The sequence below is a fragment of the Canis aureus genome, chromosome 11 (assembly GCF_053574225.1).
Source record: "Canis aureus isolate CA01 chromosome 11, VMU_Caureus_v.1.0, whole genome shotgun sequence".
Classification (NCBI taxonomy): Eukaryota; Metazoa; Chordata; class Mammalia; order Carnivora; family Canidae; genus Canis; species Canis aureus.
The window spans coordinates 36068589-36212767 of NC_135621.1; the positions used below are offsets into that span (position 1 = coordinate 36068589).

The following is a 144179-nucleotide window of genomic DNA, read 5'->3' on the forward strand; positions in this document are numbered from 1 at the left end:
AAAACTTGAAATTGTAGTGTTAAAACTTTCTTAAAATGAATATCATCAGTATGAAACCTTAAACTTTAACTGGAAAAAAACACAAAATTATTAAGTTTGTTAAAATCTTTTTACATTTAGCCATCCAAGAGTAACATGATGATATATGTGATGGCATTATCCCACTTTCCCCTAATTACAAATTTACTACCTCAGAAGACAAAAGGAGCAGCCATCAGACTTTACCAAGAACAATTTCTCCAGTGTAGGACAGCTGATCCTTGAACACCATGGAGGTGAGGGGCACCAACCCCTTCATGCAATCAAATATCTGCATGTAACTTCTGACTCCCCAGAAACTTAACTAAGAGCCTACCATTGACTGGAAGCCTTATAATGAACACATGCTGTATATATCATTGAACTATATTCTATATTCTTACAATAAACTAGAGCTATTAAAATCATAAGAGAATACACATTTATCATACGATATTTTTGAAAACTGCATGTAAGTTGACCAACACTGTCTCCTGTCTCCAGTGTAATATTTAAAAGGCTCTCAGTTATTATTACTGTTTCAGTTCAACTGTTTGCAAATGGCACTAGTTATCTCCAACATTAAACACTGTAAACCAAGGATCCCTTCCCAGGATTAGGATTTAAAATTAAACATTCATGTGGGTTCTTTTTATTTGAAAGTAACAAGGAATAAAAAGACCAAAAATGTACAAAGGAAAGTAAAAGTTCTTCACTTGGGATACATGGAGCGGTGCCAATACCAATTTTATACTTGAAATTTTTACATATACACGTGCAAGTATTGATTCCCTGTATTTATTAAAGGGGACTCCAAAAAGGTTAATGTTAAGAAGTACTGGTTTAAGACATTCAATTTTGAACATAAACATTAGGGGAAGGAAGTAAATTTTTGAAATTATATTTATTAAGGTTTTATTATGCATATTATATTTTCTTAGAATCGGGAGAGGGAAGTCCCACTCAAGTGAGGTAACAAACTTGCCATCCTTTATAAAACTTAATTAGAACAGACAAAGATAATGGTTAGTCCTTACTTCCTGAGAACTTGAACATTACTGAGTTTTTGTGAATTTACAACAAATGCTCACACTAATTTTAAATTACAGTGTCTGAAAACAATATTTAACAATATGTTAGAGCAAAGAAAATCATCTAAATGTGTATTAAGTGTGAAACACTTAAGCCCTATTGCTCTGCACTTTAATAGCATTTAAGTATGCTTAATCATTTTCAGAGATTTTATTTCAAATATCTGTAACTTACCCAGACTGCAGTGACATTATTTTGAACTAATGGCAGAATAACAATCTATTCCTTTCTTCTCAGTTGTACATATCCATGGAGTCAGCATATGAACTCTATATAGTATTCATAAAATCGGTAACAACTGATACGTGTGGATAACGAACAGACATTGGTTTCTCTTCCAATTACAGTTTGTATCCATAGTGAACGGGATTATTTTAGGGAAGTCAGAGAAAAAAAACAAAACAATATTGTTGCTATGAAATGGTGATGAGTTTGATACAATCAAAGCAAGATCATTAATAAAAACATAATAATGAAAATATAAATTACTAATTATGCAGCATGCTTTAGGGCCATTTCTACAGTTAGTATGAATTACAAATATTAAATGCCTTTAATCCATCCATTGTACATAATTCTGTAAGTCATGTTTAAGTAAAAAACAAAAACCATTTCCTACCTATTCTGTTTCTTCTGACTTGGAACAGTGAAAGTGTTTATCTTGGGCTGGGACAGTTACCCTGCCAGTAACCAATGAATACAGATAGGGCAAATGCATACCTACTCCAAAAGCTGAAAAATCAAACACCATTAGGACGCCCTGCATGATATACCCAAAGAAATGCTTAATAGGCAAGTGCAATGGAGAAATCAAGTATTTCCCAAATGATGTTATTAGTATTATGTGTACAGTTTTAAAATTTGTTTTCATTGTAAAAGTATAACTGTATTATATTAAAAGCTTATAGGCCATGATTAACCATTTAATTATTAACTGATGTAATCTTTACAAAAATAAAGCTAGTAGCCTGCCAGGAACTAAATTTACTCAAAATCTTACTGTATTTTTAAATCAGTAAATGATTTAATTTATTATAACTTTATTGTCACAGTGGTAATTTTTAAAAAGCCTGCACAGTGCTTATTAATCTGATGTCTTAGATTATACTTGGTTTAAAGAAAAAGTCTGCCCAAACCATCACCAAGATTTCAATTCAACCTAATGTAGAAGAAACCTGAGTTTGGATGTAGAAATAAAAATCCATATAATTTTCTCTGATATCATACATAGTGTCTTCAACCAAAAGTGAAGCTTCAAGCAGGACTCTATGGCTTTCTCTGAATTTTCTTTCATCTTGAGTATTAAGTAAATCTTAAATTTAAAGCAGTTGTTGGAGGTTACATGTTCTCAAAGCAATGTAAACTAGTTATATAAAATGTCTTCTCAAAGACACTGACAGCTCTTGTGAGTCACATGAAATTAACAATGAATCAGTTCTACACTGTACATGAACGGTACGTAACATACTTATGTCTCACCTCTATTATCAAAACCATCTTTAAATATTCCTGTCATAAGAATATTGATATGTATGCTTCATAAATTTCAGGCTTAATGCATTTTGTTTAAACATGTATTTGCTGGCTGTACATAGTATATGCACTGAATTTCCAATTAGACAAATATGGATCAAAGACCTATGCAAATACAAATTATAAACCCTCATGTAGATTACAAGAGATCTGAGGCGGCAGTTTAGGAATTTGGATTGGCCCTTCTATAACTTCACATCAAATAACTCTCCACAGGCACATCTCCTAGCCTGAAGTCCAGGCAAAAATCCAATTTAAAACCTCATTCTCAAACTCTGAAAAGTAGATACAGCCTTTAGAAGAAAAACAGACTTAACTTTAGAGCACTGCTTTAAAGAGTTGCAACATCGACCTATTACCAGAAATGCGGCCCAGGGAATACTCATCATTACCTCATTAACATCATTTCACTGGCAACAGTACTGACACAATTCTGATGATCTCATAGGAGCAATGCATACCATCAATATCATTTGACAACAGGATCTGCAGACACAGTGCTGTCGGACAGGTCTCCATTGCTTGCTTTTGTCTCTTCTGGAACCATGGATAAAAATAACAATGGACAGATTTATGTTCATTTTTAAAAAGTGCACTAAATGAAAACTAGGAATGCATTGTTAAATTTCAAATTAAGAAAATGTGCATCTACCAAATAGTTCTCTAAAGTTTATCGAGTATATTTACCTTAATTTTTTAGAAACCTAAGTTAAATACAAAAAACGTAATGTTCTGACTGGTACTTACTGTACTTATGAGAGGTGTAGGATTGTGAGAGATCAGAAGTGCTTCTGGGTGGAGTTTCACTGGCACATTTGAAGCAGTGTTGCCCCTCGGCTGGTTCCCCAGCCAGGCCAACGAATCACTATTACAGTGCATTAGTATTACTGACAGAAACATTACTGCAAATTCACATATAAAATTGTCCAGAATAAATAACTTTCCATTTGTGTTTATAATTCATTTTTAAAGCAACTTTTTATTATAATTGTGATAAAACAAATTCCTGTTTTATCGTGCAAAATGTCACATGCACATATTTCAGGAGCAAAGGAAAGCTACCTCCTGATTCCTGCAACTCTGACTACGTGTCTGAGCGACCTCAGCTAAGACAGAGTCCTAAACCAGAATAACCCAGCCATGTGGGTGATATGCGTCAACCAGAATCACAGACAGTTCTTTAAGAACAGTCCAAAGCAAGGAGTCCCAGTGACACAGAAAGATCTGTTTTGTCTTAATGCTTTATGTCTTAAAGTAAATATCCAGTCCACCTGCAGAGTCTTCCTAGCAGGCTCAGTGGGAGAGAAGCTTCTGGCAGGAAATGGTGGAGCAGAACCCAATCAACTGACTTTCCTCATAATTTAAATCAACCTCACTCAAATTATTCCCGTTTATCTTAGTCTTGGAAAAGAACCCAAACAGAATTTATACACATTTTCATGTAATAAATATGGAGTATCTTCCAGGTAACAACAGCCTGAAATCACTTTCAAGCATGTAATTATTTGTCTGGATTCCAAAAATGTGTGTATAAGCTAATTATTAACATAATATTTAATTTATGCAACATTATCAGGGAATAGGTAATTGATGTAAGTGGTCTACCCAAAAGAATCCACTCTATTCAGTGTAAAAAATATATATATTTTAAAATTTAACAAAATAAGATAAATAAAATTATTTTATGAAATGTTTTATGCCTTGATTTGTAAAACACAAATAAGGAAACAGGATAAAGGGCAAAACATGAAAACCCAACTCTGTTGCTCTACCCAGTTTTGAGCTTCCGAGCAAAGAGGAAAACTTAAGTTACATAATTTCTACAACAGAAAAGAGGAAACATCCATTCTTCAGGGAAGACAACTGTTCCTAAATTTAAGTCTGAGAGAAATGTAGCATGTGAGTCCTTACGTATGAAATAAGCAATTTACACCATCCTACAAATAATACAACAGAATCCTTTCCATAATGAGTCAAGCTCATGGATCTGGTGACCAGTTATCAGGGGTACAGCGTGCTCTGATTCTGGCTGCGGCGGAAGACAGGCAGCCGCTGACCACGACACTCCAGGGAGCAAGCCCCGATGTTTTACACCTCCTCAGGCACCTGCCCCATCTCATTCGGTCTGTGTCTAGTCATGAGCAGCTCTGCCTTCAGGAAACACTTAGCATTCCTCCTAATCTGTTCCTTCTTGTTGGACACAAATTAAAGGGTGAAAGAAAAACTAAACTTGTTAAATTTTATTTACATTAAGAAAAGATGAAACTGAATAAAAAGTTACCCCAGAATGAAATGTAAAAACTACGTAAATTTTTTAGTTTCACAAATGATCCACCCAATAGGCTGGACTTTTTTTTAAAAGAAGTCATTTCTAGGTCTAAATTATTTTCCAAAATGAAAAGGAAGCTGGAATTCTGACTGGATAAAATGGGGCAATAGTGGCTACTATTAAAGATGTATTGGTCTTTCCAAATTTAAGCCACTCACTGACCTTTCTCTTTCTTTTCTTGGTTTTCTTCAGCTGCAGTCTTGTCTGCTCTGAAGAAAATTCTTGCACTGCTCAGTGAGAAATAGAGCAACTCAAATTCCTAAGTAAATAAAAAAAATTTAAAATAAAAGCTGAAAATATTTATAGCAAAATACTAAAATTATTACATATCTATTATTTCTAAAAGCTTTAATGGAAATCATAAATATAAAAACTGAACTAAGTAACCCATCTATTTTTAATATCTGAATCAAATGGCTTCCAAATGCCATTCCTTTAAAAATATACTTACTACCACTATTCATCTCACTTATTTAAAAGGGGGCTTCTGTAGGATTAGTTTTTTCAGAAATCAAGCAGATTTGACTATTACTCTTCTCTACCTGTAGACAGACATCCAGGCGCTTCTGAGTGAGATTCATGGTCTGTAGTAGTTTTTCATCTTGACTAGCTGACTGCACATTCTGTTGCTTAGCAACTGCTCTTATCTCCTTCAGGTACTTCTCTCTAACAGACTGGAACCAGTGAAGTGAGTCAAATTCCTGGTACTGATCCAAAAGCTTCAAAATGTAAGCCACACCTGCAGTCATTAGCAAAATCAAACCTAATTACAAAGAGTACAGAAGCTGTATTCTACTCTTTAAAAAAAAAAAAAGAAGAAGAAGAAGATGTGAAAGTATACAGAGAACTAAAAATGAGCCAATCAAGAAAGAAAGAAATGACAGGGCTACGAAAATCAGAGAGAACATGGATGGAAGGTTAGGAAAAAACTTCCACTGCTTAAGTAGCCAGCAACTGAGGAAGCTACATGGAAACTCAACACAAGATGCTAAAACTCTAAAACCACAACAAAATCTAAATATTAGCTCTGAGACCAAGTGATTAGCAATACCAAGGGGGCATGAATGACAGTTATAAAATGATGGTAAACAGTACTAGTAATCAAATGGCCCAAGTACAAAATAAAGAATAACTACTGCTCAGGAAATACAAATCTACAAAGAGCACACAAACCTGTTAAGCAAATGTTTCTAAAAATCCATGATAATAAATGAACTTAAAATTATTGGAAAAACAATTGCATTAAGCTTACCCATGGCAAACCCATCATCAGTGAAAGCAGCTCCAATTTTATTTTTTTTATTCAATTTCTCCTTGCAGCTAATGGAATGTTCTACAAAGTTGAGGGTCTAAAAAGATAAAAGATCTTAGAAAAACAACTCTCAGCAATGACAGAAACTCTGTACAGCTGCACTATCCAATACAGTAAGCCACTAGCCACATATAGCCACTGAGCACTTGAATCATGGCCAGCAAAACAGAAGAACTAGATTTTTTTTATTTTATAGCATTTTAATTATATTTAAGTAGCCACTTGTGGCTATATATGGATAGCACAGCTCTAAAGGGGGTAAAGAGAGACCTATTTAAAAATAACTGTGATACACTGTGAAAACTACTATAATAACCTATACTGGAAACAAAATACCAAATTTCACTTTTTTGCCTGTAAAACTCACTTGGCAATTAATCACAGATTTGTGAAATCTCTACCAACTGTTACTTACCTTTTTTTAGATAGCTCATTTATGTTTGTCTTTTTTCTGGAATTGGATGATAAACTCAAGCACAAGGATGGTGCCCTATACTTCTCTGTAGTGATTTTCATCCTCCCATCACTAACTGAATTCTGACAGCTGCCCTGCAAAAAACCCACTTTTCCTTAAACTCACAATTTCCTGTTTACTATGGCTTCAGTATACTGTGCTTCAAATTAAAGAAACATGATGAGTCACCCTCAGCTAACTATACTGTTATCAAAGTATAACTAAGATTTGCTTCCAGTTTGACACTGTTTTAGGATGAAAAGATAATGTTTAGTAGGTGAATATGGGCATTTTTGCTATACCACAGAACATATAATTATGATAAAGCATTAACAATATAATTAGGATATATCATTAAAAATAAACATACTACAAAACAGGAGAAAAGAACATTTCAAAGAAAAAAGCTGTCCACAGACTACCCGCTACTTTCAAGGGATAATAATGGTAGTAATATGTAAGAAGATATGTGTTAACAAGTCAGGCATATTTATGAAAATTTATTACTCTTATCAAAATTAGATGTAATCAAAAGCTACAACTGTAGTATTTACTGGATGACAGGCACTGAGGAGGGCACTTGACAGATGAGCACCGGGTGTTAATATGTTGGCAAATGAACTCCAATAAAAAAAAAATACACAAAAAAAATTGTAATAAGTTACCCATTTACAAATTTTAAAAAAGAAGTTTTATTATAGAAGTCTGTAGGGAACCATAACTCTTACTGCTAGTATGTGCCTCTCTAATCTGAGCAGTACACACAACATATATTATGAGAAAACACTTAAAATTTAGTCTAGATGTTAGTATTTACTACTGAATAGAGAGAAGTTGTCCTTATAAACAGTAATACTTTTAAGAGATGTGTTAGAAAATACTTCATATTGTAACAGTTAAAAGTTAGTCTACATTAATCACTTAAAATGATTATATAGTATAATCAGCCCAAAGATTATATGTGGTATATATATATATATAATGGAGTACACTCAATTTAAATAACACAAGGATTTTTCTAGTAGTTACTAACAAATAAAAATCCGTATCAACTATAAGTAAGTTTTACTCTGCATAGTTAGTTAAGTAAAATTCCTAGCCACATTCACTGAGATCACACTTAGATTTTACCTACAACCAGAAAGAACAGAGTCTATGTGCATTTCCTTCTATAAAGGAACTAGATCAATTTACTAACTTTTTTTAAAAAATTCACTTTGGAAACTAAAAATACTCACCAGAGGGGGAACAATGATATAGAAATTTCGAAGATGTATATTCTTTGGCCTTCGAAATTCTGGAGCAAAAACATCTACAAGCATTTTGAAATACTCTGTGCCTTCGGCAGAATTTCGTGTATGATCACTGAGGACTGAATCCAAATGCCTAAAATACAAAACGTTATTTACCTGATTCCTTTCTCAGAAGAAGGAATAGCTTTTAAAATTAATTAATTTTAAAGAGACACAGAGACAGTGTGTGTGAGGAGGGGGTGGGAGATAGGAGGAAGGACAGAAGGAGAGAGAGAATCTTAAGCAGGCCCCATGCCAAGCATGGAACCTGACATGAGGCTGGATCTCACGATGCCAAGTTCATGACCTGAGCCGAAATCAAGTGTCAGACTGACTGAGCCAACCAGGAGCCCAAGAAGGTATGGCTTTTTAAATCCATCTCTCATCACTTTATTTATTTTTTAAAGATTTTATTTATTCATGAGAGACACACAGAGAGAGGCAGAGACATAGGCAGAGGGAGGCAGGCTCCATGCAGGGAACCTGATGTGAGACTCGATCCTGGGCTGGGATCACACCCTAGGCTGAAGGCAGGCGCTAAACCACTGAGCCACCTGGGCTGCCCAAGTTATCTACTTTTAAATGAATGACATCAGTTAATAAAAGACAACAGTTCTGATTTTGTTCTTTGACATACAAGCCACAAACTAATCATTTAGTCCTTGTGGCCCAGGACTTTAAATGTATTATTAACCATACATGGCTTCTATAATTCTTAGCCTAAAAAAACTAGGCTAAGAAATTATTTCAAATCAAATCTTGTTTTGGGGCCTTATTCCCATAAATACACATACACATTTTTCACTTTTTTTTAAAAAGATTTATTTATTTATTCATGAGAGAGAGAGAGAGAGAGAGAGGCAGAGACACACAGGCAGAGGGAGAAGCAGACTCCATGCCGGGAGCCCGACACGGGACTTGATTGCAGGACTCCAGGATGGCGCCCTGGGCCAAAGACAGGCGCCAAAACCGCTGAGCCACCTAGGGATCCCCTTTTCACTTTTTTTATTTAAAAAAACTTTAAGCCTACTGAAAAGGCTAGTATACAGCCTTTTAAAATAGCCTAATAAAATGTTAAAATATAGTGTACTAGACACCTATTTACCCTTCACCTAGATTCACCATTTAACATCCTCCATGTTTTTCTTTTTCCCAAAACATTTCAAGTTGGCAGATCTCATATCACTTAGCCCACAAATGCTTTAATATGAATGTTAAGAATCAAGACATTTTCTTACAAAGCCACAATATATTACATCCCAAAATAAACTACAGTATTATCTAATGCACACATGCTCCAATTTTCCCAATTATCCTCCAAATGTCCTCCCCACTCCCATCTAAGATATGATTAAGGATTACCCACTGCATTTGGTTGTCAGGTCTCTTTAGTTTCCTAATGTAGAAGAGGCTCCTTGCCTTTTTTGTCCTTTATGACAAGTGACATTTTTTAAGCGTCTAGGCCAGGTATTTCATACAATGCCCCACACTCTGAATGTCTCTGATGGTTTCCTCATAATAAATTCAGAGTAAACCTTTCTGGCAAGAATACAACCCAGGGGCAGCCCGGGTGGCTCAGCAGTTTAGCGCTGCCTTCAGCCCAGGGCGTGATCCTGGAGACCCGGGATCGAGTCCCACTTCGGGCTCCCTGGATGGAGCCTGCTTCTCCCTCTACCTGTGTGTTTCTGCATCCCCCCCCCATGAATAAATAAATAAATAAAATCTTAAACAAAAACAAAAACACCCACAACCCAGGTACTGCCATTACAGCGCAGCAGGAGGCCCCATCATGTCAGTGCGTCCTGTTAACTGGGGATCCTATGTCTGATCACCTGGTTAAGGTAGAATGTCAATCTCTAAAGACAGTTTTCCCCTTTGTGCTTATTAAGAAATTTGTGGGATAATCTTCTGACAGTGAATGAATATTCTGTTCTCCAAAACTGTTTTACTGATGATTTTTGTCTGATTTTAAGCAATAGAATGGTGGTTGCAAAACAGGGATTTCTCCCTTTATCTGCCAGTCCCTTCTATATCTATTAGCTGACATTCTTCTGTAAAAAAGGAACTTGCCCTCTGCTCAACTTTTCTTATCACTAGGGCTCATGGTTTCTTTTTTTATTCAATGCATTATAATCAATTTCTACCTTTATTTTATTAATTAATCTTTTGAGAGAAAAAGAGCACTTAAGCGCACAAGTAGGGGGAAGGGTAGAGGTTGAGAAGGAGATACAGAATCCCAAGCAGACTCCCTCCTGAGCTCAGAGCCCAACAGGGACTGGATCCCACAACCCTGAGATCATGACCTGAGCCAAAATCAAGAGTTGGATGCTCAACCGACTAAGCCACCCAGGCGCCCTTACCATTATTCTTTTTGAGATTCAAACTGTCTCCAATTTGTCCAGGGGTGCCCCTTCATGCCTGAGTCAAAACACTGCTATAATCTTAATAATAAAACTTGGGAGTTTTCTAAATAACAATTCTACATGCCTCCCTCAAGTTGTAAGTTGTGTTCAAAATTCACCACTTACTCAAGTCTGTACATCTGCAATGTCCAATAAGATAGCCATGAGCTATCTAAATTTAAATGAAATAAAATCTTAACTTCAGTTCATCCCATTAGCCCTATTCAAGGGTTCAACAGCTGTATGTAGTAATGGTTACTGTACTAGACAATGCTACTCTAGATTATATGAAATGAAGGACTGGTGTTCTAGAACTCTATTAGGAAACAAATATTTTTAAAAAGTTAAATAGGTGAAATGAATTTTATTGAGATACTTGGCATTTTTTAAGATTAAATCTTCAAAATTAATTATAACTTTATACTTCAATACATTTCAATTTGGACTATTCACATTTCAGGTGCTCAACAGCCATAGTGGCTACGGGCTACTACATTATATCATGTTCTAGAAGATCCCTTTTTAGAAGTTGGAAAAAATCTCAGAATATTATAGTCTTAAAAAATTGTATCTCACAAAATGAGACCATAACTTGTATAATAAAAACACAAAAATGTTTATATATTACCCTCTCATCTTCCCTTTAAAATGTTTAAATTTAGATTATTCCAAAATTAGATTACCTTGCTGCTTTTAATGTTTCTTCTGCAAGACCTTCTTCTTTTACTAGTTCTTCAAAATTCACAATATCTTCAAGATCAGGCACAAATCTAAGAATTTGGGAAATAATTTTATTAAGTTAAATATGCACAACTATCTATAGAGATACGAAAGTGGTATTGTGAGATTCTATATTTTCAACTCAATATTTGGAAAGAACTCTGTATTTCAGTTATATTATCAATATAATGTATGTATAGGTAATGTTATCTTTAGAACTATTCACAATCTGTAGTGTTAACTATAACTTTAAGAGAAAAATTCTCAAAGATCTACTGTAGTCTTAAAATTAAAGTAAAAAATTTAACCAGTAGAATTAATGGTTTTCTTCCATATTTTACTCAAAGTATATTAATAAGAAAAAAAATCTCTACAATATCATCTATAATAAAGATAAATTTAAATGACATAAAATTTTTAAATGACATAAGCCAGGTAAAAATGATGTTTACACCCATACCTAATGGCATTGCTGCTACAGTGAAGGCCACCAGATCTTATCATTCGTATATAGCCCATAGCATTACCTGAAAAATGATACACATAAATCAGATATTTATACAAATAACTCTAAACTCTTAACAATCAGGAATATAGTCATATATAGCAGTCAATTACAAGGTTCACCACTCCGAAGTACCAAAGCATTCTTTTCTGTTTTACTTTAGCTCTTGCTCCATGAAAGTAAAACTTACGTATTTGTGTGCCTACAATAGAAATATATATACTTAAACACAGCTATATTAAATATTCAAAAAGTAAATGTGACTGACATTTGATAAACAAATTCATTAAATGCTGACTATATTTTTAGAAAACATTTTAAAATTACTTTGTCAATAATTTCCTCATTCTCACATTGAATGCCCACCTCTCTCTTTTCCTCTCTCTCACCCCCACACATGCAACTGGAAGTGATGTCGAGAAATCTTTATTTGATGCCTCCAAATTACATCTCCAGCCTGGACTACTCTAGGTTTGTTTAATCCAATGCCGATACCTACATAACTAAGAAGAATTTTTAATTTAATATGTTCAAGTCAAACTCAAGATCTTCACCCTATTATAATTTCCTATCTCAGAAACTGACATTTCCATCCTTCCGACTGTTCAGGCAAAATGTCTTGAAGTCATCCCTGACTCCTTTCTTTTATACTTCATATCTAATCAATGGGCAAATCATAATGGCTCTACCTTCAAAATGTAGCCAGAATCCCACCACTTTTCACATTCATAGCTATGACCCTATTCCAAATCACCACATCTCCTGCCTATACTTCTGCAATATGCAAACACCTCCTGATTTCCCTCCTTCCACCTTCAGCATTATGCTTCCCAATCTTTTACCTACATAGCAGCAGTGCTGGTGGTTCTTTCCAAACCAAGTTGGAACATATCCTTCCTTTTCTGAAAACTCTACAATGGCTTTCTATCTCAATAAAATCCAAATCTCTTACATAGTCAACAAAGCCCTGTGTGATCTTGCCCCTTGCTGCTTTCTATATCCTGCCCTACCACTCAGGACTTTACTAACTCCTCCATTCTGGCCCCGACTACTTCCCTAAAATGCTAAAGACTTAGGACTCTGGCACTTATTTTTGACCTCTCTCTGGTATGCTCTTGCCCTGAATATGCACATGGTTTATTCCCTGATGTTATCTAGGCCCCTGCTCAAATGTCACCTTAGAACTTTCTCTAAACATCACCGAATAGCACTGTCCAGAAGTATTACATCTCCTTAGCCAGCACTTAACACTGACATATTCTGTATCTTTGTGTTTCTCCCAACTGACATGCAAGATCCAAGACAAGGCTTCTGTTCTCACTGCTCCATCCCTAGAGCCAATATGTCCTGGCACATAGTAGGAATTCAATAATACAGTTGACCCTTGAACAACACAGGAGTTGGGGCACCGAACCACTCCCCGACCCCGCTTAGGTGAAAATCTGCATCCCCCAAAACTTAACTACTAATAGCCTATTATTAACCAGAAGCCTTAACCAATAACATAGTCAATTAACACTTTTTTAAATGTTATGTGTATTATGTACTATATTCTTACGATAAAGTAAGCTAGAGAAAAGAAACTTACTCAGAAAATCATAAGAGAAAACACATTTACAGTACTGTACTATATTCATCCAAAAAATTGCATATAAGTGGACTTTAACAATTCAAATACATGTTGTTCAAGAGAAAACTGTAATTAAACTTATTTGTAAGTAATATAACTTACTTATATTATTAACTTTTCACATAAATTATTTTATACCTTTGCACTTAGGCTGTAACTTCAGGGAACCAGTTTTTAAAGTCCAAAACTACCATGAACAGGGTAAGTACCTAATAAATAGTTCCCAGCTGACTATCATGAGGATATCTGAGATGAGTTAAATGTATTTTTAATTTAATTGAAGAGGTTTTATTTGATACATATTGTCCATCAATTATTTCTGCACCAGCAATCTAATCATACTTTAAAAACTTTTGGTAAGAACATTACTCTAGTGGAATAAAATTGATCTCAGGTACTTACATATTAAGTTGTTGATTTGCATGAGCTATTTAAAGAGAAGGATTCTCGGAATTTGTATTTTATTCCCCAACTCTTTTATAATAACTTACCAATCTGGCTGATGAGTTGCCTGAACTGATCAAGGTAGCTTTGTCCCTCTGGGGTAATTCCAAGTTTTCTGATGCCTCGATTAAATTTTTCTGCTCTTTCAAAAGGATACTAAGGAGATAATTTAAAGACTATCTTTAATAATAAAGACCCCTAAAGCATAAAATGCCTACAAATCAACCATGCTAATACCACTTGCCTTTCTAATTTTGTATTTCCATTGTTTAAAAAAAAAAAAAATCACTCAAACCTAATAGCAAAAAATTTGTAGTACAAAAACTACCAATGTTCACAGTCAATATAAATTAAATTTCTTTTTGCCACTACCTAAGGGAAATAATTTTTTTAAAGATTTTATTTATGTATTCATGAGAGAGAGAGAGAGAGGCAGGCGCAGAGATACAGGCAGAGGGAGAAACAGGCTCCATGTAGGAAGCCCGATGTGGGACTTGATCCCAGAATTCCGGGATCACGCCCCAAGCCAAAGGCAGACGCTCAACCGCTGAGCCATCCAGGCGTCCCCTAAGGAAAATAACTATTAAAGCCACCAAATTTAAGTTTTCCACCACCATTATTCATTTCCCAACATCGAACTACTCTATTAGATAGATAAAAGAAACCAATTCTTCTTAGAAACATTTCTTCAGATGCCCAACCATGTTCCTGTGGGCTGAATAGGTATTATATTATATAAATATATAAACACACTCCTTCCCAAATAATACACATTAGCTGAGTAAAAATTTCTTTTTGCCATCACCAATAAAAAATTATTTTTCAACTCTTAGCCAATTAAAAGTTAGGAAATTACTCATTTTATATTAATAACAATGGAAACAATTCTTACAAATAATAGAAGGATTATCTCTCTATATACTAGTAATTTGTTCCAGTAAAAGTGAGACAGTTAATAAAATTCTCTACTGGTAACTGTAATCTGTAATTTTATTAGTTATTTTACTAGAAAGTAGTATTTTACTGCTGTATTAAAACTACCAACTAGTTTACTAGGGGGTTGCAATTAGGTAATGTTTAAGGGTAAACATTTGCCACAAATGTGGCAAATCAAATATAAAAGCCATCTAAGCATGTTGTTGGTTCTCCATCTGCATGGCTAATGACTCTATACTAGTACCACTTACATTTCTCTTTATTATTAGAAAACTCAGCCCAGAGGGTGAAGGGAAAATAGCATTTTTATAAATTATGGGTGGGAGTAGCAATTGGTGCAGTATTTTTAGAGTGCATAGCAACATGTATCAGAATTTTAAATATTCATATTCTGTACCCTAGAAATTTCTCTTCAAGCAATTCCCCTTTCAGAATTTTAATAGTTTGCAAATACACAGAGATAAATGTGTAAGGATATTACCTGCAGCACTGTTCATAACACTAAAAAATCAGAAAACCTAAATGTCTGTCAGTTGGAGAAGGTTAAATAAGCTATGGTATACATCCTTACTATCAACTATTAAAAAGAATGAGGCAGATCTATGTGTCGAGACCTGTGATAAGCATACTGTAAAATAATCTGTGTAGTAGTATTACATCATTTTTCTTAGGAATAAAGCAGTACATGTAGGTACAAATAGATGTTTATCACACAAACATCTAGAAGCATCACATGACATTAACAGTAACTGCCTACAGAGAATGGAATTGGGAGGAAGAGAAATAAGGGAGATCATTTAGTTTATGCAGTCTTTATTGCTTAAATTTTTCAAAGTAAGCATGTTTTGCTTCTGTGTTATTTAAAATAAATAAAGAAAAGTAACATCTTGCTACACTAATCCTTACCCTTTAGACTACAGAAAATGCAAAGAAACTGTAAGGGGAAATAAAGAAACTTGGAGGTCAGATCCAGGAGATATTATTGTGAAACATAATAAAACTAAAACTTTACTACCAAGCCTCATAATGAACTTAAGCATAAACATCTGCTATGTACTCAACAGTGGAATCAACATATCTTAAAAAGAATATGTAAAAATACCTTATGATCATTTTGGTCCTTGACTTCCCTGAAAAAACGAATATCTTTAATCAATCTAGATTTGATATGTTCATCATACATAAATTGGCTGAATATATAGAACTTCTTTTTCAAAAACTGGTAGGTGAAATTAACCTATAAAATTAAAATACAAAAAATTGGACAAAGTTAATATAAAAATCTCAAATCAATGTGGCTGAAGAACAGTTATCAATAAACTCTAATTTATATGAGTTTTCATAAAGTCTAATAATTTACAAAGTCTAATTCACACTGGAAATAAAATAGATGAAGTTTTTTTATTGCCCAAGTTTACAGAACTTTCTATAAGCTTCCCTTAAATATTTTAACTACATAAAAGAGGAGATTATTCTAATAGAACAAAGAGTTATTCTTAGAATCCAAAAACCAGATTCAACACTCTAGATTTTGAGTCATAAACCACAATCAAAAGTTTCTGTTCCTCCCTCTATAAGACTTCTTATTACAAATCTACATGTCTAGAATGATAATAAAGTAACAAACACAGTGCTCTTTGAACTTTCCTGAAGGAAGACCTTTAATTATTTACCCAGGAATATTTTGAGCACCTTTTATGTGCAAGGCACAATCTATCTGCTCTCACACTAGACATGATGCTTGTCATCATGAAGTCTATATTCTAGCAGGAGCAACAGACATTTTAAACACAAATATTTTAAATAAATTATTAAATCTCAACCATAATAATTCATACAATGAGAAGTGCCAGTGCTTTAAGAATGAAGAAAAGGCCCTGACCTAGATTCAGAAAACCCTGAAAAAGTTGGATTTGAGCTGAGAGTAAAGCCATAATAACATAAGATTACTTCTGACCTAGATGGAAGCCTGTACTAATTTTTATCTCTTCCAGCCTCAAGAACTACTGTGTTTGGCAAACAGATGCCATTTTTAACAGTCTTCATTTACCCAGTTTTAGAAATGGGTGCTTTCTCTTAACTCTTCTTGTGGCTTAAGTGCTGCTTTTTCTTGATCTCCTTACTAGTAGTCATCTTAGTAGAAATAGTCTCTTCTTTATCCTTCCCGCTCTTAATAATGGGTAACTGCCAGTCTCTGATCTGGTCTCTTCTATACTCACTTTGTCATCACCAGACACTGGGAATGTACATTCATTACTGTGATCAACTGATTAAGGACTACATATCCCTTGCTAGAGTAAAAAACACCATGAGAGCTGGAACCATTTTTCTCACCACAGTAGCAAGCACAGTGGCTCAGACATGTAAAATATACACATAATTTTATTTATTACATGAATGAGTATCTGACAGATGAGTTTAAAGAAGAGTTTATTTTTATCCTGAAAAGTTCAGATATGACCTCTACATGAATGACTCCTTATTTTAAGTTATAAACTCTGTCTCATTTCTATATTGGTAATCACTAAAATAGAACTCCAATCACATCTCTTATTAGCTCAAATACTATAATGGCTCCCCCACTGAATATTAAAATGGTCCCCATGTAATTTCCAGTTACATACTCCTCCCTATTCCCTTACTTTCAAACATGTTTAATCATATTTTACTATTTAAGCATTCATATTCTTCTTTCCTCAAGGAGAAATTAAGTGTACCCTGAAAACCAGGTAAATTCAAAGACTTCTCTTGTCTGCAGAAGAAAAAATACCATACAAATTCAAGTGATTCCCTCAAGTTATTGCCCACTTCTAAGATTCAAAATATTTTTAGTAAATTTCTACTTTTATGGATATCAAATAATCAGTAAGCTCCCCCCAAGACTGATGTTAAATAAACTGCTATTGATGATTTGTTTGCAAAAGCAACTCTCCAAGAATATCAGACAATCCACCCCAGATACATGTATTTAGCCAATGTGCTCAAATTTCCAATAGTGTTCAAAATGATGATCCTGAGATGGTAAGATATTCAAATATGCCTTTTGTATCACAGAGCTTCCATCATTTCTGAACACAATTTTAGTGCCATTTTTTTCTTAAGATTTTATTTTTAAAAAAGCTCTACAGCCAATGTGGGGCTCAAACTTACAACCCCAAGATCCAGAGTTGCATGCTCTACCAACTAAGCCAGCCAGGCGCCCTCCAAACATTTTAATTACACCAACCAGAAGAATGGAAATTCAAGTATAATATAAACAAGCGTAGTATGTGTTTACCAAAATATTCTATGAGAATATTTGCCAAACTACCAACTTAAACAGGAGTCTATTACCAACTCAACCCCCCAAAAAGGGTTCTTACTGTTGTATTCATGATTCCTGTGCCATGTGTTCGAATTGAATTAGCAATATGTCGAATATTAATAGTGTTCAAATGTTTGTTATTGCTTGTTCGTTCAATAAAAATCTGTAATGAAACAAACTTAGGCTAAATAACACAATCCATAGCAAGCCACTGGTCAGTTATACAAAAAATTTTTACAATCTATCTCATTAAAGATAATTTAATTGGAAAGTCATTCAAGAAGATAATATAATCAAAGCAAAAAAACATGATCTCTAAACAATTATTTTCTGCTTATTTCAGTAGTTTTCACCAATGAGAATCAATTCTTTGCCCCTCAGCCTTCCTAATATACATCCACCCACATTTAGAAAAAATTCTAAAACCCACTCACCTGATTGTTGAGATTATAGAGGTATCGAGACACAAATATATGAATATTTCTCATAATTTCCAAAACATCCAGTCCCTACAAAAGAGCCCGCACAGTTCTATTATTATTGAACAGACTTATACCGATATAGTGACTTGCGAACAAGATTTTTAAATTAAAGAAACAGCTATACAAAAGGTAAGACCAAGGGCTAAGGAGCCCTCTAACTGCTACAATCAGGACTATGTCCTTAGGGAAACCTGGCTGCTTATTATCTCATCCCTTTTGTAAAAACATGAACAGTTATGTTTAAAATTTCAGAGATTCGTTACCCAATCATTTCCCCACCATTCTTGATTGTATCTGTGTTTCCAAAGATCGTCTATATATGTTTTATTAAATAAACTAATGGCCAGATTCTAAAAGGCAGTCAGGAGATGTGGTGATATTTATAAAATGCATCAGGCACTGGGCAAGGTTCTTTATATGTAATTCTCAAAAAAATGAGGTATTAGTCTTCTGTAATTCCACAGCTGAGGAAAATGAAGCTAAGGGAGTTCTCCAAGGTCAAACAGCTAGGAAGAGGCAGAAGCCAGGGATTTCTACAAAGTCTGATTTTGAATCCTTATGCTTCTTTTAATTACACTAAACCACTTTTAATGTACAGGTTACCTATTAAGAATCCTTCATTCTTCAGTTATTATTCTAATGCCTCACAGCATCATATAAATTGTCCCATAGCTCTTCTAACTGGGGCTCAAAGAAGTATCACAGTACCCACTGAAGTTTTTATTATCGTTTTTCTCATGTTTAGACCTAAAAATCTGTTTACTCACTTTTTCTCCCACTAGGTTATAAGGACATGAGCTAAAATTGTTTATTTTTATATCCCAAAATATAGTTCAGTGCCTAGCATCTTTTCAGTAAATACTAAATGTACAAATGAATGAAAGGATATACAAACTGATCTTGGAAATGCAGTAGGATGGAAGAAAAATTGTGATCCTTAAATTTCAGGACTGAATAAATGTTTCTTGATAATATTTCTGGGTTTTCTTAGAAAAAAAATACATGTAAATTAACTGAAAACATAAACTTTTGCACTCGAGATACTGCCAATTGTAAATTAGCTCACTGAATTAGCAAAATTAAATGCTTCCAGGCAGTTATCATTTTAAGAATATATTTATAATATATACATTTAACTATTTCTTCCTAAAACATTAAAGGTTATATATCTAGGTTTAAAATCTTTAGCTATGATCTTGATTAAACTTTTTACAATTCTGCACAAGTCACCTCACTAGACCAATGTTTCTGAAACACTACATCTAAATCTATGCAGATTTCAGATGTTCAACAAAAGGCAAACTATAAACAGAAAGCTTATGGTAAATTACTCATGAAGAAAATTAGCACCATCTAATTTTCTATTCTTGTCAAGCATATCATTTTTATAGCAAATATTTTCTTGAGATGTAAACATATGCTAAATAAAGTAAAAAAAAAAAATAGACTACTCAGAGAAACACTATTATGCTACAAATACACTACACGAGAAACACTTTATACTGTACCTGTTCCAAAGTCTGACTAGGAAGATGAGCTTCTGTCATAACCAATCCATAACGCTGGGTAGCTAAATTTCTCATTTCACTGTAAGTGGCCCAATCATGAAGAGCTACTGTTGTTAAATTGTAGAAGGTCTTGTCTAGGTAGTGAGTTACATAAGCTACCAAAAAAAACAAAAAATAAAAAATGTTTTGATTCATGAAAAAGTAGAAAAGGAAGAGAAATGAAACTTATGGAAACAACTTGTCTTTGAACATTAAATTTCTTCCTTTAAAATAAGGTACTAAGGGATCCCTGGGTGGCGCAGTGGTTTAGCGCCTGCCTTTGGCTCAGGGCGCGATCCTGGAGATCCGGGATCGAATCCCACGTCGGGCTCCCAGTGCATGGAGCCTGCTTCTCCCTCTGCCTATGTCTCTGCCTCTCTCTCTCTGTGTGTGACTATCATAAATAAATAAAAATTAAAAAAAAATAAAAAATAAAAAATAAAATAAAATAAGGTACTAAAAATAAATAAATAAATGAATAAATGAATGAATGAATGAATAAATAAAGCACTAGAAGAAAATAAAAACAAAAAGGAATTAAAGAATAAATGAGTAACAAAAATATCCTCAGAGTTTTGTTTTTTAATAGTTAAGGGCAAACAGACATAGAGTATGATTTTAAGAAGGAAAGCAGAACACTCACCTCGAATGTCAATAAAACGATTGAAAAATCGAATTGGATTCAAAGAGAAAAAAAGGGCCAGGTCTTTCATGCCAACTTTGAAAGGGTTTCGGTCATCCAGCTTTAAATGAGTGTGCACAGAAAGTCGCAGATCCTTCTCTATTTCCTTGCATAATTTGTCCAGTAAATGCTATTTACAAAAGAATACTTTAATTTTTCAAAATGATACTCAAAAAACAAAACAAAACAAAACAAAAAAAACAAAAAATAAAATGATACTCTAATTGCATTATTCCACTAAGGCATCTATGCTTTGACCATTAGCTTTATAATCAGTGCAATGATGAAAAAAATCTGTCAATCTGGTTAAAGAGTCTAAATAAGCTATGGTAAAATACTACTTTTATTGACAAAGTGAAAATTACTTTGTCCTTCATTTTATTTTATTTTTTTGAAGATTTTTAAGTGGGGCACCTGGGTGGCTCAGTCGGTTAAGTGTCTGCCTTTGGGTCAGGTCATGATCCCAGGATCCTGGTATCCAGCCCTGCATTGGGCTCCCTGCTCAGCAGGGAGTCTGCTTTTCCCTCTCCCTCTGCCACTCTCCCTGCTTGTGCTCATGCTATCTCTGTCAAATAAATAATAAAATCATTAAAAAAAGTAATAAAGATTTTCAGTAATCTCTACTCCAAATGTGGGGCTTGAACCCAAAGCCCCAAGATCAAGTTACACACTTTACTGACTGAGCCAGGCAGGCACCCCTGTTCTCCACTTTAAACAAATGATTTTTTGACCAGGGAGCAGGTAAATAAATTCTAAGTTTCTATTTTCAATAATACTTAAACCCTTGAGAAGAACTTCAAAAGCTAATGTCTGATGACTTAATTAAAAGGAATATGAATATGCAATATAATATTTATGGAAACCAGTAACAAAAAAGGAAATGCCCTGAAAACTACCAGAAGACATTTTTAAAAAGCTTCCTTATATGGGTGCCTGGATAGCTCAGTCAGTTGGGCGTTTGACTCTTGATTTCAGCTTGGGTAGTGATCTCAAGGTCATTGGATGGAGTGCCACTGTGGGCTCCATGCTCAGCAGGAAGTCTGCTTGGGATCCTCTCTTTCCCTTTCCCTCTGCTGCTCCCTCTGTTATCAAATAAAAAAATAAAATCTTAAAGGTTATTACAAGCTTCACTTCCTTATAATAATCATTTTTTAAAAAATCATAAAATTCACTGTAAAATAAAATTGATCTTTTCTGGTCTATCATGAAGTTCTAATTACACATGTTCTAATTACATGTATGTTATTTTTAAATAAGAATAGTTAATACAAGAAATTATACAAAATTTTTCAATTTGTCAAACCTGAATATGGTTTACATTGTGAAGTTTACTTGTTTTTAATCTCTCCTTCCATATAATATTGCTAGATGAAAATTTAAAGGTATCAGTGTTTATAATACGCATTCCATTAAAATAAGAAGGCATATACTACACTGCATTTGAATTATTTGTAACACAAGTAAATCTTTTAAATTTAGGAAATTTAAATGAACAGTAAATTTTAGTCAGTAGCTCTGCAAATAACTCAATAAAATATTGGTAGTTAAGTTGCAATAACTGCATTACCCCACTAGTAGCACTCAATATTCAAACCAATTTTGCATTTTTATTCTTCTAATAAACAGAATTTTAAATTCAAGTCTACTATTTACTAAAGTGAAAAAAATTTCCCAAATTCTTGTCTGAATTTTTATATAAAAATTAGGAATTGGGGGCCCCTGGCAGCTCAGTTGAGCATCCACTCTTGATTTTGGCTCCAGTGAGGCTCCACACTAAAAGTTTGCTTGTCACTCTCCATCCCCCTACCTGTGTGTGCTCTCAAATTTAAAAAAATATTAAAAAAGAAAATTAGAAATTACAGACCAATTTAGCAAAATAGTGATACTATAACTAAAAAGAGATCCTTTGTTCTAGACAGTGATTTATAAATAATTTATATTATTACTTATATAAAAAATGAATATATGTGTAAATGAAAGCCTGCTTCAATCCAGGTTTTCCCAAACACTGAAAAACTTAAAACATGTATTTGGAATGCAATCCCGAATATGATGTTACCTCGTTTAAAATTTCCATAATTTCTTTGTCATAGCAATCCAGAAGTATTTCATAGGACTCTAAATGCCTTGCATGCATCATGGCAGGTACACAGTCTCGTAAAGCACTGAACATGTACTAAGAGGAAAATTAGAATGTTCATGAATTTAGAAAAACCAGAGCTCTAATTAAGAAATATCACAAGGGGGAAAAAAAGAAGTATCACAAAAGTTTATCTTTAAAGACAAAATCTCAATCTGAAGGGTTTTTTTTTTCACATAACTGTCTTACTTTCCTAAACAAGATGAGCCAGATTTTACTCTCTAAAGTGAATACGTTAAAAAAAAAAAAAATTGACATTCACTTATCCTTTCTTGTCTTGAGCATTCAAATACTTACTTCCATAAAGAAACATAAAGACCTGAATAATATATACCTTGCTGACAAGTAAACGCCAAACTATTGTGACATAAACTAAAATCAAGTGAAATGAGAATGATTAGGAATATGAGTAAAAAAGTTAAATAGATTAAAATTAATATCAAATTTAACTACAGGTTAAATGCCTATTAAACATAGTAGCATTGTAAAAACATTAGCAGTAAATTTTAAAATGATTAAGTCAAATGATTGTATTTAAGACTAATTAGAATGGTTTGTACAATAACTAAAAATGATGGACTATTTTTTACATTATTCTTCACTTACATGTAATCTGGCTGCATCAACAGCATGTTCATATACGTCATCTAAATAAATTGGGAAGACAGCTCGATGCCAGTATAAAAAACAACAGTCACACTGTGTTTGGACTCTACAATATAAAGTAGTAATTAGTGGTAGCAAAATTGAAGTACCTCCTCCCTGCCCCCAAAATAATGAAAGGACCATCATCTTACCATAATGGTAAGAGCTCAATCTTACTTCCGTATTCCCTGTATCACTTAACCCAATATTAGTACAGAGAAAGCCACAAAATAATATTTTTCAGATTGAACAAGGATAACAAAACACTCCAATATCTAATAGTCGGAATTCTGCACAGATGCTTTAATTCTAAAGCATACTTGAAAAATACACATAACTTATAAATAGTTTAAACTTTTCAATATTATTTGATATGACTGAACTTACAACACTTGCAACACACATGCCATTTTACCCGTCTCAAGGTGGAAAAGCAGAACCTTTTTAAAAAATTGTGAACAAAACAAAACAAAAAACAAAAACCCAGTTACACTTAACCTGTCTATAATCTTTGCCAAGTGACTATTTCATGCCATTTTGGGACAACAAAATGATCATTAAATATCTTGTAATGAAGGCGGCTATTTCTTCCAAAGATAGAAAGTTAAGTGCTACTAACTACAAAAGTCTCAGCTTCTCAGAACAAAAATAGTAAGTTTTATAGAAGTTAAAACATTAAGTTTTAAACATTAAACATAAAACTATACTATAACCTTAATTCACCTGAGAATCAAAACTCAGAAGACTCATTTTCCCTTCAAGAAACATACTGCTTCCTAAATAAAAGGAAAATAATAAAGTCACAACACTTCCAAAAAAGAATTCATTTTAGTGACTTCCAATTCATATGTCAAAATAAAATTACAGAATGTGACATGTGACACGAAACTCGAAGTCTCTTATAGATTGATGAAACCTTGTTATAAAACAGCAATTTTAAAAGCCCACAAGGCTAGTGGAGGATCACAGCAATCACTGTGCATCAGGGCTGGCATGACAGATTCTCACAAGAGTGCTTCCAAAAGCCACCTCCTTACTGTAGGAGTGAAGCTGAAGAAATATGCTCCCTCGTCACTAGCTCATTTTGGTCATGCTAGAGGAGGAGTGACAAGGAGGAACTAATGGTCTCTCTAAGTTATATTTCTTCTTCTTTTGCATGCTAAACAGAAAACTGATGTTTCTATCAGCCTTATCTTTGAAGTATCATTACATATCCCTACTTACCTTTCTCTAAGCTCAGTGATAAGATCCAGCTTTTTCATGACTACTTGGAGTGGAAAGAGTTCTTCATCTTTAAATGTTTTCTTTCAGGAAGGAGAAAAAATGACAGAGAAGTTGCAAAGTAAGGACAGGCTTCTTGGGTCAGTAACAAGAGAATTGTGAAATCTCAGATCTCATTTTCCCTCCATAGTAGCAATACACTTACCATTTGTGTGCCAACACTTAGTGCCAAAGAAACAATAAGTCTCCGTTGCCTTGTGCTTGGTCCATTTAGAGTGTTTTCAGCCAAAACTAAAGCAGAGAGCACATCAAGACGCTGTTCACTATATTTTTTGTCAGAAATTACTCTTTTCTAAAAGATAAAAGGAGAGAAAACAAGAAATAACAGATTTATTTCTGAAGCAGTAACAAAGACTCAGAAGAAAAACTTTGGGGTAATCTTTTCCAAGATGCAATTTTAGACAAACACTTTCCCTGTTCAGCTTCTTCTGTTATGTGCTTTACACTTAACATTGTCATTTAATGCTGTTAGAGACAGCAAATGTATTAAGCATATTTTTAAATTTCCATAGTAGGCTTTTTGAGAGGCAATTCAAGAGAGCAGTATAGGCCCCATTCTAAAATTTCCGTATTTTTTAATAAGGGAATTATTTCTTTAAAAAAAGAGGAATTTTTTTAAAGATTTATTTATTTATTCATGAGAGACCAAGAGAGAGAAAGGCAGAGACATAGGCAGAGGGAGAAGCAGGTTCCTCGCAGGGAGCCCAATGTGGGACTTGACCCCGGATCCTGGGATCATGCCCTGAACCGAAGGCAGATGCTCAACCGCTGAGCCACCCAGGCATCCCAAAGAAAGAGGAATATTTTAAAATTATATGCAATGTCACTTTTTAATAGAGGAGTGCATGCTGCAAGTTCAGAGTTAAGATAACCCTGATTGTTCTAAATAACAATCATAAAATACCACAGAAGAGCCAAGAATTATTATGTTTGAAGGAACAGCGTAAGTATCTAAAACAACAGAAGAGCAAACAAAAAATAATTATGCTGAATATACAATAAACTGCATACCTTGGCCACAGAAATAGAATTAAGAGCCTGATGTTGAAGGTGCTGTGTTATATGTGAAACCGAATCAGCCACAACCATGCTTCTTCTGTAAAACATATGCTCTATTGCCTAAAAAGAACCACAAGTAATGTGAAAATCAGCTTAAAACTTTTAGGCAAATTATAGAATATCTTTAAGACCTTGGGTTAGGTAACGAATTTGTAAATGAGATCCAAAATCACCATCAGATAGGGTAAGATTGTAAACTTGACTACATTAAAATTTAAGAATTTCTGTTCATCAAAAGCCACTATTAAAAAAATAAAAAGGCAAGCTGAAGCATGAGAAAATACCTGCCACACACGAGGGTTTAAGTACTCAGAATGAATGAATGAAATTTTTTTAAAGATAATTTAAATATTTTTAAAATAATTTAACAGAAAACTGAACAAAAGAACTGACTTTTCACAAAAGAAAAAACACAGTTAATAAAACACTTGAAAAAGACATTACTGTCAACAATCAGTGAAGTAAATACCACAAATAAAATAATTTACCTCCCACCCAAAAAAAAGCCAGATAATACCAACGTTGGCCAGTTAGGTAACCACAGGAAGTCTAGTCCACTGGGGAGGTATCTAAACTGACATAGAACAACTATAGGAAACAATGTGGCATCCTCTTGAAAAGCTAAACATGGACATCACACACAACCAGCAGTCCTCCAATAGACCCATAACACCTCAGAAAAACTCCTGCACAATTACACCAAGAAACATATGCAAGAATAGCAACACTGTTTATAATAGCAACAACTGGAAACCACCCAAAGGTCCATCCACAGGAAAGCTACATAGCCATGAAAATGAATGAAGGACAGCTACTCATCGCAACATGTTCAAATATAAAATCCTGAGTTTGAAAAAAAGGTAAGTCAAAAATACAAGAAGTATCACTTCATTAATATAAACTTCAAGAACGAATGGCTTACAGATTCACCCATATCTGGTAAACTAAAATGAAAAACAACAGAATGGGAAGCATAAAATTCAGGACAGTGGTTTCCTCTGAGGGAGTGGGATAAGAGTAATCACAAAGGGACAGTAGGGGGTTTGTGAAAATAGTATTTCTTAAATGGGATGGGTTTTTAAGTGTCTAGTCTTTTTAAAAAAATGTTTATTAAATACATATGCATATACATACATATACATACATTTCTGTACTTATAGTTCACAAAAAAATATAATAACATATCTTAAAGGAAAAAAATGCTAAAAATCTCCAAAAATTTATTTCCGAAGCAATCTAAAGGCATTAGCAGAAATTTGCTAGCATATTTTCAATTTTTACAAAAGGTTAAGTGGAGTTCTCCCGCCTACAAGGGGTTTTTTTTTTTTTTAAAGAGAGCATCCTAAGGAGCTTTATATTTCCAGAAGTATTAAATCACAAGGTCACAGTATTTTCTCTAAATTACAAAATAATTAGCCTCATGTTGACCAGCCTCATGGGCATTTGAACACTATCAAATGGACAAATAATGTCTTTTTTTTCCTTAAGTTGATACACAATGTTAGTTTCAGGCATACAACCTAGAGATTTGACAAGTTTATACATTATGCTATGTTCACCGTAAGTGTAGCTACCAACTATCCCATTACATTTCTATTTCATTATCACTGCCTGTATTCTTTATGATTTGCCTTTTATTCCTTTGACTTACTCATTCCATAACTGGAAGCCTGTATCGCCTTCTCCCCTGCACCCATTTTATCCTACCCTCCATGCCCCGACCCCACAGCTGGCAATCATCAGTTTGTTTCCTATACTTATAGATCTGATTCTGATTTTCGTTTATTCATTTGTTGTTGTTTAGACTCCACTTATGAGTGGAATTATACAGTATTTATCTTTCCATCTATCTTATTTCACTTAGCATAATGCCCTTTAAGTTCATGCATGTTGTCTCCAATGGCACAATCTCACCCTTTTTTTTTACAGCTGTGTAATCTATGACATATATACCACATCTTCTTTACCTGTTTATCTACTGATGGACACTTAGGTTGTTTCTATACCTTGGCTCTTGTAAATAATGCTACAATAAACATAAGGGGTGTAAATATCTTTTCGAGTTAGTGTTTTCATTTTCTTTGGGCAAATACCTGGTAGTGGAATTACTGGATCATATGGTATTTATATTTTTAACTTTTTGAGGTATCTCCATACTGTTTTCCACAGTGCCTATACCAATTTACATTCCTACCAACAATGCATGAAGGTTCCTTTTTCTCCACATCTCCACCACCTCTTGTTATTTCTCGTCATTTTGATATTAGCCATTCTAACTGGTGCAAGGGGGAGATCTCGTTGTGCTTGTGATTTGGATTTTCCTGACAAGTGATAGTAAGGATCTTTTCAAGTGTCTGTTGACCATCTGTATGTCTTCTCTGGAGAAATGTCTCCTTGGTCCTTTGTCCATGTTTTAATTAGATGATGATGATGATAATGATTGAGTTGTAGAAGTTCCTTATATATTTTAGATATTAACCCCTTACTGGATGTATCATTTGCAAATGTCTTCCCCCATTTGGTACATCGTCTTTTGTTTTCTTGATGGTTTCCTTTGCTGTGCAAAAGCTTTTTATTTTGATGTAGTCTCAATAGTTTATTTTTGCTTTTGTTTCCCTTGCCTTGGGAGACTATCTAGAAAAATGCTATGGCTGATGTCAGAGAAATTACTGTCTGTGCTCTCTTCTAGGATTTTTATAGTTTCAGGTCTCATATTTAGGTCTTTAATCCATTTCACATTTATTTTTGTACATGGCATCAGAAAGTGGTCCAGTTTCATGCTCTACCTGTAGCTGTCGAGTATTCCCAGCACGATTTATTAAAGAGACTATTTCCCGGGGATCCCTGGGTGGCTCAGCAGATTAGCGCCTGCCTTTGGCCCAGGGCATGATCCTGGAGTCCCAGGATTGAGTCCCGCATCAGGCTCCCTACATGGAGCCTGCCTCTCTCTCTCTGTCTCTCATGAATAAATAAATAAAATCTTTAAAAAAAAAAAAAAAAAGAGAGAGAGAGAGACTATTACCCCACTGTATATTCTTGCCTCCTTTGTCATAATTGACCATGTAATTGTGAGTTTATTTCTGGGAACATTTTGTGCCACTGATCTCTGTGTCAATTTCTGTGCCAGGCCATATTCTTTTTTGTAATTCAGTCAACACGCTTAAAACTTCAATAAGTAAAACTTTACTAATACTTAAGCTAACCTTTTCACTTGCCTTCTTCTCTCTCTCACTACATGCTAATTTTTAATAAAGTTTAAATATATTGGCCATTCATAAGAAGTTAATCAGGAATTTCTTTCAATGGCTAGTTTCCTTAGCCAACTGAGAGATAAGTACACTTTCCCACAATTTTTTTATTTTCATAATTGAGAAGTCAAATATTACAAGACCACCTTAATTTAAGCACAATTCTCAATTATAATGGCAAATAAAATAATTTTGAACCTACCTTGAGAAGTTCAACAAGTCTGCATAATGCCTTAACCGAGGTTTTGGTCATTGGCTTTTGCATTGACATGTAGAGATTCATTGTGGTTTTAATAATGGTACTAATACTGTATGCATACAAGAAGCCCTATAAAAAAATAAAACATTGATTATAATTGCAAGAAAAAGTTTCATTTCTTCAATATTTCATTCTCTATGTAACAATAATTATGGCTTGGCTTGTCAATAACTATTGTTTGTAAAGTTCATTTTAAAGTCTGTTTTTAAGATTTTTAAACACGTTTCCTCATACAATATATACATGATGGTAAAGTTTCAAAACAATTCTTAAAAGTGTATGTAACCTATTAAATACCGTAAGTTCAGTACTGCTGAAATTATGATACATAATCACAGTTAAAGAATCTTCCTTTATACAAACAAACATACCCTTCAAGGAAATAATCTGAATCTCAAGAATATATCCATTCATCCTTATCTTACCTGCCAGACACGAATATAAAGACTCTTATCTGCTGCAGACAAAAGCTAAGAATTCAAGGAAGGAGAAGTGAAAAATGAGGAAAGCTGCTCTCTGGCCAGTACACATATCAAAAGGTATTTTTCACTTCCAAGGCAATTCCCCCTTTCCTTTCACCTAGGGCAATCACCACTGTCTATCTGCTACCATGTACCCTGCCTATGTTGGTGCTAATCAGACTTTATCTCCTTCTAGCCCAATAAGAACAGATTCTCTCCTACCCTTCGATTCACAAAGGAAGAATACAGGTCTTGTGAGATTAAAAAATACTGAGTGCTAGTAAACCCAGGGAAATGGGATGGAATAAGAAAACAGGGAAAAGGATATGATCTCTCAGATATATTTTCAGTTAGATCCAGAAACACAAACATATATAGTAACAGAAATTCTTTGGGTATATAAAGGACCAAAAAAAAATACACATACAGTTTAGAGATGAACCTAAACTACACTACTGTGGATATATCCAAGGAGCTGTGGCAGAAGCTACACACTAGTGATGCTCAATTTCTATTCTTTTCCTCTGCTGTGAGAGAGAGAGAGTACTCTCACCATCGGTGTTAACAGTGACTCAGCAAAGGAGTGACAGTCAATGTGGGTGGGACAGGGAGTTTCTCTGAAGTAATAATAACTCTGTGATAAAGAGATGTGCTAAATTAAAGAATAAGAAATGAGAGGGAAGGTAGTATCCTGAGAAAAGTAACAGACAATAAAACCAAAGCTTGGGGCATACACAAAGAAAGAGCCTCAAGTCTTATCTTGTCAGCTACAGGACTATTACACCAGACTCTGCTGCAGTGCAGTACCACAAAAAGTTAAAAAACAGAAACAACAAACAGCAAAACTGTAACTCTAAGGCAGGGAGAAAAAAGGAGTTTCTTTTTTGAGGGGAAAGGAAGGAGAAAGAACTCATGGGGTGATATCTATCACACCATTCCCAGATGGTCAATAATTTGTGAGAGATACATATGAATGATGTCTTTTAAAAATCTAAATGGGGACGGAAGAGGTCTAGCTCTGTTTCTGTTAATGGTAGAATAAATAATCTGGACCAATCTTCCTACAAAGATCAACTAGCAAATCTGGGCAAAACATTTTTTTTTAATCTTTTAGAAGGCATCAAAGAACTACCAAGAAGGTAAGGAAATATAAAGCCAAAATCTAGAAGACAGAAACTCAGAGAAGTAAGCTTGGCTTTTGTGGCTGCTTTCCCCTTAAGAGGCATCTGCCCCATTCCAAAAGAGAAAAAAGACAGAAACCAAACATTATCTTTAAACACCTCACACTGAAAGGAAAGGGGAATAAAAATAGGAGTTCATGGCCCATCAAAGAGGGACAGAAGTCTTGTAAACCTACATTCTGGATTGGGATCCTGAAAAACTACCCCCTGACAAGTAAGGGTGAACTCAAAAAATAGCCATCATAAGATTTAGGTCCCACTTCAAATCATCTCAATCCATGACTGGGTTGAGGTGATCTGGGTTGCTAATTGTCCTAGACTAGCTGTATATTGGAGGCAAAGATTATTAAATCCTCTCTGGAGAAAAAGAAACAATATCCAGATCTTCAAATTACAGCCATAGGTTTCATATACAATGTGCCATACATTAAAAAATAACCAGGCATACAAAAAGACATATCCAAAACCCAAGAAAAAAACAGGTAACAGAAATATCCAGATAATGAAATTATTGGCAACTTCAAAATAATTATGCTGAGTACACTGAAGGAAATGAAAACTTATTCATAAAAAGAAGCTATTAAAAAAAGCTGAAAAGTAAAATAATTAAAATTAAGAATTCAGCAGATAAGCTAAACAGTAGATTAGACATAGCTGAAGAGAAAATTAGGAGAGAGAGTGATAATAAAACAGAAATAGTACTTGAAGAGTTGATGGCTGAGAAATTCCAGAAGCTCTATAAATCCCAAGCAGTACTGACACAAAGAAAACTACATCTAGGTACCTCAAAATAATATTGCTAAAACCCAAAAAGTAAACCTTACAAGCAATTAGAGAAAGACTCACATTGAGAAAAGCAACAAAACTGACAACTGACTTCTCAAAAAATAAATAAATAAAGGAAGCCAGAAGACAATAAGGGAGGAGGGAGGTGAAGGATCCTGCTAACCCATAATTCTGAATGTAGCAAAACTACCTTCCAAAATGAAGTTGAAATTAGATATATCTAGACAAAAAATGGTGATAATTCATCAACAGAAAGACATTTTAAATGAAATATTAACAGGTATTCCACAAACAGAAGAATAAAGAGATGCAGGAAGGATGAAAAGCAACAAAACAAATATGTGGGTAAATCTAAATGGACCCTAACTATAAAAAACAACAGCAGCAATAATAATAATACCTTGTGAAGTTTAATACATGGAATCAAAATAAATAGCAGCAGAGGTGAAAGGGATAAAACTACTCATTTATTTTGGAGTTGAAGGTTAAATGATGCATCTTAAATCCTCACAGTAACCACTAAAAAACAGTAAAAGAATATAGAATTTAAAACCTAATAGTGAGAGAAATAAAATGATGAAATCATTCAAAAGAACAAGTCAAACAAACAGAAAGCAATCAGTCAGATGCTAGTTTAAATCCAAATACATCAGCAATGACAAAAAGGTAACAAAAAGGGGTGCCTGGGTGACTCAGTTGGTTAAGAGTCTAACTCTCCTGGTTTCAGCTCAGGTCATGATCTCAGGGTTGAGATCGGGCTCCACAATGGGCTCTGCACTCAGCACAGAGTCTGTCTATCCCTCTCCCTCTGTTCTCCTCCCCCCTGCATAGCCTCTCTCTAAAATAATAAATATTTTAAAAAATAATGAAAAAAGAAAGATCAAACTGGGGAAACTTATGCTGCTTTCAGGACACAGACATTAAATGTAAGGAGCCAGGATACCTGAGTGGCTCAGTTGGTTAAGCGGCTGCCGTTGGCTCAGGATTGAGCCCCACATTGGGCTTCCTGCTCAGCAGAGAGTCTGCTACTTCCTGCCCCCGACCCCAGCTCATGCACTCCCCCTCTCTCTCTCTAATAAATAAAAAAATCTTTAGGGGCGCCTGGGTGACGTAGTTGGTTGAGCATCTGACTTTCAGTTTCAGCTCAGGTCACGATCTCAGGGTCATGAGACTGAGCTCCATGATTGGCTCCCATGCTGTGTGGGGTCTGCTTGAGATTTTCTCTCCCTCTGCCCCTCCTGCTCATGTGCTCTCTCTCCCTAAAATAAATCTTTAATAAAACATAAAATCTTAAATAAATAAAATAAATAAAAGGAGCCAAACAGGTTGTAAGTAAAAGGATCAAAAACAGGACATACCATGTAGACCTTAACTAAAAGAAAACTGGTATACCTGTTACTGTCACACATACAAGACCTATGATAAGGATAATAATAATTTTCCTATGATAATTTTATAATGATAAAAGGTTCAATTCATCAGAAAGATATAGCAAAATTCTCAATTTTATGCACTCACTTGGTCTCGAACTATATAAAATAAAAACTGACAAAGGAAAAACAAATCCACAATGCCAGTGGGAGATTCTAACCCAATTCTCTCAATAACTGATACAATATCCAGACAAAATCATTAACAAATATGACCTACTTGACATATACAGAACACTACAACCAACAAATACAAGTTACATATTCTTTTCAAATGTACATGAACTGTTTATGAAAGCTGACCATAATGTGAATCTCAAATTTCAAAATACCAAAATTATTTTAGTATTTCTAGAAATCAATAATAAAAAAATAACTAGGAAATCCTCATATCTTTAGAAATTAAAAAATATCTTTCAAAACAACTCAAAGACCAAAAAAGAAGTCACAATAAAATTTCTTAAATATCTTGAACTAAAGGATAATGGAAATGCAACATATTGAAACATGGATACAGCAAAAAAAGTCATGCTTTGAAGGGAATATAAATGTATGTAATTAGAATATCTAAATTAATAAGTTACACAGATCCAAACATAATCAATTTCAGTTTTTAAAAACAAAAACATAACCTATCCTATCCAGTTTTTTTCAAAGTGTAATTTCTATACATTGGATTAACAAAGAAATGACCCCCAAAATATTCTAAGTAAGAAGATGCAACTACCTGTATAAAAACATTACATCTATTGGTGAGGTCTTCAGCAAATTTATCCATTTTCTGCTCTTTAGATAAAATAGATTCCATTTTCATCATCCATGAGCTCACAAAGACGTAGTAAGACTGTACATCTCTAACAAAGGAAAATATTGCAGTTACTCAGCACAGGAAAGAAAATTTACTTCCATTTCTTTGAACTGATTGGGATAAAATATTTCCTTGCAGCAGTCACCTTTCTGGTTTTCAAACTATAGACATCCTACATACATATATAATTTACTCAACAAATGTTTACAGAATGCACTGTTTCTCAGTACTAAAAACAAAAGTTAGCAGTAAACAAAATGAATAAAAATCCCTGCCATAATGAAGCTTACATTCTAGAAAGAACAGCTGTATAACAAAGAAACCAATAATTAAAATCAGTAAGACATTAGATGATATATGCTATGGAAAAAAATGCAGCAGGGAAAAGAGAGACGTGAGTGGCAGGCACAATTTTAAATACAGTGATCAAAGCAAGCTCAATGAAAAGATTATTTTGAGCCAAGATTTGAAGATGAATGAGTAATCCATGTAAATATATGAGAAGAGAATCGTAGGAAGGTAAATAACAAATGCAAAGGCTCTAAAATAGGAAGTATGTCTAGTATGTTCAAGTAATAACAAAGTCAGTTCAGCTGGAGGTCAGAGAGCAGGTAAGAGAACACAAAAGGAAATTAGAGAAGTAGAGGGTGGTGGGGAGGATTGGGAAAGGTGGAGGACATAACAGGATTTGTGTAAGACCTTGTAGCAAGGACTTCAATGAAAGTCACCAAAGGATCTGAGCAAAGTAACCTAACTCTGAAGAGGACCAATATTATCTTGACTGAAATGTTAAAAATAAACTATAAAGGGGACAAGGGTAATAGCAGGAAAACCACATAGGAAGCTACTGTGATAATGCAGAAGGAGATTACAACTTGAGCCAGAATGAGAGACAAAGTGGTCAGAATCTGAACATAAAAGCTGCATTTATAGAACGCTTACTGTATGCCAGCCACTGTTTTAAGCACAACGTAACACAAAGTAACTCATTTAGTCCTCACGTTAACCTTATGAGATAGGTATTAAGATCTCCAATTTACAGAAGAGAAAATTGATACATCAAAAAGTTACGAAATGTGCCCAAGATCATACAACTGGTACATAGCCAAACCAAGATATAAGCCCAAATCTAGGAAGCTTTCCTATATAGGAAAGACTAAATTGATAATATAATTCTCCTCTGCAGGCCAGTCACAAACACTAAATCACTCCATAAATGAATGCCAAATTGCTCAAGATGGGAACTTTTAGCCCAGAAGCTGATTAATATATGTATTTTTTATTTTACAGATTTAGTGTGAAAAAAATGAACAATTCCCCTTTGTGGGAACTAACATTACCAACTGTATTTAAAAATCTCCTTCAGGTCACCTGGGTGGCTCAGCTGGCTAAGAGGCCTGACTTGATTTCAGCTCAGGTCATGATCTCAAGGTTTTGGGATCCAGCCTGGCATCAGGCTCTGCACTCATTGGGGAGTCTGCTTGAGGATTCTCACTCCCTCTGCCTCTACCCCTACCCCTACTTGAGCTCTCACTCTCTCTAAGAGAAATAAATAAATCTCAAAAAAAAAAAAAAAAAACGAAACATCCCATTATTGCCAGTCAGAATCAGCTAGAGGATAGCTCTTAGGGCAAGAGACTGAAGAGACTCACTTGATTGAGACCAGAATCCCACACTGGTTAGTGCCAGTCATACTGCCAAACAGTCTGATAGTCTCAAGAACTCGGCCTAAAGAGGGATTACACCAAAATTTTTAATAACTGTGTTTTAAGGAGATGAAACCCTAGCATCAAATCTCAGAAAAAATTCTGCTGAGCCAGGACTCCATTAAACAAATGACACCAATAGTTGTACTTTTGGCTTTGCCTCAAATGATGCTAACATTATTTGATTTATGGGTTTTCTGACTTGTGGATTATTTGATTTAAAAGTGTGGAACACAGAGAATGAGTAAGGTACCTAGGGCAATGCCTCCACTTCTGAAGAGGCTATGATCGGTATTCAGCAGGAATAAAATATATAGGAGGGAACAGAAAGGTCATAAGCAAGGACAGAAGCAAGAGGTCTAGAGATCATGAAGCGCTCCCTGACAGTAATCAAACCATGAACATTATTGAAGGCGGCTAATACATCAGTCAAAGGCAGTCAGTTTTAGATTGGACCATGCAGGATAAAGCGGAGATTTGCTGTTAACACCACTCATCACTCCCACATCCAGACACCAATCTTCGTCTCTTGTGAATTTGTAAAAATGTAAATGCTTCAAGTTTTAAAAAGTTAATAGAGTCCAAAAATATCCAAGGGTCTGTCAGATGGCCAGCCTTATTTTAAAGTACAAACAGGAAAAAGACTAACGAAAAAAAAATCTCCTCTCTCAATATAAAACATGTAACAGTGTCAACACAGGTTTGAAATGAAGGTTCATACCTCTATCCTGAAAAGTCAGTATTTCCAGTATCAAAGTGGTGTGAATGAAAAGAAAATGCAGCAACCTAAAAACCTTGGACTTCAGTCAAGACTGACTGGGGCACTTGGACAGGTAGTCTACTGTGTAGTGTAGGAATAAGGAAACCGTCCCCCACTGCTTCTTTCTTACTTAGTTACTGAACTCAGAGTGTGACTGGAAAAAACATTAGACAAAACTCATGCTGATCACACTGTCTCTCCTCTTCTGGGTTTCATTTCAGTAGAGTGAATTTTAGGTTTCTTAAGGAGAATTCCAAGGAGAATGAAAAAGGCACTATCCCCTTTAGCTCCCTGGAGCCTGATGGTGCCTATGTATCTTTGGAATCAAAGAATATAGAAACACAAAATGTTATCATGTTGTGGGAGGAGGTGTCTTTGAAAGTCAATTTATTCAATCTTCCACCTGATAAGCCTCCCTTCCTACACCTTGGACTACTAGTCATCTACAGTCCACCTACACAGCTCTAGGGAAAGAGCACATTACCTCCCAGAGCAGTCTTCACAACCCTGTTGCAGACGCTCTACAGGATTGGTACAGGTCTGCATGCCTTCTCTGACATGTGCTTAGCTGTGTGACCTGGCAAAGTTCATTTCTCTAAGCCTCATTTTCCTTATCTAAAAATAGGATAAAAATAGTACTAAAGAGTAGCCATTAAGAGCTTGTGCTCCAGAGTTAGGACTGTTCAGCTCTGCCACCTACCAGTTGTTTAAATCTGGATAAGTTTAATCTAATCTCTGTACTTCAATTTTCTCATCTATAAAATGACCATAACAAAGTATGTGCCTCATAGGATTCTCTGATGATTAAAAAAGATGATATATGAAAAGTCGCTGGAAGAGTTTAGTTATTGGCTTACAGAAAGGACCAGGTTAATATTTAGTTGTGACCTTTATTATTTTCCACATAAGAGGACTGTTGCAAGGTTTGCATAAGACAAAGTGTAAAGCCTTTAGCATAATGCCTGCTACAAAGAGCTTGATAATGCTGGTGACTATTATTATATCATCTTCATCTTTTGGTTCTGGTTGACCTTCTGAAGCCACAGAGATCAAATCTGTTTCCTCTTCAATCAGAATGTCCTTCAAATATTTAAGGAGCTCACCACATCATTCCTCAGATTTTCCTTTTAAAGGCCAAACAATGTAGAGATTCTTCAAAGGGCATGGCTGTCAGGTCTTTGACATACCCTAATCAACATCATTTAGGGTTGCTGCATTCTGTGTTCCTCTCTATAATGTAACACCACCAAATACCAAGTATGATCTAACCAATAAAAATTCAGTGAAACTACCAATTCACATGTCCTAGATATTATAACTACCAGTTTCCATTATCCTAGTATAGTTTTAATGTAATACAAGTATGTATTGGCATTTTTAGTAACTGCATCACACTGTAAAAGAGTAAGCTTCTGATAATCAAAATATCCCTATCTTTTAATTACTGCTACTAAACCTAACCCCTGTCTCTCCATCTTATTGAATTCAATTCCTTAAATCCAAACTATGTCTTTTTCCCTTCTCAGTTTTTTAAAATGTATGAGAGAGCTCTGAAATCTCTGCTGTAATCCTGCCTGAACTAAGTAACTGTCATTTTTCAAAGATTTTAATCACAGGACTGGGAGTACTAAGAGGTGCTTTAGGGGACCTCCTATCTTCCAGACATACTCCTCCTCCCCTCACTCTGCAGTAGTGGCCCAATTTCCCCTTGATAGTCAAGATCAAAAGAAGAGGATAACTATCCCCATTTTCTTTTAATCATGTCACACACATGGGCCAGCGGCACAGTCCTGTGTCACTTCACTTAAAATCTTCATATAGGTCAACACGTAACTTTGGCAGCATACTAAAGAATGTACGGTAAATTTTTTTTTTTTTAAGATTTTATTCATTTATTCATGAGAGACACAAAGGGAGAGAGAGGCAGAGACATAGGTAGAGGGAGAAGCAGGTTCCATGCAGGGAGCCCGACGTGGGACTCGATCCCGAGAATCCAGGATCAGCCCTGGGCCAAAGGCAGGCACTAAACCGCCGAGCCACCCAGGGATCCCCTCTGTACGGTAAATTTAAATATTGAATCTAGGTGATGAGAACATGTGGGCTCACCATACTATTTTCTCTATTTTGCATATATTTGAAAATGTGCATAGGAAGACCCAGACAAAATATAAGGATGTAAATATCAGAAGAAACTAAAGTTAAGGGATGCCTGAGTGGCTCAGCGGATGAGTGTCTGCCTTTGGCTCAGGGCCTGATCCCGGGGTCCCAGGATCGAGTCCCACATCGGGCTTCCTGCATGGAGCCTGCTTCTCCCTCTGCCTGTGTCTCTGCCTCTCTCTCTCTCTCTCTCATGAATGAATGAATGAATAAATAAATGAATGAATAAATAAATAAATAAATAAATAAATAAATAAATAAATAAATAAATAAAAATATTGCAAAAAAAAAAAGAAACTAAAGTTAAAAGTGTTCTTTTAGAGAATAGTACTCAGGTATGGAGGAAAGTGGGCTGGGGACAATTATTTTTCTCTTAAACTTTTAGTACTTCTTGATTCTAAAATATATGCATACATTACTTTCATAAAAATAAAAATTAAAAAAAGGAGTGCATCAAATTAAAATCAACTCCTCCAAAAACTATCACTGAATCATGGACACACAATGTGTTTAATGTAATCAAATGACATCTACTACAAAACTTCACTTTACACAAAAAATGTATCTGATAAAAAGTTCTGTGTGTATGCATGTATGTATGCAAATACATGTATATATGAGTACATACACACACACACACCCTCCATAAAGTATAATTTTCCTAATTTTTTTAAGATTTATTTATTTATTTATGATAGAGAGAGAGGCAGAGACACAGGCAGAGGCAGAAGTAGGCTCCATGCCAGAAGCCCGACGTGGGACTCCATCCCCTGACTCCAGGATCATGCCCTGGGCCAAAGGCAGGCGCCAAACCGCTGAACCACCCAGGGATCCCTAATTTTCCTAATCTTAACTGAGTTTAAATCTAAATCATTTAAAACAAAACAAAACAAAAAATCCTAAAAAAAAATGAGACTGTCCAAATTTTTCTCTAGTAATAAATATATTTGTTCTTAAAATCAAATGTTTTCCATATATTTAGAGTCAATATAAGATCTGAGAATATAAAGTATCTGAATATTTTCATTATAGGTACTTATAAAACCTACTTGGTAAGTGATTGAGCTTTCTGCTGTAGGAAAGTATCTCTGTGAATTTTAATGGCTTGAAGACTTTTTCTGTCTAGAAGTTTGGCAGCTGCTGGTATTTTCTGGATCAAAAAATTATCAGGAAACCAAATAATATTAGCAGTTAGAGTGATGGCTGGTACCTGAAATAGTAATGTAAGGAAAGTAAATTAATAAATGTAGAATAAGCAATCAGCTGCTTATTAGTTCTACAATATGCAATAGAAGACAATTCATAATCATAAATACAATCATTATGAAACAAATTATCTTACTGTGGCACAATTAAGGCATTCCGATATCTCATGTGGAGCATGAAAATAATTTTATTCTGCCTCAGTATTAAATATACACACACGTATATACTCTTACAGATTTTTAGATAAAAATATGCAAAAAGCAAACAGAAACTTGAATCCTCATTGCTTTTACTTTTATTCTACATTAGTGAAAAAGTGAAAGACCCAAGATACTGGGTTCTCCTAGTCACGTATCACTTGATTCTACACACAAACTAAATTTTCAATTTTGAAATCAGATGTCATATCATGGAAATAGCAAAGATGTAAAACCAATTTTAATTTTTTTCTATTTCAATAATGAGAAGGAATAGCAAGAAGAGAAGAACTGAAGAAAAAGAAGAGAAAAAATAACAGTAATAGGAAGTTATTTTATAGGAAAATATCTGGAGAAACCTCCACAAACAGGTGTTTATGTGATGTGGAATTATGCAGTACCTACATTTACTATATCACTTACTTCCAGAATGCTTGGTTTTTAAAAATAAATACTATGATATTATTTTTATAATTATTACAAAATATTACAAAAATTACTATTCTTGTAGCAGAAATAAAACACATTTTAGAACATCCAATTTTATCCAAAATCTTTTTCATCTACTCAAACTGAAAAAAATAAAAGTTCCAAGTTCTTACCTTCTTACAAATATCCAATAAAGACTTATAAAACTTTTTATCAATAGTTCGAAAAATTTGAAAATGCAGTACAAAAAGTCCACAAATTCCAACATACTTGTCTCTCTGGTCAATTTCAGAAGGTTCTCCTTATAAAACAATAGCATGAGAGAAAATCAGAACAAATATACTTAAGTTCTATGTTCAAGGAAATGCAAACTTCATCAACAAAAATTTAAAAATGCCTTTTACATTACCAAGTTTGGCTTCTACATTTGTAAAAATTGAGCGAATACTATGTGCAAATTCTTCAGCAAAAGTGTTATTTTTTGACACAGATACTCCTCCATTGAGAGAGTCAAACTGCTGTTCTATACAAGCCTAAACAGGAAACATTTAAAGAGAAATTTAGACTCTCAGTAATAAACTATTAAACAGATCTACATATAGAGTGTGTGGTCTATGGCCATACCACCCTGATGGGCCTGATCTTGTCTGATCTCAGAAGCTAAATATAGAGTGTGTGATAAACTTCTACATTCATCATTTTTATTTTACTAACACTGAGGCTCAAGTTTTTACCTTAATGTCATCTACTGTCTAAATCCTTTTGAATGGAAAGTATGTATGTACTTAAATATCTGAGTACCAATTAGTGCAATAAAACTGAACCACAAATTCGGAATTTTTTTTTTAAGATTCTATTTATTCATTTGAGAGAGAGAGAGAGAACATGAACAGGGTGTGGCGAGGGGAGAAAGAGAAGTAGACTCCCCACTGAGCAGGGAGTACAACATGGGGCTCAATCCCAGGACTCAGAGATCGTGACCTGAGCCAAAGGCAGACACTTAACCATCTGAGCCACTCAGGTGACCCACAAATCCATAATTCAACATGAAGAAATATACACAGTGATATTCAATAATGTACAGAAGACATATCTGATGAAGCACTGGAAAACATGTTTTATTATTTTGCTTTGCACTTTCAAGAGTAGAATTAATTTTTCTGAATATAATTACTTTCCTACCACTTAATTATAGCATGTATAGGAACGTCTCCTGGAAGAGTACCTGGATGGCTCAGTCAGTCAAGCATCTAACTTTAGCTCATGTCATAGTATCAGGATCCTGGGTTCAAGCCCCACCCATGTCAGGCTGCACACTCAGCGGAGGGTCTGCTTGTCCCTCTCCTTTTGCCCCTCTCCTGACTCATGCTTTCTCAGATAGATAGATAGATGAGATAGATAAATAAATCAATCTTAAAAAACGTCTAGATATGGGCAGCCCGGGTGGCTCAGCAGTTTAGCACCACCTTCAGCCCAGGGTGTGATCCTGGAGACCTGGGATCGAATTCCACATCAGACTCCCTGCAATGGAGCCTGCTTCTCCCTCTGCCTGTGTCTCTGCACCCCGCCCCCTCTCTCTCTGTCTCTCATGAATAAATAAATAAAATCTTAAAAAAAAAAAAAGTCTAGATAGATAGATAAATAAATCTTAAAAAAATGTCTCCTGGAAAAAGAATCTGTAAAAATTGTGATCCTGAGCTTAACATAATGTACAGACTTGTCAAATCACTATGTTGTACACCTGAAGCTAACGTAACATTGTGTGTCAACTATACTTCAATTAAAAAACAAATTATGATCATATAAAATATGTTAAAAATAGGGGCCCCTGGGTGGCTCAGTCGGTTAAGCATCAGCCTTTGGCTAAGGTCATGGTCCCGGAAGCATCAAGCCCCATACTGAGCTCCTTGTCAGCAAGGAACCTGCCTCTCCCTCTCCCTCTGCCTGCCACTCCTCCTGCTTGTGCTTTCTGTCAAATAATAAATAATAAAATCTTTTTAAAAAATGTTAAAAGTAACCCTGAATCGATTTTAAATATAAATATACTGCAATCTCTGACAAATACTATCCAAAGTAGTGCTATCCAATAGAACTTTCTGTGATCACAGAAATGTTCTACATTTGTGCTGGTATGATAGCTAGTCACAAACTAATTGTGGCTATTTTTCCCCCAGCTTTAAGATATTATTGATATATAACATATTTAAGTTTGAGATGTACTTTGAGTTTGAAATGATTAGATTATACATGCGTTATGTGCTTTAGGTTTGAGATGATTAGATTATATGCTGCTATTAAGCACTTGAAAGTGCTATAGAAAGTGAAATTTTACTTTATTTTAATTAATTTAAACTTTAAAAAACTACTAAATGGTAGGAAGCTACCTAGACTACACAAATCCAAATCATATTCCCTGAGCCTAGGAAGAATTGTTAGGTATTGTAACAGGGATGCCTGGGTGGCTCAGTGTTGAGCATCTGCCTTCGGCCCAAGAGCATGATCCTAGAGCCCCAGGATCGAGTCCCACATCGAGCTCCCTGCATGGAGTCTGCTTCTCTCTCTGCCTATGTCTCTGCCCCTCTCTCTCTCTCATGAATAAATAAAATCTTTTAAAAAATAAATAAAAGGTATTATAACAAACTCAAATTTAGAGGCTAACAACAAACATTAACACAACTGCTTAGATCTTATTCTTTACAGTTTTATCTTTTTACATAATTAAAAAAAAAACTTCATCCCAAAACAACTCGTACTATTAATTTTGTCTGCTACTAGATACTAAAATCTGTATTTTAGTACACTAACAATGTTTTAAACCAAAGCACTTTAAAGAAAACATATTTCAACAGTATGCTATGAAAGTTGTCCTACTGTAGTTCTGAGCTGGATCAACTAATATAAGCCCATTTAGTATAGCTCGATACAGCTCTCATACCTGAAATATCATTCCATCAAGTAACTGCCCTTCTAGCTTCAGCAAGAACTTTTCAAATGGTTTTAGTTTTTCTTCTTGAATTCCAAATTTTGAAGGATTGTGATGGACAGATTTCAGTAACCTTATGGAAGATTAGGAGAAAGACCTTCAATTTTCCTTATAAAGTTCTTCAACTGAAAATTTTCCAGGAAATCAAAATTTTAGATTTGTATTTCTTGTTTAGCTCTATATATTTGAAAACCTAAATAAAAACAATACTAATATATTTAATTTTCTAATCATACCTTTTTATATCATCCTAAATTCAGGTATCTGGTACTCTCTTGATACCAGATGAACAATATAAGATGCCTCAACTTAAGTCTTAAGAATATACAATGAAATAAAAACAGGTTTCAGGAAAAGAATGGTCACTTGACTAACCCCCCCAAAAAAGCTGGTTCTAAGGTAGTCAAATTAACATTCCACTACATTTTAAGAATTAGGAGGCTCAACAAGCTCATCTGAAATTTAAAAATGGTTACCATATTCATAAAAATATTTTTCTCATAAAAATATTTGACATAAGATCCTTTTAAATACAGATCTCCAAATCTTTTAAAAGATCTGCACTATTTACATTTGTTTCTTACTAATATATTAACTCTACAAAGAGACTATTTTAAACATTTTAATTGGCTCACCTTTTATACATAGTCCAGTGCTCTTTCAATGTGACATGATTATCAACAATTTCATCCAGGGTAAGCAAAACAGTTAGCAACTCTCCCAAGTGCTCATACATAGTCTGTCAAAACACCTTTAATGATTACCATTTAATCACTAGTTACAAGTTAAGCTTCCTATGGATTTTTAAAGTTAAACACACTGAGCTAATTATTACTGAATTAAAGCAGCGGGTGAATCAGTTTATTAACGCAGATGAAACTATTAATCCTCAGATGGAACAATAAACCTTAAATAGAGAAATGCCTGCCCACTACTTCATCCTTAATCGTGATATTGCAGAACTGTTTCATTCTCCAAAGTGACCACTTAGAGAATCTGCATTTCCCCTTACTGGGAAAAACTAAAAGCTATACTGATAATAGGTCAGTAATGTCTCATCAACTTCACAAACAAAAGTGAGCAAAGGCAAAAAAAACAAAAACAACTTTAAGAGTTTTGCTATAATTGTACTCCCCAATCATATAAACTCCCCAGTAAAATGTAATAAAAATTACAGTTTTACAGATCAACTTAAATTACTTTTACCTGAAAATGAACTCCAGTTGTCTCTATAATTTTGGGTGCAATCCTGTAATAAAATAACATCCAGTTAAGAAAACAATTTGTTTTTTGACACTGTTCATTTTTATTTTAAGGAAAACACATAGCAGCAGCAGCTCTTGGAATTTTAACATGTACGTATCTTTAGTTGGCTGTCGCCACTAGAATTTATGAGACCATACTCCACTTTCCTAAAAAGAGAACTAACTTGTATATATAGAGTCAGGGTTATGCTTGCCTATAGCTAATTTAATGGGTAGGAAAATGACAATATGTGGCCCATGAATAACCCTAGCCATTTAAACCTAAAGGATAGCTTCTGGGATGGAGGTAGAGAAATAATAAAACTGATACTAATTTCTTTCTAAATAGTTAGAATTTCTCAGTTCCCAACAGGAATCTTTATCATCCTAACCCAAATTGGCACTTGGAAACTAGTCAGGTTTATTTCTGAGTCCCCATTCCTACTGAAAAACAATGCATTCAACCAACATTGTACCAAAGTCAGAAGCCCCAGGATAATTCAATTTTACTTGCTAGACATCTTCTACTCAGCAGTAAATAATTTAAGACAGTACTTGTATATCAAAGCACATATAGATATTCCATTCCACATGATAGAATATCTTAAAAGTTAAATACAAAATACAAATAAATTTCATCTTTCTTGGATAGGGGTGTGGTGCTGAGGAGTCCTCTTTGAATCACACATCAGGTACTGCAGGGGTTGGGGAGCTATGCTCTCATTTGCCCTCTGGCCATGAGAACAGCTTCAGTGAAAAAACAAAGCATAAAATAAACACCTGACTGAGAAAAACATGAGAATGAGAAACCATTAACACAGTCTTCGAGTTTATAAAGAGAGTTAAGATGCAGCCTGGTATAGTAAGAACAACAATGAATGGACTGATGATCAAAGAACAGCATCTCAATTGCTATGGAATCTTATATACCTCCTCTGGGCCTCAATTACTTCTCATAATTGAGAACCCCTTCTCATATACTTAAAGTTACTGTGAAATTATAATCCAATAGTAAATGGGAAAAATTTTAAGTATTAATCAAATATGAGATACTACTTTGCGGTCATAAGAACAGTAAGGGCTAAGAAAAGTTCCATGTGATTCTACTAGGCCAGGAACAGTCAATGTAAAGGAGAAATAAGGAGAGAGAATTTGGTACATGTTCTAATTCCATATTAGGCTTTTCCTACATAATCAAATTTAAGTAATATTGTCAACATTCTTATTCAGATAGATAACACCATGGCAGAAACTGTCTTATTAACCTATGTACTATACACATCAAGTAGTGTTTGAAACATCACAAGTGTTCAAAGGATATTGAATAAAGGAATGAAAGAATGAGTAAACAAATGAGCAAACAAGCAAAAAACTATTTCAGGTAACTAGTTTTATAGAAAAACATTCCTGGCATCTCTCTTTTAAGTGCAAAAATATTTATAAAATCCATTACTTGTTACTGATATAGAGGGCAGCCAACTGATGGACTACATTCATCACCACTTCATAGCACCTCGTAACAAAACAAGACAGTTCCTGAAATGACAAGTTGAGTATGTGTTATACAGTTGCTTTTTTAACTGTCACCATTTCTCAATTTTATGGTAACAACGTTAAACAAAACAGTTTTCAGTAAAATTTCCAGTTAACCTGCAGCCAGACAACTTCAAGAATCCTTCAAGCAATCAATTCTTAACTCCTCTCCTGCATCCCAAGGTCATTCTAATGCCCCCACAGAATTTCCTTCATCCTTCTATTTTAAGTCTCATAGTTACTCATGTTATTCTTAAATGACAGAGACCATCTTATTGCTTCCCTGAATATTCACTGCCCAGCATGGAGGCTAAATTTCAACTGCTTCTCAATAAATTTCTGTCCTAAGTGAATAAATAAATGAACATCTGAATGAAGAAGTTCAAAGACTGCCAATTTAGAAAGTAAAATAACGAGGAAAAAGGCTCTCCAGAAATCACGCTGAAATAGCTTCAAATGTTTATTATCTTTGTCCTTTTTTTAATAAAAAAGCTTGGCACACAGAAAGGGAACTATTAATTATTGCAAGAATATGTTTGTTATTAAATAACTCGCATCTAGAGGATCCCTGGGTGGCTCAGCAGTTTGGCGCCTGCCTTTGGCCCAGGGCGTGATTCTGGAGTCCCGGGATTGAGTCCCGTGTCAGGCATGGAGCCTGCTTCTCCCTCTGCCTGTGTCTCTGCCTCTCACTCTCTATGTCTATCATAAATAAGTAAATAAATAAATAAATAAATAAATCTATAAATAAATAAATAAATAAATAAATCGCATCTACCCATGTCATAAACCTTCTGAAAATTTCTTTTCAGAAGCTCTCAATGCTTAAACCTAAAAAAGGTTTGTATCCTCAAGTATTCTAAACCTGATTAAACCTGTGGCTATTCTTCTTTTTTTTTTTTTAGATTATTTATTTATTTATTCATAGAGATACAGAGAGAGGCAGAGACACAGGCAGAGGGAGAAGCAGGCTCCATGGAGGGAGCCCGATGTGGGACTCGATCCCGAGTCTCCAGGATCACACCCCAGGCTGCAGGTGGCGCTAAACCGCTGTGCCACGGGGGCTGCCCAAACCTGTGGCTATCCTAAATTTTAAGTTCTACAAGGGAAGGAAGTTCTGTTGGATTTGTGCACTGCTGCAACCCCAGCATCAAGAACAGTTCCTAACATATGGTAGGCTTATAAAACATTTACTGAAGGCTTAAAAATGGAATTTTATGCAGCTGTCAATGAGATCAAAAGACAATTTAAAATATCTGAAAATGAAAATAGATAATGCATTTCAATCTTCCTTAAATAGCTCTAGTTTTACCTTTCTTATTAAACTTCTAAAAGTTCAATAAAAGCAAAGAACAGAAAATGCAGACAAGTAGTGCAAAGCAAAAAAGCCAAAAACCTTTTACAGGTATATAACAGACTACTTACAAAAGGTAGAAACAGAATGAATTAGCCAATTAAAAGACAGAGATTTATAGATGTTCAGACTGCATAATAAAGCAAAATCCAGACACATGTGGTCCTAAAAAACACAACTAAAACATAATGATATTGAAAGACTGAAAGAATATAAAAAGATAAATCATAAAAATGTTGACTAAAATAGAGCTGGGGCAGTGACAAAATAGTTTGTTAGCATTCCTATAGCTATTATATATACATTTATATAATTATATATTATATACCTAATTATAATTTAACAAGGTCAACATATAAGATTCAATTTATAAAGAATGATTAACAATTCTAAATTTGTATGCACCAAATAGAGTATCTTGAAAATAAGAAATCCAAATTTGAGAAAACCAGAGGGAGAAACTGACATATTCACTGGAACCCCGCAAATGACATTTCTTAGACTCCTACCAGGAGGCTTTTCTGTTAGGTTCTGCCAACAGGTGGCACTAAAAGGACACTAGAAGGCAGGAAAAGGACCTTTCCACTTGCTTTTTTAATCAACAAAATCCAGGCAAGAGCAGTTCACCCAGCTATGGCAGTTTGCTCCAGCCTCCTTTTCTTTCACCACTCCAGAACCAACTTCATATTGTCCTCTCAGAGGTACCCGTCAGTCAGGCAGCACTGCCTCCTTCATAGGTATCAGCACTAACTCCGCAATGCTTCTGCTCTAAGCTCCCAGATTCTGGCAACCCCAATCCTTTTTTCCCTTGATGTAAAGGTGGTGTCTGCTTCCTCTGGATGACCTCACTATTCTCTTTTCTTTTAGCCCTCCAACTATTATATAACCAATTTTCTATATCAAATCTCCTCTTTTGAAACCTAACACATACCATAAGAGAAATCCAGTTCAACAAAATGCTCTCAATTACAACAAGGAGACAAAAAACGTAGTAAAGATATAAATGAATTGAATCTATTAGAGTATGCTTGATTCAATGAAATACATCAAATCTTAAACGTAATAATCAGAAGGCAGGTGGGATTAGGGGTGTTTTTTCCTTATCTCCAATTTTTGCCTTTGTCATATAGTACTAGCATTGCTTTTATAATGGAGAGAGAAGAGGAAGTTATCTCAATTTTTTGATAAAATTAAACCAAAGACCTAGAATAACTAAAACCCTGCAGTGATGAAAACATCTGGTTTATTCTGATCTGACTGAAACATCTGGTAAAAGCATCAAGATCTACTTTTTAAAACTTCATCACAGCTTAATCATTTCCACTAACAATTTTTTCTGACATAAATTATCTTTTCCTACCTGGTACAAAGTTTAAATTCTTTTAAAAGGTATGGTGACAAACCATCACAAATGAAATTATTTAAAAAGAAAAAAATTACTTTGTTTTCTTATTTCCATAAAATGCTATGAAAATCTTTCAGGGTTATGACCTCTTTAACTATAATCCAGTGCCAACTATCTTACTCTCAAAATACATATTCTTAGCATTTGAAGGTTTCAGAATTTTTTTTTTTTAAAGATTTGTTTAGAGAGCACGCACAAGCACATGAGAGCGTGCTAGTGGGTGGGCAGAGGGAGAGAGAGAAGCAGACTCCTGCTGAGAAGGGAGTCCATGGGTGGGGTGGGGGTGGGATGGAGCTTGATCCCAGGACTCTGGGATCATGACCTGAGCAGATGGCAGATCCTTAACCAACTGAGCCACCCAGGTGCCCCTCAGAAATCTTTTTTGATTGGGTATAATTTACCCAAACTTTTCAAAAAAAAATTAAAATGAAAAATCAGTTACCTGTAAGAATGAAATAAATCTTCCCATTTGAATTTGGCAATCACCTTCCACCATGCTGGAATCTGTAGCTTTAAAAAGCAACATGAAGAACCATATTTTGACTTTCTAATTTAAACTTAGTCAAAACCCAAAATGAAAAATAAATATAATTTTTATTCATTAGTATATCTTCTAATCTGCATAGTATTGAAAAAAGAATTTTTATACTGAAAAGAAACTGAGACAATCATTAACCATTCAATTAAAAGTAACCATCTGTTTCACTATTTAATGAATTCAAGGAAAAGCCTTGGAGTAACATAAAAATTACAGATTTTAGAGAATTTGCTATTGCTTCATCACTCAGGTTTTTTCCACCTGCTTATCAAACAAGTAAACCAACAGAAAAATTTGAATGCCTATTTTCTCACAGTAATACATATATAATCATGGTAGTGCTAGAATTGTCAACTTTCATTCATTTCAATCTTAAAAAAGGCATCATGACACTACAATGTAAAACTTTAAAACTTACCTCCTTCTCCATAAAACAAGAGACCATTATAAAATTTAGTTTCAGCCTGTTTAAAAAAAATTTAAAATAATTTTAAAGGTTGCTATTTTGTTTTTAAATTGCTAGGCTCTCTTGTTATCCATATTTAACAATTAGAAGACTATATCACATATACAAATTCATTTAAATTCAGAAACTGCTTACAAAACAGGTAAATTCCAATTATCTTTAGAGTACCAAAGATATTACTGATACTCAAAGTTATTTCTTAATTTCTTTACCCCCGTTTTGTCTTTTCTGAGCATTCTAATTGTCCTATATCCTCCCACATACTATCAAAAAGGTACAGAAAAAAGAGGAAGTTTACCAACTTCTACCAGTTTTAATGACCCATGGGCAAGAAAATGCAAAACATATTAAAAATTCAAAGCTTTAACAAAAAAATCAGTTATATCTAAGGGCATCTGGCTGGCTCAGTCAGCAGAGCATGCAACTCTTGATCTCAAGGTTGTAAGTTTAAGCCCCATGTTGGGTGTGGAGTCTACTTAAAAAAAAACCACCAAAAAAAAATTGTTAAAAAAAATTGTTAAAACATATACATAAAAATATATATAAATCTATAAATACATATATATATAAATATATATACACATATAAATATATATACAAATATGTATAAAAGTCAATTATGTTTAGAAAGCCAGTATATGTGGCAGATAACATAGACTTGGAAGGTATGCAGACCTAGACTCAGTTACTACCAGTAAAATGTTAGGCAAGTGATGCCCTCTTTAAGCCTATTTCCTCATCTATTCCTCAGGTTATCTGTCTCTCTAAGTATGTACAAGTATGGGGTCTCGCACAAAGTATACTCAATGAATGGTAATCGTTATTATTAATATTACTTTAAATAAATAATTCATTCAACATGCACCAAATCCTTATGTACACTATATACATACACACACACGCATTTGCTTTTAAATCATATTTTTAACATCTTAAGAGTATAATTACCTCATACTTTAATTTCTTGATTTCACAACAAAGTGCAGCATAAACAGTGATGACCTTGTTCAAGACCTAGTTTGATGAGTACAAACATAAAATTAAAAAATCAGTTATAGAAGGTAACTAAAGCATTTAAAAAATAGATTTTTAGGTTTAGAAATCTATACCTTGTTTTCAGTCTTTATGAGTTCCAAAAGGGAAGACTGTTCATAAGGCAAAAGCTATAAAAACAAAGAGAAAGAATATTTCTCTATAATTTGAAAAAAATCATTGAAATTTTAAAGATACTAATTGAGTCTAGCTCTATTCTACTTAAACTTGTTGGACCCTGTATTTAGCACTAACATACACCAGATGGGGAGTGACTGCTAATGCATATAGGATTTCTATAGGAGTGCTGAAAATACTCTAAAATGGAGTCTGATGATGGCTGCACAATTCTGTGAATACACTAAAACCCAAAGAATTATATGATATGTAAATTTCAAGAGTGAGATCTGAATTTCAAGAAACAGTTATTAAAAAAAGTCAATATGTAACTCAAGACAGTGTCTAATACATGATAAACATTCAGTATATGTTAATTATTATTAAAGTGGTATCAAGCTATAGTTTCAAAGACCGAACAAGATAGAATGTTCTCAGAATGGAACAGAGCAGAAGTGACTTATTTTATACATTAAAAAAATTGCTCCCAAATGAAATTCTACTACTGAAACTAAATTACACTATATGTTAAATGGAATTTAAATAAATACTTTAAAAAAAAATCAAAAAAATAAATTATGCCCACATTAAGATCCCCTAAATGGCATAAGGGGAAATGATGGAAATCTTCTATATCTTCATCAGAATACAAGTGACATGTGTTTGAGAAAAATTCACTAAACAGAATATTGCAAATCTATGCATTTCACTATATGTAAAATAATCTCAATAAGGAACAAATAAAGAATGAATATTCTATTCCAACCCTTTCCATTTTCTTGATGAAAAATAAAGGCTATCTCAGAGGTGTGTGCCACTCATTAAAAAACGAAAAAAGGCACACACCTACATGGCTTAGAAATAAGGATATTAACAATTTGTCTCCAAGTTTCTTTTAGTTCTCTAGATTCCAAATAATAAAAATATACAGCTGACCTTTGAAAAACACAGGTTTGAATTGCGTGGGTCCACTTACATGCAGGTTTATTTTTTTTATAAATGTAGTACAGTGCTCTAAATGTATTTTCCTTATGATTTTCTTATAACATTTTATTTTCCCTAACTTATTATAAGAATATAGTACATAATACGTATACAAAATATGTGTTAATCAGCTGCTTATGTTATTGGTAAGGCTTCTGGTCAACAGCAGGCTATTAAGTTTAGGGTGGCCCTAAAGTTCTACGCAGATTTTCAACTGTGTGAGAAGTCAGCACTCGTAACTTACATATTATTCAAGGGCCAAATGTACATTCCACTTTTTAAGATTATGTTTTCAAGATATAGTATGTCCTGAAAATGTATACATAAATTAAAAATAAAACAAAATCAAACCTTTAATGCTATTGGATCAAGATTGAAATCCCAAACATCACCAATTGAATCATCCAATGCATCCTCAATTCTTCTCAATTGAGACGTATACTCCTCAAGAAATTTCCCATAATTCTTAAGTTGGACTTCAGCATGAATTTCTGAATTTAAATTTTAAAACAGTATGTAAGAAGTACAATTAACAAATTATAGGACATTTACTTCAAATAATTCCAAAAGTCACAGCAAAGTAGTTACTAAGCTTTTTAAAAGTATTATTTTGCAATGTCTGAACTTCTTGAAAATAAAGTTTCAAATTTAAACAATAATTCAGTTTTAATCCTTTCCAAATAAAATAATTTAAAAAGCTATAGATATTAGCCATATACAACTACAACACACTTAAACTATAACTTTATTTTTAAAAATTTACTTATTTGAGAGACAGAGAGTGAGCAAGAGAGAGAGAGAGAAAGTGCACAAGGAGGGTGAGGGGCAAAGAAAGAAACAGAATCCCCATTGAGCAGGGAGCCCAAGGTGGGGCTCGATCCCAGGACTCTGGGATTATGGCCAGAGCTGAAGGCAGACACCCAACCAACTGAGCCACCTAGATTCCCTGTAAACTAGAACTCTAAAATGCTATAAAAAGGTTATTGTCCCCATATACCCCGTAAGTTAGGGCTTTTAAACAACCTGAATAATGCCTTAGACAATTCAACATCTTGAGTCTTTTTTGCAAAAAGAAAAAAGGAATACCTGACTCAAGTATAAAAATGTGTGTTGTCATAGAAGCAAAACTTAATCATCATTCGTAAGTCTCTATGCTGTTGACTAGTGTCTAAAAATACATCTATTGTTTTTAAAACAGTTTTAGACTATTTTATCATAATGAATGTTATTTCTATAATGTCCAAAATTTACCAAGATATTTTAATTATCAAAATAGAGTTGGAAAAGCCAGTAAAGAACACTGAGTACAGAATACAATGCTAATATTTACAGAATCCACAGATTATATAGAGGACTCTAAGGAGTCACTGAAATAAACTGGACAATAAAAGTATGTCTAGTCATTAAAGTTAATAATTGAAAGGAAATATTCTACCATACACATTAAGAGTTCATTATTTATTCCAAAGGCAGCAAATCTGATTCAGTTTCTTTTATTGATCTGAATAACTATTCAACCGTGTTGTCTAAAAAAACTAAAATGTTTCTCTCCTTAAATTAACAATGCAAAGGAACTCTAAGATAAGTATGTCCTAAGGATAAAGACCCAGCTCCCCAATCTCCCTTATTTCGCAATTAATGCTCTGAATCAGCTGGATCCATGCAATCCATTAAGGTTCCTAGCTTTTCATATGAAAAGTGCATTAAGAACACTCAGGAGCTGAAGGTACCAATCTCTCTTATTAAATAGATTAATATCACTAAAGAGACAGATTATCAACTTGTATTAATCTTAGAATTTCACTAATATAATCATTTTGGTCTCTAACTTGTGCTGCATGGAACTTCATCCGGTACGGTTTTTTAACCTCGAACTTCAAAACGAAACTATTTAATTTTATGAAGTAAAAGTTGCTTTTAATTTTTGAGACCTTTCTAGGTGCAATGGAAGCTATAGGGCATCCCTAAAAAACACCACATATCGTAAATAAAAGGCATGGAAGAAGATAAACTGGCATTCTCTTATTATTGCCGTGTGAAGAGCGCCTTTTCGCTATCTTACACGTTGTAAGAATATGCAGGGGGAAGAAAACACTCAAACTTCCAAAAGTTGGTCGGAGGAAAAGTAGAAAAACAGGAAAGCGAAAACAGGAACCCGGACCTCTGCCCATTCTAGAACTGAACGCTCAGCACGGGTGGCGAAAGCCCCGAGAGGCCAGAGGCAGGGCCAGCGCGGTTCCCAGGGCTGTGGGCCTCCCCGGGCGCGCCCCGCCCGGCCCGGCGCTGCGGGCTGCGGGCTGCGGGCTGCGGGCTGCGGACAGCCGACGCCGCTGCCCCCGGGCACCGCGGCTCCTCCGCACAGCCGCCGCCCCGGACGCCGAGCGCCGCCTCGGCTGGCCTGACCCACCGCCACCGGGACCCCAGTCCCGAAAGTAACGCTCCAGGGCTCCTCCCTCCGCACCGCAAGGGGCTGCAAGTGTCCCGAAGCGGACCGCCGCGCAGCGACCGCGACGCAGAGCCCTCCCGCAGGAGCGCTGCCGGGGCGCACCCACCCGCAGCCCTCGCCCTGCCCTCCCTTACTCTGCGAGCCGTCGTCCACGCGGTCGAACTCCCAGTCTGGGGACAGAGTCTCCACCGCCATCCCCGCGCCGCCTCTCCCGGTCACAGCCCCAACCAGCCCGGCGGACCACGGCGGCCTCACCCCGGCGGCTGTCACGGCACGTGACTTCCGGCCTCGGCCCCGCCCCCGCGCGCGAGGGCAGGCCGGGCTGCGGGCCCCTGTGGGCCGCGGGGGCTGCTGGGAAAGCGAGTCGGCCCGGGTGGCCGGAGGCGGAGTCCTGCGGTGGCGACTGGCGCCTCGCCTCCCTTCAGCGCACGTCTCCAGCCACACGGATGCTTTTCACTTCACTCTGCTGCCTCCAGGTCATTTTTAATAGCTGGGGAGTTGTCCCATCAGTCTAGCCTGAACAGGGCAAACTTGAGGGGGCAGCGGCTTAACAGGAGGCGGTGGTCCCCGAGGGCGCCCGCGCCCGCCCTGTCACCGCCATCGGAGGTCCCGCGGCTGTCCAGCAAGTCCCGTGCCGATTGCTCTTGAGAATAAACCCGCGTGTGAGAGGCCGAGTTACTTTACGAACGCCCTACCTAGTGAGGGGTTTTTCTATTCTGCTGACCCTGCGCCGGGCGATCCTCCCCGTCCTCCTCTGAAAAAGGCCGGGAGGGAAGAAGCCGCGCTTTGTAGACGGGTCCCGAGGGGCTCCTAGCTGTTAACCGGCCCTCCCGCGAACGGGGGTCTGTGTTTCCCGGTAAGTCTACATGTATACAGGTATTGGCACAGTAACGGTCATTGCTGCATGGCTTTTAATGCACACTAACAGGAAATGGTCTTAATGTCCATCAATAGGGCATAATTCCATAAAGCTTAATACATCCATCTTATGAAATACGAGATAACTGTTTCTTAAAAATCAAATACATTTATAGAGACATAGGAAACTGAAAGAAAGCGGTTGCGGCGGGTGGGGGAGCACCTGCGTGACTTAAATAGTTGGGCAAGTGTCTTCAGCTCAGGGCATGATCCCAGGGTCCTGGGATCAAGCCCCACGTGGGCTCCCTGCTAAATGGGGAGTCTGCTTCTCCCTCTACCTCTACCTCTCCCCTGCTCAAGCTCCCTCTCTCTCTCAAATAAATAAATAAAATCTTAAAAAAGAAGAAGAAAGTGGTTGCGGAATAATGTGTATTTGTGGTTACATATGTACTCATGTAAATGTGTTTGTGCATATGTGCATGTAAATGCGGAGAAAGAGAACTCAAATCGCACCAAACCGGATATTAGTCACCTGGAAAAGAATATGTGTTGGCGATTAAAAAGTGGATTTTCACCTTTTTTTATGTCCCTTTGTGCATTTTTTAATTATTAACAATGAGATCTTATTGAAGTCCTCCATAATCTTTTTTTTTTTTTTAAGATTTTATTTATTTATTCATGAGAGACACACACAGAGAGAGAGAGGCAGAGACACAGGCAGAGGAAGAAGCAGGCTCCATGCAGGGAGCCTGACGCAGGACTCGATCCTAGGTCTCCAGGATCAGGCCCTGGGCTGAAGGCCGCGCTAAACCGCTGAGCCACCCGGGCTGCCCAGTCCTCCATAAGCTTAAAAGGAACCAAAAATAACTAAATTAATCAAAGCAGGTAAAAGGTCTTTAGAAGAGCAGTCCCTGAGACCTATGGATCTACAGTAGGTCAAATATGAGTGCCCACTAGGTGCCAGGCACCATGTTAGATAGACAAACTATTATGGGGGAAAAAAACAGACAAGAAAGGTGGACCCCGCCCTAATGATGCTTGCAGTCTAAGTAGGCATTTCAGAAAGGAAAAAAACAAACTTGAAAATAACAGTAACACAGTGGCTAACAATTAATTACAGTGATTAATACACTTTTTCCCTTTACTTTGTGAGTAAATATGATTGTGAGTTCAACTTACTGTACTCTTCACATTTGTATTAATCACTGTAATTAATCTCCCAGTAGCTCATTGTGATATAGTGAAATTATAGGTAGGAGCAATTTGAGTATGCAAATGCACTATTCTATTAAAGTTAATAAATCAGTGGCAAGAGGCAGTGTCATACTATAATAAGCAGAGTGTCTATAGCCGAATTCTGTAGGTCCAAATCATAGCTCTGTCACTTACTAGCCTTGTGATTTGGGGCCAGATAATTTAACCTCAGCCTCAATTTCCTCAGTTTTAAAATAGGAATGATAGGGACGCCTGGATGGCTCAGTGGTTGAGTGTCTGCCTCCAGCTCAGAGTGTGATCTCAGAGTCCCGGGATTGAGTTCCGCATCGGGCTCCCTGCACGGAGCCTGCTTTTCCTTCTTCTGCCTATGTCTCTGCCTCTCTCTCTCTCTCTGTGTCTCTCGTGAATCAATAAATGAAGTCTTTTTTAAAAAATAATTTAAAAAAATAAAATGGGAATGATAATAGTAAACACATCATGGGATTGTCTTGAGGACTATTATATTTTATACATGTAAGAGGCAACAATGCCAACCACATACAATAGAAGTGTTTGCTATTTGAATCATTGTCACTTAATTTTTTAAAGAAATCTTAGGGATTGCCTGTCTTGATCTTATGTATCTTTAAATCAAATTCCAAGTCCTAGATTCAAATTTTGTTAGAGAATTAAAAGTTGGATGTGAAATACAAAGCACATTCACTATAAACTGAAATGTGCTTTCTGAAAGTTATTTATGACAGCAGAAGTCCTATATTTTTCAGGCCTAGACTACAGAAGGCAAATGATCATTTTGAGGAATTAAATATCCTTCTTTCTACTTTTCTTCATTCTTAATAATACTGTCTAAAAGTTGAGCTTGGAAATAGAAGGGGAAATTTTTTATATAGATAGCATTGTACTATTTTGAGAACTTCAAAGAACTTATACAGCTGCCCGGAGAACATGCTTGCAGGAGTTCTTGCCTTTAACACTTATATTCACAACTTAAGTATCAGTTTATTCCATACCAAAATACTTTTTATATATTATAGAGCTAAGGTTTTGGTGAATGAACATGTTTTCTAATATACATTTAAAGTATGTTTCCAATAATAGAAATTATGGTAATAGCTCACTAAGACCTTTTACTTAATTCATCACAAAGCCCTATGTGTACCTGTCAAAAAGATTCCTAATGCGTTAATTCATGTATTTCTTTTTTTAAAAGTTTTTATTTATGATAGTCACACAGAGAGAGAGAGAGAGGCAGAGACACAGGCAGAGGGAGAAGCAGGCTCCATGCACCGGGAGCCCAACGTGGGATTCAATCCCGGGTCTCCAGGATCGCGCCCTGGGCCAAAGGCAGGCGCCAAACCACTGCACCACCCAGGGATCCCCATGTAGTTCTTTACAAAAGAACCTCCCACCTGGACAATTACTATAAACCTGTGATAGAGCTTCTCTTTCCATTGTCCGCACTGTTCTCCAAGTGAAATTTCTCAAAAGCTATCTGATCAGGTTATAGCCCACTTTAAAATCCTTCAGTGGATTCCTGTTACTCTTGGTTTGAAGTTTTCACTTCATAGAATGGAACACAAGGCCTTTTTCAATCTTCCCGTTGATTACTCTCTAAATTTTCTGACTCTTCTACTCCCTAATCTCCACCCACTTTGCTCTGCTGGGATGCCAAATCATTTGCAGTCTCTCAAACAGGTCCTGCTGACTCCAGTTTATGTAAAGGCCTTCAGATGCTTCCTGGCATGTTATAAATGCAAAATAAGTGCTGCTATTATCTTTACTATCACTCCTGATCCCTGCTTTACTCTCCCCCCACCAAATTGTTCCAAATTTCCACTCCATCTCATTGTCCAGAACTTAATGATATGGCCACCCCTGACCTACAGGAGAGCCTGGGAAAGGCAATCTTTGAATCGAATGGCCATGCATGCAATTGTTTTTTAGGAGTGCCTGGGTGGCTCACTTGGTTGAGTGTCTGACTCTTGGTTTCAGCTCAGATCATAATCTAGAATTATGAGATGAAGTCCCACATTAGCCTCCATGCTGGGCATGGAACCTGCTTAGAATTCTCTCTCTCTCTCTCTCTCTCTCTCTCTCTCTCCCTCCCTCCCCTCCCCCCACTCCTTGCTCTCTCGAAAAAAAAAATTGGTTTTATTAGAGAGAAAGGAATAATGTATCTTGGGAAGCCATTAGTTTCTGATGTAAAAGTTAATGTCTGAACTGAATTTTGATAATATCACCACTCCCTTGTTTAAAAATACTGTCAATGGCTTACAGGTGTGCTTACAATAAAATATAGCATCTATGGGAAAAGCCTAACCTTTCTTTTTTGCTTATTATGATCTAACCATATTGGCATTTTAGCTCCTCCAACAAACCAAGTTCTTCTCCAAATGAAGTCCTTCACAAATACTATGCCCACTTTATGCCTGGAAAGTTCCACCCTCGTTGGCTATCTACCACTTATCTTTCATATCTCAGATTAAATGTCACTTCCTTAGGACATTCCTGACTACACAATCCTCAGTAGGTACCTTTTGTATTCAGAATATATACCTTTCCTTCATTGCTTTTATGAAAATTTTTACCATTTAATTATTTGGAGTTTACTTGTTTAAGGCCTATTTCTCCCACTAGACTGTAAGTTCTATGAGCATCCAACCCATGTCTCTTTGATACAGTTCATTATATCAGTGCTTGGAACACAGATGATAAATATATTTGTTAAAAGAACAAGCTAACAATCGTTATTTTTTCCATTGCTCTGTGATAAATATTCATTTTGCAGGACAAGTATTTCCTTTTAGTTCTTCAGTGGTTGGCATTATTTATTAAAGAAACTATAAGCGTAAAAAGTTTAATAAAATATTATATATATGTATTTCTATGTAAGTCATTTTAAAAGCATACCTTAGGAAAATCTTATGATTAACATATTAAAGTAATTGACAAGAATACATCTAGAAATGGACAAGCAGAAAGTAGTCAAGTAAACCTACCTGCAGTTAAAAACTAAGAAAAGTAGACAATATAGAGTAGAAACTTTAAAAGAAATGAAAGACAATAAAATCAGACAGAAAAGCACATGGAAATTACTCAGAATTCTGAATTTACTCAGAATTTGTTTGTAAGAGTTATGAGTTCATGGCTTTCTTCCTGACAGTGTCCCTCACCCCTTTAAGTCAAGCAGTGAAACCCGGTCTTACCAGCTCATGGTGGAAACACACTAAGTTCAGGTTTGTTGGAAGAGAAACTGGAAATTTGGAGGAGCATCCTAAAGCAAGGGGCCCACAAAGGGGATGAAATCCAAAACCTAAGTGTAAACATTGCCCAAATCCCTGGCTAACCACCAAACTATATAGAGGGAGCCTGCTGAAATCACAGTCAAGAGTCCCTAAAAACACCTACACTGGGTGAGAGGGGTGCTTGCTGCCCTTTGATGCATATATTTCCCAACAGATGTGCACCTCAGGTAGGAAAAAGCTGAAGTCCTATGGGTTCAAGATAGCAGAAAATGGAGATGGTTGGGCTAGCAGAGCAGCTTGAAATTTAGAAAGGAAAACTGATAATCAAGGGAACTTACGGAGGTGAACCCCAAAATCCGAGCAAAAACACTGGCCAAACCATTGTCTACATGAATTGAACAGAAATATAAGTTGCTTCCCTCTGCAGGGTTTGAGTCCAAGCAAATTCACTGCTTTCTAAACAAAAACCCCTGGGATACCTGGGTGGTGCAGTGGGTTAAGCTCCTGACTCTTGGTTTCAGCTCAGGTCCTGATCTCAGGGTCATGGGATGGAGCCCTGGGTGAGATTCTTTTTTTTTTTTATTTTTATTTATTTATGATAGTCACACAGAGAGAGAGAGAGAGGCAGAGACACACAGGCAGAGGGAGAAGCAGGCTCCGTGGGACTCGATCCCCGGTCCCCAGGATCGCGCCCTGGGCCAAAGGCAGGCGCCAAACCGCTGCGCCACCCAGGGATTCCCCCCCCACCAAGTGAGATTCTGCTCAGCGTGGAATCTGCTGGAGATTCTGTCTCCCTCTCCCTCTGCCCCTCCCACTCATTCTCTCTCTCTCTCAAATAAATAAATAAATCTTTAAAAAATAATAAATAAACAAGTAAATCAAAACTCCAATAGTTTTCTTAAGAATGTAACAGAATCCAGAATGTCTGTGAATTAGCTTTTTTCATCCTTTTTTTTGGGGGGGGGTGAACAATAAAATTTAATTAACCAAAATCTGACAGAATAGAAAGAAAAAATAGATATAATTATATAGCTGAAAATTTTATTTATTTTTAAAGATTTTACTTATGTGTGTGTGAGAGAGAGAATACAATCAGGAAGGGGCAGAGGGAGAAGGAGAAGCAGGCTTGCTGTGACATGAGGCTCCATCCCAGGATCCTGGGATCATGAACTGAGTCTAAGGCAGAGACTGAATTGACTGAGCCACCCAGCCGCCCCTTTGGTTGGAAATGTTAATACTTCTCTCAGTATTATGACGAATAGAATATAGGAGAATAAAGAATTGAACAATACTCTCAACCAACTTGTCTTAAATGGTACTTATAAACATTCTACACAACAACAGCAAAATAGACATCTTTTTTCAAGTATACAAGGAATACTAAGCAAGGTAGGCCATATGCTAGCCATAAAAAAAATCTCAGTGCATTTTAATGGACTGAAATGTGATGGTTAGATTCTCTGACTGCAATAGAATTATATGGAAATTAGTAACAGAAGAATCTTAAAATCCCTAGAAAATCCCTAAACTTGAGTACAAATCTCTAGGGCATTGTGTAGAGTGAAGAAAATCTACAAAGTTATATACTATGTGATTTCATTTATTTGGCAATCTTGAAAAGATAAAAACCACGGTGACAGAGAACAGAGCAGAGATTCTCAGGATGGAAATGGGTAGTTGGTTAGCCATGACTGCAAAGAGACAGGGCAGTTCTGGGGTGGGAAATGGAAAGGTTCTGTATCCTAATGTCAGTGTTACTTACATGAGTCTATACATAGGTTAAAACTCATAGAACCGTACAGAAAAAATGAAATCAATTTTACCACATGTTAATTTTAAAACATGTAGTAGTGGCATTGACCTTTGTGTGCATTCGGTTTCAAGATTCAAAAACAAATCTTGGATTCTGGTTCTTTTCTATCTCTTCTGTAATTTTTGCTACACTCTTTAGGTTCCATCTGGCAGCCTTGGTAGCCTCAGGTTCACATCTCAATACCAAAAGTGTTTTTAAAAAAAGGGTACACTTGGGCACCTGGGTGGCTCAATCGGTGAAACCTCTGCCTCCAACTCAGGTCATGATCTCAGGGCCTGGGATCAAACCCTGCATTGAGCTCCCTGCTCAACTGGGGGTCTGCTTCTCCCTCCTCCCTGCTCATTCTCTCTCTCTCTTTGTCTCTCTCTCTTTCTCCTCTTAAATAGATAAATAAAAATCTTTTTTAAAAAAAGGAGGGGGTACACTTAACATAGCTCAAACAGAAATCCGAGAATTAGGTCTTGCTGGCCTTCCTTAGCCTTACTAGGATCTTGTGCACAATTTGAACCAATCATTGGGTGGATTTAAAAAAAATCATCCTTTCTGAATCTTTATACTTTATGGCTCTCTTATAAGAATTTTGTTTTTTAAACAATCTGACAATCTTTGTCTTTTAATTAAAGTGTTCAGTCCATTTTCATTTACTGCAATTATTTAGGCTTAAATCTAACATTTTACTAATTTCCTTCTATTTATTCCCAGTTATTCTGTGTTTCTTTCTCTCACCTTTCTTGCCTACTTTTCAATAGATTAAAAAAAATCATTCTACATATTACCTTGATAATTTTACATTTTGTTAACTTGGTAGTTATATATTATCACTACACATAGTTATTGGGGTTTTCTATATATAATATAATTTCATCTGCAAATAGTGAGTTTTATTTCTTCCTTACCAGTTTGGATGACTTTTATTTTTTCTTCTTCTCTGATTACTGTACATTGGACTTCCAGCAGTATGTTGAATGAAAGTGAGCAAAAGTGATGAGAATGGACATCCTTGTCCTATTACTTATCTTAGAGGAAAAGCTTACAATTTTTCATCATTGAGTATAATGTTAGCTGTGGACTTTTTCACATATGGCCTTTATTTTTTTTATTTTATTTTTTATTTATGATAGGCACACAGTGAGAGAGAGAGAAGCAGAGACACAGGCAGAGGGAGAAGCAGGCTCCATGCACCGAGAGCCTGATGTGGGATTCGATCCTGGGTCTCCAAGATCACGCCCTGGGCCAAAGGCAGGCGCTAAACTGCTGTGCCACCCAGGGATCCTGGCCTTTATTATATTGAGGTATATTCCCTCTAAACCCGTGTTGCTTAAAGTTTTTATCATGTATGGGTGCTGTATTTTTCAAATGCTTTGTATCTATTGAGATGATCATACGGTTTTTATCCTTCCCCCCCGTTAATGTGATGTATCACATTAATTGATTTGCAAATATTGAACCATCCTTGAGTCCCTCGAATAAATCCCACTTAATTATGGTGAATAATTTTGTTTTAACATAGCATTGAATTTGGTTTGCTAATATTTTGTTGATAATTTTTGGATCTATGATCCTCAGGGATATTGGCCTATAATTTCCTTTTTTGTCATGTCTCTGTATGGTTTGGATACCAGGGTAATGCTGGGCTCATAGAATGAATTTGGAAATTTTCCTTCTTCAGATTCTCTCAAATTTTTGTTTGAGAGACATAAAAATGACTTTATTTCATCTTCATTTTTGCTGAGTATAGAAGTCTAGGTTGACAGGGCTTTTCTCTTTGTCAAACTAATTGCCTTTGATCTAACCACTGGTTATTAAGAGATCTATATCTTTAACTCTTACAAAAGAAAATTTTAGATATCATTAATATTCCACTGTATGTGGGTAGACATAAACTCTACATTTCCTGAGGTTGGGAGCTAGGGGATATAACTATGGAGCCCCAATTCAGAAAAAAACCACACTCCTTTCCCACCTCTCCCAGTATACACAGTTTACAAGTAAAATTATAATTAGTATTTGGAAGTTTAAAAGAAGCCAGAAGTCACAAAATGCAGTCAGGGAAATGGGTTGAATTGACAAAGGGCAATTCCCAGAGCAAAACAATGTTTGCTGAATTCTCCAACCTTTAAGGATTTTTTTCCTCTCTCCTTCTTAAACACATTCATTCATTCATTTATTCATTCTGTCTTTCAACAAGTACTTTTTGAAATCTGCTTAGTGTTAGATATTGTAAATCCCGATAAATCAGACATAGATTTAGCCTGCAAGGAGCTTCCAGTGGAGCAGAGGAAAGATACACAAACACCAATAACAGAATGAGATGTCAGAAGAGACACTTGGACAAAAATCTTTCCCAATTCAGAGGAGTGAAGGATTACTTTGGGGGAATAAGGGAGTTAAGGGAGGAAAGAATCAGGAAAAATACCTTCAGGAGGCAGCATTTGACCTGTACCTCTATTTTTTTTTAAGATTTTATTTATTTATTCATGAGAGGGACCAGGAGAGACAGAGGCAGAGGGAGAAGCAGGCTCCATGCAGGGAGCCCGATTTGGGACCCAATCCCAGGACCCTGGAATCACACCCTGAGCCGAAGGCAGGCGTCCCATGAGCTGTACCTTTAAGAAAAGAAGGAATTTGGCCATGCCCGGATGGTGACAAGTGACAGATGATAAGCTTTTCTGGGAAGCATTGTCTCGGAAAGAAAGAATCAGCAGGTACCAGAGAGGCTAAATTACACAAAGGAGCAGCAAGAAAATAAGAGAAAATCCCAAACCACAGATGGCCTTGAATGCCAGGCTAAGGAGTTCTGTTTGGAACAGGTGGTTAGGTAGAGCATATCTGAGCATTCCTTCTAGAGAGATGAGAGAGAAGTGTGGGTATCTACTTGACTATCATCTCTTGGGGTCTAGCTCTGTGCCAGGCCCTTTGCCACGTGCTTCATACACACTCTCTCTTTAAATCCTCGTATCAGTTTACAAGACGGGTATCAGGATCCTACACAGCCAGGTGTCTCCACCTCTTGTCTTTCCTCTCTTTGCCTCCTCAGGACAGTGTTATGGCCATGACTTGAAATGTCAGATGGGCCATTTATAAAGCAAATCCCTGTCTACCTCACAGGGTCTGAGTAACCCGTAGAAGATCCCGCAGCGGGAAAGCAAGTACGGGGCCGAGACTGGCAGCCGGCCCCGCCCGCTGGGTATCCGCGTGGCACCCCAGCCGGGGCCCCGCCCGGTCGCAGCGGATTGGCCCCCGAGCCCCGCCAGCTGAGGGAGCGGGGCGGAGCGGGGCGGGGCGGGCCGAGGGGGCGGGTCCCGGGACTAGCGGTCCCCGCGAGCGGCGAGCGCGGCGGCCCCGGCGCTGGGAGGTGGCAGGCCGCGCCCCGGCTGAGCCTCCGCTGCGGTGCGGTGCGGCCCGGCCGCGCGTCCCTTCCGGCATGCTGTGGCGCGGCAGCCAGGCGCTCCGGCGCTTCTCCACCGGCCGGGTGAGTCTGGCCTGGGCGGGCGTCCTTGGCTCTCACCCGGGACTGTGTTCCAGACCCTGGGGCGGGAGAGCCGGGCGGCGCAGCTACTGGGTGGGCAGCGATACTGGACTTCGCTGAAAGCCAGGGCAGCATTTTTAAAACTGAAAGACTGCAGAGAAGGATCCGGAGAGAGCCTCGGGTATGTCAGGCGAGGCATTGTCTTGTCCTAGGACGGGTCTGGGGATGCGGCTTTTGAACATCCACCCCACTGGCTGGGATTGACAGGGTGGGAACAGTCGCTTGGCAAGGGGGGCAGAGCCAGCTAGCTTCCTTTCCTTTTTGCATTTCCGTCATGAACTCCTTGGTCATGAGATGGAGCCGGAGTACAGGACCGAGACCATCTCTGGCGGAGAGTAGTATTCAAGGCAGCGAGGGCCTCCTGGGCAGCCCCGGAGGTCTGAGCGCTCCCGGGTGGCATTCAGGGCGCGTTCAGTAATGGCCCTCGGCGCTGGTGGCTGCAAGCGAGCCCATTCTTCCTGAGCTGCAGGCGGGGGGCAGGAGTGCTAGGATTCCCAGGCGCTGCAGAAGCAACCACCCTGGAACATTGTTAATCGTAGCGCAAGAACCGAGCTGTGGCGGAGGCCCGCGCCTTGGAATTGCGTCAGCTCCTCCAGAAATGGAAAAGAGAGCGGACACGTTGCATGTGGCCCCGGGAGAGATGCCTCCCTGCATCTAGGCAGATTCAAAGCTGTTTAGGGGAAAAACAAAAACAAAAACAATTCATCTCATGTACATTATCTCTTTTATAGGAAGTGAATGCATCCCGGGCTGTGAAGGAATTTGCTTTTCCATTCTTCTTCTTTGCAAAAGCCTTATGTTCATATATCCAGATGTAAAAAACTTGAAAGCAGAGAAAAGTGTTGAATAGCACCAAAGAGAAACCGATCAGTGCATAGGTGGAAAAGCTTTTGTTTCCCAGACAACCCCAAATAATGAGGACTCTCTTTACCCCCATCCAATCCTAGTTATTTGGGGAGGATTCACCTTTTAAAAATAAATAAATAAGGAAAAGAGACCTGTTCTTGAAGAGCTTTTGCTTGCTCTAGACTCCTCCTCCTTAGCTTTCTCTCCCTACGTGGCACCTGGGAATCTGGGTAGGATGGTAGAGAGAGCAAGGGCTTGTGCTTGCCTGTTTTATCAGTCTCCTCTGACAACACCTTTCATTGAAATTGTCTTTTTTGGAAAGCAGAAGGGAGTCTTAAAGAATGCAAAGATTACAGTAGTGAGACTTACATAAGATTTCAGTAATGAAAGTTGAACATTCCAGGTGGCAAATGACAGAGACAAAAACATGCATGTGAGGAAGCACCAAGCATGGTCGGGGTCAGGGGTCAGGGATCTGAGTCTGACTGTACCCAGGAGTACATGTGGAAGAGCTGTGACATTTGGCTGGGAAGAAGACAGGTTTTTCCATGGCCAAAAGGAAGACAGGGAAGACAAGTGGAATGTTTGGGATATTTTACTCCATAGAAAATGAGGATCCATCCTTTGGACAATGTTCTATAAGAATTGTTCAAAATCCAACATGGCTGGTGGGAGCATAAAATGGTATAGCCACTTTGGAAAACTGGCCATTTTTTATAAAGTTAAACATATAGCTATGATATGACCCAGCAATTGCATTCCTAGGTAATTACCCAAATACCTATTTATGAATGTTTACAGAGGCTTTATTCATTTATCAGCAAAAACAACAAACAAATTGTCCTTCATCTGGTGACAGGATCAACAGTGGATAAATCCATCCATACAAGGGAATCCTACTCAGGAACAAAAGGGGAATGAACACTAATATGCACAACCGCATATGGATGAAACTCAAATACAGATGCTGAGTGTAAAACACAGACTCAAAGGGCTATGTATTATGTGATTCTAATTATAGCACATTTTGGAAAGAGTAAAACTATAATGATGATCTGTAGTCATCAGGGGCTGGAGATAGAGGAAGAATTGACTACAAGAGACTGTCTCTCAAAGGACACAAAGAAATTCTCAGGGATGATGAATTGTTCTTTATGTTGATTGTAGCAGTGGTAGGGTAACTCCGTGCCTGTCAAACTTATAGAACTATATATGCTGAAAGGGTGTATTTTACTGCATATAAATTATACCTTCATCTTTATTTTTTAAAGATTTTATTTATTTAATCATGAAAGACAGAGAGAGAGTGAAAGAGAGAGGCAGAGACACAGGCAGTGAGAGAAGCAGGCTCCACTTAGGGAGCCTGATGTGGGACTCGATCTCAGGACTCCAGAATCACGCCCCTGGGCTGAAGGCAGGCGTTCAACCGCTGAGCCACCCAGGCGTCCCTACCTTCATCTTTAAAAAGGAAAAAAAAAAAAAAAAATCACACAGTGCTTCTGAGTTTGGTATTAAAGCAGAATGAAAAAAAAAGAAAAAACTTCTTAGGACCTAGCAAAATCCAATGGGAAAACTAGTTTATAACACTTCCTGATAGCAATTTTTCCATTCCCTGTCTTAAAGAAATGGACTTAGAAATATTTAACGATGACTTAATGATATGGCTGGATCTTTTTAATTGCTGCAACTATAGATAGGAATAAAACCCTTTGTCTGTTAGTTATTATTATGCACCTCCAGTATCCTGCCTGGTTCATTGCATCTTATTTCTCCCCATGGCAGGGGGTTATTTGGTCTTCATATTTATTTGGCACTCTGTTATTTGGCTTCCTCTGCCAGTGTCTGGGACAAGTCAGGTTGCTGGTTCTGAGTTCATAGCCTGGTTCCAGAACTTGAGGTTACCTTCTGATCCAGTTCAAGAGTTTGGGCCCTTCCTTGCTTCTTGGAGCCAAGTACTGGCTTTATACCCTAACTCTAGAAAACAGGTCCTTGTTTCTGAATTACCTGACCCCCTGCTATGGTGTCTAGTTTGTTTTTAGGACCTTCAAATTCAACTTCAAACCATACTTACTTGTGTATTATGTCCTGAGCATTTGTTCTAAATCCTGAGGATATGATTAATAAATAATAATAATAATAAATAGCATTGATACAGCACTTAGTATGCACCAGACACTGATGGAAATGCTTCACACATATGCTCACTTAATCTCCTTAACGTTTCAGTGAGATAGGAACTATTATTATGCCCATTGTACAGATAAAGTAACTGAGACCCAGAGAAGTTAAATAACTTTTTTAGAGTATCACAGCCAGAAAGGATAAAACAGTAAACAAGAAACAAACAGTCCCTGCTTTCAAAAAAGCCCAGATTGATGGGACAAATGATTTAACTTGTAGTTAAGGATAATAATAGACAATATACCAAAAAGGAAATACAAATGGTCAATAAAGCTGAGTGAAGTAAGTCAATCGGAGAAGGACAAACATTATATGTTCTCATTCATTTGGGGAATATAAATAATAGTGAAAGGGAATATAAGGGAAGGGAGAAGAAATGTGTGGGAAATATCAGAAAGGGAGACAGAACGTAAAGACTGCTAACTCTGGGAAACAAACTAGGGGTGGTGGAAGGGGAGGACGGCGGGGGGTGGGAGTGAATGGGTGACGGGCACTGGGGGTTATTCTGTATGTTGGTAAATTGAACACCAAAAAAAAATAAATTAAAAAAAACAAAAAACAAAAAACAAATGGTCAATAAAATATTAAAAGACACTCAATCAAACTAATAATCAGGGAAATGCAAGTTAGAACAAGATATAATATTTCACTCTTCACTGAGCATGGAGTTCCATATGGGGCTCAATGCCATGACCCTAAGATCATGACCTGAGCCGAAATCTAGAGTTGGACACCTAACCAACTGTGCCCATCAGGAGAGCCTAACATTTAAGTTTTAAAAATGATTGTGCAATTTCACTTATAGATACTGACAAAAGCACTTCCACCTTGGCACAAGAAGCATGTACAAGAATCCACTGCCATGGTACTTTTAATAATGATAAATTGAAAGCCAAACTTTTCCTCAATAGGGAAATGAACAAATAAACTGAGACATAGCTACACTATGGAATGCTGTGCACCAATTTTTTTTCTAAAGATTTTATTTATTTATTCATGAGAGACGCAGAGACATAGCCAGAGGGAGAAGAGAAGCAGGTTCCTCACAAGGAGCCTGATGTGGGACTCGATCCCTGGACCGGGATCACCAAAGGCAGATGCTCAACCGCTGAGCCACCCGGGCATCCCTGTGCACCAATTTTAAAGTATAAGTTATATGTACTAACAAAAGAAGTTATGGAACCTTACATATAATATGATTTAATTTGCATTACTTTTAAAAACAAAAAATATTTTTATTATTATAAAATGTGTTTATTTCCATATAGGTAAATGCCTAAAAAAGGTCTGTAGGCTGCACAGCAAACCATGCAATGATTATTTCTTCGGTAGAGAAGGAGAAGAAATTGGGATTTGGAGTGGTGGTCAAAACGGACTCCAGTCTTATCTGTGGTTGTTTCATTTTTAACAAGGAGAATATATAGATATATATATAATGTATAATTTAATATAATGTATAATTTAAAATTAATTTAAAAATTCTGGGATGCCTGGGTGGCTCAAGTGGTTGAGCATCTGAGTTCTAGGATCGAGTCCCACATCGGGCTCCATGCATGGAGCCTACTTCTTCCTCTGCCTATGTCTCTGCCTCTCCCTCTCTGTGTGTCTCAAATAAATAAATAAAATCTTTTTAAAAAATAAAAATAAATAAAATTAATTTAGAAATTCTATGCAATGAGAATATATTACAGGTAAATGCTATGCACTGAAGTCCTGCCCTTCTGGCAGAGACTGGAGTCCATCCCTGGATCTAGTCCTCTGGAATCTCCCTACCTTTACTCAATTTTTGACATGTTCTTTGGTCACCAGCTGCACTCAATCTTTAGGTGCAAACCATCCCCCTCCGACCTCACCTGCTAGTAGATCCTGTGTTGACATTGTTATTTTTTTTTTAAGATTTTATTTATTAGAGACAGAGAGAGATAGAGAGAGAGAGAGAGGCAGAGTCACAGGCAGAGGGAGAAGCAGGCTCCATGCAGGGAGCCCGACGTGGGACTCAATCCCTGGTCTCCAGGATCACGCCCTGGGCTGAAGGTGGCGCCAAACCGCTAAGCCACCAGGGCTGCCCAACATCATTATTTTAAAAATCTGTTATACTTTTTATGATTAAAAGAATGTTGGCCAGATATCCAAGGAAGTCTCCATTAATACATTCTTTATGTGATTATGCAATAGGAAAATCAAGTTGCACAGGTTTGTCATTTATGGTGGTGTCATGAATTTTGTTTGAATGATACACAGATTTACAACTATGCAACATGTAATTTGTTGCCTTTAACTATTAGTCTGAGGGTTTATTACAATAGGTAATGGGCTTTTACACTATTGCAAGCTGCATCCTGTGAATATATTGAAGGTGGATTATTAGGTCAGCTTTTATTTTCACTATCTGCTCAATTCTCAAACACAAGAGGGGTGCCCACCTGTAGTTAATTCACAGCTTGCCTGTGTGTCAACATAGAAATAAGACAGTATCACTCTTCTGCTTATTCAGTAGATCTCATTGTCTTTACAATAAGGTCCAAATTATTTGACATAGACAAGGCTCTCCCTAATAGGCCTTTAGACTGTTTGAGTGTCACTTGTTGTCAGTCTGCAATTTCCAATATTGAACCCACTTTGCCCATTCATTTCTTTGTACATGCTGCTCCCTCTGCCTGAAACTTCCCAAGGACCACCCGCAATCCCTGCCCTTCTCATGGCCAACCCCCAAGATAGGTGCTCTAAAATTCAGTTTCGGAGTTCTCCTCTGGGGAAGTCTACCAGGCCTTCACACACACACTATGCCCTCCTGTCCTCATGCTATGAGATCAATGTATGTCTTTACTGCGTGTCTTCTGTGCTGACTGGTAAACTCCTGAGGACCAGGACCAGTGTTCTTTATGCTTTGATTGTAGAGATCCCAAAGAAAAACACCCACAGAAACAAAACAGGTGAAACAAATGAAGGATTTGAGCCAGATGGAGTGCTGTAGGAATGGTGGCAGCTGCTGCTCAGCTCTAGCTGACTGTCACTACAAGGAAATACAGAGCACGGTTGACAAACCTGCTTTGCCAAAAGAAGTCAGAAATTCTGCCCGCTGATATGAAACCTCCTGAAAATATTATCACAGTCCTTTGACAAATGCTCCATGGTCCAAATAAAACATTCTTGCTGGGCAACTTATTTGCAATCCCTCTGGGTAACTTCTGTGCCCAGAGCCTGGTGAATACCCAAAGCATGCTCGCTGGGTACATCTTGCACACTGGCAGGTATGATTGGGGCACCATGTGCCAAATGCTATGAGTCTTAAAGACATATGATAAGTAGTTAATAAATTTTTCAAAGTTAATGAACAGGGCTCAATGCAGTGCTGGGCTTATGGCACATTTCCAGTAGGAAAGATCCATCATCAGCATTTTTTATTTACACAGGTATTGCTTATGGTATTATTAATAGTAATAGTGATTAACATCTGTTAAGCATTCACTATTGCTACATGCTGCAATAATACATTTCATGCTTTATCCTGATAAATTCTTATAACAACCTTGTGAAATACATACTATTATTATTCGGATTTCAATTGATGAGACCCAGTTCAAAATCATAGGGCCTGTGTTATGGGAAAACAATGGACACAAATAACCAGTTAGAATCTGAGGGCTGCCACTTAGTAGCTGTTTGACTCCAGGATGCATCTTATCTTCTCTGTGTTTTAATTTCTTCATTTTTAAAGTGGCTTAGTAATGCCTGTCTCCAGGAGTTGTTGGGCAATCAAAATGAGGTAATGTATATGAAATGCCTGGCACTTCCTAGCTTCTCGTTAAAATGTTTACTATTATTTCCAGCCATTCTTCCTGACCCAAACTCTCCAGGGCAGAATCTTTTTGTGTAGCAAGCAGGTACGTGTTCTCCATACAGCAGACATTCTCTGACTTCAGAGTGTCTCTGAGTCAATGAGAAGCTTGTTAAAATGCAGCTTCGTAGGCCTGGGAATCCGACTCAGCAGATCAGGGCTAGGGCCCAGGAACTCACACATTTGACATATGCTCCCTGTTGATTCTGCCAACACAACAGTCAGTCCTCAGATCATAGTTGGAGATATATAAAATTGAGGTAGAATATCCCAGTCTGTTTTTTTTTTTGATTTATGCTAACTCGTTATAAACACACATAATCATAAAATCCAAACAGGTCTCAGTGTTATAAACTCACCTTTATAGCTTCAGCTTTAACATTAAGCTCAGAAACTGTTTCAGTAATGTAGTATTTTCAAAGATACTGACATTTGTTTAAATACTGTCTTTCTAAGGGAGTGTTGAATCTGGAATTGAAATCCAAATGACATTACATTTGAGTCAGTTCAACCTCTTGGCTCTTTTGTGTTCTAAGAGTAGTATTTTAGAGGTCTGAAAATATCTGCTGTTGGTAGTGATGTGAGGTAAAGCCAAATTTTTGAGATAGCCAACATGTTGGTTCTATTTCAAGGAACAGCACTAATGATAGGATTTGGAGATAGAATATTTACAGAACATTTTGATGTTTTTGATAAAAATAAATGAAATAACCATGTATTATCTGTAGGCAGAACAACAGATTGGGCTGTTGTTACAGAGTTAATCTGTTTGCTTGAAAATATTTGTTAGATGTTGAAGCTATAGGCTCTCTTGGGATAGAAACTTTGGCTGGCCCTGGAAATGAATTTTTAAACTAAAATCCTAATTGTTTAATTATCAGCTCAACTATAGGGAACATGTGAACCCATATGCTTTCAAGTTCATGCCTGAAAAGGGGTGCTGTCTATGCTCTTAATAAACTGGTCAATAAGGGGAAATTGTTTCCCCATAATCCAATTTTCACAGTGAAGCTTGACTAATTTAGAATGACTTACTAAACTAAAGAATCCCATTTAGAATGAAGGAAAAAAAAATTCTAAATCCAAATTCTGTGGAGCCATGCTCTACTAGGGAGGAATGTGCATGACCCTCTGGTGACTGTCCCTACGCCCACAGTCCTGCATCTAGCCTGCTCCACCTGTGGCTTTTCATTATGGTCTTAACAATCATCATTATCTTTGTGAAAAGGTTCCCTTTGGGGAGAATTTACAGGAGGCATGATTTCTTAAAGAGAGTTAAGACTACAACCCCTTAGTGCTACTCTTAGCTATTTAGTATCTTATTTCTTGATAATCAATGTACTTTCATACATCAGTATTCATCTTCTAAAAGGAAAAAAAAAAGAAGGGCGGTGGTGGTAACTCATTTTGATTATTTTATTCTTAAGTACATTTGTTTGCTTTAGAGCCAGACAGACCTAGATTCAAATCCCACCTCTCCTCCTTTATGCCAGTATGACCTTGGAGATATAGTTGACATTTCTAAGCCTTGGTTTCTTCATTCATAAAATAGTGTATAATGGGAGATAACAAAACATGATACTTGCAGTGATTAAATTAATTGAAATGAAATGATGTGCAGGCCTTAGGCCTTAATTCTTTGTCTAAAATCTATAGGACAAAATATGTTTTGGGGTTCAGAATTATCCACATTTTAGAAAGATTAGCATAGTACATAGATAGTACAATACACACAATTCACAGCAGGGCCTGTAACCAAATACACTGATTTTTCTGTAACAAAATATATAAATATTCATATAGTCCTTAAAAATACTATAAGTAAAGACTATAAACAGCAGTACATCAGTCCGGGTCAAGTTTGAAGCCAATGAATTTGCACAAACTTACAAGAAACCTATAAGGACTATAAAGAACAGTCCATTAGAGCAATCCTGGTTTTGAGGCCAAATGAATTTGGGCCACTTACCAAGGATTTTGGAATTCTGAACTATATGAAGAAACACAGAACTGTGTCTGGGATATAGCAAAACCTTTCAGACATTACTGAAGCTTTTCTTTAAACAATACTTTGTGTCAGACACTGCACTAAGATTATTGCCTATTAAGTCCTCTACTTCAATAAAAATTGTGTGACGTTGATGTTACTGTTCCCATTTTACAGATGAGGGGGAGAAAAAAGGCAACAGAAGTTAGTCATTTGCTTAAGGCCACACGACTAAACAGGAGTGGGACTAGATGTTAATCTCAGATAGTTTAGCACTATCTGAGCTTGTGACCTCTGTGTTATATACCACATGTTAGCTCTTGGCCTCTTTTGGAAGTTAAGAGATGAGTCCAGCTTTTTTCTCTATATTGCAGGGCCATAAAAGCATCATCATGTTGAAGTGGATCTTGTTCAGAGTTAAACTCCTTTTAGCCGTGAAACTTACACTTACCTACTTGTTAACATCGGGCTTCATTTCACCAAGTAGTTGGAATAGCTTATAAAATATATGCAATCCCAGTGATTATGATACTAATCAGGGGAATTAGAGCAAAGGGGAAAACTGAATTCTTCAGTGTGAAATTATTTTCATTACTGCCTGTGTATAAGGTAGCCTGGATCCAGTGTATGTCAATAAAAAGTTTATTTTGTAGCTCTCTGAGATTTTGTTGTCCTCAAGTTGTCTCATGATTGAAAAAAAAAGCATTTATCATCCATATATTTGCAATCCATGCCAACATCTGTCATCGTTGAACTGTTTCACAGGCTTATTTCAAAAACAAGCTGAAGTTGGCACTTATTGGTCAGAGCCTCTTTGGCCAGGAAGTCTACAGTCACCTCTGCAAAGAGGGCCACCGAGTTGTGGGTGTGTTCACGGTTCCAGACAAGGATGGAAAAGCCGACCCGCTGGGTGAGTGTATCTTGGAACTACAGAATTGAGTACTGCACTGACCCAGCTGGCAGAGGCCCCAGCTCAGACCCCTTATCCCTCATTAGCATTTCTACACTTCTAATTTATTTGCCACAGGCCCCAAAGACCCAGACTACCGGCCTCCCCTCTGGTCCTGCAGTTTTCACTCTACCTATTGAAAGCCTTCTCAAGCTAAGTCTATTTGCACGATAGATATAGAATCAAAAATTCTCCTTTCTTCATGGGCCCCAAGACAAACGTGCAGGCCCCTAGTATATTAAGAGTTTCTCCACTTACCTCCAAGGTAATTACTAGATTGATCCATCAGAAGAATTTTCAGGCATATGTTTTTTCTGAACTATGCTTGTGACTTTCCAAAGGTGTTATGGAACATCTAGAAGGGAGGGTCACATCCAATAACAGAAATTGATGTGGAGTCATAAAGAATGCATTTATGTCAGAACAAATTATGGCTGTGGCTGTTTGGCTGTTAAGGTAAGGTAAAGAGGATAGCCATCCTCAAAGCAAACCGGCAATGGGATTCTGATTTGCAAGCTACACAGCTGGCCTTGAACAAAACAGGAGTTAGAAGTACAGACCCCCTACACAGTCAAAAATCCATGTATAACTTTTGACTCCCCAAAAACTTAACTACTAATAGCTACTGTTGACAGAAGGAAGTCTTACTGATATGTAAGTAACTTCAGTAACTGATGGTACTGATAACATAAGCAGTTTATTACTGCATATTGTGTATATGTATTTACACTATATTCTTATAATTAAGTTAGAGAAAAGAAAATGTTATTTTAAAAAGTCATAAGGAAGGGAAAATACATTTATAGTACTATATTTATCAGGAAAAATTCACATATAAGTGGACCAACACCATTTCAACCTGTTAACAGTATATGTTTTGAAGTCATGGAATTAATTCTGATTCTGCCACTTGCTGCCTGATGATGGGCAAGTTACTAAAACTCACTAAGCTTAGTTCAACAGTACCCATCTTACAAGGATTAAATGAAATAATGTATATAATGTGCTCAGCTCTGTGCCTAATTCATGGAAAGGGGTCAAAAAACAGTGGCTAACTATCTTATTGTCAGAATAGTCAACTAGGGCAGCTGAAAATAGCCCTGGGGCAGCCACAAATCAATATGAAGGAAGACACCTAGATGCTGCATGCTTCTCTCAGTGGCGTAGATTTTTAAAATCAAGACTTCTAGATTTCTCATCCCATTTTTTCTTTCCTAGTCTAATCCTGCACAATTTTCTCCCAATTTCACTTTTTTTTACCACCATTTACTCATTTTCCTGTCATCTGAAAATGAGTTGTTTACAGTTTTTTGAACATTTTATGAACGTTCACATTCTGTGAACATTATTTTACTGGTCTCTCCCATTCTTCCAAGCAAATTGATCAAGGCATCGGTTTGATGGCCAGATTCCTTTAATACTCACTTAGGATTTGGAATTTAGGCTTTCTGGTTGAGGCATCATCACATCCAAAGTCAATGAAGTTTGATGATCCAGTGGGACAGAAAGGAAAGGGAGCTCAAAAATACAGATAAAAAGCCTCACTTAAAGCTTTTAAAGATTGCCTAAAATTGCCTACTTTGTGTTGTTGGTAGAAAATAAATGTATATACTTAATATATACAAGATATGTAGTTAGTCAAAGTGATATCTTATTATGGAACAAAAAATGAGCTACTGCTGTCTGCACTTGGGAGGACCATTCCTTTTCTACACAGAGGTAGATGGAGCCATTCCTTGGAGAAGGGACATTTTCCAAGGGAAGGAATCTTGGATCTTCTCCAGTATGGCAAAACCCTCATGAGAAGCATATATTCCCCATTCTTGGCTTCTCTCTCCCACTGACTTATCTGATTGGTGAATTTGGGAGAAGGTATTAGATAAGCCAAGCTCAGCTCAAAAACTTTCTCTCTTTATCTTTCGAGATCTACCTGGTTGGTGGGGAGAATGTGTTCCAATCTACAGTTTGCCTTATGTTAAAAGAGACTTCCCTTCAGGAAATAGACATGGGAAGGGACTCGTGGTTTTCCACCTGTGCCAGAAGCTATGTCTAATCTGAGTGGTCATGTACCAGCACTTGGCTCCAAATCTAAAAAACAAATAAATAGCTATATCAATAATAAAAGTATAAATTTTTATCTATAAAAGAAAAAGTTTCTGTTAAAATTTTAAAATGTTATCTAGCCACAAACTTTTGAGCTTAAATATATTATGCTTCAAATATACAGATAAAAATCACATTAGGAAAATGGATGAATTGTGATAAAATTGTAACAGGTCAAATTCTCGTCATAATCAAAATTGTTCTTCACCATGTTTTATTTGTAAATATGTCATGAAGCTGTAAAACTCTAATGTGTGAATTCATAGTCATATAAACTTATGGCCAGATTTTTTCTAATGAAAATAACTTTCTTTTTCATGCTCAGCTCTAGCTGCAGAGAAAGATGGGACACCTGTGTTCAAGTTCCCCAGATGGAGAGTCAAGGGCAAGACCATAAAGGAGGTGGCGGAGGCCTACAAATCTGTGGGTGCTGAGCTAAACGTGCTTCCTTTCTGCACACAGTTTATCCCTATGGATGTAATTGACAGCCCAAAGCACGGTTCCATCATATATCACCCTTCCATCCTCCCCCGGCACAGAGGAGCCTCTGCTATCAACTGGTAGGAATTTTTTTTAATTACAGAAATGATGGGCCTATTTCCATTGCCTGTAATCTGTTCTTTTATCTAGGGGATCAAGAAAATAGGTATGCTTGAGCCTGATTGATTGCTACTCTTGCATGAACTCCCCTAAGACTTAGCAGTTCTGCATAGGCTAGACAGTGTTTTCAATGAGTCCTGGCTCCACTGGATACATCTAAGTAATTGAGCAAACAAAGGTTTTATAGTCAGAGAAATTTGGTTCATGCTAGATTTCTTGATCACAGGACTTCTGAGAACCCTTTAAATGTACTTTAGTGAGAGCATCAAAACTTCCAAGAGGGGGGATCCCTGAGTGGCGCAGCGGTTTAGCGCCTGCCTTTGGCCCAGGGCACGGTCCTGGAGACCCAGGATCAAATCCCACATCAGGCTCCCGGAGCATGGAGCCTGTTTCTCCCTCTGCCTATGTCTCTGCCTCTCTCTCTCTCTCTCTCTCTGTGACTATCATAAATAAATTTAAAAAATTAAAAAAAAAAACTTCCAAGAGGGAATCTGAGTACACAATGTTCCCAAACTTATTTGACCATAGAAATTTTTTGTATAGAGCATCTCAAGTACATTTCAAGAAATGCTGAATTACCTGAAATTTTCTTCTTTGTTCTGTCTTCTTCTATCCAGCTTTAAGCTTCTTGAGAGAAGGGACTATGGTCTAACATTTTTATTGCTGTAGGTATACCACAGGTACTAAATATCATAGGTACACTTTTCCACATTCTCTCCTTTCCCTGTACATCTCCCTGATATCTCTCAATGTCAAGTTATTAAATAGGCAGGAAACTACACTTAGTTTAAATGTGATAAATGACATTTCATTGTATTTGGCATGAATCAATTTCTTTTTGCTCTTATAAATGGTACTGTGTGGTTATCTTTGCACTTAAACTTGTATTTTTTTCTCATTTCACATTGTTTCCACATGTAGAATCATTGGATCAAAGTATATGAATGTTTTCAAGCCTTTTGATAGCATAATGCCAATTAATTCCTCAATATTTCTGAAAAGAGTGATTGATTTATTACTGACTTAGGTCTTGCTTGATTAGTAGCTCCAAGGTTTAAAAATTATTTAAGTCATGAACATGGATGATATGTTACTTCATATTCTTTTGATATTAGCCTATCCTCTCATATCTTTTATATGTATTTATCCACATATTCAGTTTATTGTTTATATTATAAGCTCTTATGGGCCAGTATTTTCTCTTAGGCTAAGCTTTTTCCCCCCAGTATTTTATTTTTTTGTTTGTTTGTTTGTTTGTTTGAGAGAAAGTGAGAGAGTGAGAGAATGCATGTGTGTGCATACCCATGAGGGTAGGGGTGGGATGGGGCAGAAGGGGAGGGAAAGGGAGGGAGAGAGAAAGGAGTGGATCCTAGATCTCAAGCAGACTCCCGGCTGAGTACTGAGCCCTACCCGGGGCTCTATCTCACAACCCTGAGATCATCACCAGAGCCAAAACCAAGAGTTGGATGCTCATGCAGGCACTCTTAGGCAAAGCTTTATAAAGAGCATAAAATACAAAGAGTTGAATTAATTAACCACCTCTTACTATAGTTTACCTAGACAATCTAGAGCCAATTCTAGCTCTGACTTATACCCAAATTACATAACCTAAATAAACAGTTAAGAAAACTAATAAGTTCTCCTCTACTGAGTATTCCCTGTTTTATCTTCCATTATCTTATCCTGCCTAGTACAGGGTCAAGTACAAGGTGGGAATTGGACCCTAGTGGGCAAAATTGCTGAATGCCACAGTAGAAAGCCGAAAACTGGCAGTTAAGGAGTGGAGGTAATGACAGATTCTTGTGCCCTTTTGAGTAGAGTAGAAGTCATCATCAGAAGTCATCATTAACACGAAAGTCAATAGATAAGGGAATGTATAAAATAGTGGTACCAGTGCTTTTTATGAATGCTGACATCTCCTGGCTGTACTATTAATTTCTCACAGTAGTTCTGTCACTGTCTACCTCCCATTGTAACTACCTTGTACTTTATTTATTTCTTAAGAGAGAGAGAGAGAGAGCAGACATGAGCCAGGGGGCTGGAGGAAGAGCAGAGGGATAGAACGAGGGAGAATCTCAAGCAGGCTCCATGCTCAGTGAGCCCAACATGGGGCTCAATCTCATGACTGAGATCACAACCTGAGCCGAAATCAAGAGTCAGCCGCTTAACTGACTGAGCCACCCAGGCACCCCACCACTACCTTGCACTTTAATACCAATAATTCGTCACTTTGTGATACATTAAACCAACATTTTAAGTTGAGGCTTTTCTTTTCACAGGACTCTAATTATGGGAGACAAGAAAGCTGGGTTGTCTGTTTTCTGGGCTGATGATGGTTTAGACACTGGACCCATCCTTCTTCAGAGGTCATGTGACGTTGAACCCAATGATACAGTGGATGCACTTTATAATCGGTTTCTTTTTCCTGAAGGAATCAAGGCCATGGTTAGTATATTTACACCATCAAGGGGAATTTAGTAAAGCTTTAACATTTTAGAAATGTTTTTCTCTTATTGAGAATTTCCCCATATTAATCTTTACAAAAAGTATAAAGCTGAAAACAAAATTAGACTTTATATTTGCCAGTAGGATAGTATATTTAGGGTGGAGGTCCGAACGTTAAAATGTCTTAGTCTCTGAAGCTTGTTCTTCTGAGAACAGTGATCAGATGGATGAGGTAGCAATGAAACATCTTCATTTATTTTGCCAAATACCTGAATCGTCAATCCTGTTTGTAATGACTAATTGTAAGGAAGTGTACAGAATCTTAAGAAATTTTGCTATGGAAGTTGGACTTCTGTCAAAAGTATTTGAAATCAGTCTATGTAACAGGATGAAATTTGGCATTGCTTTATTTATTTGTTATTCAGATGTGCTCTGCGTAAAAAGTCCAAAGCATGTACACCACAGAGTAAAAATATATTAGCCTGTAAAATGTTGAAAGATAGATTTCAATGTCAACATTGAAATCTATCTTTCAATATTTTCTGAATTGGATAAGGTAGAAATAGCCACACAGAGATGGATACTAAGATGGTATAAAGCAGCAACCATTGATTTTGGAGGGAGGAGTGCAGAGCTTTGTATCATTTAATGATTACCAGAGTAGAGCTTTGGTGTTAGAAAGATCAAAGTTCTCATTCTACCACGTATCTGTTCAATGATAATAGGCAAGTCACTTAGCCTCTTTAGCCTTGGTTTTCTTATCTGTAAAATGTATATATTACCAGATTTATAAGAGCTCCTGAGAAATTAAGTAGCATTTGTGTAAAACACTCGGCACACAGTAGGTGCTCAAAAATGATCATTACAATCAAAATAGTATTATGTGTGTTCAGCGGCATTTGCTCAAGCCCAGATCATGTACCTGATGATATCATAGCCAGAAGTGGATAAATGAATGAGCTATGAACTGGCCCTGTTCTTGGGTAGCCCTCCACATGCTCTTGGGGAGGCTGGTCAGCAGCCATGTGTGCCGAGAGATCTGAAAACCCAAGTTCACATAGGCCTCCCTGTGAAGGAGAGAGGCTCTCAACTTAAGGCAAACATGAGTCTGGCACAGAAGACAATTCACAACACATCTCAAAGGCAATTAAACTCATGTGTGGATTTTAACTGGTGTGTAATTCCAGGTATCCTCAACTAGAAAGTAAGTTGAAGTTCTTAAATAGAATAATGCATCACTTTCTAGAATCATCATGATGAGCAGAAATCACTCACGAGAGCCCATCTTACAATTCTATTATTAAAATTCCCACTAGATCACGAAGGGGAGGTTGAAATTTGTTTTAACAAGGGAGTCATTCTTAAGAGTACTAGCTCGATATTGGCAGTAGGTAGACTTGGATGCAGATCTTACTACTGACACCCACTAGCTATCTCTGTGATCTTGGACTAGGTGCTTCACTTTTCTAAGAATCAGTTTCCTTGTCCATAAAACTGAGATAATAATATCTACCTGGCAGGACTGGTATGATGTCTGCAAGGATATTTTACATAAAGTAGCTACCACATTGCCTGGGACATAGATGTAACTGAAGAAATGGTAGTTATTGTCACAGTCTGACTCTCTGGACAGATTGATTGATTAAAGTTTTATTTATTTAAGTAACTCTACATCCAATGTGGGGTTCAAACTCATGACCCTGAGATCAAGAGTCACATGCTCTTCCACCTGAGCCAGTCAGGCGCCCCTGGACAGATTTATATATAGTAATTCTGTTTAGCACGAACTTCAGTTAAACCAACGGTGCCGTTACTGACCATTGGGCTGTAACACAGATCATGTTTTCGACTTTAGGTGGAAGCTGTCCAACTCATAGCCGATGGAAAAGCTCCTCGTATTCCCCAGCCAGAAGAAGGGGCAACGTATGAAGGTATCCAGAAAAAGGAAAATGCTGAGGTATTTATATGAACTCAATAACACACCTCAATGTTCTTGGCCCTTTACTTTTAAGTAGTTCCCAGTGTACCATTTCCTGGCCAAAAGGTAGATCTCTAACCATCCTGTTCTATTCTGCACCAATCCTACTTCCATCACTGATGGAGAGAATTGATTACTTTTGATACTCATAGCATTAGGAGTTTCAGCCTGTGCTTTGTACTTCCCTAGATTTCTTGGGATCAGTCTGCCGAAGTTTTACATAACTGGATCCGAGGTCATGATAAAGTTCCTGGAGCTTGGACAGAGATAAACGGACAGGTATGTTCTAGGAACCAATTGTGTGTGTGTGTGTGTGTGAAAGAGAGAGAGAGAGAGACCTTTGTAAGAGGTATTACACATAAATCCACTTTTGCTTGGTAACCTCTGTCCGGTTACTTACCCATTGGGTGTTTTGGTTTCCTTATTGTAAATGGGACTAATAATAGTAGCTCTTTTTTTAAAAAAATTATTTATTTATTTATTCATGAGAGACACACAGAGAGAGGCAGAGACACAGGCAGAGGGAGAAGCAGGTTCCATGCAGGGAGCCCGATGTGGGACTCGATCCCAGAACCCCAGGATAATGCCTTGAGCCAAAGGCAGACACTCAACCACTGAGCCATCCAGGTGTATCTAGTGCCTCTTTTATTGGTTATAGGTCATTGTGAAAATTAAGTGAGTTAACACATGTTAATTCATTTAAGTACTTAGTCTCTGGCATAAGTATTCAATAATAACTCTTAGAGTGCTCAATAATTAATAGCTAATAGTCATAGAATTATATTAACACATCATCTAGCATCACATTCTCTTGGTTACAGTCTGAATTCAGTCCTGTTTCCATGAACTCACCCACAAAACACCCTGTGTTTCCCATCAGTAATCACACTGGCCTATAATGGTCTGATTGCTCCCCACATCTGCCCTCAATGACTCCCCATCATCACCTCTACTCCCCTTCAAAACCCCTAGCTTCAGGCTGTGATGTCTGCGAGAACTTTTTGTCTCATTCATCTTTGTATCAATGTCAATAAATGATAAACGTCTTCTGGATGTGAGGCACTCTCGAATCTCTTCAGTCATCCATTCATAGATTATCACTCGTTTTGTGTCATTTCTACAGATGATTACTACTGTCTCCCACATTGGGCTATTTCAATTTTATCATAAATCATCATTCAACTTGAGCTTGTTTTCAGGGAGTGCTGCTTGCCCACACCCTGTTTGTAGGTATGACTCCCTCCTTACATGGCCTGGGTTTGCTCTTTTTCTTAGATGGTCACGTTCTATGGCTCATCATTACTGAAAAGCTCTGTGCCTCCTGGAGAACCACTAGAAATTAAAGGTGCCAAGAAGCCTGGTCTTGTTACCAAAAATGGACTTGTTCTTTTTGGTAATGATGGAAAAGCAGTGAGTGTTCAATATGGTCACCTATAATGTTTTTGGTTTCCTTCTATAACCCAAGCTGCTAAGGGAATATCTTTCACAAGGTAATCGGCTATACAGTGGGATATGGGAGGCCTCAAGGACCTGCACAGTGTGCTTTGTGGTACAGTAGAAAGTGCTTGGGATATAGTCAGGAAACAGAATGTGAACCCCTCCTCTGTTACTTGCTGGTCTTGGGAGGATGCTTCTCCCCTTGGGATCTTCATTTCCCCATCTGTGAAACACAGAGTAGTCTCATCTGCCTGCCTTCCCACTGCTGGAGTCTGGGAAGATAAATACTGTGGATGTGGCCTTCTTCAGATGCTCCTTGCCTTTGCCTCCCATGCAGGTACCCACTCACACTGCCCTGTGCTCAAGAGCATGGGCTCTTGCCCTTTAGTGGACTCTTTGAAGATAGCAAAGGGGAATTTGCAGCCTAAAGGTGTACTCTGGTAGCTTGCAGGGGGCGGGAGGGGGGGGCGGTCAGTTATTAAATTGTAGGCTTCTGGGTCCAGCTAGTTCTGGGTTATGACCTTAGCTCTGTAACTTACTAGCTATGTGGTGTTGGACAAATTACTTAACCTCATTGAGCTCCATTTCCTTATCAGTAAGATGAGGATGATAATGGGACCTGCTTCCATCAGGATTCATGAGACTAAATGATACACACATACATACTTAGCACTGTGCTTGCTGCGGAGTAAGTGTTCAGATGATGGCCATGAGGGAGGAGGGGAAGTGATAGTTGTAGTAGTGGGTGGAGGAAGAGGAGTTATAGTAGGTTTTAGTCTAAAGATGTTACACCCAAATGTCAATTTTTTCTAGAGCTTGTTTTCAATTTTGAGACGTATCTAGCCCTAGACTTAACTTTCTCCTTTCTGCTGCCATTAGTAAAATACCAGTTCAGATCTTTGACACATAATGGTAAGGGTTTTTAGTTCATATTTTTCTATTTGCCAAACAAGCTGATCTTTGTATTCATATATGACACTCCATCTCCCACCATCTTACTCTTGCATTGTCTGAATCTTCAATTCCTCTGCTCTTTTTGTCACTATTTTATAGCTGATGGTGAGAAATCTGCAGTTTGAAGATGGAAGAATGATTCCTGCTTCTCAGTACTTTTCAGCCGGTGAGACATCAGTGGTAGAACTTACAGCCGAAGAGGTCAAGGTGGCAGGGACCATCAAGGTGAACATGTGATGTCCTTAATGTTACTCTTACCTTAGAAAACTGAAGCATTTTGGTCATGGCACCATCAGTCTTCAGAGTAGGGAGGAAGTACTTTCTCTCCTCTTTTTTGTGTTAGCTGCCATATGAAATCAACTCCAAAATGCATATGCAAATTTATTTCTCACAAAATTATTCAAGGCAGCTCTAGGTCAGCATGGGGGTGAGGGGAGAAGCTGGAATGTAAGGATTAGGGGTGCTGTCATTTGGGGCCCCAAGTTCTGCTATCTTCAAGGTCACCCTAGGGGTCATCTACATTCCAGACAGCCAAGGGCTAAAGAGTACAGAGAATTGTGTGAAGGAGGTTTTGCATGGGTCAAGACTAGGAGTCAATTTCACTTCTGCTCCTATTCATTGGCTAGAAGTCAGTCATATGGCTGCATCTGACTTGAAGAGATGCTGAAAAATGTAGTCAAGCCACATATCCAAGATGAAAAAATAGTAGGTTTGGTGAGGAGCTGGCCAGTCTCTACCATTGTGTTGTTCATGGCACATCCTTCATAAAAATTACCCTTGCTATATAGGTCATCTGGGCTGGAATTTTAAGCAATGTCCCTGTTATTGAAGACTCAACAGACTTCTTTAAATCTGGAGCGAGCTCAATGGATGTTGTCAGGTAAAACGATTACCCTATTGACTCATGCCCCTCCACTAGAGATTTTTTTGACTTTGACCTTGAAAATCAAATCCAATCCTTTGTTCTGGATGTTATCATTTTACCATACCCACTCTACTCTTTTCTTCATCTTTTTTTGAATTGTTTCCATGTCAAACACGTATATTTGTTCCTTTCTCTTTGTTGCTAGCCAGGAGTAGTTTTCATATGCCCTTTAAACCTAGAAAACTGATGCTTCTAATTGTTTGTTTCTTTTAAAAATTTGCCCTTACATTTCTTAGCTAATTTTGGAATGGTGAAGCTCTGGATGAGAATGTTAATCAGGAATTACCTACATAGTCTGATTCAGAAGCATACTTGGCATTGATTACATTTACCCCAATATCTTTTTTTTCCTATCCCTCAAAATTGCCCAGTAAAATATAGCTAGAATAAGGATTATTAGTATACTTGCAAGAGGAAGAATCATTGCCCTATAGTCAGAATTTCTCTATAAAGGTTTATGGCAAGTTGAAAGAGCTAGAGTCCTAGAGGCCCTCTTTTATGGCAAAAAAAAAAAAAAAAAAAAGTCTGTGAGGATCCTAATACCAGAGAGTCTTGCAGAGATATTTTGCTTTGAGGGCTGGCTACACTATGACCATTCACTAATTAAATAAGTTAAAGAATGCTGCTCCTCATGTCAAAAAAGTGAGTGTTCTTTATGATCATTCTGTTTATTTTCTTATCACTCATTTATTCCACAACATTTATTGAGTACTCACTATATACGCACTACATATCAGGAACACTTTGAACTCTGGGAATACAGTCATGAACAGGACAAAGTTCTTTAATTCATGGAGCTTTTATTCCACTAAATCCAAACAATCATCTCCAGAGCAAATAGCATCATCAAGTCAAGAGTTTTGGTTCCTCAAATAACAAATTTCTTAGCTATGATCTGTGATTTCCCAGAAACTTCTAATTTACTCAATTAAAGATTTCAGTACTATGCTATTACTTTTTTTACTAGCAAGACGCTCCTGCTAGAATTGCCCATTTTCTGTTTGAGTATCTGAATCACTATAATCACCTGATGCTGTTACCTGGAACTGCCAAAGCACCTCATCTCTTTTGGAGAAGAAATGACCAAACAACTGTGGTGATATTTCTGTCCTGCAGCTAGCACTCTGGTGATATTCAAGCAATGGCAAATAACAGCTATAATTTGTAAAATTAACAGCAAAAAATCAAAGGATCAGTAGAGACTTCAGAAGTTATCTTAACCTAACATGATTCTACTTTGTAGTGACACTAACCATGTAATGCAAACAACATGTTTGTTTCATTCTTATACATGATCCAGAGACAATATTATACAATATGACTTTTGTTTCATACTCTTTACAGTTAGGGACTTTCCTTTATTTATTGTTCTTGTAGTACCTTTGAAAGGAAAGGAACTAATTTTATGTGCCCCCTATTATCTTGCTTACAAGTAGGTAAAAAAAAATTTTTTTTTTGCCTTGGTTTCTTTTCTTTCTAGCTATATACAAAGTTAAAAACAAGAGAATATCCACTGTCCTTCAGGACAGCTTTTTTATTTTGTTCTCCTGGTCTTACCAATTTCTTCAGTTATTATCATGGAAGATCTCTGAGGCTCTGTACAAATGGGTTTGTAGCATGTCTTATCTACAAACAATGTGGAAAATGTGTTAATATGGTTCCCCTAAATCCTTTTAAAAGTGTAAGTAATGGTGAGCTGCTGCTTCCGTCCAGGCTGGTTGAGGAGATCAGACAGAGGTGTGGTGGGCTTCAGCTGCAGAACGAAGATGTCTATATGGCCACCAAGTTCGAAGACTTCATCCAAAAAGTCGTGAGGAAATTGAGAGGAGAAGATCAAGAAGTGGAACCAGTGGTGGATTATGTAAGCTTCTCCACGCTGCCTGAAATCTACATCATGTTGACACAACAGTGAGGATGCTGCATGATAGGCACTACACATATAAGCTATAAGGGAATGCTGTGCCTTCTGTCCATTTTTTATGGCCTTTTTGAAAAAGCTATTTCTTTTTTTTTCAACTAGCTGCATTCTGTTTTATTTTTTTTTAATTTTTTTAAATAAATTTATTTTTATTGGTTTTCAATTTGTCAACATACAGATAACACCCAGTGCTCATCCCATCAAGTGCCCACCTCAGTGCCCGCCACCCAGTCACCCCCACCCTCCGCCCACCTTCCCTTCCACCACCCCTAGTTCATTTCCCAGAGTTAGGAGTCTTTCATGTCTGTCTCCGTCTCTGATATTTACACTTATTTTTTCTCCTTTCCCCTTTATTTACTTTCATTATTTATGGCCTTCTTGAAAAAGCTGTTTCATTAAGATACACCATAAAATTCACTCTTTTGCTTTATTTTTAAAAATGTTTACTTATTATATATTAGAGAGAGAGAGAGAGAGAGAAAAAAAAAAAAGAGAGACAGTGAGCAGGGGAAGGGCAGGAGCAGAGGGAGAGAGAGAATCCCAAGCAGACTCCTTGTGAGTACAAAGCCTGACATGAGGCTCAATCCCAGGACCCTAAGATCACGACCTGAGCTGAAATCAAAAATAGGTGCTTAACCAACTGAGCCACCCAGGCACCCCAAAATTCACTCTTGTAAAATGTATAGTTCAGTGGTTTTATTTTTTTTTATTTGTTTTAGAAACTTCTTTTATTTTTAAGATTTGTTTATTTATTTGAGAGAGAGAGAGTGGGTGGGGGAAATATGAGCAGAGGCAGAGGCAGAGGGAGAAGCAGACTCCCTGTAGAGCAGGGAGCCTGACATGGGGCTTGATCCAAGGACCCCAGGATCATGGCCTGAGCCAAAGGCAGACACTTAACTGACTGAGCCATCCAGGTGTCCCAGGCCAGTGGTTTTAAGTATATTTACAGAGTTGTGCAACCATCACTGCTGATTATGGAACATTTTTATCACCCAAAAAGGAACCCTGTATCTACTAACAGTAATGCTCTGCTCTCTTCCCCCCTACTTCTGGCCCCCAGAAACCACTAATCTCCTTTTTGTCTCCGCAGATTTGTCTATTGGTATAATAATTATATCATTTTTTGTTATTTATATAGATATTTCATATACATGGAATTACACCATTTGTGGCCTTTTGCATTTGGCTTCTTTCACTGAGCACCATGTGGTCAAGGCTCATCCATGCTGTAATGTGTGTTCAGCTCTTTACTCTTTTTCTGGCCAGATACTATTCCGTGCTATGGATATACCACATTTTGTTTATTCGTTCCTCAGTGAATGGACACTTGGGTTGTTTTCACTCTTTGGCTATTCTAAATAATGGTGCTATGAAAATTCGTGTGTCAGCTTTTGTGTGAACACGTGTTTTCAGTTCTCTGGGATAGATATCTAGAAAGGCAATTGATGAAGTCATATAGTAACTCTGTTTAACTGTTTGAGGAACTGCTAATCTGTTTGCCAAAGTGGTTATGCCATTTTGCAATCCTACTAGCAGTGTAGAAAGATTCTAATTTCTCCATGTCCTCACCAACATTTGCTGTTGTCTGTCTTGCCTATTTTATTCTTTTTAAAAGATTTTATTTACTTATTCATGAGAAACACAGTGAGAGAGACACAGGCGGAGGGAGAAGCAGGCTCCCTGCGGGGAGCCCAATGTGGGACTTGATCCCAGGACCCCAGGGACACACCCTGAACCAAAGGCAGATGCTCAACCACCAAACCACCCAGGTGTCCCTGTCTTGCCTTTTTTTTAGCTAGAGGTGTGAAATGGTATCTCACTGTGGCTTTGATTTACATTTCCCTGGTGACTAACAATGAGCATCTTTTCATGTGCTTATTGGCCATTTGTATATCTTTTTTGGGAAAATGTCCATCCAAATCCTTTGCTTGTTTTTTAATTGGAATATATGTCTTTTTGATGTTGAGCTGTAAGGGGCTTTTGTGTACTTCGGATACTAGACCTTAATCAGATACATGATTTGTATACATTTTCTCCCATTCTGTGGGCTTTATTTTCACTTCTTTGACAGTGTCCTTTGATGCATAAAAGTTTATTATTTGATTCAGTTTAATTTATCTATTCTTTCTCACTGTGCTCTTACAGGCATACCTTGCTTTATTGCTTTTTGCTTTACTGTGCTTCATATATAGTGCATTTTTCACAAATTAAAGTTTGTGGCAATCTTGTGTTGGGTAAGTCAATTGGCACCATCTTTCCAACAGCATTTGCTCATATCATGTCTCTATATCACGTTTTGGTAATTCCCACAATATTTCAAACTTTTTCATTGCTATTATATTTGCTATAGTCTGTGATCAGTGTTAATCTGTGATCAGTGATTATAACCCACTCAAAGCTCAGATGATGGTTACCATTTTTTTATAATCAAGTATTTATTTTTTAATTGAAGTATAGTTGATAAAGTATTATTAATTACAATATATACATTGATTTTTTAGACATAATGATATTGCATACTTAATAAACTAGTGTATAAAATAGTATAGTGTAAACATGGCTTTTATATGCACTGGAAACCAATAAGTTCATTTGGCTTGCTTTATTGTGATATTCTCTTTATTGAGGTAGTCTGGAACTGAGCCTGCAATGTCTCTGAGGTATGCCTGTATATGTCTTCTCTTGACCTTTTTTGCTCCTCTATTTTTCCTTTACTGCATTTTGTTTGTATTAAATATAGTCTAGTATACCATTTTGATCCCTTATTATTTCTTTCACTATATATTTTTAGTTAGTTGCTTTGTGGTTGCCTTGAGGATTACAATGAACACTTTTGTTTGAACACTCCAGTTCAGTTCAGATTCATGTCAACCTAATAACAATAGTGTAGAAAAACTTTGCAGTAATTTAGTTCTGCTCCCTATCCCCTCATTTGTGATATTGTTGTCATATAAATTACATCTTTATACATTGTAAGCCCACCAACATAGTTTTACAATTATTGTTTCATGCAGTTGTCTTTTAAATCATGAGAAGAGTTAAAAACAAATATACATGTATACTGACTTCTGTATTTACTTTTATCAGTGTGCTTTATTCCTGTAGATTCACGTTCTGTCTAGAGTCCTTTTGTTTCAACCTGAAGGACACCTTTTAGTACTTTTTGAAGGGCAGTGTGCTAGCAAGGAATTCTCTCAGTCTTTGTTCATTTGGGAATGACTGAATTTCTCCTTTGTTTTTGGAGAGTGCTTTTGCTGTATATGGAATTTTTGGCTCACAGTCTTTTTCTCTCTCTCTTTTTTTAAAGATTTTATTATTTATTTATTCATGAGAGACACAGAGAGAGAGGCAGGCAGAGACATAGGCAGAGGGAGAAGCAGGCTCCATGCAGGGAGCCTGATGTGGGACTCGATCCCAGGACCGTGGGATCATACCCTGAGCTGAAGGCAGATGCTCAACCACTGAACCACCCAAGCATCCCCACAGTCTTTTTCTTTCAGCACTTTTAATGTGTCAATCTATTGACTTCTGGCCTCCATGGTTTCTAAGCATCAGTCATCTGTTAATTTTATTGAGGATCCATTTTCTGTGATGGGTTGCTTCTCTCCTGTCCCTTTCAAGATTCCCTCATTATCTTTGGCTTTTGACCATTTTATTATGATGCTTCTAGAATGGATCTCTTTTATCCTACCTAGAGTTTGTTGAGCTTCTTGGTTGTATGGTTTAATGTTCTTCATCAAATTTGGGACATTTTTATTTACTATTTCTTCAAATATTCTTCCTGCTGCTTTCCTCTTCTCTCCTTTTTTCCTTCCTGTTTTCAGACTGGATAATATCTATTGACCTATTGTCTAGTTTGCTAGTTCTCTATTCTGTTTGCTTGAATCTACTATTGAGCCCCTATGGTGAATTTGTGAAGTTTCACTTATTGCACTATTCAGCTCCAGAATTTCTCTTTGGTTCTTTTCTTATAATTCTTATCTCTTTATTGATATTCTCTATTTGGTGAGACATTGTTCTCTTATGTTCCTTTAATATTTTAGACATCATTTCTTTTAGTTATTGGGACATATTTACAAAAGCAATTATTTAAATATTTTTCTAATAAATCCAGTGCTAAGTCTTTTCCAGGATGGTTTCTATTGACCCTTTTTTTTTTTTGTCCTATATATTGGCCACTCTATTCTTTCGTGTTTCTTCATGTATCTTGCAATCTTTTGTTGAAAACCATCTGTTTCATAATGTGGCAACTCTGGGAATAAGACCTCTCCCTTCACGGGGATTATTGTTGTTGCTGGTTGTTGTTGGTTTTTCTCTCTTTAGTGAGTTTCTTGGGCTAATCCTGTAAGGCCTGTATTCTTTGTTGTTTGCCACCACTGAAGTCTCTACTTGGTTTGGTCATCAGCTGATGATCAGACATAGATTTCCTTAAATTTCTTGTACTGATAAGTCTCTCAGAGTCTACTGAAGGACTCAGGTAGTTTGTGCAGAGCAAGCTCTGAGTTAGGTTAAGTAAAGAAAGACACAGAGTATAGAGCTTAGCATCGGGGAACTCTGTGGAGATAAGGCCTCTAGGGAGCTTCTGGGGAGCCATGTGCGCCCCGTTGGTGGCTAATAGACTGCTGGTTGTAAGGATGTTGGTTTTCAAGTTACTGCTGCACTGTTAAGAGACAGATAGGAAAGAGTAGGACAATTAATATACCACAGAACTCACTGTTCTTACAGAGATTCCACTGTTTTTCTTGAATTTTTCTTGAATAAATGGATTCTCAAGCTTTTGGTTATTCTCCAGAGTCCTGAGAAGAATGATTTTTGACGATATTTTCTAACATTCTTGTGGCTTTTATGAAGGAGTGGATTTTTAGTGGTGTCTGGTCTATTATGCCAGAAATGCTTCTCATCCATTTGTTTTTAATAAAATTTAGGTAAATTTGGGAAGCAGTTTAGCATCATCTGGTTAAGAACATGAATTTGGGTGTCAGACCCACCTAAAGTTGAACCCACATAGCATTACTTACCAGCCATGCAACCTATGGCAAGTTACTTAACTTCTCTAAGCCTTGGCTTCCTCATTTTTTTTTAAATAAATTTATTTTTTATTGGTGTTCAATTTACCAACATACAGAATAACACCCAGTGCTCATCCCGTCAAGTGCCCCCCTCAGTGGCTTCCTCATATGTTAAATGAGACAATAATGATATATACCTCATAGGATGGTTGGAAGAATCAAATTAGATGGTACATGGAAGACACTTAGCACATTTTCAGAATGATGAGTTTACGGGGACTAGACACGTCAAGTCAGATGAGATTCCTTCATTAAGTCCTACATAAATAGAATGGAAATATTTCTTTTTTAATGATTTTATTTGTTTATTCATAAGAGACACACAGAGAGGCAGAGACACAGGCAGAGGGAGAAGCAAGCTCCCTGCAGGGAGCCCAACGGAGGACTCGAACCTAGGACCCTGGGATCATGCCCTGAGCCAAAGGCAGACACTCAACCACTGAGCCACCCAGGTGTCCCAGAATGGAAATATTTCATAGAAACATTTCTTATCTGTAGGATAAGACTTCTCTTATCTGTAGGATGACCTCTTGATATTTTTCTATTCCTTTTTAAAACATGATCAATTTCTCTATATGAAATTATTTTTAAATCATTACATTGACTCTGTATATCTTGCATTGATATGAAATTTTATTCTAATAATGCTTTTTCAATATGTTTTCTCAGTTATTCCATGTAATAACTGTATGAGGCAGGTAACATTATTCTCTTTTTATTATTTTTTTAAGACTTTATTTATTTGAGAGAGAAAGCAGATGGAGGAAGGGGTAGAGGGAGATGGAGAGAGTCTCAAGCAGATACCCTGTTGAGCAGGGTGCCCAACTGGGCCTGATCCTACAACCCTCATATCATGACCTGAGCTGAAAACAAGAGTCAGTCGCTTAACCTACTGAGCCAACCAGGCACCCCTCCACTTTTTATTGTTGAAAAAACTGAAGTTCATAGTAGTTAATGGACTAATCTAAATTCACTCACTAGGTAACAGTAAAGAATACAATTTAGGCAACACATTTGAAAGAGAAAGAGAAAGTGAAAATGAGGAGGAACTTAAGGAAGGAAAACTTAAAATGGCACCAGTGTAAAAGGCAACCTAATCCACAAAGGCAATTTCAAGGTTTCAAATGAATGCAATGGCTGTGCTCCATAGATATTGCCACTAGATGGTGCCATTTCCATTATCTGGAGGTCTTTTGAGTTCTCTTTTATTTCTGTAGAAAATCTGAAGTATTGATAAGGCCCAGCCTTAGAGTACTTTGGTTATCAGAGATGCTGGCCTCCTGGCTCAGTGGCCAATCTGAGCATCATGAGGCCCAAATCTTACGTAAGTTTATATCTTCCAGAGACTAGTAACTAGAATCCTATCGACATAACTTCTCCTGTCAACCTCTTTATTGCTAATTGTTATCAAATGGGTAAGCAGAGAAATCCACCGAATCTGTTAATATAATTCTCTATTTTAGGTTTCAAAGGAGGTCAATGAAATGACCGTGAAAATGCCATATCAATGTTTCATAAATGGACAGTTCACAGATGCTAATGATGGAAAGACCTATGATACTATCAACCCAACAGATGGATCTGTGAGTAATTACTTAGTGTGCACAGTGACCACTGGTCATGAATTTTTAATTTATACAGTTGTAAAACCGACAGTCTTAATAAGTTACTTTATTCTATCACTTTGCCTCTGAGCACTTATTATAAATGCACTCCATGTATTTCTTCCAACTATTCAATTCTAGTACTGGCTGCTAACTGTAATAAATTATTTTATTGAGTGAATATTTATGATGAATTTAGATGTATAACTATACCTATACATATCAGAGGCATATCTCCAATAAAACTATATGCAGAAAATAATTTTTAGAGTTTGCAATCTCATGGCAAGAAATTCAGCTTCTGTAAGGTGCTAGAAGAGATAGATATATTCTTCCTAAACGTAGTATGACATGAGAAGTCCAAACTTTCAGTCTAATGATTTCCATGTTAAAATTTTTTTGCTATATCACTGAATGTATTGATTTTCCATCATAAATTCGTTGGGTTTTATAAGTAATACTCTATTTTTCCTATTAATATAATATTAATTTCAAGAGGCATATTTGTATATCTCTATTTAAACAACTCATACCCTATTTTTTCTTCTCTTGAAACAGACAATATGCAAAGTATCCTATGCTTCTTTGGTGGATGTTGATAAAGCAGTAGCAGCAGCAAAAGATGCCTTTGAAAAAGGTGAATGGGGAAGAATGAATGCAAGAGAAAGAGGAAGATTGATGTACAGGTGTGGTTTTTAAAAACACAGAACTACTACCTTGGGATGTTGGCTAACATTGCCAAGATTTTAAACATTTCCCAAAAATATTCTAGTATCCACCTATTATATGTCTTCTGTTATTAACATCATATAAAGTTCCATATATATGAGTTCTTGATTTTTGTAATATTCTTTGTAACAGCAGGAAAAAAAGTTCAATTAAGAACCATTTACAAAGACGTGGGCAAGGATGAGGGATAATGAGGTACCTAGTTAGGGGCAGCAGCAGGAGGAAACTGTTACTACTCCAAGGTCTGGGACAGAGGAAGAGACTACTGGAATCTGACAAGATCTGTAGCCGTAGAAGACCTCACTCCAGGGTTTTTGGTGAAGGGACGCAGCAGCTGCTGAATCACAGCCCATCTGTGAAGATGCTGGAGAATGGAATCCCCAATCACTTTCTCTCTCATTAGTCAAGCCCAGTGACAGAGCAGGAGAGCCAGGTGATCTGGCCTATAAAGGTCATCCTCCCAGGTCATAGAGCAGTGTGGAGGATGGATTTACAACAGCAAATGGGGAATATTCTTTGTTGTTTTCAAAGACAAAGTCAACCGAAGAAAGACAATTATCATAAGAAATAGCACAGAGAACCATAAGGGAAGGAGGGAAAACTGAATGGGGAAAAAAGTCAGAGAGGGAGACAAACCAGGAGAGACTCTTAACTCTGGGAAACAAACTAAGGGTTGCTGGAGAGAAGGGGGGTAGAGGGACAGGATTACTGGCTGACGGGAATTAAGGAGGGCATGTGATGGATGGGCAACTGATGAATTATTGAAAACTACATCTGAAACTAATGATGTACTATATCTTGGCTAATTGAATTTAACTTTAAAACATTTTTTTTAAAAGACAAATTTTAAATCTACTTGACTTGTAGGGAGTCAGAGTGAGGAAGAAAAATAGTAAGGCCTGGAAAGAGTATTATAAATCAGTAACTGCATATGCCGAGACTAATTAAATTCAATCATAAATTCACTTTTCTGCTTTCCCAGAGCCAAACGCTGGCCTGGCCAAAATATCGCTTAGAGCAGGATCTGGAAGAAACATTGAGGAAGAGGGATTTTGAGCCCAATTTTAGATTGGAACTTACTCACAGAACCACTAAAGGATGGAAAGAAAACCAATGGTTGAGGGGAACACAAAAGATGAATTTTGACTATTTCAGAGCCATTAGACCATCCTCAACTCATTTTGCCACAGAATCTAGACACCTAACAGAAATTCATTGTGATATCTGTAATTCACCCCATGTTTTTCTATCTTGTCCTCTTCAGTTAGTGCTGGAAACATTTCTGTACCAACCAGAAATCCTCATATTCTGGATTCTCATGGATTGCACTCTGTAACATCTCCCTGTATATTCATAAATTGGCCACATTGCTACTGTTTTCTGTCATTGATCCCCTCAGTTTGTTTGTTTGTTTAGATTTTATTTATTTGTTCATGAGAGACACAGAGAGAAGCAGAGACACAGGCAGAGGGAGAAGCAGGCTCCATGCAGGGAGCCCGATGCAGGACTCAATCTCAGGACCCCAGGGTCACACCCTGAGCCAAAGACAGACACTCAACCACTGAGCCACCTAGGTGCCCCAATCCCCTAGATTACTGTGGCTCAATCACTCTTCTACTTCTGATATATTTATGAGGCAAATGGTACAGGCTACCCACACTTCTTTTTGTAATTCTTGGAACAAATTATTTGTGAAATGATTTAACATCTTCCCTGCTGGACCACATTCTTTATGAGGGGAGAGACCTCATCCATGTGTGTTCACCTCTGAATTCTCTCAGGCCTTAGGATGGTGCCTTATACATAATAGGAGCTCAATCAATATTTGCTGAATGAATTCCTTTCACTGATCGTACAGACTTGCAGACCTCCTGGAAGAAAACCAGGAAGAACTGGCAACCATTGAAGCCCTTGATTCAGGCGCTGTCTATACCCTGGCTCTGAAGACTCACATCGGAATGTCTGTGCAAACATTCAGATATTTTGCTGGCTGGTGTGACAAAATTCAGGTAAGGTACAAATGTTATTTGTCTCCGTGGAGATCATCCCAGAAGGAAAAGGGCCGGACATTTAGTAGTTCGGAAAGGCACTGTTTTAGAGTTATCTATTAGGTTTTCTTATCTCATCTTTCTAACAATCATCCATGGTAGATAGATAGCTGTTGTCCCTTATTGCACGTAAGGAAACAGACTCTGGAGGACAGTGAATGACTTGTAAATGGTCACATCGTTAGTAAGTAAACTATAGAGCCTAGGATTTGAACTCAAGATTTTCTGAAGTCTAATGATATTTTTTATATTTTACTATAATATCTCTAAAGGCATCTAATCATCTTCTGGACATATAGAGTATCATGAAGAGATTGAAAACTCAAATGCCTGCAGACACCAGACAGCTAACATACATGATCTAAGTAGGCTGGGTATAAGAAAAATAACTTTTCTAAGACACAGATACAATAAATATTTCATTTCTCTTTTTCTATAAGAAAGTAAATAGCACAAGTGTGATGGTGGTAAGTGGCAATTACACTTGACCTCCACATTGGGTATATGCAAGAGGTAAAGGTAAGGCTTATAATAAAGACAAGCATGCATGCGGCTCATAGACTCATGATAATCACTGTGATACCAGCCATCACAGCCATGCTCCCAACAGCAGGAAGGAGGAAGTGGGGAAGGGAGAGAAAGACAAAAGGGCTTTAAACATCAACCCCACCCTCCCTTGTACTTATATCTCCCATTGGCCTTCTCTGTCTGCTAAGAAGACTGGGAAACAATATTTTATTTGAGCGAGTTACTGTCACCACTATTGATATAGTCAGACCTGGGTTCAAGTGTTAGCTTTGTCAGTTACCAGCTAATGTTAAAGTTATTTTATGTCTCTAAGCCTTACTTTTCTCTTCTGTAACATGGTTACAATAATACAAACCCTGCAAGTTATGGAGTGAGGCTTGGCAACAAGTCTGCAACAGATGAGGGCTTGCACATCAATATAAGCTTCATTATTATTCAGTCACAAAGTCATAAAGATGTAAGTATTTAGTAATGGTGGTTCAGGTCCATCCTTTATCTTCAATTATGAGATCTAAAGAGCTCCAAAACCTTAAAATTAATTGGTTTGGGTGGTTCAAACTTATTTATTGCCAAAAACTGGCCTGAACTACTATGAGCCTACTTATAGTTTGTATTTATATCACTTAGAGGGAATATTCATATGTTTCATTAAATAAATATTCCCATAATCATGTCTTTGATTATGAGGAACTGCTCCAGACCCTACTGGGGTCATAGATAATATAAGGTATATGTGTTACATTATGTTTCTATAGTCTAAATAATTCTGAATCCTAAAACACACTTGGCCCCAAGGATTTCAGGTAAGAGACAGACACTTGTAATTAGTAACAGCAATACTTTTGTATGTGGGGAAACAAATGAATAACTTCAATTAAAGACTACTATTGTGAATTAGTTGGGATTAAGTTTGGTTGCATGTAACAGAAATTCAAGTAGGAACTTTGTTTTACCTCATTTTCAAGAAGCACGAAGGCAAGTAGTCAGGGCTAGTATATGACATGCAGTTCTCCTCCCTCTCTACCAGGCCATCCTTAGTACCGTGTGATCTCTGCCCTTGAGGCTGTGTCATGGCCTCATGATAACCACTGCAGTTATTAGCCATTTCAGGGACGTTCTGAGCAGGAAGAAGGCTGAAGAGACCATGGGGGTTTATGGTAAAAGAGCATGTGTCAGAGCTGAGTCATCCTCCTGCAGAGAGCACTACCCTATTAACGCCTTGTGTTTACGTCTTCCATTGACCATCCCTATCTGCTCTGGAAACTGGAAAACAGAATTTTATCTGGGTACATGGCTGTCACTATGATAGGGTTTTTGTTACTAAGAGCAGAGGGAAGAATGGGAAGTGGGCAGGCAATTAATATTCTCTGCCATGCCAAGAAATTAGGAATGGAGGTAACTAAATTGCAGTTATGTTTAGTATATGGGGGCACCTGGGTGGCTCAGTTAATGGGGCATTTGCCTTTGGCTCAGGTCATGATCTCAAGGTCCTGGGTTCAAGTCCTGCCACAGGCTCCCTACTTAGTGGGGAGTCTGCCTCTCCCTCTCCCTGTGCCCCTCCCCTCCCACTCGTGCTCTCTCTCAAATAAATAAATAAAATATATATTTTTTAAGTTGCTGTGTTTAGTATATAAAGATACACTCATAGATAGACAGACATATTATTCTTCTGTGTCTTACTCTCTCCATAAAGAGATAACAATTCCTTTTTTCTTATAAATTGAACACTGACTTTTCATACCAGTTAAGAAAAATTAAGAGAGGCAGACAGAAAATAGATTCCTTGAGATTAGATTTATTCATTTAAATTAGTAAATTAAGTATCAACCTTTTTTACTTTTTAGGGCTCTACCATTCCAATCAACCAAGCCCGTCCAAATCGCAATCTGACCTTCACCAAGAAGGAGCCACTTGGGTAAGACAAGGAGAGCACCTTGGGTGACTTGTGTGAGTTGTGTTGTTTGGGGACAACTAAGGATGTTGTCTTTCTACCCCTGCAGTGTCTGTGCCATTATCATCCCCTGGAATTACCCACTGATGATGCTGGCATGGAAGAGCGCTGCGTGTTTGGCAGCAGGCAATACCTTAGTGCTCAAGCCAGCACAGGTGAGATGCAAAGGGCCAGGGGCAGAATCATCTCCTTCCCTATTCACTGGAAAACAGAAACATACATTTATAAACATTATGTCTTTAAACACAAATGAGCTTGTATATTATGACATCTTTAAAGATATCACAGGCATATTTTCACATTATATCTTCATTTTTGATAGCAGCCTAATGCACCCTGTGGATATCCCACAAATTAAAATTTCCATGACAAGGGAAGCAAGCATAGGGTACTCTAGTGAAATCCACTGACTTTCTACAAGCCAATTCAATTCTTGCAAAATGCCAAATACCCAATAATTAGGGAATTATTTGAGTAATGATGAGACATCAGAAGAAGAAATATTATATAGGCATTCATATTTTAATTATTAAAAATATTGCAAAGATAGGGAGGATGAGGGAAAAGGATGCAAAAGAATGTATATAATTGTGGCAACTGTGTAAGAATATGTACACTTAGACAAGGAAATAGTTAATAAAAAATGATATTTCAAATGATAGAGTTCTCAAAAAAATCTTTTAACGCTACAGTAGCTTTTTGGGAAAAAGCATATGGTGGCCAACTTAATACCTGGCTGAGCATTGACTGTGTACAATGAGCAGTAGTAGACATTCTGAGGTACACGAGTCACAGAGAAAACTTGGTCTCTATTCTAGAAAAGTTTACATTACCCATCACCTCTCCTAATTTGGCATTGCCTCTTGGTCATATTGACCACAGGCATCTTGCTTTACTTGTTAGAAACACTTTCATTTTTAAAAATAACTATGTTAAAAAATTTCAAAACAGAAATGTTCAGAGAAGTAGATAGTGAAAAATCTTCCTCTTATTCTTAATCCCCCAGCCAGGCAATTTACCTCCCCAGAGGGCAACCAATGTTATTAATCATGATTTATTAATTTCTTAGGTATTCCAGAGATACTCTCTGCATATACAAATATGTATATATTTATTTATAAATAAATTATATTTATATAATTATATTATATATGTATATAGTTTTTAAGTTCATTAAAAAATCACAAAGAGGGGATAAGGGGATATGGGAAATTGCTAATCAACAGGTATAAAGTTTCAATTATGTGACATGAATAAGTTCTAGACATCTGCTGAATATCATTTTGCCTACAGTTAACAATGGTATGTCATATAGTTAAAATCTGTTAAGAAGGTAAATTGTTATGTTAAGACAATACAATACAATAGTTGCATTCTATATATACTTAGCAAAAGAAAAAAATCTTCCTTTTTATTAAACAATTTCCATTGTATAAATAAACAATATCCATAATATTCCCTTGTATAGCTAAACCATATTTTAACAATATCTAATTAATGGATATTTAGATTTTTCTGTCCTTTTGCTATTATAAATAATGTTATAATTAATACTCTAGTAAATATGGCATCATGCACATGTGCAAGTATATTTAAAGGATAAGTTTCTAATAGCAGAGTCACTTAGTTAAAAGATATACATGTATTTGGGGGGCACCTGGGTAGCTCAGTTGGTTGGGCATCTGATTCTTGATTTTGGCTCAGGTTATGATCTTGTGGTCTTGAGAATGAGACAAGCCATGGCTCCACACTGAAAATGGAGTCTGCTTAAGATTCTCTCATTCCCTCTCTCCCATCTCCCCCACATGCTCATGCTCTCTCTTTCTCTCACTAAAAGTAAAAAGGTGGGGGTGCGCCTGGGTAGTGCAGTCAGTTGGGCATCTAACTCTTGGTTTCAGCTCAGGTCATGATCTCAGGGTCGTGAGGCCCCATGTTGGGCTCTGCCTTCCTTGACAGTCTGCTTGTCTTTCTCCCCTTCCCCCCTCCTCCATCTGCTGTCTCTTGTTCTCAAATAAATAAATAAATCTTTAATAAGTAAATAAGTAAAAGGGAAAAAAAGATACATGTATTTGTGTGATAGATTTAGGCAAATCCTCCCATGGAAATGGCACTGATTCACTAGCATTCTATAGGAGTGCTGTTTCCCCATTAAATAGCAGGAAGCCAGTGAAGAGGAGAGGCAGATAACCTAGCCTTCGGGTGCTCAATCCTGGCTGCATATTAGAATCACCTGGAGTTCTTACTGAAAAATACTGGTATCTCTTGGCAGAGACGCTAATGCAATTGGTCTAGGTCAGAGCCCAGGCACTGGTATTGCTTTAAAGCTTCACATTCATTTCTAAGATACAGCAGCCAGGGTTAAGAATCAGAGTGGTATCCAAGGAGAGTGCTAAGCATTAAAGAACTCCAATGATTATACAGAATGTTCAAAAATTAGGAATATTTATTGAGCTGCCAGGCATCTATCAGTGATGAAGACATACACAGTTTTTTTTTTTTAAGATTTAATTTATTTAATCATAGAAACACAGAGAGAGAGAAAGAGGCTGAGACACAGGCAGAGGGAGAAGCAGGCTCCATGCAGGGAGCCCATCATGGGACTCGATCTCGGGTCTCCGGGATCACACCCCAGGCTGCAGGTGGCACTAAACCGCTGCGCCACGGGGGCTGCCCCATACACAGTTTCTTTCCCCGTGGAAATGACAGTCCAACCCCCTCTGCAATTTAAAACTGACAGTTTAATGGTTGATCATAGGGATACCTGGGTGGCTCAGTGGTTGAGTGTCTGCCTTCAGCTTGGCTCAGGACGTCATCCCAGGGTCCTGGGATCAAGTCCCACATCGGGCTCCCTGCAGGGAGCCTGCTTCTCCCTCTGCCTATGTTTCTTCCTCTCTCTGTGTCTCTCATGAATAAATAAATAAATCCTTTTAAAAACTGATTGAACTTAATTTTAATCCTGAAAATGAAAGACCCAAAGTTGTTATTGTTCTGCTGTAGATATCGTTTTATTTTATTGCATAATCTTATGTGATGATGGTATGAAACCATCTCCAGTATGAATGTCCTGTGTGAATGAATGTCAGGAAGACTGAATCAGGGGGCTTTTTCTCATGGTCTGGACTGGTTCAGGTCTGGCAGGTTCTGACCACTTCATCAAACCCAATAATAACATTAGCAATGACCTACTCTTGCCCAGAACACTCCTAGATGCTTTCCCATATAACATTTAAAGCAAAAGTCCTGCTGGTAGAACTGAGTAGCCAAATGAAAGAAAACCAATAGAAATGAAAAGGGATGAGATAGGGACGCCTGAGTGGCTCAGCGGTTGAGTGTCTGCCGTGGGCTCAGAGCAGGATCCTGGAGTCCTGGGATTGAGTCCCATATCGGGCTCCCTGCATGGAGCCTGCTTCTCCCTCTGCCTGTGTCTCTGCTTCTATCTTTGTGTCTCTCATGAATAAATAAATAAAATCTTATAAAAAAAAAAAAAAAAAGAGGGATCCCTGGGTGGCTCAGCAGTTTGGCGCCTGCCTTTGGCCCAGGGCGCGATCCTGGAGTCCGGGGATCGAGTCCCACGTCAGGCTCCTGGCATGGAGCCTGCTTCTCCCTCTGCCTGTGTCTCTGCCTCTCTCTCTCTCTCTCTCTCTCACGAATAAATAAATAAAATCTTAAAAAAGAAAAGGGATTAGATAAGGATGAAAAATTTGTTTTATTGTGTTTGTTAATGATATAAAAATCTTTTTTGTTCTGAAAAGAACTATCATTAATTCAGGGTAGTTAGTTTTTGAAAATTTTTTTAAGGCTTTATTTATTTATTCATAAGAGACACAGAGAGAGGCAGAAATACAGGCAGAGGGAGAAACAGGGTCCCTGCAGGAAGCCCAATGTGGGACTTCATCCCGGACCCCAGGATCACCACCTGAGCCAAAGGCAGATGCTCAACCACTGAGCCGCCCAGGTGTCCCTTTAAATGTTTTTCTAATCATGATTTCATATCAAGGCATAATAACCTACACTTTGCTCTTTAGGATCATCTTTAGCAGTAGTAGATGTAAATCTACTATGTCAAATACCTTCTTGATAATTGCAAATGTTTGAGGCCAATTTCTCATGAAGTCTAGCTAGATTGCCACTTGGTAAACCTCACAATGTTACTGCAGTGGACCTGTTACTAGAAGGAGGGAAAGTGTTAGCCATGCCTCTTGCCTTTTTCTTCTTGTTTTCTTGTTGCCTTGGTAGTATTATTTATTATGCAGTTTATTTTTTTTAATTTATTATGCAGTTTCTATACAGATTCTTTTTCATCTTTTTCAACCACTTGTCCATTTTATGAAGTTTTGGTTAAAGTAACAATATAGTCTGCAAATCCATGTAACCAGGCCTATAAACTTCAACACGTGGCAATATTCTGTAAGCAAATGAGCAAGTGAAGAAACACCATCATTCCCTTGGCCCTATGAGCTCCTGTTCTTTTCTAGCACATACTTTTATGACCCATGACCATCTGACCTTCATTCAGACAGAGTGACAGTATCATTATCCAGCCACATAATGTTATGTTTAGCTGATTGCCTATCTTTGTCAGTTAGAATATGTACATACAGAAGTTCTACTATTCTCTTTTCACACCTCCACGGATCTTCTTGCACATTCCATTTATTGAGACCACACCAAAAAAAGTGCTAATTTAAGATTTAATCAGCATTGGATTTTAACAGTGTGAAAATATGACTTTCATTTTGCTTCTGAGTTATGCATTGCTATAAGAGATGTTAAAAATAAGATCATATTATGCCATCTTTGTGTAAGAAGGGAGGGAAAATAAGAAGACATATATCTGTTCATTTGAGCAAAAGAAACATAGGAAGATTAATGGTTATCTACAGGCCATGGGGAGACAGGGTAGAAGGGATGGGGGAAAGAGGGTAGAGAACAACACTTCTCTAATGTACCTTTTGTGAATTCCTTCTTTTGGAAGTATGTTTCCCAAACTCAAAAATGACAACAAACAAAATATAATCAACCCAGATGGGGCAAAAACCCTAAAATTGAATACAAATAGAAACAAATAAATTAAGCTATTTTTTAAATGAATAACATGATCCCATTGAAGGAAGGGAGGAAACATTAACCCAAGTAACTTTTGACAGGCATTTGGACTAATGCCCTCAAACTTAAAGGGCACAGCAAATAAATATCAGATTCTAGTTAGTACACTTCCTCTTTGTAAGGACATGGCTTAATAATTCTTAAATTGTTTTCTATACATTTTAGAGTTGGGCAAATTAGTGAATGCTCTGTGGATATTGGAAGCCATGTTTCTCACTGTTGGAGAAGAGAGTTACAAACATAAGAAGGGAAAAAAATTACTGAATGAAGCCCGAGATATTGGTTAGAGGTATTCGCAAACTCATGGGTTTTATATTTTTTCTTTTTTTTTTAAGATTTTTATTTATTTATTTATTCATGAGAGACAGAGAGAGAGGGAGAGGCAGAGACACGGGCAGAGGGAGGAGCAGGCTCCATGCAGGAGCCCGATGCGGGACTCGATCCCAGGTCTCCAGGATCATGCCCCAGGCCGCAGGCGGTGCTAAACCACTGCGCCACTGGGGCTGCCCCAAACTCATGGGTTTTAATATACTTAGATAGCTAGGTAAGGAAATGGATATAGGTGTTTGTGGGGATAGATGATAGGTAAGAAGACAGGTAGACATATAAGTAGATACACGTGTATATGAGTGCACATACAGCTTTTCCTCAGCCCTATCTCCTAAGAGGAAAAGCAACATTTCAATAGTGTCCAGATATTTGTTTCCAAAATTCTGAAATTTTTTTACTCACAACTCTTTGATACCTAATGTGTGGGGGGGTTTTCCCCCTAGACCAACCTATTCTCTAACTCTCTGGACACCAAGTAGGTGTCCTACCATTTAAATCATTTGTGACACTAACTACCTGGAGCTTTAGCACAGACCCCACAGGTGAAGGGCTTAGCCAGTCTCACAAGACTGCCTCCACTTCAGATGCCAATTGTGAGTCTTGGGCCTCCTGTACTTCTGACCAAATAGCTTTACATCAGAGGCTCCCATGACCCTCTTCTCAGGTGCAATTTGCTAGAATGGCTCACAAAACTCAGGAAAACACTTACTAATATCCTATTATAAAGGATAATATAAAGGATACAAAACAACAATCAGATGGAAAGGTACATAGGATGAAGTATGGAAGGATCATGAGCACAGGAGTCCTGTCCCTGTAGAGCTCAGGGTTACCACTCTCACATCACATGGATGTGTTCGCCAACCCAGAAGCTCTCTGAACCCCATTGTCTAGGTGTATTTTTTTTTAAATATTTTTTTTTCAATTTTTATTTATTTATGATAGTCACAGAGAGAGAGAGAGAGAGAGGCAGAGACACAGGCCGAGGGAGAAGCAGGCTCCATGCACCGGGAGCCCGATGTGGGATTCGATCCCGGGTCTCCAGGATCGCGCCCTGGGCCAAAGGCAGGCGCCAAACCGCTGCGCCACCCAGGGATCCCTGTCTAGGTGTATTTAAGGAAGTTTAATTACACAGGCAAATTGATGAAATCATTGCTCTCATGATTAAATCATTGCTCTCAGTGATTGAACTCAACCTCCAGCCTCTCCCAACTCTCCAGGGTCAGGCTGAAAGTTCCAACCCTCTTATCACGGCTTGGTCTTTCTGGTGACCAGACTCCATCCTGAAACCACCTTGGGACCCCAGCTACCAGTCATGTCATAAGTATACAAAAGACACTTTTCACACCAGGCATTGCAAGGGTTTTAGAAACTGTGTTGTAGGAACCAGAGACAAAGACCAAATATATATTTCCCATTATAACCATAATTCTTAAATATCATTCTTCACCAAAAGAAATCTGGGTTCCTTGAAAAAAGGACTGGAACAGGAAAAATGCAAGACGAGCCCAGAATATCCCATGTAAATGCTCAAAGAATGATAGGGACGTGTTAGAAAGACACAACAGCTATCCTAAAGGGGCTTCCATCAGCCAAATCTGGAACAATTTGAACATCAGAAGAAATAATAGTAAAATATTATAGCCTATTGAATAAAGTAAGAATCCATGAATTCACATGGATTGATTAATTAACTGAAGAGAAGGGAAAGCTCTTAGACTGGAATGCCAACTAATACATGTAGGAGAAATGATAAAAAATCAGCATCGCAGCTGTCCTCATAATACTTGATTCAGGAAGAAGTCATCCATGTATTCTTAAACTACTGGGTGGAATTTGGAGGAGTAACTGGATATTTCTTTTTTTTTTTTAATTTATTCAGGAGAGATGCACATAGAGAGGCAGAGATACAGGCAGAGGGAGAAGCAGGCTCCCTGCGGGGAGCCTGATGTGGGACTCGATCCCAGGACCCCGGGATCATGCCCTGAGCCAAAGGCTGACACTCAACCACTGAGCCACTCAGGTGTCCCATAACTGGATATTTCAATAGTCTTGAAGCATCTTCCTATAAAACATTTATTAATTACAAAGTATAAAGGAGTAACGTACAGTGATGAAACCTGGGAGACTCTCTTTTCCAAATGATCAAAATTAATATTTCTAATATTGGGACTATTTGATACCATGTGCCTTCTGAGATGGTGCTCTAAGAACTTAGCATCACTCCTGTGGTGTTCTTGCCAAAGTTCTTGCATATGAACAAGTGCACAACCAAAATTAAGTCATGAGGAAACAGCAGACAAATCCAGACAAAGGGACATTGTCCAAAATTACTAGCCTGTGCTTATCAAAAATGTCAGTGTAATGGATAAAAAAAAAAAAAAACTCAGAAACTCTCCTAGATTAAAGGAGACTACAGACATGACAACGCAATGTATGATCTTGGATTTCCTTTTGCTATAATGCACATTTTTGGTACACTTGGTGATGACTTAGTTAAGTCTGTAAATTAGATTTTCCTGTGAGTTGTTAATTTCCTGGTTTTGATCATTGTATATGGTTACACACAGGAATTCTTTGTTTTTACAAAATGCACCCAAAATTATTTACAAATAAAGGGGCAGGCATGTCTATATCTTACTCTTATACAGTTGAGAGAAAAATAAAGAGAAATAGAGGATAAAGCAAATGTAGCAAAATGTTAACATTTGAGAAATCTGGGTGATGGATATATAAGAATTCTTTGTACTATTTTTGCAACTTTGCTGTAAGTCTGAAATTATGTCCAAATGTCCAAATAAAAGAAAAAATAAAATGAATGGAGTATGACCAGAAAGGAAGAGCAGGGTACTGATCTACAGGACAAGACAGAGTCTGAAGAAGATAATTGTGGTCTGCTTCTGCTCAGGTCACACCCTTGACTGCTTTGAAGTTTGCTGAGCTCTCTTCGAAAGCAGGCTTTCCAAAGGGTGTAATCAACATCATTCCAGGCTCAGGTAAGCCATCAAAGGACCCACTTGGCTGTAATAATGAGTGGTACAGGAGCAGCTGAGTGGCTATTTTCCCACTGGAATCTTGTCCTGACTTATAACTACAGTATATTAAAACTAAATACAGTTAACCAAACAGTTAACTGAAGGATAAATAAAAATCTTAAAGTAGAAATATAATGGTGGGTGAGTAGGGTGAGAGGAGCAGAAATTGTACAGCAATTAAAACTACCCGTTTCAACTTTTAAAAATTATTTTCGAAGATGAAAAACCAGGGCTTACCCATCTTTTGGGGGCTGATAATTGCATGGAGGACATTATTTAGACTTTTGTCAATTTGTAATTAATCCAGAAAATGCAAACGAAGAGAGTTTAGAAATCCATTCCAATGAATCCAAAGCCACTCACACCATAAGAGTTTGAGTAATGTTTTAATTCACGTTTTATTCCCTGGTTCTACAGGTGGTGTAGCCGGGCAACGCCTTTCTGAACATCCTCATATCCGCAAACTTGGCTTCACTGGGTCCACTGCTATCGGCAAACAGATCATGAAGAGGTATTGGTTTTAGTGTGTTGATTTGCTGCACATCCTAGTAAACTAGGTTTTCCTTTTCCTTTTTACTTTTTCACACAGAGTATGTTTGCAGGGAGAAAACCCACATCAGATTTAAGAGAGAAATCTACTTATCATTGCAGGGTATTGAAATACTTTCATATAATAAAATATTTCCAAAGCATAAAGCCCATCAATAAAACTAGAGGCATACTGAAATTCTACACCCTACTGGTAGCTATGACAATCCAGCACAAAAAAGATTCTCTATACTAATGCTGTGGCCCAAATTGGTTTTGGAGCATAAGTAAGAAACCAAGACATAAATGACAAATATGACTTCTTTATAAAATGAATTCCTAAAGAGCAGTAACATTCATTTTTTAAAAGATTGCCAACAGTCTAAATGTCCAAAATAAGGCAATGTGTTAGTGTAATGGAGTGCTATGTCATCATGTTCCTGGAGAATTTTTAATAACACTGAAAAATGTTGTTAAGAGATAAATGGAGGGATCCCAGGGTGGCTCAGCTGTTTAGAGTCTGCCTTCGGCCCAGGGTATGATCCCGGAGTTCCAGGATCAAGTCCCACATCAGGCTCCCTACATGGAGCCTGCTTCTCCCTCTGTCTGTGTCTCTGCCTCTCTCTGTGTGTGTCTCTCATGAATAAATAAATAAAATCTTTTTAAAAATAAATAAATAAATAAAAGATAAATGGAAAAATAAGGTATAAAATTGTATATATTAGGTGATCCCAACCCATTTTAAATAAGGCAAAGGCCATGGTTGATAATGGACCGGAAATAAGTATGTCAAAATGGTAAAAACAATGGACATTGAGACATGGAATAGAATTTTGTGATTTTTTTTTCTTTCTTTTTTTTTTTTTTTAATTTATTTATTTATGATAGTCACACAGAGAGAGACAGAGAGAGGCAGAGACACAGGCAGAAGGAGGAGCAGGCTCCATGCACCGGGAGCCCGATGTGGGACTCGATCCCAGGTCTCCAGGCTCGCGCCCTGGGCCAAAGACAGGCGCTAAACCGCTGCGCCACCCAGGGATCCCTTTTTTTTTTTTTTTTTTTTTTCTTTCTTTCTGAATTTTTGGGGGTATTTTTTCAATGTTTTAAATAACAATACTATTATGAGTAGGGGAAAATAATATGCTTCTAAAAATTGATATTTTATTTCCCTAATGTTCCAGGAATGTGGGTTAGAGGTTAAATTCCTTACCAGGCCTTTATGTAACCAAAATTCTTATGCCTAAAGAATCTGAATTTATCTATGAGGATCTATAAATATTTGACTACAGAATTTTAAAAGAACACATTTTATTATGGGAAATTTCTAATATATACAAAGCACACAGAATAGTATAATGAACTCCCATGTGCATCACCAGGCTTCAGCAGCTACCCCCATTCTACCATTCCTGTTTTGTCTTTGAATACATTTCTCAATATTTCTGAGGTTCAGCTATGTTTTCCATGCTAACTGGTAATTTATAGCTAAAAAAGCACATGCAAGAGAGAATGCTCATTTCCCATTTATTTTCCTCTAGCTGTGCTGTGAGCAACTTGAAGAAAGTTTCCCTTGAACTTGGTGGCAAATCCCCACTTATAATATTCAACGACTGTGAACTTGACAAGGCTGTGCGAATGGTAAGAGTGGGTCCAATCCCACCAAATAGATGCCTACTCCTAAAACACATCTCATCTCTTTAACAGAAATCTCAGTGTGAGATTTGGTTTTGTCTGGTCATAAGTAGAAACCACTCTCTTGATGCTTAGATTTAGGACTTCTTAAAGCACTTGATTTTTAAAATAATATCTTTATAATTTGTATCATACAGTGTTTTTAAAACTTAAAGGACAGGATACTCTTTCTAAACATTCATGATTTATACAAACTGATGTCAAGATTTTAAAAGCATTTGGTATACAAGTATTATATTTAAATGTATAGAACAATGCAGATTTTCTTACAACACAAAATTTGTCCTCAGTGGTGTGCCTTATTGTCATACACATTGAAGTACCTCTGGACCAAAAAGGGTAAAGCAGAAACAAAAATCCCTAAAAACATACTAGATCAAAACTCTAAGTGTCTCTAAGCAGTTCTCATCACTAGCTAGGCCAAGGCATTGTTTTTCTGACTTCTCTGTTTGTCTTCTGTCTCCCAATAACACCTAATTTTTGGTGTGTGTGATTTTATGACAATTCAAAGTACTGTTAATATTTTCTCTCCTGCTGCTGAAGGGCATGGGGGCAGTATTTTTCAACAAAGGAGAGAATTGTATTGCAGCTGGGCGTTTGTTTGTGGAAGAATCCATCCACGATGAATTTGTGACAAAAGTGGTAAGACATCTTCACATTTATTCTAGCTGTTTAGAAGCTGCTTTTATTGAAAAGGGCTTCTGGCATTACTGATGAAGTTTTAGGTGTGATATTAGTACTGTGGTGTGTGTATATGCATACACAATATATATTTTTAATATATATTATATGTTTATTTATTATATATCATTTGTATATAAGTATTACATGTTATATTGTTTATATATAATATAAATAAATACAATAATATATAATTAATAAATATTTATATATTAAACAACAGTCCTTATCTTTTAGGGCTACCTTCTGATAGATTTACAGGTGAAATTATATGATGTCTAGACTTTGCTTCAAAATAACCCAGAAGGGGAGGAAGTAAGTGAGGAAATAAAATTTGCCATGAGTTGGTAATTGTTGAAGCTGGGTGATGAGAACATGGCATTTCATTATATCATCTACTCATATTATTCTTAATTTTTCATAGTAAAAAAGTATGTTTCCATTAAAAATAACCAACCCTAAGAGATTTTATTACCTATGCCTTGCTCTATATTTATAGTAAATTATATCCTTGACACTTGTGGGAGAGATTCTCCTAGATTTTTGTAAATTCCTAAATTGACTAGGAGAGATATACCACTAGATCCTTGCAAATCCTCAATACACAGTTAACAGATCGGTATATCATTTCCTCCACTAAAATAGATATATAGATAGATGTATACATATATACATACCTACACACAAACATACATACATCTCTCCTATAGAATGGTCATGATTCTATAAATATGATACCAAAAGCCATTTATAGAACTATTAAGATGAATTCTGTGGCACTAAAATAAACTGAACTATAATAAACTATGCCATTATTATGATAACAATAATCATGAATTTGTTTATATTTGAAAAACCAGCAAGCAGCTTCTTTTTTTCAGAGTCAATTCTCCTTCCCCATTCCAAGAAACAAAGGCATTCTTTCTTCATGAGAATGGAAAACACAGAAGACATGTAAAAGGCCAGATGGTGGGCAGTGGCTACCTCCTGAACATCCCTCTAATTCTATTTGTGCCTCATTAAAATACGAATCACAGGGTTTTCACAACTTCAACATGTGGGCATTTCAAATGCTGAGTTCAGGAATGTCAAGAGTCGACCCTATCAGTCCATCAATACACATGTTTTGCACACACATAAGTTGTATTCAGTCACTCATTCAGCAGCTATTTCTTGAGCACTCACCAAGGGATTTTCACCCAGCCCAAATTCAAATTCACGGCCCTGCTGGGTCGTGGTAACTCTCATTCTTTCTTCTTACTGGAATTGGACTTAACATTAGAAAATGCACAAGTAGATTAAGTGAGGCGCACAGGGATGATCATTAAGAGATGTCAGTGATGCACACTGCTTTTGAACACAGCTTTTCACCAGAACATTCTAGCAATTCCTCTGGCGTGCTATACCATGAACATTTCACAAGAGCAGGCTGACACAGCAGGGGAGATAAAAAAGATAACCATGTGGCCATTTTGGAAATTCTTCTGTCCTGAGGAGTACAAGGGTGCTATAGTAATAAAAATTCCAGAACATCAGGTTTGCCATTTTAATGGATTAACACTCAGGATCATTTGTATGTCACATACATAGGTTATGGTCTCTTAGAACTCAGTGATTTAACAGCGTGGGCTTTCAAGTCAGGAAGACTGTCCTGTGTTTAGTGGTTGTGTGTGCTAAGTCACTGGGCCTGTCTAAACCCCGTTTCTCCCTCTGTAAGATGGAAATAGTAAATGCCCGCCTCCAGTGCTCCCATGAAGACTAAAAGACATCTTTTGACAGCTTAGACAGCACCCACCACACTGAGAAGCTCAGCCAGGGGTATCCGTTGTTATTATTATTAACAGTCAATTGTGTTTTGTGAACTGGGTGACAAACAGGTAGAAGAAATTAAAAAGATGAAAATTGGTGATCCACTTGACAGATCTACAGATCACGGGCCCCAAAACCATCAGGCCCATCTGGAAAAGCTTCTGCAATACTGTGAAGCTGGAGTGAAGGAAGGGGCCACCTTGGTGTATGGGGGAAGACAAGTGTGCAGGCCAGGTAAGATCACCTCTGCAGGAGGCGTGCTGGGCTCTGGTTCTGATTGGATGGTAATGGTTTCCACTGCAGCTCCATCTTGCCTTAAAAGTAAATCATAGCACTTATGTTATGGTCACAAGAATTCTTTTCTAGATACTACTTGGCCACTTATATGCTGTGGTACGTTGCACATGACAATTTTTCTGAGCCTCAGTTTCCTCCTGTGTAACATGGGATGAAATGTGGGCACCCTACTTTAGAGGGCTGTGGAAATCAAATCACAGAATGGACATAACTGGTCCTTACATGGCGGTCCAGTAAGAGGTCTAATGGACAACTGTGTCATTCTGGTGCTGGTGACCTTGACTCCTGGAGCTGTGAGATTTAATCATAGCCAGAATAGCCTGGGAGGATTAATTCCTATTGTCTAAAGCCATACCTGTTACTGAAATATGTGAATGACTCAATGTCATGATACCCCAAAGGAGAGAAAAACAAACAACAACTTAAAAAACCCATTTTTCAATACTGTAGGGGGATTGTGCTCCAATAGCTTACTCTAAAAAATGATAATTAGAAGGGGGAAAATTTAACATTTATCTGTGTCTTCTGTATAAACTGAATTTCTGGGTAAACTGGCTGATAAAGGAGACTTTTTTTTTTAACAGAAGAATTCCTGCTAATTAATGTAGAAAAAGAATGATGGCACAGAAAAAATCAGCACTTTGTACTCCTAACTGAATGAAATGATTGATTCAGGCAGTTATCATCAAGGGAGGCTAAAGTTATTGGGAGAGAGGTTGATGGGGATCTGAGTATGTGCAAGGTACCAAAGTTTCTCCCCCAAGATTGCTTGCCATTCTCAAGGAGAAAAACACAATTTTACAATGGAGAGGTGAAGTTGTCACAGCTTGGAGCCACTGGTCAGTCTAAGCAACAGTGAAAGCAGGATAGCTAGGCAGGATGTGTCTCCTAAGGGATGCAATGTGTAGTACACAGCATCACCTGTGCGGTATTCTCACCAAAAATGTTTAACCTGAATCTAATTGTGTCTTTAAGTTAAAATTTCCATTTACAAGAAATAAAAGGGATAGGGGAACAAATTAAATATCATCCCAAGGACACAAAGACAAATCTAAATGCAATATGTTCTGGAGGACAACTGACTCAGTCTGTTGAACAAGCCAATGGCATGAAAAATTAGAGGTGAAATGTTCTAGATTGAAGGACACTTAGATCTAGCAAGTGAACGCAATGTATAGAATTTATTTGAATCTTGAATCAAACCAGTCAACTATAAAAAAAGATACTTTTGAGGAAAAAATGGAAATATAAATCACGAAGAAGGAATTAACACTAATTTTGTTAAATGTGGTAATGATTGTGGTATGGGAGAAAATATCTTATTTTTCACAGATTTATACTGAAATACAGGAGGTAAAAGTTATAAGCTCTGGAATTTGCTTTCAATTATTTCAACAAGGAAAAAATGAATCAAATAAAGCAAAATAAGAGTATTTATTTTATGATTTGTTATACTACTTTCACTACTTTGACATATGTTTGAAATTTCTGTAATAAACAGATAAAAAAACAAGAGCCTAGGAATGCTAATGCCAAATAGGAAAATGAAAGTTGTCTTGGCTTTACTGACCCAGAAGGGAAGGAAAAAAATTATGCTGTAATTAAATGAGAGAACTATTAATTAAAAATTAATTATCCTATAATTGATGATCTTGTCTGTTTTTCAAATAGGCTTTTTTATGGAGCCAACTGTGTTCACAGATGTGGAAGACCACATGTATCTTGCCAAAGAGGAATCATTTGGGCCTATTATGGTCATTTCTAAGTTCCAAAATGGGTATGTTCTTCAGGCACAATTTAACAGGTTTTGACTTGATAAGTGTTTTTTTCTTCTGCCATTGTGCTATATACAGACTGTAGAAATCAATGAATATGGAATCTCAATTATATAACAATAATTGACTTAAATAATTAGAAGAGAAGGCTAACCAGTGTGGACTGGTTATAGATTTCTGCTTCATAGCTTAAATTAATGGCTGGCAGTATGGAACTTTAGCTAACTAAATTTGGTTTTTGTACAACCAACACTTGAAATGCCTCTCAAGATAAATAGGAATAACAGAACTGGTTTTCACATTTACATTCCTAGGGAAGGCAACATCTGTGAAATGTGATTTTCTCAAGGAAGAAGTGTTGCCTTCACTGGAGCTTATGCCCCAGAAAGCCTAATATTCAACTCTAATAGAAATATTCACAATCATCATATAACCAGCTATTAATGAAGGTTCATCATAGTGCAGAGAACTTTCCAAAGTGTTTAGCACATCAGAGAGGGTCATATGTTAACTGAGCTCACACAAGAATATTTAATACAGGGCAGCCCCAGTGGCGCAGCGGTTTAGCGCCGCCTGCAGACCAGGGCGTGATCCTGGAGACCCTGGATCGAGTCCCACGTCAGGCTCTCTGTATGATGCCTGCTTCTTCCTCTGCCTGTGTCTCTGCCTCTCCCTCTCTCTGTCTCTATGAATAAATAAATAAAATCTTTAAAAAAATTAAAAAATTAGAATATTTAATACAATAGACTCTCATGGTATACTGGGTAAAATTCTTCAGAATTCTGGCTTGAATTTTCCTTCAACCAATGAGAAGGTGGAAAAAAACAGAATACAGAGTTCAGAGGGCTTTTTGTCTTTGATAGACATATTGTAAGACATATTTGGGGATACCAAACTATAGTGAGCAACCTTTTCACACACTCATCCAAGGATGCCCTATTAACCTTTACCTCATAAAGTCCCCCCATAAGATAGTCTTTGTGTTAAACATGCAGATTTTAGAAGCCACGTTTGTAGGATATCAATTGAGATAGGTCACAGTTCCTGTCTTTGAGAAGTTTACCATCTAATGAGGGAGATAGACAAGGAAATGGACAATTAACCACAGAGGGCCAAAGGCAGCCATATTGGGTAGAGTCTGCACTCTTCACTGCACCCAATTACCTCTATGGGCTTGGGCCAGCCTGAGCCTTTTCTTTATTGTGAAATTGAGTGATTAATAGCATCTATCCTTTTATGTCATTCTAAGTATTAAATAAGTCATGTTTGCTATTGGTGCTGTTGTCATCGCTGTGCTTGTTATTATCCTAGAAGTAGACAAGATATCCTATGAAGCTGTGTCATCTCATAGTCCCCGACAAGTAATGGCATAAAGCCATCTTTCTCCATTAGGCTGGTCAATAAATATCTGGGTCCCTACCATATGCAATGCATCAAGAAGTGTGAGAGTTTTAGCAGAGCCTCAAATCACCCTAGGTTCAGTTCCAAATTTCTTGTGCAAGTTTAAAATTGTGTATTGTCAGGATTGCCTTGGAAAATCCCTTCAAAAGCCACCACATTGAAGACTGTGCCGTCTCTCAAAAAATTCAGCACGATGAATTCAGAGACACATTCTGTTTCTTTGCCAGAGTGCCAGATGAAATAGTTGGCTTGCATTCACTGGCCATGCTGTAGAACATTCACACAGTTTTACACATTAGGATGCCACTCATAAAGATGAGATACTCGTACCATGACAGACATGGACCTGGACCTAACCGAGAGATGAGCAGGGTTACATCTTCCGCTTACTTGGGAGTGCACCCACACTGAGTTGAAAGCCAGGGAAAGCATGATTTCTTTTTTAAAGATTTTGTTTATTTAGGGATCCCTGGGTGGCGCAGCGGTTTAGCGCCTGCCTTTGGCCCAGAGCACGATACTGGAGACCTGGGATCGAATCCCATGTCGGGCTCCCGGTGCATGGGGCCTGCTTCTCCCTCTGCCTATGTCTCTGCCAATCTCTCTGTGTGACTATCATAAATAAATAAAAATTTTAAAAAATTAAAAAAAAGATTTTGTTTATTTATTCATGAGAGACGCAGAGAGAGGCAGAGACATAGGTAGAGGGAGAAGCAGGCACCCTGCAGGGAGCCCTATGTGGGACTCTATCCCAGGACCCCAGGATCACACCCTGAGCCAAAGGCAGACGCTCAACCACTGAGCCACCCAGGCCTCCTGGGAAAGCATGATTTAAGGGATACTTTTTATTTCCTTTTATTGAATTGTATTAATTGAATTCACTCTCATTTGATGATCTAACACCATGGTATAAAGAAGAATAAGAGGTCATCCCTGCCCTCAGGGAGCTTCCAGTGTAGTTGGAAGGCAAACCACAAATACACAAAGAGTTAAACCAAAATACTGAGTTTGGAGGAATATGTGCTCCCTGATTATGGCTTTTATTGAGCATTTACTGTGTTCTAGGCATTATTAGGTCACTTAATCCTCATGACAACAGGAAAGGTCCTTTCACTATTACTGCTATGTTTTGCAATAAACAAAGACAGGTGGAGATGAGGTCATTTGCCCAAGGTCACCTAGTTAGCCTGGCTGCAGAGCCCTCTCAGAGCCACTACACCCTACTGCCTCCTCCAGGGCACTGGTGGGAGCTGGGAAGGCTTCAGGGCGAGGTACTAAATGGATGAGCCTTGAACTGTATGCAAACTCTGGAGACAGGGAGGGAAAGAAAGGGGAATACTCTGAAAATATATCTAGACGTGGGACTCAAGGGAGAGGGAAGGAGGTGGGAAGTCAGGAAGGAGAACCAACAAGAAAAATGAAAAAGATGGCTTCAGATCAGATTTTAAAAAGATGTTGCATGATGTGTATGAAAAGTATAATACCAGAGCTATAATGTCTCACTGGGAGTTTCTTTTGGTGTAAGCTTGGAATATTTCATTTATAAAAATGCAAGCCAGTTGGCAGTAGTATTTTTCTGTTCCTAGCATGTAGGGGGAAAATATTAGAACATAAAATCAGAATGTCTTGCTTTACATTCAATGAAGTTTTGTCTTCCTAAAAATATCTTTTAGGGACATCGATGGAGTGTTACAGCGAGCAAATAATACAGAGTATGGTCTGGCCTCAGGGGTTTTTACAAGAGACATCAATAAAGCCATGTATGTGAGCGAAAAACTCGAAGCAGGAACTGTTTTTGTTAACACGTACAACAAGACGGATGTGGCAGCCCCTTTCGGTGGAGTTAAACAATCGGGCTTCGGAAAAGACTTAGGTACGTATGCTCTGCTTTTCCAGGGCATGATCCCTTCGATCCCTTCGCTTGCTGTGTTCCCGAGAAAGCCGCTTTATGTTCCTAGCAATGCTTGTATCTTGTTTCCAACGATGTTTCCTGCACGGCCAGTGGATCTGGGTTTCTATGGGTACCAGTTGTGTGTTAACATTAAACATTTTCAGCTAATGTACAGACAGGAAAGTACCCACATGGTGTGCAAAAGTGTTTTTGAAAATAAGATTAATGTTGAAGGGAAAAGGAAACTTTGGCAATATCTGTTAGCTAAAATAGGCTTGGTATTTTTACCCGACATTCAGCATGCACTTGGTTTAGCTTTCGTGGGACTGAGTAGAACCAAGAAAGGGAAACGGGGGGCGGGGGGGGGGGGGTTGTGAAGTTGGGGACTAGAAGGCAACAAGCAGCTCCAAGAATAAATCTTGTCTGCGAGCTGCCTGGCAGTCTTTCAGAATCAATACTGCAACTGGCAGAGTTTCCTGGTAGTCTGGAAAGTCAGATTTAGAGTCACAGAAAGTCCAAAAGAAAATTCTTTGTGGGCAATGACCCCATCACATTTCAAGTAACAGATCACTTGAACACTAAGTATCAGAGCAGATCTTAGGCTACCTACTTGCTCTGTAAGAGCACAAGCAATCCTCACAATAGCCCTGGGAAGGAAGTGCTCTTATATACTTATTTTATAAATGGGGATGTTGGGGCTCAGAGAGGTTGGGTAACTTGCCCAAAGTTACACAGCTAGCCACTGCTTGAGAAGAGAATCCCAAGCCAGACATTCTGGCTGCAGAGCCCGTTCTTTTTCCCCACAGCCAGTCTAGCATGGCATTTCAAAAACTGAAATGTTCGTGGCATACTGAAATTATAGTCCACTCATATAAATTTGGTTAACATGGGGGTATTTCTACATTTTCTCTTTCCCAGTGACTTTTGGTAATAATATATTTGCAGCTATAAAAGGAGTTCTCATTTTAAATTCCATTGAATTGAAGGTAAATAGTGTTTATTATAGAACAATAAAATTTGCCTAAATAGTTTCTTTTTCTCCCAATTTTAAACTCCCTAAACCCAGGGGGTTCCCAGCCTTAGCTGTACATTGGATTAGAGTCCCTTGGGAGTTTTAAGAAATACAAAGATGCTAATTGGTTTGGGGTGTGACCTGGGATCAGGAGTGGTTTTGTTTTGTTTTGTTTTGTTTTTTAGATTTTATTTATTTATTCATAAGATACACAGAGCGAGAGAGGGAGAAGACACAGGCAGAGGGAGAAGCAGGCTCCATGCAGGGAGTCTGATGTGGGATTCAATCCCCGGTCTCCCGGATGATGCCCTGGGCCGAAGGCAGGCGCTAAACCACTGGGCCACCCAGGCGCCCCAAGAACCTATGTTTTAGCTCGACTTTCAGGATCACGTATTCATTAGTTGCACCAGTATTATTCACTGACATAGAAATCAATGATTTGCATGAGCTCAAGATAGAATGGAAACAGAAAGGCAAACCTACTTACTTTTCAGCCTGGATATACTCTATTCTATCTAAATCAGATACTGTGTGATCCTTATCCTTAAAATAAGATTACATCAAAGAGTCTCCAACTTTCTTCTGCTCAGTTTTGCTTTATTTAATATAATGCAAAGGACAGTATCTTGGTCACTTTGTTCAGCCTAAATGGGCAAAGGATAGAGATGAAGAGTCATCAGGCAGGGAAATAAGGGAGAAAGTTTTCTGGTGCAGACCGAGCAAGTCAGCACATTCCTCAGAAGACCTGTTAGGTGGTCTAAGCTCTTCCTCCTCCAAGTGGGGTCCGTGGACCACGAGCACCTGCCTCATCGCTTGATGGTTACAAACCCATAATCCCAGGGCCTGAGCTGGATTTAATCAGAACATGCAGTTTCACAAGGTCTGCAGGTGGCACGCATGAACTTTAGTTTGAGACCTATAACCCGATATCTGTATCCAAAGTCTGGTGACATCGCATCCACTTGTCCATGAACCACTTTTCTGTTTCCTCAGGTGAGGAAGCTCTAAACGAATACCTCAAAACCAAGACGGTGACATTGGAATACTAGAGCTGTGCCATCCCTGAGAAATCCTCGGCCGACAGCACCACTCCCGATCCCTCCACACACGTAGGAAGCCTGGGTGTGCGGAGGGAAGGTGGATCTACCACGAGCCGATGCTGCACACGTGGACCCTAAAGGGGGTCAGGCCACATCAAGCATTTTCACCTGTGCCTGTGTATTCTGATGCACCTTTTCTACCTTAAAACTATTTGAAGTGGTTGGGTTTTGACTGTGTTGTATACCCCACATATTTCTAAACTGCCAAGTTGCTTTTTCTCCTAAGACTAATCTAGCCATTGTTGTTCATCTTGAAAAATGTCAGGATCAGGTGGTTATAATACACAAGGTGGGTTTGGGGGATACTTTGCATACTATGTGTAGGTTGTAACCTCTGAACTATACCTATGGGGCTATTAAAAAGGTTTTCTATAATTTTGCTCTCAAGGAACGTATATCCTATAAGGAATGTGAAGTAAATTCCTTTTTTTTTTCATATTTGGAAATAAGATACATCTTTGTGCCTTTTGATGTTCTATTTTTCAGCCCACTGAGAATGAGTAACCCAAAACAGTGCTCGAGTACTTGCTAGGTGTGAGGTACTAGGTAGTGTTCTGAGGAGTAGCCAGGACATAGTGACATTGTCTCTGGACTCAAATAGCTTACATTCTAATAAAGAGCTTTTAAAAAGTGAATTTTACAATATGATATAGAATGTAAATAGCCTTTGGAGGGTGAGCTTGGTTCATATCTTGCCATCTTGCCATGTGACTTGGGGAAATCTACTCAACTTCTCCCAGCCTGTTTCCTTATCTGTCAAATGCCTTCCTCAGGAGCCTTATTTTGAGGAGTCAGTGCAATAATATAAGTACCTTGCATTATGCTTTGTTCAGGGTACTCAAGAAAAGTTAACTTTGTTTCCCCCATCACTGTTTTAAAAATACATCGAGATAATCTAACTAGATGAATGAATTTCCCTACAGTCCTTTTCAGGACTCATTGATTCCTATACTCCATTGTTCTGACATGGGGCCTGATGCAGCAGCTCTGGAAAATGCCATATATAATGAAAAATGGCAATGGTACAAGGAAAAGGATTGCTTTTCTTTCTGCAGCTCATTTGTTCTTCGTTGACCATCTTGTTTTCCACTTTTCTACCTACTGGGTGATCTTAGGCACCTTAGTTACCTACTATCTCAGAGCCTTGGTATCTATAAAATGAGGATAAAGTCCTTCTCTCATTAGATGTTGGAAAGATTCAGTGGGATGATATGCTAACACACCTCACAAGTGTCTGGATCATAGTCTGTGCCCAAGAAATGGGAATTAGTTCAATCCATGCATGACTCACAAAATCATTGTCAGACAAAAACAGGTGAGTAAATTATCACCATCCACATGTGACTAGAAGGTGAGCTGCTGAAACTCAGTGTCATTGGAAGACAGAGCAATGGACTTCTACTGCTCCTCTTTTTAAAGTAAAATTTCAGTAAACACTCCTATCTCTGACTTTGAAGGAGCCCTTAGGGAACCCTTGGTACTTTGGAGACTCAGCAGCTTCTCATAAAGGGAATGTGGGAAACCAATGAACAAACAACCAAATCAGAGGCAGAAAACATCGAAAGTGAAGAATACCAGGTGTGATCCCGGCATGATCAATAGAGCATATTTTGCCTCTAAGCATTTTTTAAATTTTACAATAGTTCATTTACCATCAGATCTGGGTGCAGCTGACATTCTAAATTGGAATGAATATTCTCTGAGTCCAAACTGATGGTTCATATTTGAATTAAATTACATAGGAACTACTTTTAAATGCAGTGTTCTGATTTTCTGTGAACTAAAATATCACTTTACCAAATTTTTAAAAAACATTTTATTTATTTGACAGAGAGACAGCGGACAAGCCAGGGGGAGAGGCAGAAGGAGAGGGAGAAGCAGGCTCCCCATGAGCAGGAGAGCTCTATCCCAGGACCCTGGGATCATGACCTGAGCCAAAGGCAGACGCTTCACCAACTTAGCCCCCTCAGGCGCCCCTCCAATATTTTAATGATTGATAAAATGGCAAACAAAACTACATCCATTTCTTCTGGACTCATTTTTGCCCCTACTATATATCTCAGTAGCAGTGTTTTTAATCTTTGAGCCACACAGCTCTTTGAGAATCAGATACAAGCTGTGGAATCCCTCTGTGTTATTCCTACCACCCAAATTCCCACAAACATGCCTAATTCTACAAAGACTTGCAGATCTCCTAAAGCCCATGCTTGGAGATTAGCAACTCCTTCTTCCATAGCAAGTTCTAAAGTTCCTACTGACTTGAGTCTTTATATCTGACTGCTGCTTAGACTCCAAGGCTCTGTGGAATTCACAAAAATTGCCAGTGAATTTGAATTGGAACATGATGAGCCACAGCCCACCAGGTGATTTAATTAACACAGGGAATAATTAGAATGTCAGTCTTCTGGGTGCCTGGCTGGCTCAGATGGTGGAGCATGCAACTCTTGATGTTGGGGTCATGAGTTCAAGCCCCCTGTTGGGCATAGAGATTGCTTAAGAAAAAAACATTTTCCTTTAAAGATTATCACTATTCTTTCAGATCACAGATTATTTTGCTAAAGAATAAAGCTGTGATCTGATGTCACCTGCACTGGGAGGTGTGGACACTCAAAGTGGTTCTATGACCTTTGTAATCCTCTTCCACTTGCCTTTGCTAAAGCAGTCACCTTTTGGTCCCACACCCTTTGTGGCTTCCCATCCGCAGCTCGGTTTCAGGGCCTCTCCTCTGTGCTCTCACTTGTTGGGAGCATAGTACTTACCACCTGGTACTGAAATTATCTGCCTTCCTAACCGCCCCTTGTCCACCCCCCAGGTTTGGACTTTTTCTGGTGCATTGTAACCACAGCTCTCATGTATTGAGGACCTCTCGTGTACTGGACACTATACCACACTTGGTAAATGCTACCTTATTTAATAACATCTGAGAAAAATGACCTAAGTTGAGGGGCTCTTCTTACTGGCCCCACCATGACTGAGCCAGCCCCATCGCAGTCCCAGCTAGCGCCCGGGTCTCCTAGCCTATCTTCCTGATTTCTCCCTGTGTAGATCTGTTCAAAATTTAAGTCAGACACTGTCACACCTCTATTCAAACCTTCCAATGGCCCCAATTTGGTTAGAATAAAATCTAGTGTACTTCCTGGGGTTTAGGAAGTCCTATTGATCTTGCCCCTGGCTGCCTCTGACTTCCTCTCCTATGAATTTCCCTCTTGTTCTGCGTAGCCACCCTGGCTGCCTTGATGTTCCTCAGGCCAAGCAAACTCTTACCTCAGGGCCTTTGCACTTACTGTTCTTCTTCTCAGTGGTGTGCTGATAACTATTTACCAAATAGTTCTGGGGAGGGGGGCAGTTCTTAGAGCAATTGCTAACTTCTGTGTATAAATGCTCTCATTAAGGCTGATTGCAAACTGTAGGGATGCGCACATTCAGCACAAGTACCAGTCAGTGCCGGCACACCATTATCTCTCCTCGCAATTCTTTCCCTACATATGACTTCCTGACTGGCAGCCTCACTTCCTTCACATCTCACCTCCAATCTCATCTCAGTAGAGACAGATTTTCTAGCATCTATGTCCCCACATTCATACCTCATCTGCCTTGTCACTATTTATTCTTCTTAACTTGCATTATTTTCATAGCACATATCTCAACCTGGCAGATTTACTTATCGTCAGTCTCTCCCCAACAGAATGTAAACTCCATGAACAGGTGCTTTGCTGCATCTGCAATGCCTAATATGTAGAAAAATTTCAATAAATATTTGATTTCAAATGAAAGGCGTTAAGTAACCCACCCAAATCAGACAGCTATGAAGTGGCAGGACAGGCATTCTAAGCAGATTAGGGGGTCTTAACCAAGCTGGACGGCTTTTGTGGCCAATACTTTAATCAGGGCCCGAGTAGTGGAAAGCAGCACACATTGAACTTCTGTCATTGTCCGCAACAACTGTGGAAGTGCCTAGAGACAAGGTGAGAAGCCAAACTGGTTCCCCCACACCTGCCCCCTAGGATCGTAAAAGCTGTAGAGGGGAACCTGTTCTAAAGGAGATTCTCAGACATGAGACGTGGTGGGGCGATTATCATCACGATTACACAACTAATACCCAAGGGGATTTTAAAAATGATTAAATAATACCTAATTATGTAAAAATACATAAAATAGAAAGGTAAGTTTCAACCATCAACTCTCCACACAGAAAGAACCATGATTGTTCCAGATTTTTCTATGAACATATATTTTTACAGAATTAGCAAAATACTGTACATAACTTTGACCTGCTTTTTGCAATGAACAATATGCAGGCATCTTTCTGTGTCAATAAACATACTTCTTCTTATGTTTGGTGGCTTTAATTCAACTTGTTCTCTATTGGTGTACGTTCAGACATATGTTGGACATAGTTGGTCTTTGCTATTTTAACTTTGCGATAAACCTTATGCAGAAATTTGTAAACAATGCTGTTAACCAGGATAAATTCTGAGAATCAATAATCTTACTAAGTTCCCCCCAAATTCTTGCCACCATTGTGCATTATTCCCACAGCATGGGAATCCCTCACATTTACTGAACTCCATCTAAACAACATGCTGTGTTGCAGCTCATTCATTTCTTACCAAAACCCCATGACAGAGGTTATGACCCATTTTGCATGTGGGGAAACTGAGAGAAGAGGCTAGGCCAAAGCTTTGGGGTCTGTGCTTGTGACAGAGCAACTGGTGGCCCACAGTGTGACTGGCTCACAGAAACCTGGCTTCACCACTCACCTATTGTGAGACGTCAGGAAATGTAGCAGCTCCAGGCCACTTTTCTCATCTGCCAAGTGAATATAAGCAGAATTATCTCCTAAGGTGTTTTTTTTTTTTTTTTAAACAATTAGGAGATTCACTGTGTCACAACACAAATCTAGTGACAGTTCCATCTGCAGAGTTATTTATGCAGTGACTTCATGATGCCCCCTTGTTCCACCTTGCTATCTTGGACATGCAGGTCCAAGACAAATGCAGTGTCACGGCCACTAGACAGGACTCCCAGGAATCCTATCCAGGCAAAATATGCAATCCTTTCCTCTAAAGAAAGGAGCCACCTCTTCATTGGCCTCTCTTTCGGAATGAAAAATACTTTCCTTTACAAAAGTACAATAACAAGACTTTGCTTACTATGCCTCACTAGGAGAGTGTGTGTCACGTGCTCAATCCCAATCCAACCACTGGCAGGGTTTTCCCATGACCGGGTTATGGGGAGTTGACTACAAAGATTCCAGCATTAAACTTTCTGGAAAAGTCTACCGATCATTATTACCCTGTCTGTTTCTGTAGGATCGAGAACCACTGACGTTTAAGATGAATGACTTTACTGACATAAAGAGAGAAAGAGTAGTTTAGTGAACATTTATTGTACATTTCAATCAAGTGAAAGGCCCCATCCTAGGCTGAGGGAAATACAAGTGAAAATAAGATTCAGCAACCGCCCCCCCCCCATCTTTCCAGAGTAGTGGATACAGGTACAAGCTACTTTGTAAGGCAGGCTTTTTTTTTTATAAGTACCATATTTAATGCACAATTAAAATATTGTGGGAATGGACAGGAGATTCACTCAGAATGAAATTTTTGCCTCAAAGACCATTGCACCTGATTTTCTGATTTATAACTGTCACAGACCCACAGAAGGATGGTACCCCTCCTCAACCTTGGCAGGAACAGAACTGCCTGTCCAAACGGCTGCCATGTCTCACACCCAAGCACCGGGCAGAAAAAGCACAGGTCAGACTAACCAAAGCACAACAGTGATTTACTTCCCAATACACTGAAGGGCAAACTGTTTACAAATAAAACAGCTTTTTAATTAAGGTGTAACATGTACACAGCAAAGTGCAGGAGCGAATGTGAAATTTGTGACTCAACACATTTTTATATATGACTGAGTGGTGGTAACACAAATGGACTTGAATTTAGTTGACTTCCTTTACAGTACAGACAGGCTTGATGTGGTACACAAGACAGCCATGGCAGGAGGGAACTATTAAAATTCTATACACTAGTACATATTTCTAGAATGACTGGTCTCTCACCAATCACTCAGCATATTTCCACTTGGATATGTATTTCCTGTGAAGTTACACCTTCATATCCTACTGCTTGGAGCAGCCTACCATGGCTTAAAGTTCCCTATATACCCTCATATACCCATTAAGTCACTTAACAACATTATCCAGAGCCTAGTTGGTACTATCCACCACGCTAAGTAGTAAACCAAACAAATGCAACTAACTCTTCCCGCACGTAGCATAAGATATTAGCTGGTAGGAGCTGATCTTTAACTATTTACACCAATAACACATCACAGTCATGTTTGGTGCTACTAAATAGAGCACAATAATGTTTCCAGCTGAAGAGTCTCATTTCCAGATCTGTTCATTTCAGAGTACTAACAAGATGTCTCGAGCTAATGTGAGGAGTAGGAAAAAAGTTAAAAGAGAGCCCTAATACATTAGGGGACAAATTTCATCAGCTCAACCTACTTAGAGATGGTCCTTTAAATTCTCAGGCCTATATCCTGAGCAAAGCCAATCCTTGGCAGATGAGATCTGAAACAAATTTAATAAGGTCAAGAATGAGGCAAAAAGGCACCTGCAGCACAGGATAATTTTGACCTTTGAAAGGGAAAAAACAACTGTTACATTTTTTTTTGTACCACACCCTGTTGTTTCCATGATGTCTCTTATTTTCTATATTTGAGAGGTTTTAAACTGTGGGCAACCATCTAGAAGAGTTTTAAATAGCTGAAACAAAAAATCTGCCTTATGAAAAAGAAGGAAAAACAAAGAAAGCATGAATTTTTCTAACCAGTAAATTCTCTATACACTGAGTGGCTGCAGAGTCACCAACAGAGCCACAGAGCGCCAAATTTCCGGCTCAACCTGGCAAGGACGTTTCTGTTTTTTAATGAAAGTAGATACACCTGATGGCAGCTGAATATAAGTAATTCTTTTCTCTGTAAAAAATTTCTTTCTCTTAAAAATTTCTTCCCCATTGAACCCACAGTGATGATTGATAAATTTGACTTTATAATGACCTAAAGAAATAACCCAGATTGTTTTATTCAAGACAATTTAAAAAAACAAATGATTTGTATTTTTACTTTAAAATGAATTTGTGAAAAAAAAATGAATTTGTGATTTCTGAAGTCTATGCCAAAGAACGAAGATGCTAAACAAATTCACTCATCACCACACATACAGTTAAGCTTTCTAAATGAAATCTCTTTAGTGTAAGATCAAAGACAGTCTGCTCATAGAAAATCCTCAAATGCTACCTATTCCAGCTCTTTAAAAGGTAGCTTTTGTTTCTCTGAGAAACAAAATACATCTAATGATACATAAAAGCACCACAGATATCTGAAATGCAAAACAACCAGCAAGCCATTATTCTTTTTCTGCAGAACAAGCAGGCATACATCACCTGTTTCTGAGACCATTTATTTTACTATTTCTATTTTTTTACTGGATGGGCTGTCCAAAACCTCAATCTTGCCTTTTCCATCTTCTGAATGAGGAAGCTTAATGTTATCTATGGTGACTTCAGAAGCGGTGCTATCATCTTCCTCCTCAGATTCTGAGCTGTCCTCCGAGCTGTCTTGTAAACTCTCTTCTGAACTGTCCTCTTCTTTGGAATTGGATTGATTCATCTCAAACAAGGCCACATCCTGCCAAAAGCACCACGTGAGAAATTTATTTCATGGTAGTCCCCTAGAAAGTTGCAAAAACCACCTTGGGAAGAACCCACAACATTAAGGACAAATATCAAAGCACAAAGGGCAAGAAATGTTTTTAATACAATATGGCCTTTTTTTTTCTTTCAGTTGCCACCCCCCACCATGATGGTTTACAGGTACTACAAGTCTAAAAAGTCCCCCACAACCCAATTCTATACAACCTGAACACATTCAACAATATGCATCCAACAAATATTAACAAATACTAACATGAGCCAGGCACCACACTAGGTTTTAGAGACTCCACCAGAACAGCAACAAAATCCCTGCCTTTGTGGCACTGATATTTTTGAGACGGATTGGCAAATTACAGCTTGCAGGCCAAACCCAGCCCAGTATCTGTTTTTGTTTAGCTTGTGACCTAAGAATGTTTGTTTGTTTGTTTATTTATTTATTTTATTTTTTAAAAGATTGTATTTATTTATTCATGAGAAACACAGAAAGAGAGGCAGAGGCACAGGCAGAGGGAGAGGCAGGCTCTCTGCGGGGAGCCTGGTGTGGGACTCAATCCTGGGACCCCAGGAACACGCCCTGAGCCAAAGGCAGACGCTCAACCACTGAGCAAACCAGGTGCCCTAAGAGTGTTTTTTAAAATTTTTAAGTGGCAGGAAAAAAAAAATCAAAGGGATAATATTTCGTGAACCATGAAAATGATATGGTAAGTCAATAAAACCTGCCTATTCAAACATATCGTCTACAGCTGCTTTCATGCTAACATGGCAGAAATGAGCAGTCACAACAGAGACCGTATGGCCGACAAGCCTAAAGTATGTACTAGCTGGCCTCAGATACAAAATACTTGCTGACCTCTGTTCTAGTCAGGAAAAAAAGATAATGAAAAACTACATATAAAGTATAGTGTAGGACAAGTTAAAATGAAGAAAAGTAAAGCACGATAGGATAAGCTTCTAATAGGGCCACTGGGGTGACCACTAGTAAGAGAGGGAGGGAGTGAAGATGCAGAAATCTGGGAAGAGACTTGTACAAAGACGGACAAGACCTGGAGCAAGGAGACTGAACGGGAGTACAGGAAAGAGGTGGGAGGTAAATCAGATGGAGCTAGAGGCAGGATCCCATGGGCCCTTGAGGGACTCTGAACTCATCAGGAGTGTGATGGGAAGGGTAGGCCACACATAGTGTGAAGAACAGATCATAGGAAAGAAAAGGCCGAAGCAGGGGAACCTGTTGAGAAATCACTGCAGCAGTCCAGAGGAGACCATGATGACATGGACCAAGGGTGGCAGCAGGGGACACGGTACAGAGTAGCTGGATCTGGATAAATTCTGGAGGTAGAGTAGGCCAGAGCTGCTGATGAATGAGATGTTACTATCAAGCATGCTGTCAGCTCTGTCCAGACGCAAGTGTTATACAGGGAACTCTGGTGTAGAAAAGGAAATGAGGCTACATGAAGAAGACTTTGCATGTGGCTCAGGTAATCAGTCTGTTAAGTGCATCATTTATTTTTATACTTTCCATGAATCAGGTTATGATTACTTCTTTTAGGAAAAAACAACCCACTTGGAACACTTAGTAAATTAATGCTTCAAGATAACAAATGTACTATTTGACTTGAAAAAGCCCTCCTATTCTCTATTGCTACACTCCTAAACTCCACTCAGGGAAGCTTACTGATCTGTAAGATCCCTGATCATAAAATGATCAGATCCCCATGCAGTACTGGAAATATGAGCGGACTCTGCAAGAAGGAAAAAATAACGCTTGGAATTATACTGGAAAAGTCCTCTCTCTTAAAGATGATGAGGCATACTGGTAATTTTACCCTATGAAATGAAAACAAAGCATCATTACCATTTGTATAACTTTTCCAAGAGCCCCATCAATATCCTCAATATTGAAACGACCAGGTGATGCAGCTGCCATTTCTTTTCTCAGCTTTTCATTTGCCTGAGCCATCTGTGGGAGAAAGGTCTGCACTTGGTCCAACACTAAGGAAAGAAAATATACTTTATCAATATTTATGTCAGTCTTTGGCCAAACATCCAATTATTTTTAAAGATTTTATTTATTTATTTATTCATGAGAGACACAGAGAGAGAGGCAGAGACACAGGCAGAGGGAGAAGCAGGCTCCATGCAGGGAACCTGATGTGGGACTTGATCCAGGACCCCGGGATCACGTCCTGAGCCGAAGGCAGATGCTCAACCACTGAGCCACCCAGGTGCCCCTCCAATTTCTAAAATCCAGGATTTACTGTAAAACACTCCCAAATTCAATAGTAACAATAGTTATAATAAAAAAAATCTTTCACATTTCTTCCATTTTAAAAACCTCCATCCTCTTCTGAATCCTTAAAGCAGGACTACACAAGGTAGTGAATATTTCTTAATGTTTATTTGTGCTTTCATATATCCTCAGAACTGTACATTCCTAGACGGCTGGCACTTTGACCAATAGTAACTGAATAAGGAGAAAGTATGGCTTAATAGTTAGATGTATCAGGTTTGGAGCTGGAGTTTAGTCATTTGCAACCACAGGTGTCCTAAATAGCAAATTTAATCTAACCATTCAAAACATCAATTTACTCATCTGTTAAAACAGGGGTGATAACCATACTATGCTAAGTACAGGGAATCAATGAACAAGGTATGTCTAGTTTCTGTAGCTCTCAAGAGGCTCAGCACATTATGCACACAAGGAATTCTCAAAACTTGTTAAGCCACTGACACAGCTACATAATACAGAACTGAACTATCCAGAGTACAGAAGAAGAAAAGAAAAAGGTAGTGAAGGTCAAGAAATGGCCTTTCATTGTAAAAGAGGGCTGCTGGGAGAATGACATAAGGTCATGTAATACAAAGCCCCACACAACTGCCATCACAACGAGGAAAGAAATAAAAGATAAAAAAAGACTCAAATGGAACTCCACAGATGGAAAACACTGTCAGAGCTCCTGAGACCCTGAGCAGTCATGGGGGGACAATGAACAGCTCTGGCCAGACTGGGGTTCACTGTGGAGCTCTACTGCTCAACTGGGCAAAATTTAACATCAGAGAGGGTTCCTGAGAAAGAAGGGGAGAAGAGAAAGAAAGCAAGGAAAATATACTTACAGGGACTCCTCTCTACCCGAACTGTTTGAAGAGTGGCATTTTTTCTGCAGTTAGGCTTGGGTTGGATAAGTAACCTGTCCCATATACCTGAAAGCACACACACAATTAATTGACTGCAGCATCAAGAAATGGGGGCCCTTCCGCAAACTTGCCACAACTGCTCTCAAGTCTTGAACATTCCACATTCCCCAACACATTTTTAGAAAAAGAGGCTCTCCAAGCAGGGAGCCCGACGCAGGACTTGACCCTGGGTCTCTAGGGCTGCCCCCACCCCTCCTCTTTCTTAGGCCTGGCTCATACATCTGTATGTGACACCGATGCTGGGGAATATGTGCAAACTAACCTGCACCTCTGTGGGTCAGAAATCCATCAGTGACCAATGAGTTTCTTCAACAAAGGGGCAGAGGAAGCAGTACAGAGTACAATGGTTAAGTGAAACCAGAAATGGTTACTGGCTGTGTTATACCGGACAAATTAACCTCTTGGAGCATTCGTTCATTTATAAAGCACACCTGTCTTGCTAGTGGACCTTCATTAAAGATGTCCAACCCGGACAAATGAGCCCTTGGGAGAACTTCTGACCGTATCCCCCACCCCTGACCCCTGTGCACCTATTCAGGCGCATCACTCACTACTCCTCAAATTAACAAACTCTTCAGTCCATCAGAGCTCAGAGGACAGGATCTGTCTTTCAAAACTCAAGGTTTGTTTGTTTGTTTTTAATATTTTATTTATTTATTCATGACACATACAGAGAGAAAGGAAGAGGCACTGGCAGGGGGAGAAGCAGGCTCCATGCGGGAAGCCCAGTACCCCGGGAGCACGACCAGAGCCAAAGGCAGACACTCAACCAACCACTGAACCACCCAGGTGCCCCAAAACTCTAGGCCTTGATCACCCTGTTTCCAACACCTGGAAAAACTTTTCACTCAAGTACAAAAGCCCTGTTCACCCCAAAGCAGAGCTTAACAAATATTCTTTGACCACCACTTTGGGTCTAGCAAATGGATGAGCCCAAAGAATCCAATCAGACTGACTGGATCCGAATCCCAATTTTGTCACTTTTCAGCCACATGATCTCCAGCAAGTTATTCATCTGTATGATGCACTGTGACTCAGTTTCCTCATCTATAAAACAGAGATAACGGAACCTTCTGCACGGGGTTTTTTGTGAGGATGAAATGAGTTCATTAAATCCTGGGTCACAGCAAGCTCTACACAAGCTTTGGCATTCGGGATGCTCTGGGTCTTCTTCAAGCTAATATTCACGGAGGGTATGCCCAAGACCTTAGGCCCCTTCCCCTTCTCCACCAAAACAAACGAACAAAGCGAAACACCCATTCAACAGGTAGAGCTACCTCTATTTTCCAAATGTGGAGAGTGGAGCATCGAGAATGCAAACAGCTCTCTGTGGCTCCACAGCCATCAATCACGGAGCTGGGATTCGAATCCACGCTTCTGCACTCTCCACTACGTGGCTGAAGTCCTAGGTGACTTCCTAGAGCCAAGCGTCCCTCTACTAGCGAGACGAGGCCCTGGGGCCGCTGGCGTGGGCACGGCGGGTGCCGGCGCGGGGTCCACCCCCAACAGTCGCCTGCACCCGCGCCGCCGCCCCGCTGAGTGGGCGCCCGCCGCCACGCGGAACCGAACCGGCATCGCGGGCCCCGCGCCCCCCCTCCCCGGCGGCCCCCCGCGGCCCGGCACACGCCCCCCGGCCGCACGTGCGCACCCACGCCGCCCCCGCCCCCGCCGTCACCTCTGCGGCCGCCGCTCCCGGCCGTCAGCAGCTCCTTGGACACCGGGCCCGCCGAGCGTCCCCGCGGGGACGACGAGCAGCTGGCGCCGGCCTGGGGCTCGCCGCGGACCTCCATTCCGCTCACTTGGCCTTGCGAGCCCGCCCCGCCAGGCCCGGATGCCGGAAGGAGGGCGGGCGGGGGCGGGGCCAGGGCCGCGAGTGGGCGAGACGCGGCGGCGGGGGGGGCGGGGCCAGGGCCGTGGGGGGCGGGGCCAGGGCGGGGCGGGGGCGGCCGCGGCCACAGCGACACCTGGCGAATCTCCGAGGCCACCCCACCCTGGGCCCTGGGGGAAAATGAATGGCGGAGTTTCTGAGGCTCGGCGGCTGGGTGGAAGAGCTGCCAACACTCAATTTTAGCCAAAGGATCCGGACAACAGGGCACCCTAGGGCTGCGCCTCCTCCTCATTTTTTCTTATTCTTGGATTGTAGTGAAAAGAATACTCATAAAATTTACCGTCTTAACCATTTTTAAGTGTACATTTCAGAAGTGTTAGACTATTTTACATCGTTAGGTACCAGATCTCTAGAATTTTTTCACCTTGCAAAGCTGAAGCTGCATCCATTAAGCAACCCTCCCTTATTGTTATAATAACCACTTACCGTTATATTACATCCAAGTTATAGAACCTATGGGAGAAATGTCCGTAGGCACTGCGAGCAAGACACCGATTAATGCGTCTTAATAGCTGATTTCACTCTCTTTCTATTTAAAACCTACTCTGGAGATTCTTCAGAATAAAAAGGGACCTTTTTTATTTGTATGCCAGCGCCTCCCTTGTAGTCAGGCACATTGTTAATGATTAATCCATGTTTAACTAATGAATGCACAGAGAAAAGTTGAACAAATTAGTAATTGTGAATTGTTTCATTGGTTGATGGATCACCCCCGTGAAACAGAATTGTAGCCTTCAGAAATGTCCTCAAATCTCTGTTGTAAATTGTTGACTAGGTCAGAAGCACCCTGTAGGTACAATGTTGTACAAAACTAATCAACGTAGGACACTTGGGTGGCTCAGCGGTTGAGTGTCTGCCTTCTGCTCTGGTCCTGATCCTGGAGTCCTCCAATCCAGTCCCACATCGGGCTCCCCGCAGGGAGCCTGCTTCTCCCTCTACCTAGGTCTCTGCCTCTCTCTCTTGGTGCCTCTCATGAATAAATAAATAAAATCTTAAAAAAAAAAAAAAACCACCTAATCGAGCTATTTGTAACAATAACTCAAAAATTAAGACATGCATATCTAGCCAAGATGAGTAGAAAATGCACTGGCAGACTGTCGTCTCCCCCCCTTGAAATAATGTTGTTAACCAGAAAAGCAGTTCTATAAAATATGCAAATAAATGTAAAACATCGTTTTCCTCACTTTGAATCTTTTAAAAATAAAAGATTTTTATTTCAAAAATCTAAATTTTATTTATTCATAAATAAATGAATTATTTAACCACTCAACCACTGAGCCACCCAGACGTCCCAATCATTTAGATTTTTAAAAGTATTATAGGTTTATAACATATGTAGAAGTAAAATACATATGACAAGAATAGCACAGAAGGTGGAGGTAATAAATCTGTAAAGATCTTACATTTTATGTGAAGTATTTTAATAGAATTTTAAAATAGTGATAAATTAAAGATGTATATTATAAATACTGGCCCAACTCCCCCAAAAAGAAAAAAAAAAAACAATTAAAACGAGGAATAGCTGATCAGCCAATAGTGGAGATAGAAACTGAGCTGTAAAGTATAATCAATTAATTCAGGGATGCCTGAGTGGCTCAGTGGCTCCTGGGACTGGAATCACGCCCCACATCAGGCTCCCTGTGGTTAAAGGTCAAGTGATGGAAAAGATAAACCATGCAAATATGAAGCAAAAATCAAGCCAGAGTAGCTACAGTACTATCAGACAAAATAGATTTCAAAACAAAGAATATCACCAGTGTTACAGGCTGAATCCTCATATCCTCCCAAAATCTCTATGTTGAAGCCCTAACCCCTGGGTGCGGCTAAGTTGGGAAACGGGGACTCTAAGGAAGTAATCATTACTAAGTAAGGTTGTAAATATAGGGTCCTGATCCAGGAGGAATAGTGCTCTTATATAAAGAAACACCAGAGTCCTACTCTTTCTTTCCCCACACTCACACACACTAAGTATAGGCCATGTGAATACATGGTAAGAAGGCAGCCTTTTGCAAACCAAGGGGAGAGCTCTCATTAGACATCAGCCCTGCTGGAAACTTGATTTTGGATTTTCCAGTCTCCAGAATGGTGCGAAAATTAATTTTTCTTGTTTAAGCTACCCACTTTGTGGTACTTTGTCAGAACAACTTGAGCAGACTAAGGCACCAAGGATAAAGAGGAACATTTCATAATGATAAGGAGATAAATTCATCATGATAATGTAATGGTAATAACTGTGAATGAGTCTCATAACCAAGCTTTAAAGTAAAAAAAGGAAAATCTAATAGAACTAGAGAACCAGACAATATTAATACTATTGTTGGAGATTTCAACACTCCTCCCTGAGTAATTGGTAGACCAAGTATACATAAAGAAGTCTTAAGAAAATCTATCAACCAACCTAACCTAACTGACATCCAGAACACTTCTTCACCTTGCAACAGCAGAATAAAAATTGTTTCAGCAGCAACAAAATAATAATAAGGTCTATCATACATATGTAAGTTCATTTAAAAAGTCACAAAAAAATTTAAAAGATTGAATTCATCCAAAGTTTTTTCTCCAATATCAACAAAACTAAAAACCTTATGTAGGTTATCAAAAGCCAACTAGAAATCAATAATAGAAATCTGGAAAATCTCTAAACATTTGGAAATTAAACAATTAAGTTCCAAATAATCCATGAGTTAAATAAAAAGTACAAAAGGAATTATAAAATATTTTGATCTGAATTAAAATAAATATAGAAACCATCAAAATGTGTGCAATGTAGCTACTGCAGTACAAGGAGGGAAGTTTATAACATTAAGTGCTTACATCTGAAAAGATATAAGGTCTCATTTATCTAAGCTTCCACATTATCCAGAAAAAAAAGGAGCAAATTAAACTCAAAGCAAGCAGAATAAAGAAAATAATAGAGTGGAAATCAATAACATAAAACATAAACACAATACAAAAGTCAATAAAACCAAAAGCTGATTATTTGTAAAAATCAATAAAATTGATAAACCTATATCCAAACTAATCAGAAAATAACCAGAAAAAAGACAGACTAATAATATCAGAAATGAAAGAGGAGCATTACCATAGATTCCACAGGCATCAAATGAATAAGGGAAATAGTCTGAGCAATTACGCCAATAAATTTTCAAATTTACATGAAATGGACAGATTCTGTGAAAAACACAATGCATTATCCTGTCAGTTTTTGATTTGACAAATGTACCATGGTATGTATAATAGTAACAAAAGGTGGAAAGTGGATAAAAGACGTACAAGAACTCGCTGTGTTATCCTTGAGAATTTTCCGTAAAGTTAAAATTATTGCAAAACAAGGAATTTATTTTAAAAGGAATTCAAGAAAATTATTCTACAATATGTGGATATCATTATACATACACATAGACTATACATTTCAAAAGACCATATCATTTACCTAGAAAAATCAGCCCAGACTAGTCACTACCAAAACATACTCTGGTAAAACTCTTGGACTTTAAATATAAGAAAAAAACTGTCCAACATATTTTGGCAAAAAGACCCAATAAGTCATGAGGAAAGAAAATAAAATTGGCATTTACGTTCTGACAGAAAGATTTTTGCCAGAATGCAATTAAATAGCTTATTTAAGATATTCAGAGAAAGAAAATTTAAGCTAAGAACTTAGCTTACCTGCTTTTCTTTTTTTTAAAAAAAAAAACTTATTTTATTTAAATTTAATTTGTTAACATATACTGTAGCATTAGTTTCAGATGTAGAGCTCAGTTATTCATCCATTGCATATAACACCCAAAGCTCATTTCATCATGTGTCCTCCTCAATGCCCATCATCTAGTTGCCTCACGCCCCCTTCCCCTACAGCAACCCTCAGTTGGTTTCCTATAGTTAAGAATCTCTTATGGTTTGCCTCCCTCTCTGATTTCATCCTATTTTATTTTTCCCTCCCTTCCCCTATAATCCCATTTTGTTTCTTAAATTCCGCATATGAGTAAAACCATTCTTTTTCTCTGATTGACTTATCTTGCTGAGCATAATACACTCCAGTTCCATCCACATTGAAGATTTCATCCTTTCTGATGGCTGAGTAATATTCCATTTTAGATATAGAGCACATCTTCTTTATCCATTCATCTGTTGATAGACATCTGGTCTCTTTCCATAGTTTAGCTATTGTGGACATTGCTGCTATAAACATTGGGGTGCAGATCAGATCACAGCATCTGTGTCCTTTGGGTAAATACCCAGTCGTGCAATTTCTGGATTATAGGGTAGGTCTATTTTTAACTTTTTGAGAAACCTCCATGTTGTTTTCCAGAGTGGCTCTATCAGCTTGCATTCCCACCAAGTGTAAGAGGGTTCCCTTTTCTATGCATCCTTACCAACATTTGTTGTTTCCTGACATGTTAACTTTAGCTGACTGTTATGGGGTGGTATCTCACTGTGGTTTTGATTTGTATTTCCCTGATGCCAAGAGTGATGTTGAGCATTTTTTCATGTTTTTATTGGCCATTGGTATGTCCTCTTTGGAGAAGATGACATGATACTTATGTAGAAAACCCAAAAGTCTCCACCCCAAAATTGCTAGATCTCATATAGGAATTTAGTAACATGGCAGGATATAAAATCAATGCACAGAGATCAGTGGCATTTCTATATACCAACAATGAGACTGAAGAAAAAGAAATTAAGGAGTTGATCCCATTTATAATTGCACCAAAAACCCATAAGATACCTAGGGATAAACCTAACCGAAGAGGTAAAGGATCTGAAAACTATAGAACGCTCATGAAAGAAATCGAGGAAGACACAAAGAAGTGGAAAAATATTCCATGCTCATGGATTGGAAGAACAAATATTATTAAAATATTTATGCTACCCAGAGCAATCTATATATTCAACACAATCCCTATCAAAATACCATCAGCATTTTTCAGAGGGCTGTAACAAATAATCCTAAAATTTGTATAGAACCAGAAAACACCCTAAATACCCAGAAGACTGTTGAAAAAGAAAAATCAAAGCTAGTGGCTACACAATTCTGGACTTCAAGCTGTATTACAAAGCTGTGATCATCAAGACAACATGGTACCAGAACAAAAACAGACACATAGATCAATGGAACAGAATAGGGAACCCAGAAATGGACCCTCAACTATGTGGTCAACTAATATTTGACAAAGCAGGAAAACGGAAAAAAAAAAAAAAGATAGTCTTTTCAACAAATGGTGTTGGAAAAATTGGACAGCCACATGCAGAAGAATGAAACTGGACCATTTTCTTACACCATACACAAAGATAAGCTCAAATGGATGAAAGACCTAAGTGTGAGACAAGAATCCATCAAAATCCCTGAGGAGAACACAGGCAGCAACCTCTGTGACCTTGGGAGCAGCAACTTCTTGCTAGACACGTCTCCAAAGGCAAGGGAAACAAAAGCAGAATGAACTATTGGGACTTCATCAAGATAAAAAGCTTTTGCACAGTAAAAGAAACAGTTGACAGAGCCAAAAGACAAGCTACAGAATGGGAGAAGATATTCGCAAATGACATATAAGATAAAGGGCTAGTATCCAAGATCTATAAAGAACTTATCTGGGCGGCCCGGGTGGCTCAGTGATTTAGTGCCGCCTTCAGCCCAGGGCCTGATCCTGGAGACCTGGGATCAAGTCCCACGTCGGGCTTCCTGCATGGAGCCTGCTCCTCTCTCTGCCTGTGTCTCTGCCTCTCTCTCTCTCTCTCTGTGTGTCTCCCATTAATAAATAAAAAATCTTAAAAAAAAAAAAGAATTTATCAAACTCAACACCCAAGAAACAAAAAATCCAGTCAAGAAATGGGCAGAAGACATTAACTGCTTTTCAAGAATAAAGGTTTTAAAGATGTAGACAGTTTTGAAGATGTAAAGGACACAGGTAATATTGCTCCCAGCCTTCTTGAGGTATCTAGTAGAGAACAAGTTTCAGAAAATGATTGGAGAAATTCAACTTCAGTTTTGGTGATGAGCATTTTGCTGTAGAATTGGGGAAAGAACAGTGAGAATATGGTTAAAAGAATAGTATGTTGTTTTTTATAGATTTGATAATACAGATATAATACAAATATCAAAAATGAGGAGAAAGCAGAGATGATAAATGAAGAGAAAGTCTTGCTTTTTGAAAACCGGGAATAAAAGATAATACTTTATCTATTTACTTTTTAAAGAAATTTTAAGTAATCTCCAACCTAACTTGGGGCTTGAACCTACAGCCCTGAGATCAAAAGTCAAATGTTTTACTGACTAGCCAAAAGATAATACTTTAAATTAGATATTAGAGATAAAGGAGGAAAAAGAAAGAGGTGACCAGCTAACTACAATATTGTTCATAGTAGAAAGACAATATCAAAATAAGAGGGGTCTGAATCCTGATAATACAAATGAAACCTTCTTCTAAGTTACATGGAAATTTCATAAAATTGACATATCAGAGCCCACAAAGAAAATTTCAATGTATTGGGATGCCTGGGTGGCTCAGTGGTTGAGCGTCTGTCTGCCTTTGGCTCAGGCCATGATCCCAGGGTCTTGGGATGAAGTCTTGTATCAGGCTCCCCACAGGGAGCCTGCTTCTCCCTCTGCCTATGTCTTTGCCTCTCTCTGTGTCTCTCATGAATAAATGAATAAAAGCTTTAAAAAAAGAAATAAATGATAATAGAATAATGACCATAAAGTCAAAGGAAATGTAGAAAATTTTATAAAGACTAATTTGTACAATTCCATGCAAATAAATTTGAAAACCTATATGAAACCATTTGAAATGGACAATATTCCAGTAATATCTAAAAACATATACCAGAAAAAGATTCATGAATTTGACTATATCGAAATTCAAAAAGATCTTTTACCTAAGAAAAAATCAGTATAAACCATGTAAAAAGACAAATAAAGTTAAAGTTTCCAACTTATACTACTGGAAAGTTTCAACACTCATAACATAAACAGCTTCTAAAAGCTGAGAAGAAAAAGAGCAAATGACTCTAGGGAAAAATGGGTTAGTGAAATGAACAGATAATTCACAGGAGTAGAAATAAAAGTGGCGCTTACACATATAAAGATATTCTAGCTCGCTCATATTTTTAAAAAATGCATGCAAAAGAAAATGACACAGAGGAACCATTTCTAATCTACCACGCTGGTAGTATTAAAAAATTACAACATACCTGTTGGCAAAGTTATGGGGAACCAGGCACTGTCATGTATTAATACCGGGAATGCAAAGCAATAGAGTTGCTATGGAAAGGAATTGGCATTATCAGGTAAAATTATTTATATATTTACCCTTTTTAAAAGCTTTATTTATTTATATTAGAGAGAGAGAGAAAGAGAGAGAGAGTGCATGAGTGTGGTGGGGGGCAGAGGGAAGGAGAGAGGGGAAGCAGACTCCCTGCTGAACAAGGAGCCTGGCCTCAGGACTCTGAGATTGTGAGCTGAAACCAAGAGTTGGACGCTTAACCAACTGAACCACCCAGGTGCCCCTGTACATTTACCCTTTTGCTCAGAAATTTCCAACAATATTCAGAGGCAGGGGGTAGGGGCTGCAGGAGTGGATACACTATTGGTAATAATAAAAAACTAAAATAACCCATATTTCCATCAGTAGGGACCTGGTTGAATGAACACAATGGAGTACCATGTAGTGTGAAAAGGAAGGAGAAAAATCCGTATATCCTGGTAGAGAGTGATCTTCTGTACCAATCTGTACCAATAAGTGAATAAAGCAGTTTGCAAAACAACATTCATGGTATGCTGCCTCACATGTGATAAAGAGGAAAATACCTATGTGTTGGTATACATGCACACACAGTCATGCATATATGCTTATATTTACAAAAAGAGACAATGGAGCATAAGCCAAAACTGAATAAAATAGTTAACTAGAAGGGAAAGGAAGGAATAGAAAAGGACATTAGACTTCATGGAATATATTAGGTTTTATAGCTTTGACTTTGGAATCATGTAAATACCTTGCCTACTTAAAAATAAATACAAAAGGAAAGAAAATCCCCCCAAATTGAAAACACACTGAAACAACTGAATTTAACTATATGTCAAGTTTATACCATAACAACACAGAAAAGAACTATTTTGGGTGACTTTAAAACACAACATTTGGCTGGTACATCCCTAGCAAGACACAGCTTAAGGGCAATGACAATAACTATACACCCACATAGAAATTTTTAAATGTTTACAATCCTCTTAAGTTTTAGTAGCAGTAGTAGAATGGTTATTTTGAAACTGCTATAAGAATATTCTTGGATAAAGCAAATAAGTAATTATATTAATATTCACAGCTCAGCTTTTTGTTGTTGTTGTTCCAAGAAGAGACATACAAGTAAAATCCTCCTGTAATTTTATTTTTTTTAATTTTTATATATTTATGATAGGCACACAGTGAGAGAGAGAGGCAGAGACATAGGCAGAGGGAGAAGCAGGCTCCATGCACCGGGAGCCCGACATGGGATTCGATCCCGGGTCTCCAGGATCGCACTCCGGGCCAAAGGCAGGTGCCAAATCGCTGCACCACCCAGGGGTCCCCCTCCTGTAATTTTAAATTTGAATTGGTAATATCTGTATAAATTCATGGTATCTTTTTCTCTTTCTGAGAAACATACTTATTCCTGAGTTTGGTCTGCTGGAAGGTCTGGAAATAATAACAAGCCACCATATCAAGCATCCCTGAGCTGGATCGTGCCTGCTAAATACCTTTCCTCACTAAAAGGAACAGAGCTTCTTACACAAATGGCTGATGTCAAGTCTGGGTCAGGGAGACCCAGGGACATCTGTGGTGCCAGAAACCAAGGATGCTTTCGAAGACAATGGGAGTCATATCAAAAGGAATCTAGAACTGACTCTGAGATTCCCATTAGGCAAAGCTGGCAAAACCATAATGGCTCTGCCAGTCATTCTGATGTCTCTGAAATTATAACCAACGAGATCTTGTGTGCCCCCAATTTAAAGCATTAGGAAGTACACAATGCCCACCTAATTAGTTTTCTTGCAAATGAAACAAGACACAAAGAAAGGAAGAAAACTTTTCCTAAATCAAGTCCCCAGTTCTAACTACTATTTTACAGGAAATATGAGGAATAGAAGGATAAGTGAAACCACTCAGGGAAGCAATTAGCCAAATCTAGAATGTGGGAAATCCTGCAAGATAAATATCAGTTTTATTCAACTGGAAAATTATATGAAAAGAAGGTGAGCTGTTTTCAATTTTAAGATACTTAGAAAGCATATACCTATGAGAAACTCTGGTTGACTTCCGTATATGTTATGGTTGTTATAATGAGCAAGCTCTTAATCATGATAGGACCCAAGCAGCACCCTATTGCTGAATGGGTGTTACAAAGTAACTTTTTCCAAGAAATGGGAAATAAGATTGCCATCCAAAAGTTAAAATGTGAATTAAGTTAATCAACTTGGGTCATTGGCCCACTTTTGGGCTAGCTGAAACAGGGGGAATGGAATTATTCTGATTGGTTTAGGGCAGTCAGGGCCACTCCTGTAGCTGGGGGTGGGGGTGGGATGCGGTGGACATCATCCAGATGGCAGAGCTTCCTTGGTAGGGAGAGATGGCCAAGGAAATTAGGAGGACACCCACAATGCCTACCATAGTCAATAGCACTTGGGATATATTATTTTGAGGTTTTTCTAAAAGGTAATTTTCTTTTAGGTTTACTTTTTATCTTCAGCAGACTAACCAAACTGATCATTTCTGCTGGTAAGTTTTCAAATGGCTATTACCAGGTTGCCAAGCCTTTGGGAAAAATCATCTAACTTAATTTAATTACCCAATTTGGTAAATCAAAACCATTTTATCTCTAGAGACATATACACTTAATGGCTGAAAATTATGGTATAGTTATACTGCAAATAATTTATTTTGGTTAGCTTCTTAGTTCAATCTATTTTAATCCTCTGGATAGAATTAAATGTGTCAAATAAATGATTTATTTTCTAGCAGCATAAAATTTTTACTTGGGGGCTGCAGATAAGGGGAGAGCAGAATTTTATTTCTAGTAGACTGTTATTCTGAAGAGTAGCCACCTTCAACTGGAGTTAACCTGATTCTCTGCCTCATCTGCGGAAATTTTTTAATTATTCTTTTAGGGGCTGAATTTTGGATATAGCAGAAGGCATCGTTTCTCCCTCAAAATTCCATCCATAGCATGGCATGAATAAGACCTGTGCTAAATTCTGCTAAATATCAATAAATCAAGAGTGACATCATAGTATTTTGATAAAGGGTGAAAATGTGCATACAGGTGGGGGTGGGGAGCCATTTCATTTATATAATTCATTGGTTTTGGATCAAAAGTATTTTCGCATTTTAACCAATTTTAAGTTATTTTCATAACTAAGTTCTTTTAATTCTTTACTTCTTTTCATTCTCAGGGTCTTGTTTCTAGGATCTTGGAAACATGGATCTTGCTCTAACAAGAACAGGATCTTACTCTGGCAACACAGAGTCTAGGACTAAGTTGTCAGCATCTCCCCAAAAGTATTGAAAAGATCTATACATAGTGAGGTCAATAATAAGCATTCCAATGATACTATTTCACACGATAATAGGCATACAATCTGGTAGATACAATCAGAAAGACTACGTACAAACAAGAGTGAAATGGGAAAGAACTTGAAGGAAAACTTTTTTTTTTTTTACGTTGGTAAATTGTGTACAGTTTGTACTGTTCCCCTTTTCTCATCCTACACTACCTCTTTTATCTATTTCATGTTAAGTACGTTTTGCAAGTTTATACATTCTGATTACAAACTGTTACAGGGCTCCAAACTGTTATTCAGAACAGAGAAGTCTCTATTATTTTAAATTGAATACTTTCAAGTCCACAAAAGCTGTCTTCCTTTAAGCTGCCAAACTGACCACCTACACATGGCTATAAGTACTTTATTTAGCAAGAAATACAGAAGAGAGGTGGCTACAGAGAATCAAGGGGGAACCAGCATATTTTTGTAAGGGTTTTCCCTCTGCACTGGCAGGATGCTGTCAAAGTAGCTTCCCAGGTCTCTGTTCCCTTATCTCTATCGTTTGTCTATTTTGGTAGAATTTCGGACAAGTTGCAACCACAGTATAACTCCTATGTACCTTTTACCCAGATTCAAAAATGAATACATTTTAATCCATTTATTTTTTGCTTTATCTTGGTCTTTTCTCTCTTCCCACACCACACCACACAGTCTTTTTTTTTTTTTTAATAATTTGAGATCAAATTGCAGCCTTTGTGTTTGTGTATCTGCTTATCCCTAAATACTTCAGTGTATGTATCCTAAATACAAGAATATTTTTTGACATAAGTGGAGGGCAATGAACAAAATCAGAAAATCTGACATGAATATGCACTATTATATAATCTGTATGTATTCAAATTTTGTCTTAATAATGTCCTT

At 37.8% G+C, this 144179-nt stretch overlaps 3 protein-coding genes and 1 long non-coding RNA gene across 5 annotated transcripts; 2 read left to right on the plus strand and 2 right to left on the minus strand.

Moving 5' to 3' along the window:
* Nucleotides 1-903: 903 nt before the first annotated feature.
* On the minus strand, nucleotides 904-54828 carry WASHC4 (WASH complex subunit 4). Its single transcript, XM_077914789.1, has 33 exons — nucleotides 54669-54828; nucleotides 52440-52579; nucleotides 51065-51118; nucleotides 50904-50969; nucleotides 49908-49953; nucleotides 49394-49461; nucleotides 46116-46198; nucleotides 44625-44667; nucleotides 44054-44157; nucleotides 43371-43491; nucleotides 40845-40968; nucleotides 40609-40736; nucleotides 39653-39813; nucleotides 33900-34026; nucleotides 29258-29383; nucleotides 25760-25867; nucleotides 24894-25040; nucleotides 24692-24771; nucleotides 23429-23534; nucleotides 22742-22858; nucleotides 20644-20812; nucleotides 19962-20116; nucleotides 18406-18480; nucleotides 18030-18134; nucleotides 15770-15904; nucleotides 13779-13887; nucleotides 11613-11679; nucleotides 11116-11202; nucleotides 7977-8124; nucleotides 6225-6321; nucleotides 5515-5711; nucleotides 5135-5231; nucleotides 904-3180 (listed from the first exon to the last, which is right to left on the minus strand). The coding sequence occupies exons 1-33, from the start codon at nucleotides 54727-54729 to the stop codon at nucleotides 3113-3115; spliced, it is 3519 nt and encodes a 1172-aa protein (XP_077770915.1). The 5' UTR covers nucleotides 54730-54828; the 3' UTR covers nucleotides 904-3112.
* A 21-nt stretch (nucleotides 54829-54849) lies between these two features.
* LOC144323873 (uncharacterized) lies at nucleotides 54850-63159 on the plus strand. Its single transcript, XR_013389229.1, has 2 exons — nucleotides 54850-55390; nucleotides 62787-63159. It is a non-coding gene; the product is annotated as an uncharacterized LOC144323873 (long non-coding RNA).
* Nucleotides 63160-64979: 1820 nt separating this feature from the next.
* Nucleotides 64980-120573, plus strand: ALDH1L2 (aldehyde dehydrogenase 1 family member L2). The gene is made up of 23 exons (XM_077914790.1): nucleotides 64980-65137; nucleotides 74812-74956; nucleotides 77424-77658; nucleotides 79978-80143; nucleotides 81999-82100; nucleotides 82311-82400; nucleotides 83397-83531; nucleotides 84612-84737; nucleotides 85301-85392; nucleotides 87151-87298; nucleotides 93888-94007; nucleotides 94587-94714; nucleotides 96616-96766; nucleotides 99178-99248; nucleotides 99334-99439; nucleotides 107629-107716; nucleotides 108173-108266; nucleotides 109822-109921; nucleotides 110519-110617; nucleotides 112534-112699; nucleotides 114434-114539; nucleotides 117609-117808; nucleotides 119832-120573. The coding sequence occupies exons 1-23, from the start codon at nucleotides 65090-65092 to the stop codon at nucleotides 119885-119887; spliced, it is 2772 nt and encodes a 923-aa protein (XP_077770916.1). The 5' UTR covers nucleotides 64980-65089; the 3' UTR covers nucleotides 119888-120573.
* Nucleotides 120574-125308: 4735 nt separating this feature from the next.
* NOPCHAP1 (NOP protein chaperone 1) lies at nucleotides 125309-132686 on the minus strand. Of its 2 annotated transcripts, none has more exons than XM_077914799.1 (4): nucleotides 132530-132686; nucleotides 130774-130860; nucleotides 129515-129651; nucleotides 125309-127636 (listed from the first exon to the last, which is right to left on the minus strand). In XM_077914799.1, exons 1-4 carry the CDS (start codon nucleotides 132642-132644, stop codon nucleotides 127409-127411), a joined length of 567 nt encoding a protein of 188 aa, XP_077770925.1. In that variant the 5' UTR covers nucleotides 132645-132686; the 3' UTR covers nucleotides 125309-127408. The 2 variants fall into 2 exon arrangements, with proteins under 2 accessions (XP_077770925.1, XP_077770926.1); XM_077914800.1 differs by lacking the exon at nucleotides 132530-132686 and adding an exon at nucleotides 132132-132368.
* Nucleotides 132687-144179: the final 11493 nt, after the last annotated feature.

What these genes read in the sequence shown, in the direction of transcription:
- WASHC4 (XM_077914789.1), bottom strand. Translation starts at nt 54,729, where the DNA reads ATGGCGGTGGAGACTCTGTCCCCAGACTGGGAGTTCGACCGCGTGGAC. An exon ending in TCAAGAAATTAAAGTATGAG is followed by an intron (nt 49,954 to 50,903) that starts GTAATTATACTC and finishes TTTTTTAAACAG; the next exon opens with GCTGAAACTAAATTTTATAA. An exon ending in TGATGATGGGTTTGCCATGG is followed by an intron (nt 5,712 to 6,224) that starts GTAAGCTTAATG and finishes TAATGACTGCAG; the next exon opens with GTGTGGCTTACATTTTGAAG.
- ALDH1L2 (XM_077914790.1), top strand. Translation starts at nt 65,090, where the DNA reads ATGCTGTGGCGCGGCAGCCAGGCGCTCCGGCGCTTCTCCACCGGCCGG. An exon ending in CTGAAGGAATCAAGGCCATG is followed by an intron (nt 80,144 to 81,998) that starts GTTAGTATATTT and finishes TTTCGACTTTAG; the next exon opens with GTGGAAGCTGTCCAACTCAT. An exon ending in TTGGTAATGATGGAAAAGCA is followed by an intron (nt 83,532 to 84,611) that starts GTGAGTGTTCAA and finishes ACTATTTTATAG; the next exon opens with CTGATGGTGAGAAATCTGCA.
- NOPCHAP1 (XM_077914799.1), bottom strand. Translation starts at nt 132,644, where the DNA reads ATGGAGGTCCGCGGCGAGCCCCAGGCCGGCGCCAGCTGCTCGTCGTCC. An exon ending in TCGGGTAGAGAGGAGTCCCT is followed by an intron (nt 129,652 to 130,773) that starts GTAAGTATATTT and finishes TTCTTTCCTTAG; the next exon opens with TGTTGGACCAAGTGCAGACC. An exon ending in TTGGAAAAGTTATACAAATG is followed by an intron (nt 127,637 to 129,514) that starts GTAATGATGCTT and finishes TGCTTTTGGCAG; the next exon opens with GATGTGGCCTTGTTTGAGAT.